Genomic DNA, 144,179 nt, shown 5'->3' on the forward strand with positions numbered 1-144,179 from the left:
AATTCTATGCAACTGTGACTCAGAAGTTTGAAATTTGACTCAAAGGTGCCTACAACCTTTCTCTGTAGTGGTGCAAAAGCCTGGTGCCTTGCAATGTCACCCTCAGGCTCCGCAATGTTTCAGACAGCAAGGTGTCAACATGTGAAAAAGAAAGGCCAGAGCTCAGATGTTTCTACAAGGTGTAAGTTGGGTTAATGATGCCACATTGGCACCAAATTTCAACACAATTCTGCCTGATACCACTGTGAGCGTATCACACAATGGGAGAGTAATCACATACTCCTTCTTTTTACGCCTCTGTGATGGAGGTTAGAATCGCAAGCCCAACATTGTTGAAATCAAACAGTTTTCTTATGGGTGGCCAAGGAAACATTTCAGACATGCCAACACTCAGTATCAAAATGAACAGGGCTCACGGGGTGGTAGAAAGGGCATCAATGAAACCACCTTAGGGTATTGATTCTCCACACTTTTCACAGACGAAAACAACAGTTTCCAGTGCAGAAAGCAGCAGGACAACATTCTTAATGACCTTTGATACTGTTGGCTCCCCTCTCCTGGACAATTCAACCCTTCTCTAAGGACATTGTCATTGGCCTGCAATGTCACTGAGCAAGACTGCACCCTTTTGGAGTGTAGCAAAACCGCAAATTTTGCTCTAGTGTACAGGGTGCAACCACTAGGGTCTGTTCAAAACCATTGTAATATGATCTGTAGCTGCAATGGGTGTTAATGCATTTTCAGCCCTCCTGTTTCTCAACTGCCTGTGGCGTGATCACAGGCAATGCAATATTAACATACGCATGAATAAAACAGCAAAGGGTCTCTCTAAGATTGCCCTCCCATCTCACTAGTTTGGCAACAATCTCAGCACCACCTGTGCACTTTTGTTGAGCACTTTAAAAATGTACCTGTACAGAGACAGCCAATCGTTGATTTGTAGGCCCTGGCGTGACAGGCAACCATTTTTATTTTATTTATTTATTTATTTGGTATGCGTATTCCATAGATCCGTTCATGCGAGTGATTCGCCTGGATGTGGAACGTGTCAATACAATTGTACAAATACAATTAATGCTACAGTATAGTAATATAATACAATGATATAAATATTATAAGTATCACTTTTTCTCATTTACGAGTTGTAATTTAACTAGTATAGCAGTTCTCAATATAACATTATAACTATAACATTAACATAATTTTGTATCGTCCACCTAATAACTAAGAGACTAAATACATCTATTATTAAGGGAGGGCATTACTTCTGGAAAGGAATTGCCGGCCGAAGTGGCCGTGCGGCTAAAGCCGCTGCAGTCTGGAACCGCAAGACCGCTACGGTCGCAGGTTCGAATCCTGCCTCGGGCATGGATGTTTGTGATGTCCTTAGGTTAGTTAGGTTTAACTAGTTCTAAGTTCTAGGGGACTGATGACCTCAGCAGTTGAGTCCCACAGTGCTCAGAGCCATTTGAACCATTATTTTGGAAAGGAATTCATCTAACGAGTACAGTGGATGGTCGAGCAGGTATTTTTTTAACATACCTTTGAACAGCATTTCATTTTCTCTTGTACATTTAATATAATTAGGCAATGCATTAAAAGTCTTTATAGCAGCATACAAGTGTTAAATTTTTTAGTTCAACATGTAGATCATCTTTACCTCTAGTATTGTAGTTATGGTATGAACAATTTGTTTCATACTGAGCATAGTCTTTATTAACTACATTCATCAGAGAGTATATGTACTGACATGTTGTGGTCAGAATACCTAACTGTGTAAAAAGTTTTCTACATGAGGTTCGTGGAGGAACCCTACACATTATTCTGACTGCTCTCTTCTGAGCAGTTAATATTTTTTTTGAGGCTGGTGAATTACCCCAGAATATTATTCCGTAACTCATTAATGAGTGAAAGTACCCAAAGTAAGATGATTTTAAAATGTTGATGTCCCCAAAATGAGTAATTATTCTTAGAGCAAAAGTTGCTGATGAAAGCCTTTTTAGAGTAAGGGACACATGCTGTTCCCAGTTGAGTCTACTGTCAATGTGAACCCCCAGGAATTTAGTGGATTGCACCTGTTCTAGTTCCTGGTTGTCATGAGCAATTAGGCCTACTATATTTTCTAGAGTTTTATTTTTTGTGTGGAACTGTATAAAATTAGTTTTTTTAATATTAACTGAAAGAGAATTAATTGAAAACCAAGCTGTAACTTCTCTGAGTATATCATTAACATCAGTCTCCAGATCAGCAGTAGACTTACCATCTATGACAATGCTTGTATCATCAGCAAACATTGTGAATTCACAATTTTTTACTAATGGACAGGGGTAAATCATTAACATATATTAAAAACAGCAAGGGTCCAAGGACAGATCCCTGGGGAACTCCAAGCTGAATTTTGCCCCATTCAGAAGCCACTAGATTAGAAGATCCTTTGTTGCAGCCATTTAGAACCACCTTTTGTTTCCTGTCTTCAAGATATGATTTTAGCCAGTTACCTATAGGCCCTTTGATTCCATAATGATAGGCCTTCTCCAAGAGTATCTTGTGGTTTACACAATCAAAGGCCTTGGAAGTATCACAGAAGACACCAACTGGTGACTTCTTACTATTAATAGACTCCAAGACATCATTTGTGAGTGAATATATGGCAAGCTCTGTGGAAACCCCTTTTTGAAAACCAAACTGTCTGTGGTTAATAATATTAAGTTTATCAAGATGTGCCACAATCCTGTTATACACTGCCTTTTCAAGAACCTTTGAAAATGTTGTTAAGAGAGAGACAGGACGATAATTTTTTACATCTGTAGCATCGCCAGACTTGAAAAGAGGTCTCACAATGGCATATTTCATTCTCTCTGGAACAACTCCCTCATAAAGAGACGTGTTGCAAATGTGAGCAAGTACTACACTTACATCATTACTGCAGGCTTTCAACAGTTTATTAGAGATGTTATCTATACCTGAAGATCCTTTACTTTTCAATGAGTGAATTATTTTTTTTTTATTTCATTAACAGTTATGGGTGTTACATTTATATCACTAAAACATTGTGGGAGGTTAAGTTTCAGAATATCTAAAGCTTCCCTTAGGTCACCACTGCAACCTATTTGAGAGGTGACACTTAGAAAGTGGTTGTTAAATGTGTCTGCTATCTGTTTACTATCAGTTATTTCCAAATCGTTAATTTTTAGGACAGCAGTTTTTTCATTGTCAGATGGTGCAGTACCTGTTTCTGTCTTTATTACATTCCAAATCGTTCTGATTTTATTGTTTGAACGGTTAATTTCAGATTGCAGGCACATATTTTTAGATTTTTTTAATGACTTTAGTTAAGATTTTACAGTATGTCCTATAATATTTCATCTGGAGGGGATTATTGGATTGTCTAGATATTATACACAGTTCTCTTTTTCTCTGGCATGATATTTTTATGACCTTGGTAAGCCATGGTTTTTTGCTTGATTGCCTGTTCTGTAGTCTACAGACCTTTTTTGGAAAGACATTTTCAAATATACCTGATAATTCATCAGTAAATAAATTATATTTTGTATTAACATCATTTGCAAGATAAACATACCTCCAGTCAGTCTCCTGAATGCATAATTTGAATTTTTGGATATTTTCCTCATTCATGTTTCTAATGATTTTCCACTGTGCACTAGCTTTGTTCTGATTTGTATTAAAGTTGTCAATTGTGAGTATTTGCCCATCATGATCAGAGAGACCATTTATGACTTTTTCAATTTTGATGTGATTAGTTTTACTCATATCTACAAAGATATTGTCTATTAGAGTGCTGGAAGTGGCAGTAGTTCTTGTGGGAAAACTGACAGTGGAGACAAGGTTGTAGGTATGCATTAAATTTGCAAACTCTGTCTTAGAAGATGAGCTTTCTGGGAAACCTGTATTAAAATCTCCAGTCACTGTAATGTCCCTATTTTTTCTTGTGAGATACAATAGCACAGAATCTAATTGTCTCATGAATACTTTAAAATTACCAGATGGAGCCCTGTATACTGCTACGATTACCAGTTTCTTGTTAGCTTCTACTATTTCTGTGACACATGCCTCAAAGTCTTTACACAATATTTCTCTACATCTATTGTATTAAAGGACAGGCTGTTTTTCACATAAATAACTGCCCCACCTTTGCACATATGCTTTCTACAAAATGAGGTAGCTAAAACATAGTTTGGTATATTGAGCATTTCGATGCCAAAAGTGACACGGTGTTCTGTCAGACAGAGAATATGAGCACAATTTGCGCCTGTTGGTTCATCCATATTTACAATAAACTGGTCTAACTTACAGAGCAGGCTTTGAATATTTTGGTGAAAAATTTTGAGCTTATTTTTAATTACATGATTGGTTGTGGTGCTGCCACTGTTGGGACTGAGTTTTATTTCTTTTGACATACCAGTATTACAGGAACAGTTTTCTGCAGGGAAGAGGGAGCTGTTGCGCTGGTAACACCCACATTTGTTGTTATTAACTACATTACTTACATTCTGATTGGAACCTTCCCCCTTCTGCCCCAGTACCATAAAAAATCCCCATTTGCAGCTGAGGACTTTCTTGATCTCAGGCACATCCTATGTGGAGCAGCTGCAGTCACTACTGTGCTCCTTTTTGCCATAGAGGGTGGATCTCCTGTTGGTGAGGTTTCTACACTGTCAGCTTGTACACTTGATCCTGTGGGGGTTGGTGTTGCTGTTTCTGCTATTGATGACTGTTCTTCCTCCTTAAATGCTGCTGCTTCACAAGTTGGCAGTGGACTAACGTTTCCCACTTGAGTTGTAACTGCTGGTGCTGTCTTGCTTTTGTATAAAAGACCTGTTTGTGTTGATTCACATACAGGTGCTGCTGCATATGAAGTCTTCCCTTCAGCTGTTCCATTAGGTTTGAAGGAGTATTTGACGACACTGTCTGTATTTCTTCCAATGGTACAGTTTCAATGGATACAGGTGCTTTTAGAATGATTGGAGGAGTGGTATTTACAAATAGTTTGAATGTTTCTGCTAATAGTGCTTTAGCGAGTACACGTTTTCCTAGCCGGTTCCTGTGCATTCCATGTCGAGTAAAATGGTTTCTCTCTTCGGAATTACTGTCCAAAAACTTCACGTCCTTGAATGCTTTGCATACTTTTTGAAACATTATGTTTGTGAATTTGATTTCATTATTTACACATGAACTGTTTATTAGGTCATGTCTATGTGGGATGCCAACGACGATTGTTTTTCTTGGCGAGATTCTTTCCAGTGGATTTCGCAATGCTGTGATTGCATTTTTCGACTCATTTTTACAAACACTCCACAGAGCTGAGTGGAGCTACAGTTGAGCTGCCACCTGCATGAAAAATCCATGGGAACAGGACACTCTCTGAAATTTTGAAGGGAACAGTGATAAAACACAGGGAGCAAAAGGTTATTTACTAATTAACTATACGTTGTACAGAAACCAGACTGCAATTATAAGGAAGGATATGAAAGGAAAGCTGTAGTTGAGACAGAGTACAACAATGGAGAAATTTGAAAAAGAAATTAAAATTCAGGGAGAAGAAATAAAAAGTTTGTGGTTTGTGTATGACATTGCAATTCTGTCAGAGACCGCCAAGGACTGGAAAAGCAATTCAGTGGAATAGGTAGAGCCTTGAAAAGAGCTTATACAGTGACCACCAGTAAAAATAAAACAAGGGTAGATGGTACGCACATCACAACATGCACTACCAATATGTTCCAGAACACAGCATGTAAAATGGGATTTTTCAGGGGTTTTTGCCTCGTGTTCTGTTGGAGCCAGAAAGGTTGGGTCAAGTTTTTTTGGATACCTCTTGGGCTAAGGACCATTTGTATACCTGTCAGAAGGATTGTCTTTTTGCAACTATCCTACAGTAAAGGGTCAAAGTCTGAATATTACACACTTCCTCCAGCTTGGGCAAATGGAGCAAATTGGTTGGTTCTTTTTGCATTAGATGTGGTTTATGGTGTGCTTTAAGAGGCTTATGGAGGCCCAGTTTAATTCATGGCCATTTCCTGAGGAAACCTGAGGAAAGTATTTTTCACCATCAGCAACGGATATCTAAATAACTAACTGCAGCAAATCGATTGAATTTGAACAGTATACTCTCTAGGCATTTATCTAGAAGTGCCATCTACTTATTTTCAAACATCTTTATCCATTACCAAGAAACACCCCAAAAGCTGGTTTTTTGGGTACTGAAACTGAGCTGTGGATTCCAAGAAAGTTACGTACAGAAAATGGCTGAAGTTTTTACCATATGTTCCTAAGATCCTTATATTGAACAACTTTGGAAATTTTGCTGATAGTTTTACTCATTTCTGAGAAACAAAGGTTCAAATTACCCTACTTGCACATGTAAAATCTGGTGAAATGTGAAAATGCAGTTTGTAAAGCAATGTAGCACAGAGAAATGTGCTGTTAGGTGTGTGTGTTATTCTCAGAAGGGTTCTGCAAACTCCATGTTGTAGTACTGAAGCACATGCAAAATTTTTTGTGTCCATAAAATTCGATCTGAGGTATAAAATTAGTTTTGTGTTGTTTTGATTTCACATAAGTAAACTATCAACATTTAATTAATCCACAAATTTCTTTTTCATATGAGTGACATGCCCTGTTGCAACAAGGAAAAGAAGGGAACAATGAGAAAAATGCTCCTATCAGAGCACAAAAGATACAAATACGATCCTGTTTAAAAGACACTGGCTGAAAAGTAGCAGCACTTAAAAAAAAAAATCTCAGAAATTTTAGCATGGAAGCATATTTGCGCTGTTTTATGCTGAAAGAGGAGACAATTGCAGTGGAAAAGAGATGGAAAAGTAATGAACAATAGTAGATAGTGGTTATAGTATAGAAAGAGTGAAGGACACAATGGCAGTGTGAGAGAAAGAGAGGGGCACATTGGCAGTGGAACATAGTTGTTAGTGACAGAACAATGACAAGAAAAGAGTGAAGGATACAGTGCCAGTGGGAGAGGAATAATGAGAAGAAGAAAGTGGAAGTGGGTGAGAGCCAGTGATGAAAGAATGTGTCTGTGACAATGACCCTGAAGAAGAGAGAGATAGTGACAATGAGAAGAGATAGAAGCAGTGGGCAGGAATGAATGAGATACCAGTAATAAGAGAGAGGGGAAGGGGGAAATAGTGACAGTGACAGGAGACAGTAGTAGTAGGACAAAACATAGGAGACTGACTGTGAGACACTGACAGAGAGACACAAAGAGATAACACTGAGTTGGGCAGAATAAATGAGTGAGAATGGGCTAATGGGAGTTGATGGTATGAATGACTCTCAGCGATGGGCTAGCAGGTCTGAGTGGGTTACAGTTAGGAGAGCTTGTCGGAGTGACAGCTGAGTTGCATATTAGAGTGTGAATATGTTCATATGCCAAAATTCTTGGGAAGATATTTAAAGGTGCTAAGGAAGGCAGAATGAGGCAGCTGGTACCCCACTTTTGAGTCCTCTTTTTTTTAAATAGGCATACATTCATCTTTTTTGTGCTCCCAACAGGTTAGGAAATGAGACACTAAAATTAATAGAGTTTTGCAATCTGAGCAACAAAGTAACCAATGATGGCCAAAGTAGAAAGGGTATAAAATGCAGACTGGCCACACTAAGAAAAGCATTTATGAAAAAAAGGGAATTTGTTAACATCCAGCATAAATTTAAATGTTATGAAGTATTTCTTGAAGGTATTTGTCTGTAGCGTACCTTTATACGAAAGCAAAATGTGGTGATAAGTAGTTCAGACAACCAGCATTTGAAATGTTTGGCTATAGAAGAATGTTAGAGATATCTGGGGAAATTGAAAAACAAATGAGGTGGTACTGAATGGAATCGAGGAAATAGAAATTTATGAGACAATGTGATCAGTTGATATGAGACATCATAAGACAACAAAGAATTGTCAGTTTGGTAATGGAAGGCAATGTGGGTAGGGGAAGGAGGGGATGAAAGTTCTGAAGGGAGGCAAAGACTTGATTACAGCAAGTAGGTTCGAACAGATATAGGTTACAGCAGCTATGTAGAGATGAAGAGGTTTTCAGATGATAGACTAGCACAGAGTGCTGCATCAAACCAGTCTTCGGCCTGAAGACCACAACAATGGAATTTTCACACACTTCTGAAAGTGATTCTGCTGTGCCTCTTGTTTAGGTGATTGTAGCATTAAATCATCGATTGTACTGTGACAACCTCTGCTCTTAGCAATTGGTGTATCACTTGCATTTGTTTGCTTTTCACAATGTTTATCGAAAATTATGCCATGTCTTTTGTCACAGATCCATTTTTATAATGACACTAAACTCGAAGCAGATGCAGACCTTTTGTATCACCTATAAAATTTAGTTCTTGTGGCATGACATATTTTGAAAGTGACCAACTCAGGTATATAGAAAATGGGTACTCTAGAGTCTAGTCCCCCCCCCCCCTTTTCTGTCTCCCTTTCCCCATGCCCATATGCTTTTCCCAGCTCTTCAGTTTCAGTTTTGTGTCTGGAAAACTGTGGTGTTTGGAGAGATATTATATCCATAAGCTCCACATTTTAAAATTTATCTGTTACTTTAATATTTTAATGCTGAGGACAACCATCTCCTCCTCTCAGTTTGGCATGTTAGGTACCTTAACAACAACAACAACAACAGAATGGTTGGCAATATTCTCTAGACCAATTCTTGATGGTGCAGACATGTAAAGTGCAAACCATTTCTCTTGACTGACTTCGTACGGCTAACGTTTCACTGAGTAAAGGTTTACTAAGTAGCTTCTGACATTATTCAGTATCACGCAACAAATAATAGTAATATTAGATAAAATATTAAACCAGCAATTATGAAAACAAATAAAATCTCAGCATGGAGCAAACAGTTCCACTGGACAGCAAGCAGCCTGAAGCATAGTCCAAGCTGCAATATTGTACTGATGAGAGTGAAGGTCTGGCAACCATGGGTGGTAGCTGCAATTACAAGTATCACGGTATTGTCAGAAAGCATGTTGTGCTTTCTTTGTGAACCTCACTACGCTACTTCCTTTGTAGCTGTCAATCTTAAAATAATACTGAATGGACTATTGTTATCACTCAGTCATTTTAAGGCAAATTATTCTAGGAGAAATAGGTGCAGAATAAACATAATTATACTTGAGGCAGCTGAAAACATAGCGAAAAAGAGCGTAAAGAGAGCAATGAGAGAAGCATTCAACGAATTCGAACATAAAACATTGGCAAACAATCCAAACAAGAACCCTAAAAAGTTTTGGTCATATGTAAAATCGGTAAGCGGATCTAAATCCCCTATTCAGTCACTCGTTGACCACGATGGCACTGAAACAGAGGACGACCGAAGAAAGGCAGAAATACTGAATTCAGTGTTCCGAAACTGTTTCACTGCGGAAAATCGTAACACGGTCCCTGACTTCAGCCGTCGCACGGACGCCAAAATGGAAAATATTGAAATAAACGATATCGGAATTGAAAAACAACTGCTATCACTTAGTAGCGGAAAAGCATCCGTACCAGACGAGATACCCTTAAGATTCTACAGTGATTATGCTAAAGAACTTGCCCCCTTTCTATCAGCAATTTATCGTAGATCGCTGGAAGAACGTAAAGTACCTAGCGACTGGAAGAAAGCGCAGGTCGTTCCCATTTTCAAGAAGGGTCATAAATCAGATGCGAATAATTATAGGCCTATTTCGCTTACGTCAATCTGTTGTAGAATAATGGAACATGTTTTGTGTTCTCGTATTATGACGTTCTTAGATAATACAAATCTCCTTCATCATAACCAGCATGGATTCCGCAAACAGAGATCATGTGAAACTCAGCTCGCCCTATTTGCCCAAGAAATTCACAGTGCCGTAGACACTGGCGAGCAGATTGATGCCGTATTCCTGGACTTCAGGAAGGCATTTGATACGGTTCCGCACTTACGTTTAGTGAAAAAAATACGAGCTTACGGAATATCGGACCAGGTTTGTGATTGGATTCAGGATTTCCTAGAAGAAAGAACACAACATATCATTCTTAACGGTTCAAAATCTGCAGATGTAGAGGTAATTTCGGGAGTACCGCAGGGAAGCGTGATAGGACCTTTATTGTTTACAATATACATAAATGACTTAGTTGACAACATCGGTAGCTCCGTGAGGCTATTTGCAGATGACACGGTTGTCTACAAGAAAGTAGCAACATCAGAAGACTCGTACGTACTCCAGGAGGACCTGCAGAGGATTAATGCATGGTGCGACAGCTGGCAGCTTTCCCTAAACGTAGATAAATGTAATATAATGCGCATACATAGGGGCAGAAATCCATTCCAGTACGATTATGCCATAGGTGGTAAATCATTGGAAGCGGTAACGACCGTAAAATACTTAGGAGTTACTATCCGGAGCGATCTGAAGTGGAATGATCACATAAAACAAATAGTGGGAAAAGCAGGCGCCAGGTTGAGATTCATAGGAAGAATTCTAAGAAAATGTGACTCATCGACGAAAGAAGTAGCTTACAAAACGCTTGTTCGTCCGATTCTTGAGTATTGCTCATCAGTATGGGACCCTTACCAGGTTGGATTAATAGAAGAGATAGACATGATCCAGCGAAAAGCAGCGCGATTCGTCATGGGGACATTTAGTCAGCGCGAGAGCGTTGCGGAGATGCTGAACAAGCTCCAGTGGCGGACACTTCAAGAAAGGCGTTACGCAATACGGAGAGGTTTATTATCGAAATTACGAGAGAGCACATTCCGGGAAGAGATGGGCAACATATTACTACCGCCCACATATATCTCGCGTAATGATCACAACGAAAAGATCCGAGAAATTAGAGCAAATACGGAGACTTACAAGCAGTCGTTCTTCCCACGCACAATTCGTGAATGGAACAGGGAAGGGGGGATCAGATAGTGGTACAATAAGTACCCTCTGCCACACACCGTAAGGTGGCTCGCGGAGTATAGATGTAGATGTAGATGTAGATGTAGAAAATATTAAAGTGTGGACAAGTCAGTACATCTGAAAGAATGCTCATTTCACATCTTACACCAAAATACACTCCTGGAAATTGAAATAAGAACACCGTGAATTCATTGTCCCAGGAAGGGGAAACTTTATTGACACATTCCTGGGGTCAGATACAACACATGATCACACTGACAGAACCACAGGCACATAGACACAGGCAACAGAGCATGCACAATGTCGGCACTAGTACAGTGTATATCCACCTTTCGCAGCAATGCAGGCTGCTATTCTCCCATGGAGACGATCGTAGAGATGCTGGATGTAGTCCTGTGGAACGGCTTGCCATGCCATTTCCACCTGGCGCCTCAGTTGGACCAGCGTTCGTGCTGGACGTGCAGACCGCGTGAGACGACGCTTCATCCAGTCCCAAACATGCTCAATGGGGGACAGATCCGGAGATCTTGCTGGCCAGGGTAGTTGACTTACACCTTCTAGAGCACGTTGGGTGGCACGGGATACATGCGGACGTGCATTGTCCTGTTGGAACAGCAAGTTCCCTTGCCGGTCTAGGAATGGTAGAACGATGGGTTCGATGACGGTTTGGATGTACCGTGCACTATTCAGTGTCCCCTCGACGATCACCAGTGGTGTACGGCCAGTGTAGGAGATCGCTCCCCACACCATGATGCCGGGTGTTGGCCCTGTGTGCCTCGGTCGTATGCAGTCCTGATTGTGGCGCTCACCTGCACGGCGCCAAACACGCATACGACCATCATTGGCACCAAGGCAGAAGCGACTCTCATCGCTGAAAACGACACGTCTCCATTCGTCCCTCCATTCACGCCTGTCGCGACACCACTGGAGGCGGGCTGCACGATGTTGGGGCGTGAGCGGAAGACGGCCTAACGGTGTGCGGGACCGTAGCCCAGCTTCATGGAGACGGTTGCGAATGGTCCTCGCCGATACCCCAGGAGCAACAGCGTCCCTAATTTGCTGGGAAGTGGCGGTGCGGTCCCCTACGGCACTGCGTAGGATCCTACGGTCTTGGCGTGCATCCGTGCGTCGCTGCGGTCCGGTCCCAGGTCGATGGGCACGTGCACCTTCCGCCGACCACTGGCGACAACATCGATGTACTGTGGAGACCTCACGCCCCACGTGTTGAGCAATTCGGCGGTACGTCCACCCGGCCTCCCACATGCCCACTATACGCCCTCGCTCAAAGTCCGTCAACTGCACATACGGTTCACGTCCACGCTGTCGCGGCATGCTACCAGTGTTGAAGACTGCGATGGAGCTCCGTATGCCACGGCAAACTGGCTGACACTGACGGCGGCGGTGCACAAATGCTGCGCAGCTAGCGCCATTCGACGGCCAACACCGCAGTTCCTGGTGTGTCCGCTGTGCCGTGCGTGTGATCATTGCTTGTACAGCCCTCTCGCAGTGTCCGGAGCAAGTATGGTGGGTCTGACACACCAGTGTCAATGTGTTCTTTTTTCCATTTCCAGGAGTGTATAAGAAGGCTTAAAAATAAAAAGTGTGAGCTTCTGAAATTACAAAAGAGGTATGAAATGACAAATGGAATATCAGCAGATGTGTTATGCTAGTTGAAACATACTTGGGGATTACTAAAATTTAACTGATCTACGTAGTGTAATGTAGAACTACTGGACAACTAGTAAAACAAGAATGTAATCAGTGGCATTGTATGTGAAAAGCAGTGTTAAGTACTGGACCATAGACGCTAGGAAATAGTGTGTTAAAATAGCTCTTTAAAGGCTGTGGCAAATCAAACAATCTGCAAATACAGATGCTAGTAGTGCTTGCAGTTCACAAGCCACCAGCAGGAACTATCTTACATCTCATCAAGCAATTAAAGAGAATGTCAATAGGCTACACTGACTTAACTAGACTCTCACTAGCTTTGGTAACTCTAAACACTTTCTGTCTGATAGAGTATAGCAAGAGTTAATTATGTGCAAATTTTGTTTGTTTCTCACAATAAAGTTGCCATTGATGAATAAACGTTTCAATGTAATAGCTATCTCTTTTTAGACAAAACTATTTTGGTTGAATTAGATCTAAAAGACATAGTATGCAATGATCTTGTGGCAGCAACAGCCAGGAGTCTTCCTCTGGAGAAGTTCGGCCACTGAACTGCAAGTCTCTTCAGCTGACGCCACACTGGGCGACTTGCGTGTCAATGGTGATGAGGACTACACAACACTCTTTTCCCGAGCAGCTAAAATCTCTAACCCAGCTGGGAATTGAATCTGGACCCATCAGACATGGTGACCACTCAATTGAGGGGCGGACAAAGAAATAGTTAATCATTGGTCACGATACTCAAAAGGGAACACCTAAAACATGTTGCACAATTAGTATCAGATAATAAAAGAAAATCTCGCTACACATACAGATGTGAGATAGTAATCCCTACCCACCACCTTTTACACATTACAATAACAGAAATTCCTCTATGGAATAAAAAGAGTTGTCAAGGAGAAACTTTTCAGTTTATTTTCAAATTTTACATTTTCTGTCAGTGGGTAAATGATCAAAATTTTTGGTAGCAGCAATTTGCATCTCCTGTTTGTTCTAAATACAACCTTAATGTGGCATAATGAATGTCATTTTTTTCTTCTGGTCTTGTAACTAAGCACATCATTGTTTCTTTTGATCTGAAATAGTCAAAATTCCTTAATCAGATGTCTCCAAGATGACTGTAGGGTAGCACAACATATTATTCTTACAGAACGTTTTTAAGCTATTGAGACTTTGTTTCATAAGGATGAGTACCCAAGAACGTTATTCCATATGACATTACTGAATGAAAATGACTCTGAGCACTATGGGACTTAACTTATGAGGTCATCAGTCACTGAATGAAAATATGCAAACACTGTCAGCTTACTGACTTCTCTCTCCTCAGAATAGACAATGATTCTAAGTGAAAATGCGGCTGAACTAAGTTGTTTCAGGAGTTCCAAACTGTGCTTTTTCCAGTTTAAATTCTCATCAATATGGACATCTAAGATTTTTGAAGTTTCCACTGTATTTATTATTTCCTCATCACGTGTTATGCTTATAATTGGTGTAGCAACTCCAGGTGTGCAGAACTCAATATTTTGCTTCTTTTTTAAATTGAGCATGAGACTATCTGCAGAAAACCAGTCAATGATACTTTTAAGAACATTGTTTACCATTTCTTCCATTGCCGTATGTATGGTAGGATTGAAAAAAGGACCAATTAGATGAACTTAATTGGATGGCAGATTGTTTACATAAATGAAGAAAATTAGCAGACCTAAGATTGAGCCCCATATGTAATCCCTCCCCTGTCAAAATAATGTCTCTGAACTACACTGGCTGAGTTACTAACAAGGAGGGGTCCCCAGTGGTGGGACTGACTTTTTGAAACCGTTTATATGGCCATGTAGGTTAAGATCCAAGGTATCACAAACAAGCCACTCACCCTGATGGCCCAATATTTACGAGTAACCAACAAAAAAATTTCAGGAATTTGTGTGATCCGCCACAGCTTTAAAATTAATACATTTAATCAGTTTGTTGCCGTAGTATAATGGTTATTGTGCTGTCCTCACATGCGAAAGGTTAAGGGTTCGAATGTCGCCAGGTGCTTAGAATGTCTTTTTTTTTTTTTAATTATTTTTTCAGAATGATTTTGGTCACTATTTTTATTCAATTAATTGGTTAAAACATATTTTTTTAATTTCTGTTCCTGTGTCACATCATTTTCATTAGCATATAAATAATGCGTTAGTTCCTCTCATTCCTTCTTCCTATCACTTTTTCCAGTTGGAAATTTCATTATTTTCATTTATCTATTATAATATTTAAACATAAAAACAAAGATGAGGTGACTTACCGAACGAAAGCGCTGGCAGGTCGATAGACACACAAACAAACACAAACATACACACAAAATTCAAGCTTTCGCAACAAACTGTTGCCTCATCAGGAAAGAGGGAAGGAGAGGGAAAGACGGAAGGAAGTGGGTTTTAAGGGTGAGGGTAAGGAGTCATTCCAATCCCGGGAGCGGAAAGACTTACCTTAGGGGGAAAAAAGGACAGGTATACACTCGCACACACACACATATCCATCCACACATACAGACACAAGCAGACATATTTAAAGACATTTGAAAATGCTGATTCATCAGTTAAAAACAAAAGATGAAATAATATATACATATTGACTGTATGATGGTGTCAAAAACGTATTTTTCATTACAAGATGTGCAGTGTTTTGGATGCCAATCGTCATATAAACAAGTAAAATGTAAATTCTTATTGCACTGTGCACATGACAACGCAAATAAAAAATTAAACAAAAGAAGGGACTATAAGTAAAACAAAATTCTAGCAAACTGAGGAATAAACTTAATGAATGAAATAACATGGACGAAAATATGAGATGATAAAAGGGAAGAAATAAAAAAGAAATCAATAAATAAAAATAATTAACTTCATATGCATAACTATTCCAAATGGAAAAAGAGTGGGAGGAAGGAAAAAAGAGAGAAATTATATTTATTAAAGTGACATAACAAAGGAACATAATTTAAAAAAAAATACATTTAAACTGTCAATTGAATAAAAATAATGATCAAAGCCATTTTGAAAGAGATTAAAAAATTAAAAAAATACCGAAGCTCCTGATGACAATCAAACCCACAACCTTTGACATATGAGGACTGCACGATCACTGTCCTGCTGTGTCAACTTTCTGAAACATGTTAATTAGAAAGCTATAGAGCATCACCACAAAATTCCGAACTTTTTTTTCATCCATTACTTGCAGACGAGGGTCCCAGACTGAATGGCTGTAGGGTATGTTACCTTGTACCTTAACCTACATTACCATTTAAATGGTTTCAAAAAGTCAGTCCCACTGCTGAGGAGCTCTTCTTATAAGTATAACTTTCTGCATTCTTTTGCTAGATACAACATTATCTGTAACTTGTCTGTACCATCAATCCCATAAAACCTCAATTTATCTAGAAGAATACTGTGGTTCACATAATCAAATGCCTTAGATAGGTTGTGGAAAATACCAAGCAGTGTGCTGTTTTGACCTTTTGAAAAAATGGGATTCTGCCAGATGTTCACGTCGTTCTCACACAATATTTCTACAGCATAGCTTGCTGTCTTCTTCAGGTGCTACCCGAGGATGGTCCTTGGGCGGATCGAGTCCAGTATTTATGCCTGTAAGGTGATGGGCACTCACTAGTTGGTCTGTGCGAATAGGTGTTCCCTCTGCGGTCCGCGCCCACCACACACGGCTCCCATGGCCCTCTCTGGTCACTGGTGTTCCCACTGCCATCCACGCACACCTCGGCCGCTCTTTGAGGTCACCATTGTCATCTGTAGGGTCTGATGCTATGTATCCTGGCTGTTTCCTTGGTCTCCACTTGTATTTCTTGCTGGGAGCTTCGCAAATGGTCCGCACAACGTCGAGTGTCTCCTTTGCGGTCTGCACGTACTAGGCCCGTCTCCAATAGTCTCCTCTGTCACTGGTGTTCCGAACGCCATCTGCGCCCGACTTGGATGTCCTCTGAGGTTGTGGTCATCATCTAGGGAGTGTCAGGACAAATCTATAGTGTCTAGTGCTCCGTCTCATGGCTGTTTTCTCGGTTCCCACTCGTGTTTCTGGTGAAATCTTGATATGTTTTGCATTGAGCTTTCAGAAGTTCAAGAGCCAGATCCCAGACAGTGCTGAGCTGGTATCCAGTGTCACAGTTCATGAGATTCTGCATGATCTTGATGGACTCTTTTATGACACTGTCCCAATATCTAGGGGTTTGTGTGACAATCTTGGCGTCATTGTAGTTCATCGAGTGACCGAGCTCTAGACAGTGTTCTGCTATGGCTGATTTGGTTGCCTGTCTGAGTCTGGTGTGCCTCTGGTGTTCTTTACATGTGATGTCCACAGTCCTGGTGGCCTGGCTGATGTGTGACATCCCACACTCGCATGGTATGTTCTAAGTGCCTGGCTTCCGTAACCCCAGGTCATCCTTTACATCCCCCAACATTGTCCCAATCTTAGTGGGTGGGCAAAATACGCTCTTGATGTCATGTTTCATGAGAATTCTGCTGATCTTAGCAGAGATCTGTCCTGGATATGGCAAGTATACCACCCTCTTCGCCTCTTCTGGTTCTTGTACTGGATCCTGTGACTGACTGGCAGGTTGAAGTGCCTTCTGGATGTCTCTAGATGAGAATCTATCCTTGCTGAACACTGACTAAGTGTTCTATTTCCATTGCCAGACTGTCAGGGTCTGACAGAGTATGTGCTCTGTGGGCTAGAGTTTTGAGCACTCCGTTCTTCTGTGCCAGATGTTGGCAGCTGTTGGCTTGCAGGTATAAGTCAGTGTGTGTCAGTCTGCAATACACACTGTGTCCAAATGTGCCATGCAGTGCAAAATCAGGTGTATGGGTACTGCATGCTCTAAGCCAAAATCACAAAAATCAGCATCCCTGCCTGCTCGTCATCAATTAACTTGCAAACAACACTGACCATTACTATCCTGTATTGATACTGGTGATGAGGAATGCTGTCTTTACACTGACATAAGGAAAAGAAAAGAATGTTTGACCCCAAACAATGCAGCAACTCCCTGTAAAAAGACCTACACATATCAATAAAAGATAATGTTATGCACCTGGTGGAACAGCACTGGAGAGATGTGCTATGCATTGCTTCTCTGAGGTGTAACCATCACTGCTGATATTTATTGTCAACAAATGAGATGTCTTGCAGGTGCAATCCAAGAACAACAACCAGAAGAATCCAAGAACAACAACCAGAAGGACTGTGTTAAGTGAAGCTACTCCACAATAATGCCCACCTTGATTCCGCTAGACTCATTAAAACCACTATACAGGAGGTGGGTTGGGAAGTCGTTATGCGCCCACCTGATCTTGTGCCCTCAGATTTTCACCTTTCCCGCTCTCTATTGAACAAACTTCAAGAAACTTCCTTTATGGATGAAAGTGTGCTCCTAGCATGGTTCAATGAGTTCTTCGCCTCAAAACTACGTGATTTCTACAATAACCAAATTGAAACATTATCCCAGCATCGCAGACTGTTAGGAGAATATCTTGTTGACGACTAAAATCTCTGATGTGTGCATTTGTTGGGTTTATTAAACTCATGGAGAAATGCGATGAACTTATACACCAACTCTAAAAGTCGTAAAGAAACAGCTTACAAGAAAAATAATGGGAGCAGATCTACAAAGCAGATCTTTCTGGTAAAAAAATTAACTATTTCTAAACATGTTCCTTCGGCATTAGTGCTGTTTTCTTTTAAACCAAACAAGGGTAATAATTAAAGAGAAGCATGGATAACAGAGGGATAATCTACAAGATTAAAGTATCTTGCATTAGGAAGGAAGAACCCAGTAGAATCTCCCAGTCTATAGTCAAATGTCATAAACATGTGAGTTAAAAATATAGTACGACAAATAGACTGGAATTCTAAGAGAACTACTGTAACAGAAATGACACATTGAAATCAATGGGCACCAAATTCAATGATTACTTCCTCGTAATTACAGATGTTAATAAACATCCACGTACAGATACATCAGATTTATTATCAGAACACATTTTGTATCATGTGAAACCATTAGACTTAAAATATATTTTCTAAGGAGATTATAAAAATCTTTATGTCACTAAAAATGATAATTATACTGTCTATGACAGTGATTTTTGGAAAGTATTAACATCCTTTGCTTATTTGATAGGGTCACTCTTGAAATATCTCTGTCATTAGTCAATGATTCAAAGGACATTTCCCTAGACAGACTGAAATATACAGAATTCACACCCATATACAAAAATGAAAACAACAAATCACCTCAAATTACAAATACATTTTACTCTTTCCAGTTATTTCTCTACAGACAAATCCATTTATAAGGTTACAAATAAATTACTATTGTAGCTAAACAACAAAAATATCTGATTTTGACAAAGTCTCTGATGTGTTTGTTAGTTTCATGTTCCATGGATCATTTGCGCGATTAATTGTAATGATGTGGAACGGCTCATTTTAAATTCACATTACACATTCATATGTAACTATGGCTATACTGTGTAAAAATAAAATTTACTTGGTAAAATAAAATGATGTAGCATTAATGGCATCTCCCTTACATGAATGGTGTCTTACCTCCACTACAAAAAGAGGACTACAATGACAAACTGCACCATGTGACTGAAATAGCCACACAAAAGATAAATGCTTGAAGGTAAATCAAAACAAAAATTATTTGTTTTGTGTTCTCTGAGTAAATTGGTGTATAACACTCATTTCTGCCATTATTTTACATATAGCTCTATCTGTCACTTGTGTTCCATAAGGCCATCATGTATCAGTTTGTTGCACAACAGATGATCATGAAACACTGTAACACTAAAAGTGATGACCTTACAAAGTTTAGTGCATTTTGCATTACACGTAAAGTGGGTTGGGATTACTTTGAAAGAGAAAATAATTCTTGAGAGATCATACAAAACGTGAGCCACTGATGGCGTTTCTGCAATCAGTTCATTCAAAGCAACATCCATTGACAAGTTTTGGAACTAAATGGTGGTTAGGAACTAGTGTAGTGTCCAATAATAATTAAAACTAAGCTACAAAAAGGAGAAAAATTTATTCTTGTTGGTCAAGGCTGCTGACTGAAGGAGAGTAGAGATCAATGATTAATACATTAAATAAAAAACCACCAATTTATGCAGAAATATTTTTTTTTTTTCAGTTAAGTTTATCAATTTCTTAATCAGTCTAATACCATGAAAATAACAGTAAATCTTATTATAGTGAATAAATACAGATATGTCAGCACCATGTATAATTGTTACAAGTCTTTCTCATAGTATTTAGCTGAAAGAAATTGCTTCAAGTTATGCTATGAAATTTGTAAATATGCAAATAGCTGTCTCTGACTCCCCACAAACAAATGTGCATGTGTGTTCGACACACACACACACACACACACACACACACACACACACACACACACACACTTTTACCCAGAATTTTTTAGATGTATCCCTAAAGCCAGTTATAATATTGCTGCTACACAGTCCGTCACGTCGATACTAATATCTGTATTTCTTTACACAGTTGAAGCTCATAATAGCTGTTCAAAATAGAAATGAGGCAGACATGTCTCTTAATTCATATAATGTTCTAGAGGAGGAGGAGGAGGAGGAGGAGATTAGCGTTTAACGTCCCGTCGACAACAAGGTCATTAGAGACGGAGCGCAAGCTCGGGTGAGGGAAGGATGGAGAAGAAAAGCGGCCGTGCCCTTTCAAAGGAACCATCCCAGCATTTGCCTGAAGCGATTTAGGGAAATCACGGAAAACCTAAATCAGGATGGCCGGAGACGGGATTGAACCGTCGTCCTCCCGAATGCGAGTCCAGTGTGCTAACCACTGCGTCACCTCGCTCGGTAATGTTCTAGAGATAACTGTCATAATACTGTCTGACATGGTACTTTGAACAAGCTAAACAAAGGTGCAAATAATGAAACTTATAAGCGAGTGCAAAGTATACTCGCAACTGGAGGCCATTACAGTTTTCAGACCAAACAGTCCACCAAGCTATAACTAAGAGAGATCTAGTAACAATATTTGCAAAATTATTGCATTAGGACAGTCTCTAAAATAAAAAAAAATGTTTATCCATTTCAGATTAACAGTTGAACATATAAGGCTAAAGGTATAAGAGATGATCAGTTAACACTATATTCATATTACAAACTGGAATGTTATAGATTTTCAGAAGACGTAACTTGCACATTCAAATAAGCTACACAGCCAGTTAAGGTGTTCATTACACATGAACAGTTTTCTGTTACTATCACAAGAAATATTGCTATTAAAGTACACAAAAATATTAAGGTTTATATAAAATTTCATTATTATTTAAAAGTTTGGAGCTAATATTAGTTCCTCATCAACAAAAATGTTATAATTATTAAGTCCCATAACAAAAATTTCTCTAAAACATGTAATTAAATAAATATTGATTTGATAGCCACGATATCACAATATGACAATGGTAACTAAGAGTATTATACAGTATTATAAAACTGTGCATAATATATGTATGAAAAACACAATATTTGTAACATAAGAACAATAAATTCTTAATAAAATAACATTCAGTAACATTGCTAGCTGCCAGCAGGAAGCAGATTAACGATTAAATACAAAAATGTAAGTGTATTTGTAGCACAAGAACAACAAATTCAGATTAAAAATAAACTACTATTTACTTCTGTGACACTTCCAGCTGCCAACAGGAAGCAGTCTGACAATAATGTGAAAATAAATGACAGAACAATGATTATGAGAAAAATATGAATGACAGTACCCAATTTTAAAGGACAGTTTGTCCCCACCCTCCTTCCAAGGGAATTTTTGAAACTAGCATCGACAATAAAAATATAAAATAGGTTTACCATAAAACTGCACACTGATACGACACTTACAGGGGGATGTTACTCATCTTTGGATGCAAGAACAGTTAATAGAAGTGCAATGGAAGAAACATGTTAAAATTTTTTGTTTTGTTTGGAGATGACAAGGGAAATAATTGGAACTATCAGGGTGAATGCTCCATTTAAATAATTATTTGAGCTCATTTAAAAAAATAGGAAAATTTGAGCTCATTTAAAAATTGGGAAAAAGAGGAAATAATATTTCATCAGGAAGATATGTTGTGTTACCACAAACAATTCTGTTTTGACAGCAATATTTCATATGTACTGTCTTGGAAAACTTGACATACACCTTTCCTATACAATAATAATCTCATTCAAAGTATTTAATACTTAATGAAAAGAAACAACTTTAAGTTTATAATTATAAATATTTTAAATATGAGCATTTGGTATCATTTCTATGTAAATAGAGTATTAAAGCTTTGACATTAATAAGCATCAAAATAGAATTAGTAAAACCATCAGGGAAACCATATAGACTTTATCAACATAATAAAACAATTATCAGATAAAGGCATATAATCTGCTTGTCACAGGAGAATCTTGCATTTCAGACCAGCACGTCTTTCTACTAAATTGTCCAAAAAGACATATTCAACTCACTGCCCATCACAGGAAAATCTGTGTTACTGTGCATTAATTCAACATGTACCTTCAACAATGTTTCCAAAAAACTTAACATTCCTCTAACACATTTATACAGATCTTTCTTATCTTCTTAATATTTTTTATTTACGTTTCTTGCTAATTCATTTTGCCTTTTACTGAAATGTTTGTATGAGTTTGCATTGTCTATTAGTCTACGTGTTGGTACAGCTATCGTTTAGTCTTACTAACAAGTTAGCTTTACAGTTTTCAGTCTATGTTATTTTCATATTTTACTGAGTTACATAAAAATTTTCTGTGACTTCACTTTTTGGGGCCACCAGTCACAAATAAAATAATAAACACTTCTGAATATTGACCGTTGCTACTATTTTGACAGTAACAGGAATGCATAGCTTATAACAAAATATTACACACAAAAGCTACAGAGGAACTAAAAGCCACAAAAATACTGTTTGTTATAGTTAAAAATTAAAGAAACACTATGTGAGCTAGAGAGATAGATGTTACCAACTGTCACTGTTGGAACAGTAGGAGCAGAGCTCTGTTCTAGTTATTTATATTTTGACAGTTGACACAATACTTCTGTTTCAGATAGTGTTTAAATACTGAAATGACAGATACATAGAAAATAGCCTTATGAAACACAATATAAATATTTTCTCCGTAACTTAGGAGTTGATTGACACGTTCTGCTGATAGCCTCCCATGACAACTTCAGCATGATCATTACTTCGGCCATCCACTGGAGTTGGGGCCTGTTCTACCATTTCAGCTTCATGCATCCAATCTTCAATTTCTGCACGGTACATTCGGCGTTGCAAAACTTCCCGGTTACGGGGACGACATCCTATGTAAGTTGCTGTCCCCTGAAGCAGAGATTAGTGATATGAATGATCATCCATTTCGAAATCTGTAACACATGAGTGATATAAACTGCTTCTAGTTTAAGTTTATATCAAAAGGAAAACTCGCTGAGAAAACTGTAAACTTTCAAAAAGACACAGCTGGCCAGTTCTTATTTTCTGGAGGCAAATTACAGTACTGCCAACACAGATATTTAAAAGTGAAGCTTTAGGAATTATTATTTCCTATCCCAAGAAGAAAAGAGGGATAGATTTGGGAAGGTTGGAAAAGCGGATAAGGTGACTCACATCCCAGGTTGAGAGAGATGACCTGTTGGGAGGAGGACAAGAGTAGAAAGAGTTTAAGAATGCTTAATTTACATCTATGAACAGAAGATAATAAATAGAACACAGTTGTTATCAGACAGTAAAAACAACAGTAAGCTGGGAACATAGATATGTAACTTTAATATTCATTTACGAGTCTTGCCACACATTATAATAAAGACTTTATTCCTAGACTGAAATATTTTGTATAACATACCAATATATCACTGACAAAATCACCTACGTTTCCCATTAATAATAATAACAACAACAATAATTTTCTTTTCTTTTAATTGTACAAACATAATTCTTTTGTATTTGCAATGAATATTTGTATTCTTGCTATTAGTATCTTTCTTTCTAGTACATTTCAGTCATTTTAACAGCAGTAATCTTACTTCTTTTATAATTCTGTATTACGATTGGTTTGGTTGTGTCATATAATTCTCTGAATTGGAGTTGATCTTTTTAATACATGTCTACTACAGCAAATTTCCCCAGTAATGTATGTTAAATTATATATTATAATCTTTGTTTGTCCCTAGATGCCCCTCCTTTTTTTACTGCTCCAAAATTTATATCTATGTAGCTCAAGAACTGGAGCACACTGAACCTAGCAAGACATCATATTCATCGTTTCCCCACTTCAAATTTAGTTGTATTTCTGTGGTATCATTTCTTAATGAGGTACTTTGTACTTTACTTTGAATATATGACTACACCCATGCAAGGGAAATGCTTTGAACAGCATAACATTTCAGTTTCACTAGTATAGACCTAAGCAGTCTGTGGCAAGACCAGACAAAGTGCCAACATGGAAACATTTCTTGTTCAGTAGAAGGAGAGGGGTCTACAAATAGATATCACTTGATTGTATCCCCTTTTATAAATGAGTATTACTGATGTAAATTTGTCTTACAAAAAGCAACACATTATGAGCTCCAATAAATATTATTACAGCATAAAATTCAAAAATAAATGATCAGGCTGGAGCTGATAAAATCACTGGCTGAATAATAAAACTAACAATAAACTACTACTACTACTACTACTACTACTACTACTAGTAGTAGTAGTAGTAGTAGTAGTAGTAGTACAGGGTGTATATACAGCCAAGGAAAAAAAAATTCCCGGACTTCCTGGTTAAAAATACAGTTTCTCCTGGCTGAAAACACACTTTTTCCATGTGAAATGACAGTAGACTTTCCCTCGGAATCCAAAACTTATCAATCCCTTGAATGGTTATGTTTTCATACATGGTCATAGAATTTCCCGGTACTTTAAAAAACGAAACTCGGGGGGGTGGGGGTGGGAGGGGGGGGGGGCGGTTGGGGGGGGGGGGGGTAGATCTTTGGTGGGCAGCAACTGTATGCTACAATTTTTCATATTATGAAAGTATAAATTCAAATTCCACCGAACACCGCATGTTACCTTCCGAACCATTGAAATCAAGATTGTGATACACTTTTGTATGCCAGTCGTAGCTCATGTCACGTGAGCTCGCCAGCTGATGGCAACGGATTGCAGACCATAGGACACGAGATGTACTCAGCCAATAGCAACATCGCTGTTAAGTAGCCCGAATACACAAACAGGAAAATTTAATGTTTTAAATTAATATATGTAGAGTTGTTACTAGAAAAGCAAAGCTTTCATATACTGCAAGAGAAGCTAAGCTTTCATATATAATGTGGATCTTTTTTGCGCATGTTACACTTTAGGATATATCACACAAATGATTTTTTTTTTTTTTTTTTTTTTTTTTTTTTTTTTTTTTTTTTTTTAGGGCGCACAACTACAGTGGGCATTAGCACCCACACTAAATTATGAATGCACTGTGAGGCAGAATGTTAAAACAGCAACTAAAAAGGACAACACGATAAAAGGCACATTAACAGGCAAGGAATTAAAAAAAAAAACAGCATAATCAGATGTCCTTAGACAGGTTTGTCAAGTGGATACATGGCAGGCCAAGATCAATGCGTAGTGTATTAAATTCGGACAGGACGTTAAAATGTGGCGGACCGTCAGCAATTGTCCACATGGGCAGAACGGCGCTGGCGCAGCCGTCAGCAGATGGCAGTGGCTGAACCGGCAGTGTCCAATCCGTAACCAGGCCAAAATGACCTCCTCCCGCCGAGAAAGGGCATGAAGAGGTCGTCCAAGCCATGGGGAGAGGTTTCAAGGCCCGAAGCTAGTTTTCCGTAAGTGTAGACCAATCGGTATGCCACAGCGATAAAATGTGCTGACAAATGACCCTGCTAAAATCAGATGAAGGTACACAACAAGAAGCTGTCCGAGGCTGGAGGACAGCAGCCTTGGCCGCAGCATCTGCAGCTTCGTTCCCAGGGATACCAACAAGGCCAGGAACCCACATAACGGTAACTGGAGAACCATCGCCCACCAGCTGCTGAAGAGAGCGTTGGATCTGGTGCACGAAAGGATGAACCGGATACGGATCACTGAGGCTCTGGATGGCACTCAGGGAATCAGAGCAGATGACATACTCAGAATGTCGGTGGTGGCGGCTGTAAAGAAGAGCCTGATAGAGGGCAAATAGCTCAGCTGTGAAGACCGAACAATGGCCATGGAGCCGGTATTTGAAACTGTGTGCCCCGACAATAAAAGAACACCCGACACCGTCATTGGTCTTAGAGCCATCTGTATAAATGAAGATCATAGTAATGAACTTCGAACAAAGTTCGACAAACCGCAAGCGGTATACCGAAGCTGAGGTAACCTCCTTGAGCGAGCTGAGGTCAAGGTGAATGCGAACCTGAGCCTGGAGCCAAGGTGGAGTTTGGCTCTCGCCCACTCTAAAGGTTGCAGGGAGTGAAAAATCAAGGTGCCTAAGGAGGCAATGAAAGCGAACTCCAGGGGGTAGCAGGGCAGATACATACAACCCATATTGACGGTGGAGAGAGTCATCAAAAAAGGAATGATAAAACGGGTAGTCGGGCATTGATAATAGCTGACAGGCATACCAACAAAGCAGTATATCGCGCTGGTAGGGTAGTGGCAATTCACTGGCTTCAGCATGAAGACTCTCGACAGGACTAGTATAGAACGCTCCGATTGCAGACGTAACCCCAATGTTGTATAGAGTTGAGGCGGCGTAAGATGGACGGCCGTGCAGAGGAGTATACAAAGCACCCATAATCCAGCTTTGAGCGGACGATCGACCGATATAGGCGAAGAATGATGGTTCGATCCGCTCCCCATGACGTACCGCTGAGAACACGGAGGACATTTAGGGAACGGGTACAATGGGCAGCCAAATATGACATGTGGAGACCAGCTAAGTTTCCTTTCAAATGAAGGGCCTAAAAATTTTGTTGTCTCCACGAATGGGAGAGCAACGGGACTGAGATGTAAGGACATTAGGAGAAACTCTTTGTAGTGCCAGAAGTTAATACAGATCGTCTTCTCGGCAGAAAAACTGAAGCCATTGGCGACACTCCAGGAAACATGTACGCTGCGCACTGCAGTAGATGGTAAAATCGTCCATGAAAAGGGAGCCTGATACATCAGCTGGGAGGCAATCCATTATTGGATTGATCACTATGGCGAAGAGAGCGACGCTCAAAACTGAGCCCTGTGGCACCCCATTCTCCTGGCAAAAGGCGTCGGACAGGACAGAACCCACACGTACCCTGAACCGTCGATCCATTAAAAATGCACGAATAAAAAGAGTGAGGCGACCGCGAAGGCCCCATGTATGCATGGTGCGGAGAATGCCTGCCCTCCAACAGGTGTCGTAAGCCTTCTCCAAATCAAAGAACACAGCCACTGTCCGGTGCTTCCGCAAAAAGTTATTCATAATGAAGGTCGACAAGGTAACCAGATGGTCAAGAACAGACCGGTGCCTACGAAATCCACATTGTACATTGGTAAGTAGGCATTGAGATTGGAGCAGCCAAACCAAACGAGAGTTAACCATTCATTCCATCACCTTACAGACACAGCTGGTAAGGGAAGTGGGTCGATAACTGAAAGGCAAGTGCTTGTCCTTCCCCGGCTTAGGAATCGGGGCAACAATAGATTCATGCCAGCATGTGGGAACATGACCCTCAATCCAGATGTGATTATAAGTACGAAGAAGAAAACCTTTACCCACAGGAGAAAGGTTCTTCAGCATCTCAATATGAATAGAATCTGGCACCGGAGTGGAGGACCGTGACCAGGTAAGTGGACTTTCGAGTTCCCGCATGGTGAATGGGGCATTATAACTTTCATGATTTGAGGAGCGGAAGTTAGGTGGCCTTGCCTCCTCTGCCTGTTTTTGGGGGAGGAAGGCAGGGTGGTAAGGAGCGGAGCTCGAAACCTCTGCGAAAAATCGGCCGAAGGCATTGGAGACATACTTAGGGGCCACAAGGACGTAATTCGCAACCGTCAAGCCAGAAACTGGTGAGTGGACCTTAGTGCCAGATAGCTGGCGCAGGTTACCCCAGACAACAGGATAAGGAGTAAAGCTGTTGACAGAGCTTGTGAAACCAGCCCAGCTGGCTTTCTTGCTTTCTTTAATAACACGACGACACTGCGCACGTAATCGTTTATAATTAATATAATTCGCCAACGTAGGGTGGCATTTAAAGGTGCGTAAAGCACGTCGACGAGCATGTAAAGCGTCTCTACATGCTGCGGTCCACCAGCGGACCAGTACGCGACGTGGAGAAGAAGTAGTATGAGGGATGGAATAGTCAGCAGCAGTGAGAATGACTTCCGTGAGGTGTGCAACCTGACTATCGCAGCTTGCAAAGTTTTGATCCTGAAATGTCGCCCTGGAAGAGAAGAGCCCCCAGTCTGCTTTGGAGATGTTCCAACTAGCTGAGCATGGAGATGGGGTATGATGCAGGAGATGGATAACACAAGGAAGTGGTTGCTCGAATACGTATCAGAAAGAGCGTACCACTCAAACCGACCTGCAAGTTGCTGTGTAGAACTGGTGATTTATAATTTATTCATGTGACACCACTTACAAGCATTCTGTTCTGAGACATCAAACTTCCTTCATGCTGCATAGCTGTTTGTGAGCTCTGCATCCACAGCCCGTTTGAGAAGATTTTGCCACACAACCAACCTATCATTCGTCCCCCCTCCCCCTGAAACATTAGATTCCTTTCCATGGTCTTTTACTTATATTGCTCTTGTCAAATCTAATAATATACCTCTGCAGCTGACTGGTAGAGTTTGTGCTTTTCATGCCATAGCTCTGAGTTCAATTACTGGTGATAGCACCAACTTAAACTAACACCCCCCCCCCCCCCCAATCACTGAAAAGATGTCAGATACAAATATTTGTGCGAAGCTGTGAGCACCATGAGATTTATAATTTATTTATCTACACATATTATATTAAATTTTTTATTATTAAATGTTCAGAGTGGGTCACAATTAATAGTAAAAAAGACATGTGAAAGTATACGATAGCAGAAGCAAAAATGTTACAGTAAATATGGGTGTGCGAACAAGCTATTTGTGAGGTGCTTGTGAATGTGTGGTTACGAGCCACAACAGACATCAGTATTAAATATCTATCCTATTTTATACAAATGTAAACTTTACAAAGTCCCTACCTAATTGGGTTCAAAATTCACCTATGGGCTACTGTCTACATCTACATCTACACCTTCACGACTGTCTGCAATTCACACTTAAATGCCTAGCAGAGATTTCATTGAACCACCTTCAGACTATTTCTCTACTGTTCCACCCTCTACCAACCCATGCAAAAAATGAATGCCTAATATTTTGATAAGCATAGTGCGGTCAATTTCGACTATTCTGCCAATAAAACACAGGCTTTGGTTTGCCTTCCCCACAACATTATCTATGTGATCATTCCAGTTTAAGTTGTTCATAATTGTAATTCCTAGGAATTTAGTTGAACTGCCAGCCTTTAGATTTGTGTGCTTTATCGTATAACCAAAATGTAATAGCTTTCCTTTAGTACTTGTATGGATAACCTTACACTTTTCCTTATTTAGAGTCAACTGTCACTTTTCATCCCACATAGATATCATGGCTACATCATTTTGCAGTTAGTTTTGATCTTCTGATGGTAAATGACAGAACAATCTCAAAACAATCTAAGGGGACTGCTCAGACTGTCTTCAAAGTCGTTCATATAAGTTAGGCACAGCAGAGAACCTACAACACTTCCTTGGAGAACGCTAGATATCAATACCGTTTTACTCAGTGACTTTCTGTTGATTTCCATGAATTATGATCTTTCTGACAGAAAATCACAAATCTAGTTGCACAACTGAGATAATACTCCATAGGTACAAAATTTTATTAGAAATCTCTTGTGAATAACAGTTTTAGACGCCTTCTAGAAATCTCTAAATATTGAATCAATTTGAGATTCTCTGTCAATAGCACTCGTTACTTTTTGTGAATAAAAGAGCTAGTTGTTTTTCACAAGTACTATGTTTTCTGAATCTGTGCTGACTATGCGTCAATAGACCATTTTCTTTGGGGTAGTTCATAATGTCTGAACACAGTACCATTCTACTGAAAGCTGATATCAGTGATACCAATCTGTAATTCATTAGATTACTCCTATTTCCTTTCTTGAGTAGTGGTGTGACCTGTAAAACCTTCCAGTCTTTAGGTATGGATTTTTCCTCAACCAAACAGTTGTATATGTTGCTGTGTATGGAGCTATAGCATCAGCATACTCTGGAAAGAACCTATTTGGCATACAATTGGACTGAAAGACTTGACTTTATTAAGTTATACACTGAGGATATCTTCTTTTAAGTTACTAATGTTGACAGTTGTTCTTGATTCAAATTCTGTAATATTTACTTCACCTTCTTTATGAAGGAATTTTGGAAAACTGCGCTTAGTAACCCTGCTTTTTTGGCACTGTCACCGGAAATATTACCATTAGTACTGCACAGTGAAGGTATTGTTGTGCCTTGTACTGGTGTAATTTTCATATGACCAGAATTTTCTTGGATTTTCTGCCAGATTTCAAGACAGAGTTTTGTTGTGGAACCTTTTAAAAGCAGCTCCCATTGAAGTCCATGCTAAGTTTTGAGCTTCAGTAAAATATTGCCGATCATGGAGGCCTTGCATTCTTTTAAATTTGGCATGCTTTTTTCAATGCGTTTGCAACAGTGTTCTAACCTGTTTTGTGTACCATGGGGAATCAGTACCATCTTTTATTAATTTATTTGGTACCAGTCTCTCAATTGCTGCCAATAATATTTCTTTGAATATAAGCCGCATCTGGTCCACACTTATGTAGTTAGTTTGGAAGGAGTGGGGACTGTCTCTTGGGGAGGCATCACACAAATTTTTATCTGATTTTTCTAAACGGATATATTTTCTATTTATTTTTGGTTGATTTGGAGTTACCTTATGAAATGTCTGAAAGACACTGCATAAATACTGAGTAAATATGAGATCTAGCAAAGATTTCAAAGAGGTGCATAGATTGACGACTTGCTTAAATGTTCACAAATGTAAAATTGAGCACTTCACCAAATTAAAAAATGTAGTAGCCTATGACTATAATATCTATGAATCATAGTTGAAATCAGTCAACTTCAAATACTTGGATGTAACACTTTGTAGGCATATGAAATGGAATATCGCATAGGCTCTGTTGTGGATACAGCACGTGGTAGACTTTGGTTTATTGGTAGAATACTGGGTAAATGCAATCAGTATACAAAAGAGAAAGCTTACAAATCACTTGTATGACCCATTACAGAATATTGCTCAAGTGTGTTAGACCCATACCAAATAGGACTGGCAAGGGATATTAAACATATACAGAGAAGGGCAGCATGAATGATCACAGGTTTGTCTGACCACAGGGAGTCACAGAAATGTTGAAGAAACTGAATTGGCAGACTCTTGAAGATAGACATTATCCTGAGAAAGCTTACTTGCAAAGTTTCAAGAACCTGCTTGCCATGCTGCAGCAAACATCTATTGCATGCAGCAAGGGGGGAACTGCAGTGGAAATGACCACTGAATAGCCCTTTCATGTTGATGGCAGGTACATACAAGGCCTATTCAGAAAGTAAGGTCCGATCGGTCACAAAATGGAAGCCACTGTGATAATCAAAAATGTTTCATTTGCAAAAGTTAGCTACACCTTCCAGCTACTTCTGTACATAGTCGCCGCTCCGATTTAGACATTTGTCGTAGCGTTGCACCAAGTTTCCGATACCCTCGTCATAGGAGTAAGCCGCCTGTGCTTCCTGCCAATTCTACCGAGCGAGGTGGCGCAGTGGTTAGCACACTGGACTCGCATTCGGAAGGACGACGGTTCAATCCCGCGTCCGGCCATCCTGATTTAGGTTTTCCGTGATTTCCCTAAATCGCTCCAGGCAAATGCCGGTATGGTTCCTTTGAAAGGGCACGGCCGACTTCCTTCCCCATCCTTCCCTAACCCTATGAGACCGATAACCTCGCCGTTTGGTCTCTTCCCCAAACAACCAACCAACCTGCCAATTCTCTACGCTGGTCTACAGCTCGTTGTCTGTGCCAGAAAGTTGTCTTCATAGCTATTGGTTCATGTGAGCAGAGATGAAACTCAGGCAGAGTCAATTACGGGCTCTGTTGTGGGTAATCAAACACTTCCCATCGAAAACGCTGGAAAAGGATCTTCATTGGCCCTTCAGAGTTCGGCCGAGAATTTTCAAGCAGGAGGAAACGTATGTGGGCTGCATGACATTAGGCGAAATCTCACACCAGTTCCTCATACTTGGCGGGAGACACTACTGTTCTAAGCATATTTACGTGCTCACTGTGCGCTCAGAAATGAAAAGAGCGACGTGATGCGATCCACGGACACACTGCAGACGCTGCCCAACACATCTATGCAAAGCTTCATCGGATTTTCACTGTGGTTTCCATTTCGCACCCCATCGGACCTTACTTTCCGAATAGCCCTCGTATAATCTGTGGCCAGAAGCCTGACTCCAGTCCATCACCAGCAATGGAAGGGGTGAACCTTTGACAATGTCAGCCATTTGTGCTGGTATAACATCAGAAAAATCATGAAACAAACGTTGGCAGAAGAACCCAAGACAAAAGCCACAGGCAGTTTGTCAACAAGTGGCCACAATGGCCATAACAATTTTAATGATAAAGTCAGTGGTAACTTGTAACCAATCACATAGTCGCAGTTATCTCATAAATGGTTTGCTGGCAGATGCAAGTTTGTTGGAACTTTTTTGCTTCTATTATTGTGTATTTTTGTGTGTATCAGTTTTTGTTAGTTATGATTCATACTGTATAGTAATTTTGCAACTGGGTGCCTTTGACATATCAATTTGGTGCCCACTTGTGTCGCTTGAGCCTTAAACTGGCCCTGCTGTGTCATAAATAACCACTAGCTTAAAATTAGTTTCAATCTGTGTGACCCAATTCCAAACTGCAAACACTTATATTCACATTTTTCAACATAGTCACGGCTGTTATTTGCATTCATTATCATTTGCTACAATTTACTGTTCCTATAGCACTAGGCAAACTGAGTTACAATAATATGTTATCCTCTCACCTCCTTAGAGATGAACGGGCAGAAATTTGACCACTTCAGGATAAGGGTGCATTCATAATTTGTTGTCAACCTCAAAAATAACCAATGCTGTTGAGAAGTAGCTGCTTTAGTGGCATTGTTGAACCTTGTGTTCCATTTATTACATCACATTTGTTCTGTGTGAACATACCTATGTTAGAATTAATTTGTTTCCTGTAGAAATGTATACTATTGCAAAGTATTTACCCATTTTTAAAGTCATTTCAGTTCCGACTACATTTAAACTCGAGCATGGTACATGCTCATAATAACAAAGGTATGCAGGATGCAATCCCATGCTTGGCAGCAAGACCAAATTTGCTACTCATTCACCACCTGTATTTGGCTGCCCTGATGACCAGAAGCATGAAATTTGAATCGGGACTTCTGGTAACATGAACCTGGTTCACTGCCAGGCCACTTGGAGCACTTCCAGTTTTATTACATTACTTTATTATTGACTGACATAAAAAAATCTTCCATTTTTATTTTTATTTTGCACAAAATGGAATCTGATGTTCTACAGACTCAGCTAAATGTGTTCCTACTTACTACTTTGTGTTGTGCACAGCATTATTTAAATTGCACTGTAAGTATGTTGCTCATATTCTGATTTATTTTTCTCGAATCCATAATATTTAGTGATGTAAATGATTACAATATTCATGTTTGTTATGTATAAAACAGAATCTAGTTTCGTCGCTTGATGTTCTGTGCACCCTTGTACACTTATTCTAGCTTATGAATCCATGTGTGTACCACATCAGGTCAACCACCACCTGCAACCAGTTGGCTGAATCCTAGCCTCTCACACCGAAGATACTAACTACTCCCTTTCTTCATCGACTCTTTGCCTCCCCACTCCTTTACTCCCTGGATTTCTACTAGTTACTGTTGATGCCACCTCCCTATACTCCAACATCCCTCATGCCTGCTACTATCAAACACTACATCTCCCTATGTACTTCAGACTCCAAACCCAGTACCTCACTCCTCACACACAGTACCAATTATATCCTCACACAACTACTTCTCTTCTGAGTAGAAGGTAGATAAACAAATTTGTGGCACAGTGATTGGCACACACAGGGCATCATCCCATGCCAACTTTTCATGGGCCATCTTGAGGAGAGCTTCCTAGCCTCCAAAAAGCCCAAACCTCTTGTCTGGTACAGGTTCATTTTGATACTGTTATTACCTGGTCAAGGTGCTGAGACATCCTATCTTAATTCCTCTACAACTTCAACACCTCTCCCAACTCTTTCACCTGGTCCTCCTCAACCCAACATGCCACCTTCCTGAACATTAACCTTCACTTCTCTGATGGCACCATCCCCACCTCTGTCCATAATAAATCCATTAACCATCAACAGTACCTGTAGCGTGTTTGTGTGGTGGGAGGCACATGCATCTAGTTATATTCTAGCTCAACAAAGGATTTATGCCGAAAGTTAGTAAGTACACTTTCTCTTTTGTTTGTGCCTGTTGACGACTCAGTGTTCTGCTATTTCGTGCATTGTCTCCTTTACTCCTAAACTTGTTACATTCTGCCAAGACTTTCCTTACTACATAATAATCAACATCTACCAGTAATGGTGAGCTGCACATCCTTTCAGTGCTGAGATGTCGTAACATTAAATGAACACAGAACCAGTTTTCTGTTATCTGTCCTTTACTCTGCTCCATTGCTACTAACATTTGACACTTTAGAACATGTTACAGTCTTCATTTCCATAACTCCCCCCCTCCCCCCCCCCCCCCAAAAAAAGAGTGTTCCAGTCCTTAATTTCACACAAGTACTAACTGATCAGCCAGAACATTATCCTACCCACGCTTGCCACAGATAGCAGCGACAAAATGTCGTGGCATGGATGCAATGAGGCCTTGTTAGGTTGATGGAGGTAGCTGGCACCACATCTGCACACAAAAGTCACCCAATTCCATAAATTTTGGGGAGGAGCAGGATGGAGGGTGGGGGCAGAGGCAATGAGCTCTGACACCACAATCAATCCCTTCCCACACGTGTCCCATCGGGTTCAGATCTGGTGACTTGGAGGCCCAGCACACCAATTTAAACTTGCCACTGTGTTCCTCGAACCACTTCTGGCTTTATGACATGATGCATTATCTCGCTGAAAAATTCCACTGCCGTTGGGAACCATGATCGTCTTTAAGGGGTGTACATGGTCTGCAACCGTACTCCTTGCCCATCATGGTACCTTGCACGAGCTCCACTGGATCCATGGATATCATTGTGAATGTTTCCCAGAGCGTAAGGGAGCTGCTGCCAGGTCGTTTCCATCCCACAGTACTGGTGTCAAGGAACGGTTGCCCTGGAAGACGACAGATTTGCGCCATCCCATCAACATAATGAAGAAGGTATTATGATTCATCAGAGCATGCAACACTCTGCCACTGTGCCAACGTCCAGTGCCAATTGTCATGTGCTCATTTCAGTCTTAGTTGCCAATGTCATGGTGTTAACAATTGCACATGTATGGGTCATCAGCTGCAGACACTCATCATCAGGAGTGTTTGGTGCACTGTGTGTTTACTCTCACTTTTACTCTGCCCAGCATTAGTTTGATGATAGTTTCACAACAGTTCACTGCCTGTCCTGTTTTACCAGTCTGACCAACCTATGACATATGACATCTCTAATGAGGGCTGGCCACATAACCCCAATACATCTGGACATGGTTTCACTTTGGTTTCAGCACATGTTGAAGACACTCACAATTGCACTCCTCAAACACGCAACAAGTCGTACAGTTTCCAAATTACTCGTGCTGAGCCTCTGGGCCGTCACAATCTGTCCTTGGTCAAACTCAGATAGTTCGTGTGCCTCCCTCATTCTACACACGGACGCGCACTCACTGACACTACATGCACCGAGCTTGTGTCTGACTAGCAGCAGGCTATTATCACCCGGATGGGTTTATATTGATAGTAGGTCAGTGGTCGTATGTTCTGGCTGATAAGCGTCTATCTTTCCACTGAAATATTTTTTCTGTTTACAGGATGATATATCCTTTTGCAAAATATGAACTTTTGCGGTATGGACAGAATACCATGCTGCCAAGGGCATTTGGTCACAGTGTTCTGGAGGCATGCAGCTGATGACAAAGCCAACCTGCAAACCATGCCACATGTTATGTCTACATGTGGCAAGGTTCTCATAATGATTTGTTGATACAGCATTGTGCCAACTGGCAGTGCATGCTTTTGCCACCAGACAGCCTAACAAACTGACACTGGGACATATAAATAATGTCCCATTCATGCCGTTAGGTAGTTTGCAGTCAGATTCCATAACTTGATGGTTCCCATGCTGCTGGAGACTCAAGCATCTGCTGGACAGCTGTCATCATCATCATCATCATCCCATCACTCATGCACCAAAATCTGGAGTTTCAGATTCCTTGCCATCCCATGTCTGCTCTATTGCCCAGTGCTGCAGACAACACCAAATAGCAGTACCCAAGCGATGTGGGGTGTCACCACAAGCCACTGCCTCAGCACTACCACTGTCACTGCCTCAGCACTACCGCCGTTTCAGCACAGTGTATCACGACCACTCACAAATATGCTGCTGCCCCACCTCACTCTTCGCTTACACACTGCATGCTCTATCAAGCACAGATGCTATGATCTGAAGGACTGGTACCCTAGCCTCAGCTGACTGCTGGTGCTACTCAGCACCTTATGAATAGGCTTATGTAACCTACAGAGGTGGCTGCTGCCAGTATGAAGACATAGGTTGGTGCCAAGCTGCACCCAACAGAGAAAGGCACACATCTGTAATGTCATTAGCTCTTTGTGTACAGCTGACATAATATATGGTGCTTATGGGAAATAAGAATGTGATTGATGAAATATTACATCATGCCAGTTACAATGATTTTCCATGGCATCCATTTTTATGGCTCTTCGAAACATTTGTGAAATCTGCAGGCTTTGTACTTACTACTGTGACTGCCAGATGGCAGTAACTGTATCATTTGTCATTTTTTGAAACCTTTGTTATTTTCTCTTGCTTTGGTGGTGGTGTTATGTGATGTTTGAGTTCTCTCTGTTTGGTGTGCTTTTGCATTCAAAATGTGCAGTGAAGAGGAGCAATTTTTGGAAAAAATTGTTAAAAAGTACTTGATAAGCTACAGGTGATGAAAACAAAGTATCTGATGATGATTCAGATTACACCATCTGAAAACAGTAATAATTGTAGACTTTTTTTGAAGACAAGTTGTTGCATACATTTATCGTATTGTTTTCACTGATTGTTTTGTTATGAAGGATTCTCCTGAATGTACATCATAAAATGAAACTGAGTTTATAAGTCCAGTGAATGTAATGTTGAACTGTGTATATCTTCTCATTTCAATTTGGATCACACAGTACTCCACTATGAATGTTAAATTTTGCTTTGGTCATGTGTTTTGTGTGCTTTTTACATATAAATTGGTTGTAAAAGAAATTAACACAGAATTATCACATGTTTACATACATATTTGGATATTAAGATTCGTTTTCAACTATTTTTTTTGTGATGATTACTACTAAATTGAAGTTTCATCTATGTATTCAGATTTAACACTAGCAATACTAAAAGGAGTGGCTATAAATTAGAATGTCCAGTAAAATTTAAAATGTTTTCAAATTCCATCTACATACTTGTACACAGAGTTATAACTTCCAAAAAAAAAAAAAAAAGGCAGTCACAGGTATTGGCAGCCACCTACGAGACCAGCACTCCAAGTGTTAACAAAAATTATGGGCTATTTTCATGTAATGTGTATTTCCTTTGCTCTCAATTTATTCTTCAGTCAGAATGAAGAAATTACATTTTGAAAGTTGAGTAAATTTAATTTTCTTGAGTATGACTGCGCGGATTTCATGTGAGTGAATATACATACATACCAATTATTAGAAATTCACAGCTCCTAATTATAGTTGACATTAGAGCACGTAACTATTTCACAATATAAAATGTTTTTCTTAGTTTTAAAATGAGATTTTTTGAATATATTTCTTTGCAAGGTCTCAAAAAACTTTCAATTTCCTGGCATGCACTTTACCCCTATATTACAAGGCCTGCCCATGAACTGTAAATGAAATATATTTTCACCTAATACACATAGTTCAAAAAGCAATAATATGCATTTTCCTATATTTGAAGTTCACTGCAAAATTACAGAAACATTTTGATTTCCAGTGATGTGTTTTACCACTAGACTATGAAGCCCACCCATAAAATATAAATGAAAAATACTGTAATCTAATATGTTATTTTGAAAGGCAAGAATATGGCTTTACATGCCCTATTTTCCCCAGAGTTGAAATTCTGTGCCAGGTCATTTGGAGTGCTCTGTCATTCTCTGCTTCCATATCATAACACAGGCCTCGCACTTCTCATAATTTTGGTGTTCTGTGTTAATGCCACTTATCCTAACCCACCATTCTGAAATTTTCAAATTAAATCTGTGTGTGACCTCAACTACCAGAACTTCATCTATGAATGTAAGGTAACCTCTACATTAGGCAACATAAAAATGCTGACCCGAGCAAGCAAAACTTTATTTATGAGTGTAGGATGACCCCATATTTTTCAAATCATAAATTTGGGAAAAAACCTTGTCTTATAGTCGGGTAAATACATTATTTGCATCATATTGTGCTGGTATATTAAATAATAAAGCTGCCTGCAGCCAGGACACCAAGGTGTTTTGTAAGGTATAACATTATTGGAGGTGGCATATCCTTGCTTTCTTTTGAAATTTGAACTGACTTATCCAGCCAGTTACAGGGAAACATTTAATTTAATAGGCACTCTGAATCATGGCGCAATTCAACACTTTTCACGTATGACAATCACCACCAGAGGTGGAAGAAGCAATAAGTGCCAAAACAATCCTAAGATCCATAGAGATCATGCTTCTGTACTGATAATCTGGCATGTATCAATCACTGGAGCTGATTTATTAAGAACAAAACCTTTTCTTAAGAATTATCAAAATTGAGGAACAAAAAATTTAGAAATTGCAGAAGAAAATAAAAATGGATTTCAGTACGTAGTTATTTCATATTTTGTTGGTTAAGATCATCAATGTGTAACCTTAACAATACTTAACAAATTCATTTTACTTACATCTACGACTAGATCTGCACGCAACTTTTCTAGTAGCTGGAAATCTTGAACCCACATCTGAAGTTCTTCCCATTTCACATCAACCTCTTCATGTAGCATTTTCTCCTCTGAAAGATTTAACAATTCCAATTAAGAAACAATTTCCTACTATAGAATAACATACATTCATCTCTAACTTTTTCACAATCAATGAAGTATTAAACATAAACCCTAATCATTAACTAGCAAGTTAACAAACGAAATAATTTTTAAATATGTTATTATACTCCATAGTTACATGATTATTTTATGTTTAGTTATCATCCTCCATCTTTGAAACCATAAATGGTGATCATATACTGAGATGTCAAAAGTCATGGGACAGTGATTTGCACAAGTACAACAGATGAGGGCATTATCACATACACAAGGTATTAAAGGGCAGTGCACTGAAAGAGCTGTCATTTGTACTCAGATGATTCATGTGACAAGGTTTCCGGCATGAATTCCATGGGAATAGATGGGCTCTTGGCATGGAATAGTAAGTGTAGCTGGACGCATGGAATATTTCATTTTGAAAATCGTTAGGGTATTCTGTATTCCAAGATCCACAGTGTCGACAGTGTGCCGAGAATACCAACTTTCAGCCACTACAATGCAGTAGCTGTGGGCCTTCACTTAACATCGGGGAAGAGTGGGGTTTGCATATGGATGTCAGTGCTAACAGACAAACAACACTGTGTGAAATAATCGCAGAAAGCAATGTAGGATGTATGACAAATGTATCCATTACAACAGTGCAGCAATATCTGGCATTAATGGGCTAGGACAGTAGATAACTGATGTGAATATCTTTCCTAACAGCATGATGTCACCTCCTCTGGGCTCATGACCATAGCAGTTGAACCCTAGATGACTGCAAAACTGTGGCCTGGTCGGATGAGTCCCAGTTTCAGATGGTAAGAGCTGATGGTAAGGTTTGAGTGTGGTGCAGACCCCATGAAGCCATGGACCCCGGTTATCAAGAAGGCATGTACAAGCTGGTGGTGGCTCCATAATGGTGTAGGCTGTGTTTCCATGGAATAGACAGGGTCCTCTGGTCAAACTGAACAAATCACTGACTGAAAATGGTCATGTTCAGCTCCTTGGAGACCATTTGCAGCCATTTATGGACTTCATGTTCCCAAAAAACAATGGATTTTTACGGATGACAAGTCACCATGTCACTGGGCCACAATTGTTCACAATTGGTTTGAGGCACATTCTGGACAGTTTAAGAGAATGATTTAGTCACCCAGATCACCTGACATCCCATAGAACATTTTTGGGACATAATTGAGAAGTCTGATCATGCACAAAATCCTGCACCAGCAACACTTTTGCAATTATGGATTGCTATTGACGCAGCATGGGTCAATACTTCTTCAGGAGACTTCTAATGACTTGTTAAGTCCAGGCCACGTCGAGTTGCTGCACTACATCGTGCAAAAGGAGGTCCAACAAGAAATTAGGAGGTAGCCCATGACTTTTGTCACTTATCTGTAAAAACATAGCCCAATTCCAGTAATATGATGCTCGCAAAAAAATTGGGATTATGATGAAGCATTTTTTTTGTCAACCAAGATCCCCCCCCACACACACACACACACACGAGAGGAAGAGGGGGGGAGGGGGAGGGAGGGAGGTTGGGGGGTAGGGGGAGGGAGTTGGGGGGGGGAGGGAGGGAGGGAGGTAGAGAGGGGGAGAGAGGGGGGAGAGAGAGGGGGGGAGAGAGAGGGGGGGAGAGAGAGAGAGAGAGAGAGAGAGAGAGAGAGAGAGAGAGAGAGAGAGAGAGAGAGCACATATGCAAACATATTCTAATAAATAAAAGTCTGGAGGTGCAACATTAACAATCAGCACGTATCTGAGTGACAACAGATTTTGGATTGTTTTGGGGGGAAGAGACCAAACAGCGAGGTCATCGGTCTCATCGGCTGAGGGAAGAAAGTCGGCCATGCCCTCTCAAAGGAGCTTGGAGCAATTTAGGGAAATCACGGAAAACCTAAATCAGACTGGCCGGATGTGGGATTGAACCGTCGTCCTCCAGAATGCGAATCCAGTGTGCTAACCACAGCGCTACCTCGTTCGGTTGCTAGAATTTGCACACGCTCAATGAGTGACAACGGTGAACAATGAATGGTGGTCTATTATTTATCTTCTAACCAGGATTTTCAGTCACCATACAATACAAGGCACAATAATTAATCTTCAAAGCAAAAAAACAATAAAATAAAAATCAAGTACACATCAGCAACTGAGCACCTCGCAATGAACATATAGCACTACCAGTGTGTTGACTCACAATAAACTTATACTAACAAAGAGATAGAGGGGCTGGCCAGTACTTACCTCAGCTCAGTACAGCCGATAGATACACACAAAACAGAACTGAAAATTTACATTCCTAGCTTTTGGAACTTTGTTCCTTCATCAGGGAGGAGAGAGGGGAAAAAAGGGAAGAAGGGAAAGTGGATTCAGTTATTCACAACCCAGGTTATGAAGCAACAGGGAAAGGTAAACAGGGAGGGTAGCAAGGATGGAGGCATGGTTGTCAGAGGGAAGCCAAAGATATTCTACTGTAAGTACTGTGCCAGCTTCAAACCAAAGAGGATGCATACAGAAGTAAAGAGGTATATAGTATAAAGATAAACACAACTATGTAGGATAAAAAGATGCGTGAATGGCTAAAGAGGAAAGGGAAAGAGGAGAAGACTGAAGAGTGAATGGGAGTGAGGTTGTTTAACGTAGGTTCAGTCCAGGGGGATGGCGGGATGAAAGGATGTGTTGGAGTGCAAGTTCCCATCTCCGCAGTTCAGAGGGACTGGTGTTGGGTGGGAGAAGCCAAATGGCACATACGGTGTAGCAGGTTCCTAGGTCCCTAGAGTTATGCTGGAGGGCATGCTCCGCTACTGGGTATTGGGCATCTCCTAGGCGGACAGTTCGTCTGTGTCCGTTCATGCGCTCAGCCAGTTTGGTTGTTGTCATGCCGATGTAAAAGGCTGTGCAGTGCAGGCATGTCAGTTGATAAATGACATGTGTAGTTTCACACGTAGCCCTGCCTTGAATTGTGTATGTTTTACCAGTAGCGGGGCTGGAGTAGGTGGTTGTGGGGGGATGCATGGGGCAGGTTTTGCAGCGGGGTCGGTTACAGGGGTAGGAACCGCTGGGTAGAGAAGGTAGTCTGGGAATATTGTAGGGTTTAACAAGGATGTTACGTAGGTTAGGGGGGCGACGAAAGGCAACTCTGGGTGGTGTGGGGAGAATTTTGTCAAGGGATGATCTCATTTCAGGGGTTGACTTGAGAAAGTCATATCCCTGGCGGAGTAATTTGTTGATGTTTTCGAGGCCAGGATAATATTGGGTGACAAGAGGGATGCTTCTGTGTGGTCTGTGGGTAGGAACATTGTTGTTGGACGGGGAGGAATGTATTGCTCGGGAAATCTGTTTGTGGACAAGGTCTGCAGGATAGTTGCGGGAGAGGAAAGCACTGGTCAGGTTATTGGTGTAGTTGTTGAGGGATTCGTCACTGGAGCAGATACGTTTGCCACGAATACCTAGGCTGTAGGGAAGGGAGCGTTTGATGTGGAAAGGATGGCAGCTATCAAAGTGAAGGTACTGTTGTTTGTTTGTGGGTTTGATATGGACAGAGGTGTGGATGTGAGCTTCAACAAGATGAAGGTCAACATCCAGGAAGGTGGCTTGGGTTTTGGAGAAGGACCAGGTGAAATTCAGATTCGAAAAGGAGTTTAGATTATGGAGGAAATTAAGGAGTGTTTCTTCACCATGAGTCCAGACCACAAAGATGTCATCTATAAACCTATACCAGGCCAGGGGAAGCAGCTGTTGGGTCTTCAGGAAAGCCTCCTCCATGCGGCCCATGAAGAGGTTGGCATAGGAGGGAGCCATCCTGGTTCCCATGGCCGTTCCCCTGATTTGTTTGTACGTCTGGCCTTCAAAAGTGAAGTAATTATGGGTGAGGATGAAGTTGGTAAGTGTGATAAGGGACGAGGTTTTTGGAAGATCTTCGGGTGGGCGTTGGGAGAGGTAGTGCTCAAGGGCAGAGAGACCATGGGTATGTGGGATGTTTGTGTAAAGGGATGTAGAATCTATGGTGACAAGAAAGGTTTCAGGTGGGAGAGGAGTGGGAATGGATTTGAGGCGTTCTAGGAAGTGGTTTGTGTCTTTGATGTAGGATGGGAGTCTGCGGGTGATAAGTTGTAGGTGCTGGTCTACCAGAGCTGAGATACGTTCGGTTGGGGATTTGAAGCCTGCTACAATGGGACGGCCAGGATGGTTCTCTTTGTGGATTTTGGGTAATAGGTAGAAGGTAGGGGTACGTGGCTCAGGTGGAGTGAGTAAGTCTATGGAAGCCATTGTGAGGCCTTGTGAGGGACCTTGGATTTTTAGGATTTTTTGCAGCTCAGTCTGGATGGAGGGAATGGGATCCTGGGTAACAGCTTTGTAGGTTGAGGTGTCAGAGAGTTGACGCAGTCCTTCTGCCACATACTCCACACGGTCAAGTACGACAGTTGTGGAGCCTTTATCCGCCGGGAGGATGACAATAGAGTGGTCTATTTTCAGCTCCTTAATGGCACGGGATTCAGCTGGGGTGATGTTGGGGGTTGTCGGGATGTTCTTCAAGAAGGACTGGGAGGCAACACTGGATGTGAGGAATTCCTGAAATGTCTGCAAGGGATGGTTTTGGGGGAGGGGAGGAGGATCCCTTTGAGAAGGCAGTCGGAACTGTTCTAGACAGGGTTCAACACTGGGTCTAGTACTTGGGGGCTGTGTTTGGGTAGTGAAGTGATATTTCCAGTTGAGGTTCCGGGTGAATGAGAGGAGATCTTTAACCAGGGCAGTGTGGTTGAATTTAGGTGTGGGGCTAAAAGTTAAGCCTTTTGATAGAACAGATGTCTCTGGAGGAGAGAGGGATCTGGATGAGAGGTTTAGGACTGAATTGGGACTGGTGATATGTGGCATTTGACTGTGGTTATAGTTGAGATTTGGTCTGTGTGGGGTATGTGCTGGGATGGGGAGATTGAGTAGGGTGGCTAGGCTAGGTTTGTTGGCTATGAGGGGGGTTTTTTGAAGGTTCTGTTGTGGTTGGTGTTTGTGAGGGATAGGGAGAGGGACCCCACTTCTTAGGTGTTGCACTAGCACTGTGGATAGTTTTTTCAGGTGGTGTGTGGCATGCAACTCAAGTTTGCAGCTGGCTTCTAGGATGATGTTCCTCAGTGTGTTCTCCAAGCAAGGGTTTGAGAGGTGGAGGACTTTGAAGAGAGATAGGAGCTGTTGGGAGTGGTGGTTACATGAAGTAGTGTAGAGATTCAGGACAAGTTGGGTAAGGGCTAAGGATTGAAGGTTCTGGAAGTCCAGGAGAGACTGGTGGAAGGAGGAATTGCACCCGGAGATGGGAACTTTTAAGGTAAGCCCTTTAGGGGTAATTCCAAAGGTTAAGCAGGACTGGAGGAAAAGTATGTGGGATTGCAGTTTGGCTACTGTGAATGCATGTTTCCGGAATGAATGTAAATAATGTGGTAACACTCCTTAAGTTCCTCCATAATCTCAACTCCTTTTCGAATCTGAATTTCACCTGGTCCTTCTCCAAAACCCAAGCCACCTTCCTGGATGTTGACCTTCATCTTGTTGAAGCTCACATCCACACCTCTGTCCATATCAAACCCACAAACAAACAACAGTACCTTCACTTTGATAGCTGCCATCCTTTCCACATCAAACGCTCCCTTCCCTACAGCCTAGGTATTCGTGGCAAACGTATCTGCTCCAGTGACGAATCCCTCAACAACTACACCAATAACCTGACCAGTGCTTTCCTCTCCCGCAACTATCCTGCAGACCTTGTCCACAAACAGATTTCCCGAGCAATACATTCCTCCCCGTCCAACAACAATGTTCCTACCCACAGACCACACAGAAGCATCCCTCTTGTCACCCAATATTATCCTGGCCTCGAAAACATCAACAAATTACTCCGCCAGGGATATGACTTTCTCAAGTCAACCCCTGAAATGAGATCATCCCTTGACAAAATTCTCCCCACACCACCCAGAGTTGCCTTTCGTCGCCCCCCTAACCTCCGTAACATCCTTGTTAAACCCTACAATATTCCCAGACTACCTTCTCTACCCAGCGGTTCCTACCCCTGTAACCGACCCCGCTGCAAAACCTGCCCCATGCATCCCCCCACAACCACCTACTCCAGCCCCGCTACTGGTAAAACATACACAATTCAAGGCAGGGCTACGTGTGAAACTACACATGTCATTTATCAACTGACATGCCTGCACTGCACAGCCTTTTACATCGGCATGACAACAACCAAACTGGCTGAGCGCATGAACGGACACAGACGAACTGTCCGCCTAGGAGATGCCCAATACCCAGTAGCGGAGCATGCCCTCCAGCATAACTCTAGGGACCTAGGAACCTGCTACACCGTATGTGCCATTTGGCTTCTCCCACCCAACACCAGTCCCTCTGAACTGCGGAGATGGGAACTTGCACTCCAACACATCCTTTCATCCCGCCATCCCCCTGGACTGAACCTACGTTAAACAACCTCACTCCCATTCACTCTTCAGTCTTCTCCTCTTTCCCTTTCCTCTTTAGCCATTCACGCATTTTTTATCCTACATAGTTGTGTTTATCTTTATACTATATACCTCTTTACTTCTGTATGCATCCTCTTTGGTTTGAAGCTGGCACAGTACTTACAGTAGAATATCTTTGGCTTCCCTCTGACAACCATGCCTCCATCCTTGCTACCCTCCCTGTTTACCTTTCCCTGTTGCTTCATAACCTGGGTTGTGAGTAACTGAATCCACTTTCCCTTCTTCCCTTTTTTCCCCTCTCTCCTCCCTGATGAAGGAACAAAGTTCCGAAAGCTAGGAATGTAAATTTTCAGTTCTGTTTTGTGTGTATCTATCGGCTGTACTGAGCTGAGGTAAGTACTGGCCAGCCCCTCTATCTCTTTGTTAGTATTTGTTTCACATCTTATATGAGATTTTCCATTAATCATTTAGATCACCTATATGGTCCACATCCTTCATTGTTTTGTCCCTTTTGTTAGCTATCACTTACGTCTGTCATCTTAACACCTTCTCTTCTTCAGTATTTTATAACTACATAAATAAATATTTTCGTCACCAACTGTGCTAGTTTCATCTTCCTCCTATTATCTTGTTCCGTTTATAGTCCTCTTCTCTTTTTTATTTATTGATTTATTTATTCAACATTCCATAGTTTTAACATTCGTTATTCGCTGTTTCCCAGCCAACAATCACTGCCAACAATCTCTTCCACACCTACCAGTATCATCCATTTCCATCGATTTCTTGTTGCTGGCGATATTTTTGTGCCATTGGCTGTCTTTCTCTGCCACAAGAAAAATTTTTTGGGACATTTCTGCCCCACCCGCGATCTTTTTTGCGGCACGCGCGATCTGTTTTGCGGCACGCGCGATCGCTTTTGCGGCAGGCGCGATCTTTTTTCGCCACTCGCTATCTCTGTTTTTGAGCTACGTGTGTTCTTTTTCCCCTGATCTGGACATACTTGCTTGGTCTGGTCAACTTTTTCCGCATTTTTCTTATTTAGTGGTCTTCCTTTGGTATTGAACATTACCAACACAATTTCTTTCCTTTTCGTCCTTCCCTCCGTGTTTTACTCCTTCTTATGATTACTATCTCAACTTTAGTTATTTAATTTACCTACCCACCAGTTACCCACTATGTACCCTAATCCTATACCACATTATTTACATTCATTCCGGAAACATGCATTCACAGTAGCCAAACTGCAATCCCACATACTTTTCCTCCAGTCCTGCTTAACCTTTGGAATTACCCCTAAAGGGCTTACCTTAAAAGTTCCCATCTCCGGGTGCAATTCCTCCTTCCACCAGTCTCTCCTGGACTTCCAGAACCTTCAATCCTTAGCCCTTACCCAACTTGTCCTGAATCTCTACACTACTTCATGTAACCACCACTCCCAACAGCTCCTATCTCTCTTCAAAGTCCTCCACCTCTCAAACCCTTGCTTGGAGAACACACTGAGGAACATCATCCTAGAAGCCAGCTGCAAACTTGAGTTGCATGCCACACACCACCTGAAAAAACTATCCACAGTGCTAGTGCAACACCTAAGAAGTGGGGTCCCTCTCCCTATCCCTCACAAACACCAACCACAACAGAACCTTCAAAAAACCCCCCTCATAGCCAACAAACCTAGCCTAGCCACCCTACTCAATCTCCCCATCCCAGCACATACCCCACACAGACCAAATCTCAACTATAACCACAGTCAAATGCCACATATCACCAGTCCCAATTCAGTCCTAAACCTCTCATCCAGATCCCTCTCTCCTCCAGAGACATCTGTTCTATCAAAAGGCTTAACCTTTAGCCCCACACCTAAATTCAACCACACTGCCCTGGTTAAAGATCTCCTCTCATTCACCCGGAACCTCAACTGGAAATATCACTTCACTACCCAAACACAGCCCCCAAGTACTAGACCCAGTGTTGAACCCTGTCTAGAACAGTTCCGACTGCCTTCTCAAAGGGATCCTCCTCCCCTCCCCCAAAACCATCCCTTGCAGACATTTCAGGAATTCCTCACATCCAGTGTTGCCTCCCAGTCCTTCTTGAAGAACATCCCGACAACCCCCAACATCACCCCAGCTGAATCCCGTGCCATTAAGGAGCTGAAAATAGACCACTCTATTGTCATCCTCCCGGCGGATAAAGGCTCCACAACTGTCGTACTTGACCGTGTGGAGTATGTGGCAGAAGGACTGCGTCAACTCTCTGACACCTCAACCTACAAAGCTGTTACCCAGGACCCCATTCCCTCCATCCAGACTGAGCTGCAAAAAATCCTAAAAATCCAAGGTCCCTCACGAGGCCTCACAATGGCTTCCATAGACTTACTCACTCCACCTGAGCCACGTACCCCTACCTTCTACCTATTACCCAAAATCCACAAAGAGAACCATCCTGGCCGTGCCATTGTAGCAGGCTTCAAATCCCCAACCGAACGTATCTCAGCTCTGGTAGACCAGCACCTACAACCTATCACCCGCAGACTCCCATCCTACATCGAAGACACAAACCACGTCCTAGAACGCCTCAAATCCATTCCCACTCCTCTCCCACCTGAAACCTTTCTTGTCACCATAGATGCTACATCCCTTTACACAAACATCCCACATACCCATGGTCTCTCTGCCCTTGAGCACTACCTCTCCCAACGCCCACCCGAAGATCTTCCAAAAACCTCGTTCCTTATCACACTTACCAACTTCATCCTCACCCATAATTACTTCACTTTTGAAGGCCAGACCTACAAACAAATCAGGGGAACGGCCATGGGAACCAGGATGGCTCCCTCCTATGCCAACCTCTTCATGGGCCGCATGGAGGAGGCTTTCCTGAAGACCCAACAGCTGCTTCCCCTGGCCTGGTATAGGTTTATAGATGACATCTTTGTGGTCTGGACTCATGGTGAAGAAACACTCCTTAATTTCCTCCATAATCTAAACTCCTTTTCGAATCTGAATTTCACCTGGTCCTTCTCCAAAACCCAAGCCACCTTCCTGGATGTTGACCTTCATCTTGTTGAAGCTCACATCCACACCTCTGTCCATATCAAACCCACAAACAAACAACAGTACCTTCACTTTGATAGCTGCCATCCTTTCCACATCAAACGCTCCCTTCCCTACAGCCTAGGTATTCGTGGCAAACGTATCTGCTCCAGTGACGAATCCCTCAACAACTACACCAATAACCTGACCAGTGCTTTCCTCTCCCGCAACTATCCTGCAGACCTTGTCCACAAACAGATTTCCCGAGCAATACATTCCTCCCCGTCCAACAACAATGTTCCTACCCACAGACCACACAGAAGCATCCCTCTTGTCACCCAATATTATCCTGGCCTCGAAAACATCAACAAATTACTCCGCCAGGGATATGACTTTCTCAAGTCAACCCCTGAAATGAGATCATCCCTTGACAAAATTCTCCCCACACCACCCAGAGTTGCCTTTCGTCGCCCCCCTAACCTCCGTAACATCCTTGTTAAACCCTACAATATTCCCAGACTACCTTCTCTACCCAGCGGTTCCTACCCCTGTAACCGACCCCGCTGCAAAACCTGCCCCATGCATCCCCCCACAACCACCTACTCCAGCCCCGCTACTGGTAAAACATACACAATTCAAGGCAGGGCTACGTGTGAAACTACACATGTCATTTATCAACTGACATGCCTGCACTGCACAGCCTTTTACATCGGCATGACAACAACCAAACTGGCTGAGCGCATGAACGGACACAGACGAACTGTCCGCCTAGGAGATGCCCAATACCCAGTAGCGGAGCATGCCCTCCAGCATAACTCTAGGGACCTAGGAACCTGCTACACCGTATGTGCCATTTGGCTTCTCCCACCCAACACCAGTCCCTCTGAACTGCGGAGATGGGAACTTGCACTCCAACACATCCTTTCATCCCGCCATCCCCCTGGACTGAACCTACGTTAAACAACCTCACTCCCATTCACTCTTCAGTCTTCTCCTCTTTCCCTTTCCTCTTTAGCCATTCACGCATTTTTTATCCTACATAGTTGTGTTTATCTTTATACTATATACCTCTTTACTTCTGTATGCATCCTCTTTGGTTTGAAGCTGGCACAGTACTTACAGTAGAATATCTTTGGCTTCCCTCTGACAACCATGCCTCCATCCTTGCTACCCTCCCTGTTTACCTTTCCCTGTTGCTTCATAACCTGGGTTGTGAGTAACTGAATCCACTTTCCCTTCTTCCCTTTTTTCCCCTCTCTCCTCCCTGATGAAGGAACAAAGTTCCGAAAGCTAGGAATGTAAATTTTCAGTTCTGTTTTGTGTGTATCTATCGGCTGTACTGAGCTGAGGTAAGTACTGGCCAGCCCCTCTATCTCTTTGTTAGTATTTGTTTCACATCTTATATGAGGTTTTCCATTAATCATTTAGATCACAATAAACTTATGTTACTGAATAACGAGATAATGCTAATTTTATGCTGAGTATGACTGCACATGTGGGCCCAGCTCTTTTTGATTTAAGCAAGAAAATACGAGTTAGACAAACAGTATTCCTGTCTTATGTGAAAGTGAAACTCTTCAAGATTTTTCAATAAAACTAACATTATTAACATCTTGCATCTTTATTCTTCATTTCTACTTATTTATTTCTTAACATAGTCACCCTGGCAATGAATACATTTCTCCCAACAGCAGATCAGTTTGTTGATACCATCAGCATAGAATGTTTGACTTTTTTGATGGAACCACAACCTCACCTCTGCTTGTACCACTTTATCACTATCAAAGTGAAGTCCACAAATATGTTCTTTAAATTCTGGAAACAGATGGAAACTGGATAGGGTTAAGTCAGCACTGTACAGGTGATGACTGATGACTGCAAACCGAAGGCGTCAGATTGTTGCAGATGTCGCAGTGCTCATTTGCTGTCTGGCACTACCCATGCTGAAAGAGAGGATGCTCCATGTGTGGACAAACTCATCAAATTCAAAATTTGATTACAGCATGCTGTTTCTCGCACACTAACACATTTATGTTAGTGCAAATATGTAGACATGAAAAATGAAGATGTAGAATATTAAGAACATTTTTTATTTAAAAAGAGTTCTCAGGTAAAAAATTTGGAAGGATACACTGCTGCATGCCCTCACATATATGGGCATGCCGAAAAGTTATGGCTCCGAATTTTTATTCGGTTCTTGACATCAGTTGAGATATTAAAGGTCATGCATATCACTTGGGCAATTTCCCCACTTCACTGATGCAAGTCGCAAGCCTCTGCTGATGTAGGGCTCTGAATTGTAGCATGAAACAAGGCAGTGCATAACTTAAGTATGTAGGTGTGTGAGAAACAGTGTGATGTAAGAGAGTTTAAGATAGAAAAGTTTTTTCATGAACCACCCTCTCCTTCAGCATGACAGTGTCAGACTACACAAGCACTACAAGAAAGTCAATAATCCCCCATGGTTTCACTGTCATCAATCATATGCCACACAGTTCCAACTTGTCCCCATCAATTTCCAAAACTTAAAGAATACCTTCAAGGACTTCACGTCAATAGTGATGAAACACACACACACACACACACACACACACACACACACACAGTGTTATCAAATCTGTAATGAAACTGCCTGGTGGGCATTTCTTTGCCCCCCTGGCAGGCAGCCAGCCAGTGGCGGTGCTGGTGCAGAGTATATTTCCCCATGTATGGGTAGAATTTTAGCACAAGTAGCACATGTTTGCTAGGCGACAGAATACAGTGTATTGAGTGAAAGTGTTTCAAGTGAAATGACAAACACAAGTATTCTATTAATCAAAGACTATTCATGTATGATTCGTACATGTGTACAGAATCAGCATATGCTGTAAGGAGATCCTTTCAAGAGGAATTTCCTGATGTTCAAGTTCTTAATTGGAGCACAATTCATCAGTTTATAAATAAATAATAATGAACAGGAAGTGTTCTTGATGTGAAACACAGACAACCATGTACAATATCAACATAAAAAACTCTCAGTAACATTGAGCATGCTCTAGAAATGTCTAGAAAATCAGTTTGACATTTTTCTCAGCAAATGGGAATTTCTTATGGTTGTATTCAAATAGCTACAAAGTTATTGAAGTTACAGACCTGTAAAATAACTGCCATGCATGCACTTAAACAAAGTGACCCTGCAAAAAAGTTGTGATTTTGTGAATGGATTTTGGACAGGGTTCATGACGAAGAAATAGACCCTCACTTAACTTTTTGGACAAATCATAGTTCCACTTCAGTGGCTATGTTAATTTGCTAAGTAAACATTACTGGAGTTTTGAAAAGTCTAACACAATGCACAAGGCACCCCTGCATGATCAAATATAGGAATGTGGTGCACTATTAGGAAACAATTAGTGGTGAGAGATATTTGGAAAACATTTTGCGGCTCTTTTAGCCAGTTAACTGAGACATAACATGCTTCTGTGACCTTCCAGTAGGACTCCACGTCAGCACACGCAATTCAGCTTCTCATTACAGAAAATTCATGACGTGTTTCAAGATACGGTTAACACTAACAACTTATGGCCTCCTGATCCCCCAATTTAACACCCAGCAATTTTCAATTTTTATCTCGAGAGGGGGAGGAGGATGGGGGGGGGGGGGGGGAGGCATTAAAAGAGGAAATGTACAAATCAAATCCACACTCTTTAAATAAACTTAAAACTAAAATTTGTCAAGAAATTGCAGCCGTTTTTCTGAGGGAACTGCAATGTGTAATGAGCAACTTCCCAAGCAGGTATTATAAATGCTGCTCTTGCCGGCCAGCCGCTTGCCACAGAGAGGGTTGCGTTAACAACTGATCACCCTGTATAAAGCAGAGTGTATGTGTGTATGTTTGAATCATCTCCCAAACTGTTTGATCATTTTCAATCAAATTTGGCACAGAAACAGCAGGCCACATAAGTAACTGCACTGTGGCGTTTTATAGCATCCTATTTCCAATAGGAGTGGAGATATGAGCAAAACTTTGTTTTTACTGGCCCCTGGCATATATGTTGCCCTGCATGATAGGCATGTTGTGTGGGAACAGTGTCAGCCTGCTACATCAACCTTCCATGCAGGGCAGCCTATGTGTCAGGGGAAAGAATCTGTTTCTAGGCTCCAACATGTAGCTTGCTCTGCATGACAGGCATGTTGTGGGAATACAACAGGCTGCTTTATTAAACTGTATGCACAGGCTACATGCACTGATCAGAATGACTAGTGACAGGTCAAGGTAGATAAAGGAAGGGATGCACAGAGCAAGGGGAGGGGGAAATTGACAGAGGGGAGGAGGGGAAGATGCATGTAGCAGGTGGAAGGTGTAGAGCAGTGATGGGTAGGTGGAAAAGGAAGACGGGGAGGTGGAGGTGGAGGTGGAATGTGAGAGAGACAGGAGGATATGGTCAGAGGAAGGGGGTGGAGAAAATGGACAAAGAAAAGAGGAGGAGGAGATGAAGACACAGAAAGTGGGGAGGAGGAGAGAGACAGATAAAGGTGAAAGGATGAGGAAGACAGACAGAGGGAGGAAGAGATGGACACAGAAGAGGAGGAGGAGGAGGAGGTATGTCCGATATACGTGTCGAACACATGCGCGGGCAAAGTCGCAGGGGAATGGCTAGAGTGCACATAAATATCAGTAATTTTTTCTGGAAAACACTATATTTAAGTCAAATGTTTGATGTCATTTAGTAAATTGCACTGCATATTATTAAATACACTGTTTTCACCTTTTTTACATGTCTGTCTACTGGTTCATGGCTCTTACTTCAAAAAGTAATGGTGTGCATAGTATTTTTATTCTTGTATTGACTTTCGTGAAATTAAAAGCTAATTGCAAATATGAGAATCATGTGCAGTTTTATACCTTCACGTTTTGTTGTTTGTCGCTTGTACTGTATACGGAAACGGAATGCTTCGAGAACAGATGCCACAACTATTGTGAGGACAATCATTGTTGACAGGTAAAACAGCATGAAGTAGATGCGGCTCCATGGCGATGCAACTGATGCATATCCATTCATCAAAATAAACCAATTATTAACCACAGTCAACTCAAAAAGTGTGACTGAACTTTTCATCAGGTTTTCAAAGGTGTTGAGGTAATAGTACCCCAGTGCAGTGCTTCCATTGGCACTGTACTTGTAGAAGTCCTCCACTGTAGTATTCCTGTAAGAATATCATGCTGTATTTCAGTGACTAACCTTCTGCGAAATTAAATACAGATGCTTAAGCTATAATTTTGCTGATGAGTTGCACGACAGTGCCTCACTTATTGCAAACTTCTCAACTTACACACAGCAATTCCGCATATCGTATCCAGCGAAGAGCTCCATTCCAATTATGGCAAAGAAGTAATACAGGACAAGCATGACTATGGCAGTAGAACACATCAGCGGTGTTAGAAGTACGAGCGTGCCAAAAACGTCACGATAACGTTTCTTCAGTTTAAAAAGTCGCAGCAGTCGTAATGGGCGGATAAAAATCAAAACTACCATCCAGGGGAACATGGTCAGAAGTGTAACTGCGCATAGTGTTGCCAGAGTAACAGAAAAATCAAATGAATTCCATCCAGAGCTGAAATATTGGGATACACCTAGCCCCAGGATCTTTAACAGCGCCTCTATTAATCCCACTGGAAAAAATAAATAAATATCAATATTCACGTGCGCAAAACAATGTTAGAAATTGTTTAGTTAACAAACTTGAAATACTTTTGGTCACTAAGTGAATGGCAACAATGAATGACATTTAAACTTCCAGATGTTAAAAAAATTATGAGACAAGAACTGTCAGTTAGAACATAGTGGGGTGAATATTTTACACTGTCAATAGACACTCAAGAAAGTACATGTACTACTCTTGCTTTCAGAACAGTTAGTTCCTCCACAGAGGAGTCCTCTCTCCTCCCTTAGGATGTAACTAATAGTTCAGAAACCTAGGACATTATGTGTACTTTTATGTGTGCATATTGACGGTATTTGATATTTCCTTCCTGAAGGTAATAGGCAGGAACTCTGACTTATAATTTATTTAGTTTCCTTGAGTGTATTTTCCTTTTGATACAAAACTTTCAGTTTTTTCTTTGGCATGTAATATTTTTAAATATGCATCTGTCTCACATTTATTTATGAACACTTTACACTTCTAAAGTCTGACCGAAAAAGAATCAAACGGAAACAAGAATTAACATACTAACACACGAAATTCTTTCAGAAAAAATGAATTAGTAGTTGATGTTTTAATACAAACTTACGGCTTACAAACAGTATCGTATCCCAGGAAGCAGCAAAGGCACATGCCGATTCTTCCAAATCAGTAGTTAGCTCGGTAATACGTATTGCCATGGAAATACCGTTACAAATAATCAAGCCATCTGGAAAGGAACTTCGGCTGTTTAGACAGTTAGTAAAAGATAAGAATCAGATGAACTTTGAAATCATTATAAAATAGTAACAGAAATTAATACCAGCAATGTGATCACAAAGTTTGAACTTCAAATCAAATAATGATGGTTGGATAACATACAGTGAATACAGTGTCCTCATTCATAAATTTGTAACATTTATGTATTCGTATTTTAATAATTTTTGTGGCAGAAGAGTTTATCATCAGCTACCAAAAACAGTACATTTCAAACAGGGATATGCTGTTGTTGTTGTTGTTGTTGTTGTTGTTGTGGTGGTGCTGGTGGTGGTGGTGGTGGTGGTGGTAATCAGTTCAAAGACTAATTATAGGGATATAACCACACACTTAATAACATGGAACAATTTCTAGATTTTAGAATTACCTAAAATTTGAATAAGAATGGGGAACAGAAAGATTCTGTATACTAGAAAATAACAAGGTTCAGACTGGGAGATATTTTCAATAATGAGCTGTTGTCAGGCAGCAAATGAAGCATGATAGATTGATTCTGTGCAAATACATGGTTGTTCTAAATGATGGACTCATTTTCAAAAATTCATATGTATTCAAGTACAAATTCAAAATGAACAAGCTTCATACCAATGAAAAGAAGAACTTTCAAAGTTGTTTGTGGGCAGTGGCGGGTGGGAGGGTGGTGATGGTTTCAGAAGTGGCCGGTAGAGTTCACATGGCAAAAGGGCTGTCACTCCGTTTCACTGTCAGTTGTGAGTGAGATGGCAGCTGTGGAACTGTGTTCTTGAGTTCATAAAAAGTGAGTCACAAACTGCAGTGCAGCAGGCATTTTGTACCAAATTAGGTGTTCAACCACAAACTTCATTTTCCAACAGGATGGAGCTCCACCCCATTGACACTGTGATGTATGAGGCTTTTTGAATGACTCCCTTCCTGAGCGCTGGATCAATCGCACTATTTCTTATGGTGTTATGTGAGGAAGCTATTTATGTCCCACCTCTACCAGTCACTCTGAATGATCTGCAGAACCAGATAATTGGTGTCGTATACTCAGTAACAGCAGATACGTTTTCGCGTGTGTGAGACGACTTCGGCTACTGTATCAATGTTTGCCATGCAGCCAACGGTGGCCACACTGAACACTTATAACATTTATCATATTTCTAATTATTAAATAATTATTAAAAATAATTAATTACAAATTATTAAATTTATTAAATTGATATCAAACATTATGAAAAAAAAAAGACTTTCAAACTTCCTATTTTCATTGGTATAAAGCTTGTTCATTTTTAATTGGTACTTGAATAAATACGAAGTTTTGAAAATTGGTCCACCATTTAGAATAACCCTGTATAAAGAAATAATATGGTGTGTACTGCAAACATAAGCAGAGAGGATTGTAGCTCAATGTTATGTAAATATAAAGAAACAATATGGTACCTCTTGTAGATGAAAGCAGAGACATAGGACAGGGGCCACTGTTGCGAAAATGCCTGAATCCTGCTTTTCAATCTGATTTTATGACCAATATTTTATTTCAAAAGTGTTTCTAAGAAAGTGACAGCACGGAAGAAAGAAATTATTTAACATGTTGAGAGGCATAACAGCGGAAAATATTATGCACAAAAACTGCTGAAGTTGAGAAAGGTACAGAGAAAAATCAAATGCAAATATTCTTCATTTAAGGAACAAAATGATTAAATGCAAGGCCCTATTGAACACAAAGATTATTAAAAAGGTGTATTTTTGATGTAGGTATAGATTTAAGAATCTAAAAATGCATATTTGCTACAATGAGACAAGAAATAAATTGCATGAGACATAACCACCTAAGAATTCACAATAGTCATAGCAGTTCATTAATCAATTAATTAATTCGTTCATTCACACATTGTATTTGTTGTGATCCATGCCTCCCACAACAATGGAGGTGTGTGTATCTTACAATTCCTTACTGCCAAATAATAGTCAATGTGGATCTAACAAATAAATCATAAAATCAACTCTCAGTTATTGAAGGGAATGAATTATCTGTTAACTCTGGTAAGTATGTATTCTGAGAGCACCTAAAGACAATGACGTCTTCTATACTTAGTGGATATTGCATGTCTTCTACACTTAGTGGATATTGCATCTACCAGGAGGGCGTGGCAGTCATACTGCTTGTTGTGTTGCTATAGAAGCTCCTTGGGCTGCAGTGTTCTGACATGGAAGAGCACTAAACTACTTGGCATCTACCATCATCGAAAATGTTAAAGAAGAAAAATTGAATGGCAAGGAAATGCAGAGGTGGTTCAATGTTTGGATCAAGAGGAAAGACAATTGGTTGCTGTTTGGTGATATTTAGAAAAGACCAATGAAAAATATATTTTGAATGGTTAGCTGCGATAAAGGAATTATGTATCAAACAAATGAATTAGGTAAAAATGGCAGTATTGATTATGTGTTTACTGTACACTGATCAGCCAAAACATTATGACCACTGCCCACCCTGTCATGGATGCTGCCTGTCAGCATTGTGGGAATGTGATGCTGTAACAGAAGTACATAAGTGGAGCAGGCATGAAGAAGGGATCACCCTAGCAAAGATATGGACTGCAAATGAGGAAATCCATTAGATAAGCAACTTTGACAAAGGGCAGATTATTATTGCGCAGAGCCTGTGAACGATTATAACAAACAGCAAAGCTGGTCGAATGTTCATGTGCTACTGTCATGAGCATCTAGGCAAAGAGGTGGAAGGACAGTGAATATACCATTACGCCCTAAATGGTTGGACATCCACATCTCTTCACAGAATGTAGGGTTCGGAGGCTTGCCTGCTCTATGAAGTTCGATAGGCATCCCCTTCATTGTACTTTCTCGAACATGGAGCTCCACAGCAGACCACCCCTAAGTGTTTACATGATGACCCAGCAATGCCATCTATTACAATTGCATTGGGTGTGGGATCTTCGGGATTCAACCATCCGTCAACGGAAATGTGTCAGCTCTTCAGATGAAACACATTTTTGCCACACTAGGTTGATGATCATCTCCACAAACACCATCTGGGTTGTTTTGGGGAAGGAGACCAGACAGCGAGGTCATCAGTCTCATCGGATTAGGGAAGGACGGGGAAGGAAGTTGGCCGTGCCCTTTGAAAGGAACCATCCCGGCATTTGCCTGGAGCGATTTAGGGAAATCGCGGAAAACCTAAATCAGGATTGCCAGACGCGGGGTTGAACCGTCGTCCTCCCGAATGCGAGTCCAGTGTTTAACCACTGCACCACCTCGCTCGGTACACAAACACCATCATCAAGATGAATGGCGGCTTGAAACGCGCAGCTCACCACAGACGCAGGCTGATGAGAGCAGTATTATGCTACGAGAGACATTCTCCTGTGCTTGCATGGGACCTGTGGTAGTTATCAAAGACAGGCTGACAGCTGCAGACCATCTGCATCCCTTCACACTTGATGTCTTGTCCGACGATGATGTCTTGGAGCCAGAACTATGCTACAGTGAACTCACGTTGATGTCTCAGTGACCAAATTTGCCTAATGTAAGCCCTATGGAACCTATCTCTGTCGCTATCAGGCACCATCCTCACATGCAGAAATCAGCAGCCCATTGTTGATGTGAATTACATGAGCTCTGCATAGATGTCTAAAGCCACATACCTCCACAAACCTACCTACAAACTGTCGGATCCCTGATACGCAGAATTAGTGATGGATTTCATTGCAACTGAGAGTTACAGGAAATGAAGTTCATGTTTGTGCTCTTTCAAATTGTGGCAAACTGCAATTTATGTACATAAATACCTACTATTACATATAAAAATCAGACAAGTTTGAATAAGACTTGTGCTCTGAGAGTTCCATACAAACTTAATTATGTACATAGATGATAATTTTCATGTGGCTGAATGGCATGGTGCAAGTCTTTCCACTGGATGCCACTTCAGTGACTTGTGTGTCCCTAACCAACCACAGTTATACAACTGGCGAACCTGAACCACACACTGAGAAGTGAAGGCTAGGTTAAAACAAGACTGAAGTATCCATGGTCCAACTGAGATTTGATCCAATGACCTCTTTCCAGGGAGGCACTTAGCCATTAGACCACCAAGCCCAACATCTACTTATTCATGGATCATTTGTGTATAGCAGTAGTGGTCAAACTTTCTTGCTCAAAAGGTAATACTGACATTGTGGGGCGGCACCTCGGGCCGCATATGTATCAATCTCATTATTAAATCATATATTTAAAAACAAAGATGATGTGACTTACCATACGAAAGCGCTGGCAGGTTGATAGAAACACAAACAGACACATACATACACACACAATTCAAGCTTTCGCAACAAACTGTTGCCTCATCAGGAAAGAGGGAAGGAGAGGGAAAGACGAAAGGAAGTGGGTTTTAAGGGAGAGGGTAAGGAGTCATTCCAATCCCGGGAGCGGAAAGACTTACCTTAGGGGGAAAAAAGGAAGGGTATACACTCGCACATATCCATGTGTGGATGGATATGTGTGTGTGTGTGTGGCGCGCGAGTGTATACCCTTCCTTTTTTCCCCCCTAAGGTAAGTCTTTCCGCTCCCGGGATTGGAATGACTCCTTACCCTCTCCCTTAAAACCCACTTCCTTTCGTCTTTCCCTCTCCTTCTTTCTTTCCTGATGAGGCAACAGTTTGTTGCGAAAGCTTGAATTTTGTGTGTATGTATGTGTCTGTTTGTGTTCCTATCGACCTGCCAGCGCTTTCGTATGGTAAGTCACATCATCTTTGTTTTTAAATATATTTTTCCCGCATGGAATGTTTCCCTCTATTATATTGATATCATTATTAAATCAGTATATTATGAGTCCCCAATACACTAGTTATAGTACATGTGCTATAAGCTGGCTGCTGACACCCAGGTACTGATTTTTAAAACTGCCACTTTTCGAAACACTTCTTGTAGACTGTTTTCTGTTTCAGACTGCTGCCACATTCAGTGAGCCCACAGTTGTGACATTAATTTCATGGTGAAGTTTTCTTGTGTTGTCTATATGCATGAATAAATAAGTGATTAATTAGTAGCAGTAACTGCATTTACATATAAATGCATTATGCGATATGACACATGATCACAAATGTTTTGAATGTTATTTTTCTACTAATGATTGCTTTCTATTTGGCTGGTGCATGTATTTGTGCTGTTTTTCAGTAAGTTTAATAAACAGAACAGATACACATAACAGATACTTTAGTCATCAATAGTACATTCTTCTTCACTATTTACAACAGTTTGCCGATGCTGGGGTAACTTTTTGATTCCACGATTTTAGGAATCATGTGGCTTTGAGGCAAAGAAACCACAGCTTTGTTTGGAGTGCTTTTTTATCTGGAAAATAGCTTCCTTAGAGGCTGTTCAACAGAGAGCAGAAAAGTTGAAAATCTGAGGGCATAAGATCAAGTGGAAAAGGTGGGTGCAGAATGACTTCCCAACCAAAGAACGGTATAGCTTTTGCTGTCAGTCTAGCAGAATGTGGGTGGGCATTATATGGAATAGCATCACTTCACGCAGTCTTCCTGGTCACTGTTCTTAAACTGTGCTTGCAAGACATCTCAAAAGTTTACAATAAATGTCAGCATTGATCATAACGCTTCAGGGAAGCAATTCGTAGTTCACCAAACCATTGCTGTTGCATCAGATGCATAAAATTATCTTTTGTGGATGTGCACATTTCTTTTTATGGGGAGTTGCTGCTTTTCTTGGGGCCAGTCATTCCTTTCTTTTCCTTATGTTAACATAAAGACATCATTTATTGTCACCAGTAATGATACAGGATAGAAATAGTCAGTGCTGTTCATGAGCCACCTAAAGATGACCAGGCAGGGATGCACGTATTGCCACCCACAAATTTTTGTGTTTTTGGTTTAGAGTGTATGGTATACATACATCTTATTTTTGGACCTTCCACATCACATGCAAATGTCACACGGTGGTGGAACAATCACAGCTCATCACATTTGTCAGTTCTCTAGTACAATGATTTGGGTCATTGTGGATTAATGTGTATGAACGGTCTTCATCAAACCCTGAAGGTCTTCCTGAATGTGAAGAGTCACTAATGTCAAAATGGTCCCCCTTAAAATGAGAAAACCATTTTCTTGCTGTGCTGTGTCTAATGGAATTATCCCCATACATGGAACAAATATTTCTAGCTGCCTCTTCTGGTGACAACACTCAGCTGAACTCAAATACAAGAGTATGTGAGAGATGTTCAGATTTCTCTATTTGGTACTCCTTTTTCTAGCACCTATGGCTCAACTCACTATCTTCAAATGACATTATGGAAACTTGAATAGTAACAGTGAACTACAAGTAAAAAATTGTGATCAATAAACATACTCATAACAACTTGAATATAAACACGCAAAACAAAAATGCTAAAAACTTATGCACCAACCTAATATTATAACAGTGTTAATTTAATTTCATATTCCTTATTAATATATGATTATCACCTCTGTTATTTAACTTAGTTCTGGATAGAGTCATGGCAGAATGGGAAAAAGAACTCAAAAAAGAAAAGTACTGGAAACCAATATCACTGGGAACCAAAAAAGATGACCTACAAATCCCCTACTTAGCCTACGCAGACGATCTTGCAATAATGGCAGATTCTAGTGAAATGGCAGTCAAACAGATAGAAACCTTAAAAGAGTGTGCAGGAAAAGTTGGCCTACAAATATCTTTTGAGAAAACGGTGTTTACAACAACAAATCTAGAAATTTCTAAGTTACAAACCAAATATGGAGAAATTAAGAGGGTACCATACTTTAAATATTTAGGAGAGATAATTTCTGAAAAATACTCACAACAAGAAAGAATATTAAAAGCTCGTAAGGGTGTAGGGCTGGTCCAAAACATTTACAATAAAAAATGTCTATCTATAAATACAAAAATTAAACATTATAAGTCGGTAATTAAACCAATAATGCTATATGCCAGCGAAACCTTGACACTTAAAAGGAAAACAGATATGGAAAACCTGAAGAAAGAGGAAAGGAAAATCATTAGGAAAATTCTGGGACCAAGATGGACCAAAGAGGGGTATAGATTACAGAAAAATTCTAAAATTGAAGAATATTCTAACATAGAGATAGACATGAGGAAGAGGCGTCTAAAATTCTATGGCCACATAATGAGACTTCCCGATCACAGACTTACAAAAAAAATAGTAAGATATGTAGCATCCCTTGTCAATGGAGGAGAATGGATCAAAAATGTAAAGAAAGATCTGGAATTAGCCAACATTACTACTGAAGACATGAACAAAAGAAACAATTTCAAACTTAAAGTTGACAAATGGGAGGTCAAACCAGAGACAAAAGCGCCGAGAACTGGAACAAAATGGAGCGAAGAAAGAAAAGCTGAATTCTCGCAAAGAATGAAGACCTGGTGGGCAAACAAGAAGAATAAGAAGCCCCAGAAGTGAACCATCTTTACTTAGCGTCTTCCATGTTGGGAGCTTTACGACTAATAATAATAATAATAATAATAATAATAATAATATATGTAACACATTTGAAGATGACCATCTGTACAATGCACATCCATGATTCATGTTACTTCACTTTGAAATTAATATCATAGCAGCTGATCGGTAGAAGACACACAAGCTCACAAGGATTCCTTTTTTTATATTTTCTGGCTTTCAGAATGTGCCTATACAGCCATCTCAACACAGTTTGTTTTGACAGTTCATGGTAGACATTATTTTAAGTTGTGCCCTGGTATGATGTAATACAGGATTAACAAATGACTGATTCGACATAAAACAAGAGTTACAGTCCGAGTCTACGAAAATAAGTAAACAAGATGAAAATAGGACAGTGGTAGCATACTATAAAAACCCTACTGGTAACAAAATAAGAAATGATAAATCATGATTGGTACACATACATCCATGAGTTGTGAACGTTGGAAGACAAATGAGTAAACTTCCCCCTCTCACATCCTCTAACCCCGCAGTGGCCGTGCTGCTTTACCCCTCTGCCCCCGAGGTAAGCAGTCTATGTTGCTCATGGCCAAATTCATTAACAACAGTTTAAACTAAGCACATCTTAAAATATTACTATCTCTGTACTTATTTTTGTTCATTACTGAGCAGGAAATCTACACTCTTAAGAAGCTCTTAACATTAAATGATGTTTACGGATAGGGCTTTTAGTTGCTAGATGCATAACATTGTAAAATATGGCTGAGAACTACTGGCCGCATGAGTGCTCGAGTCAGGCCACATGCAGCCCATGGGCTGCAGTTTGACGACCATTGTTCCATAGGTTTTGATGAGTGGCTTTATCATATCAAAATATGGCTGTATCTTTTGATTGCATTGACTTAGAAGCTTAAACTTTTTTACACCACAAAGAAACTGTAGACCTTAGTAGCCAACATAAGTTTGAGCTTGATACATCCACCCATTCCTGAGCAAAAGGGATATTCACAGTCAGTAGACAGGTGAACAACTAAGTTATTCTACAAGGGTTTCATTTTTAACCAACTGAGGTACGGAATCCCAAAAAAGGCAGCAATGCATCTTCCATAACTCCTGTCATGAAGGAGAGCCCTCAGGAATGTGGAACGAGTCAAGTTACACAATAAAAGTCAGAAGCAACCACTGTTGCCTAGTTCTATAAAGTATACTAGTAACAAATATAGCTAGTACTAATCTACTCAAACTGTAACATGTACACTATAATACTGTCTAATCAAAGCAAGGAGCAAACTATAAATGTAATTTGCAACAAAAGGTGAACAAACAATATCATTTTACACAAAAGATGGCAAAGCTATTTTCAATACATTACCAAGAGCAAAGAAATATGAGTATAGATCTGTTAAATAAAACTCACAGATAATATGTTCAAAATATTTCCACAGAACTAAGTCGTGTATGAGTTGACATAAGTTCTGTAATGGTGCCCAGCTTGTGTGAAACCAAGGAGCCTGCGAAAATTGTGGCTCCCAACACAATAGAACAGCATCATACACTGAGTAGAACTCTTCTAGAGACAGTGTGCCACTCCCTGAGGAGTTCAGGTACTTAAACATGAGAACTACATCTCGAACCGCTGAAACAATTAAAAGATTTTCATAGATACATAAAATACAAACCATTCAACATCCTAATTATTGATCATATGGAAAGAAATGTGTATTCACATACAAGCCTTATACCTTTGAATCTGAGCAGAAATAAGTACCCTTCTCTATGCAAAGCGAATTTAGTTATTTAGAACAGATATAAGAATAGTTCAATACAGCAACAAGTTTCTTTTGTAAGCAAAATAATTTGAAAGAAAATGAAGAACTGGGAAACAAACAATGCAATTCAAGAGAAAATGTATAAAATTGTGAAAAATGTTACAATGCAACAAAAATTCAGTGCACTCTGGAGAAGAAAAAATTAAGTTTCCTCTAATACAGTATTTTACATTGAAACTAAAAAATATTCACTGAAACAGAATGGGCATGACATCCTCAGCTTGAACTGAAAAGACTGCAAAATATGGATAAGAAATGAACTATTAAATTCTCGTGTGGGACCACCTTCATCTCACTCTTTAAGTTATGAAACAAATGCCAGCATGCATTTATGTAATAAGTACACTTCAATATATATATTTTATTACTTACACATATTATAGCCTCACCTCTCTGCATTTCAAATCACCATTTCATTCAACAGTAAAACAAGAGCTTCACATCAATCAGATCATACAGATATGTACAACTGGGCATTCTGCTTACAGTGACCTACTACTACATTCTTATTCTTTCTCCACTTTATTTACAACAAATATGCCAAAAGTCATCCTACTTTAATTTTTGGTGCATAATTTGATATAAAGCACAAGTAATACCAGGCATGCAGTGAAAAAAAATACACGAACAAAGAATAGAACGGTGAGAGTGTGTGGCTGACAGGAAAACACAAAGTTGGTTAGCTGTGAACATCCCATTCCACAGCAAATTTGACAGGTGTGTGTGTGTGTGTGTGTGTGTGTGTGTGTGTGTGTGTGTGTGTGTGTTACAAAAAGCTGGGATATGAGGTTCTAATTCTTGTTGTTTACATGTCTCTACACTGCTCAATGCTTACCTTATACCACCACAGGCTATTTTTATTCATATGAATCTTTGCACTCCATATGATTTGTGATACCATTTACTTATTAACTAAATATTTAATATGTTTGAGTTATAAACCAAGTTTAATAAATTAATTACATAATAATTACAAACAGTATTAATCTTATAAAAGCATAACGTTAGCCATTCATTGCTGCCATGAAGGCCCGAAGGGGTAAGTTCAACCATGTAATAGTTAAGTTTTTCTGCACATGCACATGCACACACGCACACACACACACACACACACACACACACACACACACACACACACAGAGAGAGAGAGAGAGAGAGAGAGAGAGAGCGGAGTGGTGCTAACACACTGACTACTTTTATCATACAGATCAAAGTGGACCACACTGAGGTAAATGTCACTATCCAATGGGCAGATTACCATCAACAGTGCGACTTATGTTCTCACTTTGATTCCAATGTTAGCCACTAGAAAATATTTAAAAATATCTACAGTAAAATTAAGAATAGCACAAAAATTGTCAAATAAAAGTAACAAGGTGTCAAGTCACCTCAACTGAACAGAAGATGCCAGCCTCACAACAAAGATATCAGACATTTTAAAAACAAGACCTAAAACAATGATGTACTGGCTTAGAGGCACCAAAGATGGGCTGTAATGACTACAAATTACAACTAAAAATAACCTCAAAAAGTCACCTCTGTAGGTACATGGCAACCAACATGATTAACTATGACAAGCAATTACAATATATTAAAATTACTTTTGATTTACAGTTTACAATGGCAAGAGAGCAGTATAACTACTGCCATACAGCAAGCTACAAGCTACATGCTCATATATTTGACTCGCATTTAGGTAGCCCAAACAAATGTGTACATATTGCATCTCTCCACTATGTCAATGGTGGAGATAACAGCAGCGGAGGCAACAGCAGTTGTGACAGTGATCCTTATGTCAGTATTGTAATAAAATGCTTGAAAGTGAATAACAGAAATGGGATGGATTTTCTGGTATTAACAGGAATGTCATAAGGCAAAAATTAACTCTACTCACAAATGGAGAAAAACGTTATTAGAGGCAGTATATATTATACCATCAACAGTTAGACATGACACTATAGATTGTGACTATGTTTACATATTGTAACATATGGTTATGAATGAATATTTTGTAGAGGAAACTTTTCCAGTGTAAATATCTATGCCACTGAATGAGATTTTCACTCTGCAGCGGAGTGTGTGCTGATATGAAACTTCCTGGCAGATTAAAACTGTGTGGCGGACCGACACTCGAACACGGGACCTTTGCCTTTTGCGGGCAAGTGCTCTACCATTTGAGCTACCCAAGCACAACTTACGAGCCACCCTCACAGCTTCAATTCTGCCAGTATCTCGTCTCCTACCTTCCAAACCTCACAGAAAGGCAAAGGTCCCGAGTTCGAGTCTCGGTCTGGCACATATTTTTAATCTGCCAGGAAGTTTCATCTATGCCCTGTTGTACCTGCAGATGCCACATAAAAATATAATCAACACAATTAAGTACCCTAATTGGTATATGCTAATATTCATATGCATTATAATCTTATTGACATTAGAACTGTGTGCTTTTCTCAGCCAATGGTCTACTACGAGCTACATGGTTACGTCTTCGTAAACCAACCGAACAATTTAATATGTCACTGCTCCTACCACTTTTCAAAATGCCTAAGGATTTCTTCTTCATACTGTACAGACAAAGAACCCCCAAAATGCAAGGTTTTTTTTTTTTCGTACTGTGTAGACATAGAACCCCCAAGTCGTAGTCAAAACAAATGGCATGCTTGGAACAAGAGTACCATAAGGCTGTTTAGCCAACAGTCCTGTAGTCTCAGCAATACTCCATGTCTTCCAAGCCAAAATGTTAGCATCTGGAAGTGCTTCAAGGCCATCATAATCTGTTTGATTGCCCCATACAACAGCAAGTGTGAGCCATGTACTACCTCCAAACACTGCTTGTACATCACAGGTAAAGTTCAGTTGCAGTCCACGAAAAACACTTGGACCTCCAATCAATTGCTGTTTATTAAACTGCCCAGCCAAGTCAATATCAATCGCCTTCAAACTGTGATACACAGGTACACTGCGCCGCCAGCGACGACGGTAACCACGTCGCAGAGGCATTGCTGTGGCACGTTGCAATTATTTTTTGTTTCTATGATGGACATGTATTTTATATCTCCTCTACTCTGGCCAAATAGTCTTCTTATAAATATTAAAAGTGTTAGCTGAGTAGGGACTGGAGCTCGTGGAAGATGGCAAGGTGAAAATTTCTCAATCTGGTGGTGGAAGACACAGTGTTTCAGGTATAAAACACATTTTTAAATACAGACCCATTTTTAGATCAGAGCATTTTTACAATAAGTGTATTCCATGCCTGAAATGCGATTCTCTAGTATAGTGAAATATCTGTCTACAGCAGCCATGACCCTTTTAATTGGAATCAAAACATTTTCCAAATACAAATTTCTTTAGATGTAAAAACTAAGGAAGTCAGTCGAAGGCACATCTGGCAAACAGAGTGGATATAACAAAACTTCATTTTCCAAATCTCTTAGTACTCTCATTAACAAAGCACTTTAGTGACCAAAAGCATTTTCCTGAAAGCCATGTTTTCCCTGTTGCACAGTAATCCTAGATGCTTCTTGCATATTTCTTTTCATCCAGTTCATCCACAAGACGTATATAGTACTTTCCAGTTATTATTTTATCCTAGACAAAGTAATCAATAAAAATAATTTCTGTTGCATCTCACAAATAAATGGCATAAGCTTTCCAGCCAATGATACTAACTCAACCTTCTGAAGTGGTGGACCATTTGTTTCTACCCATTGCTTTGATTGCCGTTACATTTTCGACATGAAGTGGTGGATTCATATTTCATCTACAGTACACAAAATAAAATGAATTATTTTGACAATGGCCCAAATGTTGCTGTGAACTTAAGTTTTTGCATTTGCACTTGATATACATTCTGTACAGAACTACTTCACACTAATTAACCACATAAAATGTACCATATTCCTTTTTTGTGAAACACTTATGATGTCAGTTAGCTCATAGAGTTTTAACTGTGAATCACCCACCACCTTCTTGAGCAGTTTATCCATGTTTTCATAAGAGTTTTGTGATGTGTTTCATATGTATCATTTCATGAGAAGTATGGTCAACTTTTGAAGCCACCAATCCATTCTTTTAACTATTGAAAATGAAAGGGGTAGCTACATCATAAACCTTCAACAACTTCTGATGAATTTCTATAAGCAATAAACCAGCCAAAACAAACAAATTTATGAATGTACACACAGTACACCAGTTTATCCATCTGAACAAATTATAATCTAACTACTTTAAAATGGCCTTTCAAACAAAAGTATACTGCAGATCACATTCATGTTTGACTTAAACATTATTGTGTAATGTGTACTAACACATGAAAAAGAACGTCATCATTCACAAACAACAGTAATAATAATAATAATAATAATAATAATAATAATAATAATTCTGTATGGCTCAACAGCTTGGTGCAAGGCTTTCAATTATGGCTGTCTTTTGACTTGCCTTCATATTAGCTATTTTGGTGAACACTACTTTCAAAGCCATACAAGCAAGGCTTGCAGAACAACTTAAAACGTCCACTTGTTAGTGCCCATATTTCATTTTGCCAAATTACGATCAAACTATTCTCCATCATACACCACCTCCTCTTTCTCTCAAAGATGCCAGTTATGTTACTTGTATGGCAAACCCTCTGTGGGGTTTGGAAAAGCAGGAAGTAAGTGCACACAGTGAGGAATAACATATAACAAAGAAAACTATGAAAGCCCAGAGCAAAGGAACATGAAGAACTATATGTACGATTACAAATGTATTTTTGTTAGCATGCTGTTAAGTTAACGTATAAGTGCATTAGATTTCTTAACACGTTGCCTTTAGCACCCCAAAGCAGTGCTTTAAATGTTTTCCCAAACTACAGCAATACACAGAAATGTTACAACAAATGGTGGCAAAAGCATTAGGGATAACATATTCATGCATCTTGCACGTGCAGCAGAATTACAGAAAGACCTAAAATGGAGTAATTTCTCACTCTTTTTGGGAGCGTAGTAGCGCATGAGTCCCTCAAATTGTCTGAATCTCATGCGATGAGGGTTCTGCTTAGCGACCAGCAGGCGGAATGCATGCTGGCAAGCCTTGCGCTTGTGTAACAGCAACTTGCGAAACTTCTCCCGTTCAACACGAGTAAATGTTTCGTAAACCACAGCAAGCATCTGTGTATGGCATTGAACATGTGTCTTTATTTAGAAGTAAGGAGCTTATTACATAACATTAACTCCAATTGCCATACTAATTTCAATGACTTATCAAGAAAGATAAAAGACAAAACAGGCTACATAACAAAAAGGATCAAGTCATTGGACATTATAATTCATCAATAAAGAGTGAAATATACAAATTCTTTAAACTTGTTAAATTTAGCTTTAACTTATTCTCATTTGCATGCCAAAAAAAATTCAACAAAAGAATAAAGAATGTATCTCCTCTTTGTAATGGTTTATAGTGTATTTAAGCTCAGTGGAAACATTTATAGTAACCAGAGTTGCACAGTAAATTGTCCACAATGTATGAAAAGAAAGGGTCTGCAAAATGTGTGCTAAACACTCATGCTTTAACAAAAACATATTAAATATTTTTCTGTTTTCTACTGCACAATGATTTTATTAGCACTTTATTTACATACAAGTGTCATTCCAGCAGTTTGTTGTTTTCAAGTAATTGTTTTTGCGTGGTGCAACTTAGTTCTTAGAGTGTCTTTTGACATTGTTTCTCAGCTTCCATGCTGCTAAGGCTTGTCAGAACTTAATATATTGTGTGCTCATGTTCATTTTCACTTATTCTCGTTTGACAGTACGGTCCATTCCACTGATACATGTACACTGGATTGGAGTGGACTGAGCTGTCAAACAAACGTAAGTGCAAATAAAAAAGTGCACACAATACAGAAGGCTCTGACAAACCTCAACAGCACAGAAACTGAGAAACAACCTCACCAGGCACTCCATGACACTATATTATGCAAAATACATACGATTAACTGAAAACTGCAAAGTGACAAAAGGAGACTCACCATAAGTAAATAACAAGCTAATAAAATCATTGTGCTGCATAAAACAGGAAAATACTGAATATTTTACTCATTGACCTAATGCATGCTGTGGGCCTATCTGAAAAGAAGCCTTAAAACAAACACACACACACACACACACACACACACACACACACACACACAATCTTTTGAATTAAAGATAAGTGAGAATAAATGGTGTTCATTCCAAAAGAGAATCGTGCAAGATAATTATGGATGTATGTATCACAACTAATGGCATACTAACCAAATTCATCAACACATAGAGCACTATGCATAGGTATGAGATGAAGAAAATGCAGAACATCATGGATCTGGAGTATGCTGGCATCATCACATCTGGAAAACTAATACAAAGATTTAACTGTACAAACTTTGATATATTAGTGAAATTATGACTACTTTTGTCTATGCTGAAGATTTCAAAATCTCCACTGTTCTTATGTTAGTATATGGTTGCTGCCTACACATATTTCTACAAGACAAATATCTTAAGGTACTTCATTAGATCACATATTAACTTCTAATGCACAAGCACTATCACTTTCCAACAGGTGGTGGTCTAGAATATGAGTATTAATTTCTGCACCAAATATAGATAGTTAACACAGAAAATGAGGATAAAATTGCAACAAAGCTCAGTTGCATAACAAAAAGCCTTACTAGCTGGAACATACTACTGTCTACAGTAATCAGTTTCCAACTATGGAAAATCCAAAATGGAATGAAATGATATTATGAAAAGGAAAGTTGCTACTCACCATACAGTGGAGATGCCGAGTCACAGATAGGCACAACAAAAAGCTTTTTGCCATTAAGGCCTTCAACAACAATTCACACACACACACACACACACACACACACACACACACACACACACACACACACACACACAAGCGTGCACGACTGCAGTCTCAGGCAACTGAAACCACTCTGCGAGCAGCAGCACCTGCGAGCAGCAGCACCAGTGCATGGTGGAAGTGGCGATTGGGTGGGGGTAAGGAGAAGGCGGGGTGGGGTGGGGGAGGAATAGTATGGTGGGGGTGGCATACAGTGAAGTGCTGCAGGTTACACAGAGGGCTGGTGAGAGGTGGGGAGGGGGGGGGGGGGGCAGGGGGAAAGTAGCAGAAAAGGAGATAAATAAAAAGACTAGGCGTTGTGGTGGAATGCCGGCTGTGTAGTGCTGGCATGGAAACAGGGATGGGGCTGGATGGGTGAGGACAGTGACTAACAAAGATTGAGGCCACGAGGATTACGAGAACATAGGATGTATTGCAGGGCAAGTTCTCGCCTGCAAAATTCAGAAAAGCTGGTCTTGGTGGGAAGGATCCATATGGCACAGACTGTGAAGCAACATTGAAATGAAGGATGTCGTGTTTGGCAGCAAGTTCAGCAACAGACAGGGCCATTTGTTTCTTGGTTGTGGTTTGTCAGTGGCCATTCATGCAGACAGACAGCATGTTGGTTGTCATGCCCACATAGAATGCAGCACAGTGGTTGTAGCTTAGCTTGTAGATCACATGACTGGTTTCACAGATAGCCCTGCCTTTGATGGGATAGATGATGTTCATGGCCAGACTGGAGTAGGTGGTGATAGCAGGGTGCATGGGATACGTATTGCATCTAAGTCTATTGTGTATGTTTGGTGCACAGCAGAATACCACTGTGGGAGGGGTGGGAAGGATAGTGGGCAGGGCATTTCTCATTTCAGGGCACGACGAGAGGTAGTCAAAACCTGACAGAGAATTTAATTCAGTTGCTCCAGTCCTGGGTGGTACTGTGTTAGGAGGGAAATGCTCCTCTGTGGTCAGATGATGGGACTTTGGGAGGTGACAGGAGACTGGAAAGATAAGGCACAGGAGATTCGTTTTTGTACAAGATTGGGAGGATAATTACTGTCTGTGAAGACTTCAGTCAGACACTTGGTATATTTCAGAAAGGACCACTTGTCACTGCAGTTGCGACGACCAAGGGTGGCTAGGATGTACGAAAGGGACTTCTTGGTATGGAATGGGTGGCAGCTGTCGAATTGGAGGTATTGGTTGAGGTTAGTAGGTCTGATATGGATGGAGGTACTGATGTAGTCATCTTTGAGGTGGAGGTCAACATCTAGGAAGGTGACTTCTTGGGTTGAGTAGGACCAGGTAAAGCAAATGGGGAGAAGTTGTTGAGGTTCTGGAGGATTGTGAATAGGGTGTCCTCACCCTTGATCCAGATCAAAAAGATGTCATCAATGAATCTGTACGAGGTGAGGGTTTAGGATTTTGGGTTTTTAGGAAGGATTCCTCTAGATGGTCCATGATAGGTTCGCATAGGATGGTGCCATGCAGGTGCTCATAGCAATACCTCGGATTTGTTTGCGGGTAATGCCTTTGAAGGAGAAGTAATTGTGGGTGAGGATATAGTCGGTCGTGGTGACTAGGATGAAGGTTGTTGGTTTGTAATCAGTCAGGCATTGGGAAAGGTAGTGTTCAATAGCAGTAAGGCCATGGGCATTACAGATGTTAGTGTACAGGGTGGTGCCATCAGTAGTGATGGGCAGGGCACCGTGTGGTAAAAGGATGGGCACTGTGGAGAGTTGGTGGAGGAAATGGTTGGTATCTTTTATATAGGATGGTAGGTTCCGAGTAGTAGGTTTAAGGTGCTTGTCTATGAGAGTGGGGATTCTCTCAGTGGGGGGCACAGTAACTGGCCATGGAGCATCTGGGATGGTTAGGTTTATGAACTTATGGAAACATGTAGAAATTTGGAGTGCAGGGAGTGGTAGGATTAAGTAGAGAGATGGACTCCAGGGATGCTCTGGGATGGACTTTAAGGATTTAAGTAGCGACTGGAGATCCTGTTGGATTTCTGGAATGGGGTCACTGTGGCAAGGTTTGTAGGTGGAAGTATCTGACAGCTGGCAGAGTCCTTCTGCCAGGTAATCCTTGTGGTTCAAAACAACAGTAGTGGAGCATTTGTTCGCAGGTCGGGATCAGTTTTTAGATGATGGACTTAGAATGATGCCGAGGCGAGGTTAAGAAATTCTGGAAAGTTAACAGGGGGTGATTTGGGGCAGTGTGGGTGGATCACAGTTGGATTGATGATTGAACTGATTTAGGCAGGGTTATATATTGGTCTTTGGTTGAGTCAGATTGATAGGGTTGGAGGCGAAAAAGTGTTTCCACTGTAGGGACCAGGAGAAGGATGGAAGGTCTTTAACAGGTCTTGCACGACTGAATTTGGGAGTGGAGAAAAAGGTGAGGCCTTTGGAAAGGACTGATATTTCCAACTGATCACTCTCCCTGCATCAATCTCCCGTATTTTTGCGTGCTATTTCCTGCACCTTTCCAGTGCCACATCATCTTATATCTCATCCCACGAACCCCTCCCCATCCCTCACTTTTTCTCTGGTCTATCCCAGTTCGCACCCAATAATTCCACCTCATCCAGTCACATCTGCCGTCCCCCTCCTTCACACTTATCCACCCTCAGACCTACCCACAGTAGTATATATTTTTTTATATTTATTCTTTACTTTGATCCTTGGGACTACTTGCCCATTTTAGCGAGTTTTTGCCTTTTGCTATTGTCGACTCCAGATTTCTTCTTGTTTCCCCTTTTCGCTTCCTTTTCGTGAATTTACACATGTATTTGTGTGTATTTTTGCGAAATTTTTCGGTTGTAATTCAATGTTATTAATGTGATTTTTCATATTTTTCCCACCACCATGGATCCTTGCTCCTTCCATATGCATCAATACAGAAAAGTTTCCATATCCCTAGCCAGATCTCAGTCCCACCTACTGTTCCTGCATTGTTTCTTGGTTCATGGCATACCCCCAAACGGTCTTAGCATCAAATTACCCACCTCTAGTTGCCACCCCTCCTTCCACAGTGACCTCCACCTGTTGAGATTCCGCCAATGCTTAGCCCTCACCAACATACTACTGCAAAACCATATCAACCAAGCCCAAACCTCCTTACTGTACCTTCTCCCCATCCGCAAAATTCTCCTTCTATGCAATCCCAAATTTCTGGAAACCATAACACACATTGAAATTCTTGCCCTGCAGGAACTTGAGTGACATGTATAATGCCACCTCCAAAAGCTCTCCATCCAACTCACTTCCCACTCCCGCCTTGGGAGTACCACCATCCACCACATCTACAACAACCTCCAAACCTTCTCCATGGCCCCTCATAGCTGACAAACCCTGTCTCGCAGACCTACTACACTTACCCCACCCTCCAAAACTCCCTCCCACCACCACACAAAATCCAGAACCTAAGCAGACCTGTAACACAGTGATTGAACTTTCCTCCAGAATCCTTAGCTCACAGAAATATCACTCCTTTCCAAAGGGCTCACCTTTTACCCCACTCCAAAATTCAATCATGCAGGAGCTGTTAAAGATCTTCTCTCCTTCTCCCAGTCCCTACAATGGAAAATTTTTTCCACCGCCAACCCTACCAACCTGACTCAACCAAAGACAAATACTGAACCCTGCCTAATTCAGTTCAATCCTCCATCCAACTGTGGTCCACACACACTGTCCACAAATCATCCCCTGTTAACTTTCCAGAATTTCTTAACCTCAAACTTCACCTACTTCACCTCACCATCATTCCCCAAACCCCTCAACATGCAAACTAACCTTACATCTGCAGAAAGAACCACAGTCCACCATCTAGAAACTGATCCTGACCTTATAATCCTATGTGTGGACAAAGGCTCCACCACTGTTGTTTTGAACCGAAAGGTTTGCCTAGCAGAAGGACTCCACTAGCTGTCAGATAATTCCCCCTATAAACCTTGCCACAGTGACCCCATTCCAGAAATCCAACAGGATCTCCAGTCACTGCTCAAATCCTTAGTCCCATCCCAGAACCTCTCCCCAGAGTCCATCCCTGTGCTCACCCCCACCACTCCCCACATTCCTACCTTCTACATGCTTCCTGAAGCCCATAAACCTAGCCACCCCAGATGCCCCATTGTGGCCGGTTACTGTGCCCCCACTGAGAGAATCTCTGCTCTTGTAGACCAAAACCTTCAACATATTACCTGGAACCTACCCTCCCATATAATAGGTACCGTCCCTTTACAACATGGTGCCCTGCTCGTCATTATTGATGCCACCTCCCTTTACACTAACATTCCTAATGCCCATGGCTTTACCACTATTGAACACCACCTTTCCGAATGCCCGACGGTTTTCAAACTAACAACTTCCTTCCTAGTCGCCATGACCAACTATATCCTCACCCATAATTACTTATCCTAAGAAAGAATTACCTACAAACAAATCTGGGATTGGCTATGGGTACCTGCACGACACCATCCTATGCCAACCTATTCAGGGGCCATCTAGAGGAATCCTTCCTAAAAACCCAAAATCCTAAACCCCTCACCTGGTTCAGATTCACTGATGACATCTTTGTGATCTGGATCAAGTGTGAGGACACCCTACCCACATTCCTCCGGAACCTCAACAACTTTGCCCCCATTTGCTTCACCTGATCCTACTCAATCTAACAAGTCACCTTCCTCGATATTGACCTCCACTTCAAAGATGGCTACATCAGTACCTTCGTCCACATCAAACCTACTAACCATGAGCAATTCCTCCAATTTGACAGCTGCCAACTGTTCCATACCAAGAAGTTCCTTCCATGCAGCCTAGCCACCCATGGTCGTCGCATCTGCGGTGACGGGTGGTCCCTCTCGAAATATACCGAGGGTCTCAATGAAACCTTCACAGACCGTAATTATCCTCCCAACCTTGTACAAAACTGAATCTCCCATGCCTTATCTTTCTAGTCCCACCACCACCCAAAGTTCCACTGTCCGGCCACAGAGGAACGTCCCCCTCATAACTCAGTACCACCCAGGACTGGAGCAACTGAATTACATTCTCTGCCATTGTTTTGACTACTTCTCGTTGTGCCATGAAATGAGAAATGTCCTGCCCACTGTCCTTCCCGCCCCCCTCCCCCCCCACAGAGGTATTCTGCCATCCACCGAATCTACACAATATACTCATCCATCCTTACACAACCTCTGCTCCCAACCCTTTACCTAATGGCTCATATCCCTGTAGTACACCTAGACACAAGACCTGTCCCATACACCCTCCCACCACCACCTACTTTAGTCCGGTCATGAACATCACCTGTCCCATCAAAGGCAGGGCTATCTTTGAAACAAGTCATGTGATCTACAAGCTAAGCTAAAACCACTGTGCTGGATTCTATGTGGACATGTCAACAAACAAGCTGTCTGTCCACATGATTGGCCACCGACAAACCATTGCCAAGAAATAAATGGACCAGCTTGCTGCTGAACACGCTGCCAGACATGACAGCCTTCATTTCCACGATTGCTTCATAGCCTGTGCCATGTGGATCCCACCTACCAACACCAACTTTCCCGAATTGCGCAGGTGGGAAGTTTCTCTGCAATACATCCTATGTTCCCGTAACCCTCCTGGCTTCAACCTTTGTTAGTCACTGTCTTCACCCATCCAGCCCCATCCCTGTTCTCATTCCAGCACTACACAGCACTCATTCCACCATTGTACTAAATCTTTTCTCCTTTTCCACTACTTCTTTAAATATGTCTGTATATGTGTGGATGGATATGTGTGTGTGTGCGAGTGTATACCCGTCCTTTTTTCCCCCTAAGGTAAGTCTTTCCGCTCCCGGGATTGGAATGACTCCTTACCCTTTCCCTTAAAACTCACATCCTTTCGTCTTTCCCTCTCCTTCCCTCTTTCCTGATGAGGCAACAGTTTGTTGCGAAAGCTTGAATTTTGTGTGTATGTTTGTGTGTCTATCGACCTGCCACCGCTTTCGTTTGGTAAGTCACATCATCTTTGTTTATTTTGTGTGTGTGTGTGTGTGTGTGTGTGTGTGTGTGTGTGTGTGTGTGTGTTGTTGTTGTTGTTGTTGATGAAGGCCTTAATAGCCAAAAGCTTTTTGTTGTGCCTATCTGCGACTCAGCATCTCTGCTATATGGTGAGTAGCAACTTTCCTTTTCATAATATTGTAATCAGTTTCCACTTGCACAGTAATAGGCAATGGCCCATATGCAGAGCAGGGAAAAAGTTCTCTATGCATTTGACAGTGATTTAAACTATATGTATTAACAGGGACAGTAAAACATGAACAATAACCAGCATTCCAAAAATGACTGAGCACCACCGCTGCATGATGATAGTGATCAGTTATCAACTGTTAGCATTTCATTGTTGATTTTCCTTTTCTACACCTTAGGTCCTCCTGATGCGGGATTCTGCATCACTTTCTCACTACTTACCCCCAAAGCAGAGCAAAATTTCACTCACAAAGGGATCTTACATAAAATAAATAAATCATCATTTGTAACATAGCAACATATTTGTCAGAGTTCGAGTGCCTAACATAAAGTCTTATAATCATTAAGTTGCTGGTTCGAACCTCACTCTTTATAACATTTATTTAAATTCCATATTTATTAATGCACATCAATGTTAATTAAAATATACTGAAACATAATTGTTAATAAAGGTAAATTTAACAATATGGCATATCACAAGCCTATGTCATATTTTTATCTCTTTTCACATGACCAGTAGTAAATAATAAAAAGAGATTAATTTTTTAAACAGTTATGACTCAATATTTGTTAATTATCAACTAAAATGTGGAATAAAAGATCTGGAACTTAAAGTAGCACTATCTAATATTAAAGGAATGAAACGGTTCCCGCAGAAAAGGGATAATCATGTGCTATTGCAGTCAGGAAGTATTGTAACATCTATTGGTTTCTGAAAATTTATGCCCTGACTCAATCAATACTGTTAAAGATTCTCTTCAATCACGATATCCATGAAACATGGATGAATGAGACAAGATATAAGCAAGGAGCATTCCAGATGACTGAAGTAGTTCTGCACTAGTTTTAGTAAATCCGAGTACACTGACATTCAATAAACAATGAGGTATCAACCACGTCTAGAAGTCGCTTCCAAAAGAAAACTATCTATTATAGGGATGCTTTTGGATTATAAGCCACTAAGTACCAACCTTGATGTGTTCTTTTTTTACCTGTACTGTAACACCCTACCTCACCTCACTGAGTTGTCTACACAGTATAGCTTCTTTTCTCAAAAGCAAAGCACCTGTGGGATATGACAAGACCAAAGCTTGTAGATTTGCAACATCTACACTTTTTGACTAACTGTACACATTTGACTAAAATACAGGCATCTCACACATTTTTAAATTTACTGTTAAAATCTGCATTTCTTAACTGCTCAGACATTCTTTTCCTGCCAAGTAAACATGAAGTTTGAAGATAAGCTGCTCCTTTTCAATAATTATGCACACGAAGTGGAATATACTATCATGGAAACAAATATCTGTTTTTTTAAGAAAATTATATCACAGCAATCTATGAAACACAAAGAAAGCTGACCCCCACCTACTTTCCATCAGCTTCCACACTAAATCTGACCTAGTAGCTCTATTGATATTGTCTACAAAACAAAAATAATCTTGACTGACTTCATAGGGATTATGTGCCACCAGTTATGCCTAATTTATGAAGGGTACTTTTTTAAATCAAATAAGGCAATTAACAAAAAAAAAAAAAATCATTGAAAAGCAGGCTTTGCACAATATGATTGTTGTAGCACACATTAATGCTAGGTTACTTAATATTCATTAACCTTGTAACAGATACCAGAATTGTATACTACAGACCAGTTTTACATGATCATTTTGTAGTCACTGGTTTCATAGGAATTTAGTACAAAATCTCAAAAAATTTATTTCAGAGACTTTAATGCAGCAGTTGATGAATTGGAAAATCTTAGTTTTATAACTTTCATTAAAGTTAAAAAAATGTTTTAATCTATTTTAGATGAGGTCTTACAAATCATTTACTTACTTGGCTGTTGTCAAAAGGACAAACATGCTAACAAAACTGTCCTGCAATGTTGAAAAGTGCTGATCACGAGGATCATCAGAAAACAAGAAATATCCAAGCAGTGCATATGTTGTTACAAAGAACAATAGTAGGCCAAGCATATCAAGGATTGGTGGCAGTGACTGCAGAATTTGACGTATGAATCGGCGTACACCACCACAGTGACGAGTATCAACAAGAAAGATTGGTCGTAGGGCACGCGTGACTCGAAAATGTGATGACTGGCGTACAAGTACTGTCACTGCTTCAACAAACATGATACCCAAAGTCACACACTGGAAAACAAAAGAAAATACATGTCAGTGCTTGTGTACCAAGTGCGAAATGGCTGTTACAAACTTGTTAACAATATACTAAAGTAAGTGTATCCAATTACTCACCTGCAGAAGAATGAAGGACTAAGGGAAGGAAGGAAGGAAGATTGGGGTTTAATGTTCCATAGACACTGATGTCATCAGATAAAGATCACAAGCTCAGATTGTTTCAAGGGGAAACATCCCAACATTTGCCTGGAGCAACTCCAGGAAGTCAGAGAAAACAAGAATCTGGATGATTGGATAAGATTCTGAACTGGTGTCCTCCAAATAGCTAACCAAGGCACCATTTTGCTTGGTCAGAGGAATGGTGGATTGTGCTCAGGAACTTATGTTTAATATAATCTCACTAAGTTTTGAAACCTGCCTGCCCCCCCCCCCCACCCCCGCCTCTCTCTCTCTCTCTCTCTCTCTCTCTTCTCCCCCTCTCCCTCTCTCTCTAACACAAACACAAACACACACACTTTAAAGCCACACAAAAATGTGGTGTACGTATACAACCTTGTGATGTGCTATAGAGAGCCTTAACTTTGAACACATTTGAAAAATCATGAAACTTTGTATAAATCATTCAAAAATTTATTTATAATAATGAAGATGTAATCAAGGAGAATTATTTTTAATTATTATTAAAATCATTTTACTGTTTACCAGAGCTGTTACATGGCAGATTAAGGTTAAAAAAAATTCATATTGCATACTTCCCTCTTTTTGTACACAAAGCTGCTAATTGACAGATTTCCTATAAAGTTATATTTGTTTGCACTGTCAATTTATATTTTGAAAATATTATTTATTTTTGTCAATGATTTATGAAAAAGATGCAGACCAATTAAAAACGGATGCAAATACATTTAAGCTGCAAACAATACATAAAAAAGCAAGAACACCACCAATCAAATTGTTAATATAATACCGGAAAGTCTTGGATGCAATACAATTAACTGTCTACATAAATGACACTGAAATTGTTGCCACACGGTAAATTTCCTTCCAACTGGCTACATCGTCCCAGCGCTACAGTGCGCTCTCTCTCTCTCTCTCTCTCTCTCTCTCTCTCTCTCTCTCTCTCTCTCTCTCTCTCTCGTGTACCAGTTCCAAGGAAGGACATTTTAAAAAATACTAGCAACTATTTCAATCTTCTTTTAAGAGTTTTTGACGACTCAAACAATGGAAAATCCATGTAGGAATATTAACAATGAAGGAAAAGATAGATTGGTACTTATCGTAAAGAAGACGTGTCAAGTTTCAGACAGGCATGATTAAAAGACACTCACATGAAGCCTTCGGCCACGACCTACATCAGTAAAGACACTCCTTATGCCCTTGAGGAACATGCATGAGAACATTCAGAACAGTTTGTTAGTTGCTGTACAGTCTCTTCTTCACCATACATGCAAGACATATCTGTGTCTTTCGAAAAACACTACTTGCAGATCTGCACTTTTGTACTGGCCACACTAGTGTGCTAGCAATCCAGAGCTTTAAAAGTGGTCCAGCTTTGATCAAAATGAGTAAGTAGATTGTCAGCAGCATTAACATTCTTGTTAAAGTATCACAATTTGACGTAAATTATGTCATTTTAGTTCCTTCAGAGCTAGTTTTGTTTCTTACAGTAGTTGCTAGAAGACTATGTAAGTTACTGATGATGTCCACAAAGTGGATGTTGAGCATTGTTATGGATTTATGGATCTCATGGCCTATCTCTGTTGCAAGTTCCTCTTTCATTGAGAACAAGACTACACTATGTGATCAAAGTATCCGGACACCTATTAGCGAACATTAATATGGGGTGTGTCCACCCTTCACCTTCAAGATAGCTTCAACTCTGCTGGGGACACTTTCAATAAGATCTCTGAAAAGCAGCCCATTCTTCCTCAAGCACCGAAGCAAGGGAAGGTAGTGATTTTTATTGCTGGGATCTGGAGTGACGTCAATGTTCTAACTCATCCCAAAGGTGTTCCATTCAGTTTACATCAGGACTCTGAGTAGGGCCATCCATTTCAGGAATGTTGCTGACCCCAAAGCATTGTCTCACAGATGCTTCTTTTGGACAGCATGTACTGTCATGGTGATACAAACTATCATTGTCTCCCAACTGTTCCTCTAATGTATGCACCACACAAACCTATAAAATGTGTTCACATCCTTCCAAGTTGAGCATTTTCTTCAGTGCAATAAGGAGATGACACCCTAACCATGCATAACACCCCTATTCCACAACACAACCTCCTCCGTACTTTATTGTTTGCACTGCATATGATGGCATGTAATATTCTACAGGTATTCATCAAACCCAAAACCTTTTGTCAGATTGTCACGGGGTATAGTGTGATTCATCACTCCAAACCACTTGTTTACAATCATCCACTGTCCGGTGCCATTGCTCTTTACAATGCCCCAAGCATCACTTAACAGCGACTACACAAATGAGTGGCTTACCGGGAGATATTTGACCACAGCACCCCATTCATTTTAATTCTTTGCACACAGTCATGGTGTTAGATCGACTGATGGTAGCGCTTTGAAACTCTCGAGTGCTTCCTTCGACTAATTTCATGCAATTTTTTACAACCACCCTCTGCAATACTTGATGATCCCTGGTTTCCATTTCACAATCACACTGCCAACAGCCAACTTGGGCATCTTTAGGAGGGTTAATCAGGTGGTATCCACACAATATTCCCTGCTTCCTTTTATATTAATGGGTTCACCTCTCATGACACGTATCAGTAAATTCCACAGAACACAGAAGTGTCTGGATACTTTTTTTCTTAAGATCTACAAATGTTATTGCCAGAGGTTTGTTCCATTTCTCGTAGTATGCGATAATCAATTTTAAACTAATTATCTGCTCTGCACAGCTTCTCAATGGTCTGAAACCTCCCTGATATTTCCCTAACTCCTGTTCTAATTGCCCTTGATTCATTCATATAGGATCTTGGATAGAATTTTGTATGTGCAATCAAGGAGAGAGATTCCTCTGTAGTTGTCTGGGTTGCTCTTATCTCCCTTTTTGTGTAGTGGGTGGATGATAGCTGTGGTCCAATGCTCGGGGAACCGTTCTGTTACCCAAATTTTTGTTAGAGCCATGTGCAAGGAGGTCTTGGCTGTGTCACTTGCATATTTCCACATTTCAACAAAAACCTGATCTTCTCCACATGCCTTATAATTGTTTGTTCTTTAAGAATTTTTTCTACTTCTTGGAAAGTTGGAGGGTCTAGTTTGCTAGGTTTGGTTTTTATTGGGGTATTTATGCTGATTTGTAAGGGTTCTTTGGGTTCCTCGCAATTCAGAAGTTTGTTAAATGCTTTTGCCATAATTTCTGCATTTTCCTTGTTACTGTGTGTCATTCTTCCATCTTCATCTTTCAGTATTAGTGCAGGGGCCTCATATTGTTGTTGCTGTTTCCTAAAGGTTTTATAGTAGTTCCTGGAGTTGGTTTTATGATAATTACCTTCTATAGAGTTTATAATATCTTTATTGAATCCTCTCTTCATTCTTCTAATATTTTGTGTGAATTTTTTCTTTCATTTTTTAGGTTGATGGCATTTTCTTCAGTTTTGTGTGTTTGAAACTTTAACCATGCTTGGTGTATCTTCGTGGAATTTGCCACATTCTGATGTCCACCATCTTCAGTAAATAAATACTTTCTTTGGTATAGTTCCATTACCACCAAATACAATTGCTTAAACAATCCTGTTGGAAGAACATCCACAGCTGAGCATCATACCAGAGGTTGAAAATACCAGTTCAGTTGTTAATTTCTTTTATTATCACGACCGGTTTCAGGCTCTCATAATCCCATCCTCAGGTGTCGCAACTGTGCTGTGGGCCCCCCCGAGCGCTGCGGTGTGCTACTTATGAGTGCAGAACAGGAAGAACTTCCGAAACAGTTTGTGATGATAAAATAAATTAAGAACTCAAGCGATATTTTCAACCTCTGGTACAATTGCTCAAGATAACGGTACATCAGCATTCATCCTGTTCGTACTTCTCTGCAAATTTAAGACACAAACCCTTTGCTGTGTGCAAGTTACTGGCACATTCAGCTAATGCTTAAGCCTTGAACAGTCAAGTTTGGGTCACTGATTTGTACAATTATACCATTTCTGAAGAAGAGAAATTTGTTAACATCGAGTATAGATTTAAGTGTCAGGAAGTCATTTCTGAAAGTATTTGTATGGAGTGTAGCCATGTATGGAAGTGAAACATGGACGATAAATAGTTTGGACAAGAAGAGAATAGAAGCTTTCGAAATGTGGTGCTACAGAAGAATGCTGAAGATTAGATGGGTAGATCACATAACTAATGAGGAAGTATTGAATAGGATTGGGGAGAAGAGAAGTTTGTGGCACAACTTGACCACAAGAAGGGAACGGTTGGTAGGACATGTTCTGAGGCATCAAGGGATCACCAATTTAGTATTGGAGGGCAGTGTGGAGGGTAAAAATCGTAGAGGGAGACCAAGAGATGAATACACTAAGCAGATTCAGAAGGATGTAGGTTGCAGTAGGTACTGGGAGATGAAAAAGCTTGCACAGGGTAGAGTAGCATGGAGAGCTGCATCAAACCAGTCTCAGGACTGAAGACCACAACAACAACAAACCATTCACAAACCAAGTAGGATGCAGAAATGATTTCTTTTCTGTTGTTTAATGGATTTAAAGCCTCAAGTAACAGTTAAATGATCTTTATTTCTACAGGTCAAATTAGTAGTTCTATGGGGAAAACGGTGACTTAATATGATCCAGTTTGCATTTAAAAACAATTTTCTGTATCAGTGGTAAGGAAATTAACCAAGGAGGTGGCAACAAAGGATACGATTTGAAATCTTGGAAAATAAATTATAAATGCCAGGGACTGATGTAACATAAAAAGTAGAAAATACGCCAAGACTTAAAATTTAGAAGTTGTTGAAATCTCAAATATAACATCCATCACTTGACCAGTGCTAACAGGCATGTTTCCTTCTTAATACCAGTATATTACTGCCGTGGCTTAGTAATCAAGTGCCCAGTTTACCTTAAATGTTGTTGCAAGGAACCAAATAATTAATATGATGAGTAGCGAAACAAAGAATGCAGTTACAAGTCAATGACACTTCTCACAAGGCCACAATATTTACCTTTATCATGGTTCTTTTGTGTTTAAGTATTGTTCTCCATCCAATCCACCGGAGTTTCAGCAGGAGCTCCACTCCAATGATTATTAAAGCAAGTAACTCAATAGATCCATGAACTCCAACTGGAAGCTAATAAGAATATTACAGTTTTGGGGAAGATTGCATTCATGATTATTCCTAAGGAGCTCAAACTGAGCGACAGTAGATGCTCACCCTAAATACTGATGCCGCTGGCTCTTCAACAAATGCAAGAGCTAATAGTACTAGAGACATTATCATATCAAGTCCGTAATACCATCGGTTGTGAACTAAAAGATATGCCGGTAAAGCTTCAGGATTACATGGATGAGAATCGAATTTTTCATTATTTTCACCTTCCTGTAACAGGAATTGGCATCACACACTACACTGTAAAAAAATGATGTAAAGTAAGTCTATTGACCTTTTGATACCTCCAAAAATATTGCAGCTTCGTGGAAATTCATTTCCCAGTGCTGTTCTACACCTAATGCTGATTCAACTGATCGGTTGCTTATCTCAACAGAGCTTTCTGAAACGTCCCTGTTTAGGCTTGATGTGCTTCCTATCTCGTTGGGAAAATCTTCAATTGCTTGGGAAAATCCATTTTCTGCAAATATAGAGCGAAAATTAATGAAGACATATCAATATAACATTTCCTGGGCCCTAATCTCATTTCGTATTGGTCTCTTATAATTTCCTTTCAAAAAAATTTTGCCGTGAAGAGTATGAGTAAATCAATGATACGGAGCAAAAAATTAAAAAAAAAATTATAATTGTATGTCTATTGACAAGTAGTTCTGTCATCCTTTACGGCAGTTTCAGTTATACACTCTATAAAGTTGAATACTTCAAAAAGAACAATTATTATTTTCTTACTGATGTTTTCGGTCGAGTACGTATCCCGAACATTTTCGTTGTCATTGTCAAATTTTGTATATCCATCAGCTGTTGGACTCACACCCTTACCGGAAGCCATTTATAGTGATAAGAGTGGTGTTGCATGTCACCAACCTATCCGAGCGAAAACGCTTTTCGTACTATAATTTTAATTGATTAAATCTTTATGCTGTTGTAAAGCCGTTTCGTTAATAGTGTAATCCATAACTGATAAAATTCAAAACATATATTTGTGGTTTATCAATGTGTTTAAGTAATTGCCGAAAATATTCGAGATGTATAATATCTTTCATACAAGATCTTTGTAGCCAGGAGGTAGATGATAGAGGGCGCAAGTGTTCTTGTTGTTCGTGGCTACGGCGTGAGTTTCTTACATTTAGTAATAGGTTATTGAAATCCAAGCAATCTTTGTTTATTGGAGTGCAGGTAGTTATTGTAAGTGTTAAACAGTAATCCTCAAGGAGTGGTTTATGGTTTCTAGGCAGTAGTTTCGCGCTACTTTTATTAGCGTCTCCATATTTCTTCCAAGCATGGTTATGGTGTGAGCAGAGGTTGAAGTAGTCTAAGAGATTTTTGTTTGGGAAAGTGATTGTTCCACATGTGTAAAACTATACGCATTCCACAGTTTTACGTGTGATTGGTTGCTATCAGTAGATATTATAAAGCCGATCTTAGGCAGCATGGTGTCCGTGTATTAGCCGTAGTTGCCCATTGTGAATACCCCCCTCGTGAATAATTGAACTAGCTGTTCCTGTTAAATATATGTAAGCAGCCTGAGATTTCTGTAACTGCCTTGAATATAGTGAGTAGTTTGCGTGAGTCACCTAGGAAACTGCTGTCTCGCTGCTGGTGTTTGCTATGGTTTTAAGACTTTGCCAGTATTATGTTAAAGACTAGGTATGGTAGAATACATACATTGGAAATTAAGTTTGAACATTCATAGGAATATGAATTTTCATGTTTTAGTGAAGCGCCGTTCAAATGGCAGATACCAAACCCAAATCACCATCGTCGGCTGCGAAGCCTTCGCGACCAGCGAAATCTGCTGCAACTGCTAGTAAAGACGAGAAGAAGAGGGGGAAACCCAGGAATTATGACCTAGGAAACGGCGTTTACCGCTTCAGCAGGGCGAGAATGTACCATAAGAAAGCTCTTTACAAGTTTGTTGGAAAGAAGAACGAGAAAAAGGTAACTAAATAGAATGTGGTTGATGTAATCTGGGATAAAGTCATTCTGTTGTTGATCTGTCACTGTTGATTTGTACTGTTTGTTGCCGACGTGTTGCCCACAATTTTAGTTTAACCAGTATGGATGTATGTAGCTTTTTTGTGGGGTGTACATATATAAATGTGTTCTAGTGCAGTGCCAAACATGTTTTATTCCTGTTGACACTTCTCCCCCCCCCCCCCCCCCCATGCACATATTACACAACGTTAACAGATCACAGGAATATCAAAGAGTCCAGATGTGTAGGGAAAAAATTGTGTATTTCATAGAGTTTGAATTACTAGTTTTGAATGATGTTTGGAAGCCAGTGATATACATCAATGTTTGTAGCATCCACCCAAATGGTTTATGGACTTTATCTGTGTGTTTTCACTAACTTCTGTAACATTTCAGTTTTAGTTGTAATGCAATCTGTGTTCACTATTGTGTGTGCCTTGAGAGGTTTGCTGTCGAAGAAAGTTTTCACACAGTAATGATTTACATTATTAAGTTGTTTCAGAACAAAATTAGAATGATACGAAACTTAATAAAGGTTGAGAAAATAGGATTATGTGTACCCTTCTAGTTTTTGTTGTGGTGACACTGATCTGTAGCATAGTCAGAGGTTACATTGAAAGCTTATAATTTGGTTGCGAGGTGACAGTCAGTGAACATGAATGGCAATTAAAAGTTGTAGTATCAGATTGATTTGCAGTGCAGCATAATTTTATGTTCACGCCATTTCTTCATAGAAACTGAAACTGCAATCTAAGTTCAGAAAAATGTATATCAGATAGTGGACACGTATCTAGTGAGTATTTTAATACATGTAATGTTCACAAATTGTACATTAACTACTAAGAATGAATCCACCACATAGCTTTTAGTGGGTTATGTATTGATGAAGGAAAGACTATATCTATGTCGACAGAAGTGTCTGATCCCACCCGTCGGCTTTGACACATGACAAGGCTATTGTGGTGTGTGGGGTCGTGATGGCGCAGAGTTTAGTTTGTGAGAGTGGTGTGTTTGTAGATGTCATTTTGATGTGGTCGATGGTGCTCTCTGGTGGTGTGTTATGTGTTAGTGGTGATGTTTTTGGTTTAGTTTGCATGTGTGGTGTGTTTATAGGTGGCATATTGTTGCGGTTGGTGGTTCTCTCTGGTGGTGTGTTTGTGGGTAGCGTGTTAAGTGGCATATGGGGTTCACTTGGATGGTAGCATTGCACATGTGTGGTATCAGTGGTGACTGCTTTCAGCAGAATATTTTTCAGTGGGTTAACAATTTTGGTTTTGTAATGTCAGTGTTGTTGTAGTTTTTTTCTGTTCATCGTGTGTGAATTTTGGTAAATTGCTTTATTTCCTTGGTAGGCATGGGTATGACTGACAAGGTCAACAGGTTTTGCTTATCGGCGATGATGGGAGACAGTGCATTGTCTCTAATAAAGTTTCTTCAGCTATTCGGCCTGTTGGATGCAGTCGTGAAGTGTTCAGTGTGTCATGAGGAAATGAGGTTTGCTTAAGGTCAGGCGTTTCTGACATGGGACGGCTATATGTGGAGATGTCATAAGGATAACAGGTCAAGGGAAATGTTCAATTGCAGTTTTGATTTCTAGGGTCTTTTTGGTGGTAGGGTGAAGCGTGGTATGGTGAAAGTTTTGAGCTTCATAGTGTGGTATTGGTTGTTTGTTGACCTATAGGAAAATACGGAAGCGTCAGATTCCACACGTCTGCTTTGGCCCATGACGTCACAAATATGGCAGAAACGACCATCCACTATGACGCCTATGACGTCATTATGTAAACATGACAACCACAAAATACATTGAAAACCCAACACACACACCTTCCACAAAAAACCGTCATAAGTGAAAAAAAATCCGTAATGATACCTTTGATTTTAAAGGGGCATCGCTTTTAAGGCAGTTGACTACTTAAAGTACTTAAGCCGTGTGCACATTGAGCTTAAACATGTTCCTGTCTCCTTAATGTTGAAATTGTGTGGTAGTGTTGGTGCAGATTGAAGGAAAGTGTTCCGGGTCAGCTACTAATGTCACCACTCCTTGACACGTTTATGTTTATATAGTGCATTATGTTGTCTGTTGTATAGAGTTGTTAGGTTTTTGTTTTTCCTTGCTGTGTGTAGTTTTTCCAGGCAAAAAAAGCTGCTTCAGAGGAATACATGAAGCAAGAAGTGCAAGAATACCTATAAAACATGTCTATCTGCAGAGAACTGCTGCTACATTTGGTAGAATACTGACTGTGTAGAAAAGAAAATAAGGTCCTTTGTTGTAGTTTGATTTGAAATGTGATAAATACTCATGGCACTGGAATGACTCCCTCTGCCAAAACACTAAGACTAACAACATTTGTCATTTTTAAAGAAGTTGTGATACCATATTTGTCAGAAATTCAGTGTCATTAGTTGATATTGTGGCGAAATAACAGAAACGAAAGCTTTTCGTACTAGATTCCCATATGTAACAAGTTTTTCCCATCAGTTCTTGTGTAATGTTTTCACTCTCATACATTGACTATATTCGGATTGACAAGTCATTCCATGTCAAATCAACACAGGTGCTAACTTGACCCTGTTTGATTTTCATAAAGTTTAGTGTGTTCATTGCTCATGACAAGAGAATGAAAATTACCAAATTGCAGAATTTTAGCTCAAGTAAGAAAAGAGTAATGGCCACTTGAAGTTCTAAAAATGTGTGGAAAATTTGAGAAACAATGCTGACAGAAACGTCTGTGACTTTTGTTCTCATAGAGATATAATGGTGAACCAGGCTACTTTGGAAAGATCTCAACAGGGTTTTTAATGAATGCAGTTTTGTCAACTTCACCCTTGCTCTTGGATCTCTTAAAATATGTTACCTTCGGCACTGATTGAAAAACAATTTGCTTCTTCATGTTACACTATACAACACAGTAAAAAATGATGTTGGGATTACAATGGGATTAGGACACACAAATTAATATGTACAGCAATGTATTGCATTAATGGAAAATTGTATTCAAATTCAAACAGTGGCATAAAGCACTGGAAAACTTATTAAAAAAAAAAGTTTTCATGTCAACATTTGTAAGAATGTCCTTGTCCAAAGTTAGATGTCAGGTTTCTCAGCACATACATATTTAGGAAGCTAATTGAAACATTATTGGTATCTTCGTTATCATTCAAAACATTCCCAAACCACCAGTGACCTTCGTACGTACATGCAGCAAACACTGATACCACCAAGGTATGAGGGTATTGTGATGTCCAGTGGAAACAACACAATGTGACTTCGGGGTATTTGCGATGTGTGAATTTGTGCAAATTGTTCTTATGTGAAGAGCTGTAGATGCATTGCAGACTGACATGGGCAGCAAGTATTTTGATTAAAACAGCAGTACCATCACATGATCCTTCACCATGTAATGGTGCAAAGAAATGCCGCTCTGCAGAGACATTGAAATCAGCCTGATGAAAAGTTATGTTGGCAAAATTCTTGCGATTATTATGCTGGGCTGCAGCACCATCTATGGAAATGGGATCTCATGAAGCTAACCAAGTGACACTGAAAAAGATGAACACTCACACTATATCATGTTTATGGCATTCTGATATAACAAAGGAAATGTGATAAATTGTGTAGTATTTTTAATGACTATAATAAACAACAAATGGATGAATGGTGACCTGAGCATAGTTCCAAAGCAACACCTGTGGCTCATCTTGCAGGACAAATGCGTAATTCTGCAGCATCGGATATTACAGTGTCTTGTCATGAAGCCTCTCTTCCAGATATAGAAATTCACGTGGTTGAGTGACTATGAAGGAATGCAACAGGAGCTTTTTTGATTTGTCTTTTCCAAGAAGTCATCCACAGATGATACACATGTTTGGATAGTTGCTATATCTGTACGCATTTACAGTTTGTCTTATTTCATCAAATCCATTTTCATAAAGCAACTCTTGCAGTTGTCATGATAGAATGTGTACCTGGGCAGTTTTCACACATGGACATCCAGCATTTTCACTATGCAGGATTGCAAATTTGCCTGAGCTAGACAGTAATTTAAGTCTGCATTACTTGTAAACTCTTTCAATCTGGAAACTTCCAACTTGAGCTCCATATGTTGGTGAATGCTGCACATGCATGTGTGCTCCCCCACCCTTTCACACTCACTCACTCACTCACTGCCCCCTTCCCTCCAACCCCTCTTTTTCATTGGGGTCTCACCAAGAGATACGGAACAATCATTTAATGCATCTAAAGCAATTATTGGGGCTACAGACCCAGATGTATCTGCAAATCTATGCAGGTTTGTGGTTTTCACTAGTTTCAGTGTTGTTGGGTCAGCCACAGACCCTTGTCCCTAAGTTAGTTTTTTTTTTACATTTATCACATATTTTGTAGTCTGTCTTTGACACCGTTCATTATCAACCATCCACATATACACTTTGCATAGATTTTTCGTGTATCTTTTGTGTTCATCTTCGCTGAATTTATTACAGCAATACATGATCTTTTCAAGCAAGGTGACACAGTGGTTAACACACTGGACTCTCATTCGGGAGGTCGTCTGTTCAAACCAGCATCTGGCCATCCTGATATAGGTTTTCCGGGATTTCTCTAAAGTGTTTCAGGTAAATGCTAGGATGGTTCCTTTGAAAGGGCTTGGCCAACTTCCGTCCCCGTCCTTTCCTAACCCGATGGGACCAATGACCGTGCTGTTTGGTCACCCTCCTCCGCATTAACCAACCAACTAATACATGGTCTTCTTAAACTCCATCTTCAAGGCAGATTTGTATAATTTCAACATTCATGTCTTGCAGCAACTATCTGTTTACGTGTAGCAACCACACTGCCAGCCGATAATTGATATCTTGATATTGGTCTCCTTTAATGGTTACTAAATAGTGCATTGTTATAACCACTTGTTTAACAATAAACAGATTTTTCAGTGATTTCTGTCTTATTGTTGGAGTCTGAATGTAACTTATTTTGCATTAATGTGACACATTCTGTACATATCAATTTATGTCTCCTAATCCCATTGTCATCCCAACTTCATTTTGCACTATGTTGTATTGTATAACATGAAGAAGCAAATCTGTTTTTTTCATCCATTTTGAAGGTGACGTGTTTTGAGATATCGTCAGTCAGAGGTCAAGGTCACTGACTTTAATTGTATACGTTTTTTGAATATGAAAAAATTGCATATCATTGAAAAGCTTTTTTCCAGGCCTTCCCAAAATTACCTGGTTCACTGTTCTATCTTCATTAGAACAGAAGCTACAGCAATTTTTGTCAGCAGTGTTTGTCGTACTTTCCACCTACCTTTAGAAGTTTGTGGCCGTTACTCTTGTCTTACTTGGGCTAAAATTCTGTAATTGGGTAGATTTCATTCTCTTGTCATGTGCAATGAAAACACCAAATGTTACAAAAAATCAAGAGGATCAGTTCGCCACCTGTGTTGATTTGGCACGGAGTGACTAAAGTCAATTTCATACAACTAATTTGATGTTATCAAGCATTGGAAACTATTATACAAACTCTCCTCTATCAAAATAATATTGTAGTTTCAAAATGAATTATGAAATTCTTTTATAAACACAACCTTCTTTGTAAAACTCCAAAATGCTGAATGATGGCCATTAAGCCAAAAGTCGTGATAAATAAACAAAAAAACAAATGATGCCACCTTTCGTTTTGTGTGTGTGTGTGTGTGTGTGTGTGTGTGTGTGTGTGTGAGACAAAGTATCCTTGTCCCTAGACGTGGTGTGGCAGACAATACAAAAATGGTACAAGACACAGTGTTGCAGACAGTATGAATACACTGAGATATGTTTGCTGGCAGTGTGGATAGAAACAGTCAGTCAGAAGCAGATGCAAAACACTGCAGGAAACAGTGTTTCCAGTGACAATGTGGATGTGACTTAATTCTTAAGTAAAAAGATAACAGAATGGATATAGAAATAAATGTCCAGCTAGCAGCAGAGGAAAACAATAGAAATACGGAAGTTGTACAAACAGCGACAATAATGTTAAAGTACTAAAGAAGATAGGCCTTGAGCGGTGCTGGTCACGTAGCACTAAGGTCTGAGAATGAACTACCTTCAATACTGTTCACTGGAAAAGTAGATGGGGTGAAAGGGAGACACAGAAGTAGTAAGTTGTGAGAAAATCCAAGATGATTTAGCTAGGATGAAGTCCACATGGCCAATTAACACATTTAACATAAACATGTAGAGCACAGATGTATGGTTGACAAAGGCCTTGTGGCATATAAACTAGTTAAGTGTTTCAGTTTGTAATGAAAACAGTAATTTAGCAGGAATTTTGGTGTAGTTTGTGGAGATTTGAAAGTGTTATGTTTTTGAGAACAGTTGGTTGAAGAGTCAGTGCCTAACGGGTGGTGGTGAAATTACAGCATAACCCCACTTTTACATTCCCAGAATTAATGTTTTCCTGCTATTTAGAACATTTTTTATCGCCCCTGTCAAATTTTTTCGTCCACAATGTTAATTCATACCTGATTTTGTGTCTACATATCTATAATTTTCCCATGATTTATGCTTTATGAAAAAAGGTTTGTGGAAAGAAACTGATGTAAAATGATGCTGGTATGATATTTGCCATCAAGTAGTGTTTACAAACTTTGTGGTTAAGTTTCTTGCCACCAGGGTGCTCTAGTTAGTGGATTTAAACCAGTAAACGTGTAAAATTTGGAACAGTTTGTGCTGTATCTCCTGCTGCTGCCGCCAAACTCTGCTCTGCATGGTGGCTGATAGAAGTAACTAGATTTGTATGAATAAAGGTATCATGACCAATCACAATCATTTCCGAACTGTCTCTACAGCACATGTGCAGTTTTGTGATTGTTGTAATTATCATCACACTTCTAACGTACCGTGTTTCGTCTTTGGGCCACTTTTTGTGGTAGTTGACACCTTCATTCAATTTGTGTTGCTCAGATGTTTTCTGCTTAAACACAGCATGACTTATGTATAGTCTCATGCTGAGCAAAACTTGTTTCAAGGATTTTTTCTTGTCATTAAGTGCAATATTTACGTATGTATTTTTTGTGATGATACAAAAAAGTGTGATATTTTGTGCTCGCATGTGTGTATGCAGTTTTCTGCATAAATGAGGAAGCACAGTACTTGATAACTTCAAAAATCAGACTACAGTTTGAGACGCGGGACAACATGAGTGCAACACACACAATACTTATGTAAATATTTTCATTTGATATTGAGAAAAAATCTCGAAGTGCAGTGTGCGGAGCACGAAAAATATGTAACTGCTGCAGTGTTATTATTTAAATAATGAATGACAGCTGCAGGAATTCCAAAAACATCGATAATGACGTATGAAATTGAATCATACGTTTCTGCTTCCCACTCATCAATTCCCATTACATCAGTGGTTTTTATTAGATGATAAACCTTTACTAGATAGTAAACAAGTCCCTGACATGAGTATTTTGATGCCTATTATGGGCACATACATAAAGTGCAAAAATACAAGGGAGCAAATAATAAATGTATAATTTTCACAGTTTTAAACGTCATTTCTCACATTTTCCGTATTTTACACCATTTTTTTAAAGTCCCGTGAAAAGTGTAAAAGTGGGGTTTCAGTGTAGGTTTTATATTTATGTTGCCCCCTGGCTGCTTCGTGTAAAAGATTGTTTTGGCTGTTGATGGTTGTCTGGCTTCCATTACCATTTTACATTCCACAGTCGTTCAGATACATATCAGGATTTGCTACATAGCTGTGCATCATGTGCTCTTTTTAATGTGTCAATTGAAATTACTCTGCTGTATTTACAACATGGTTGCACTCAAAGCAAGCAGTGCCTATAGTGTAAAGAACCAGCATGATGAAACATTTTCATTGTCTTGATATCAGTGGTTACATAAATTGTAGTTTGAAATCAGTTCCTGTTTGTCAACCTTACGGCTGCCATGTACTGACCTAGCATGTTAGAGTGCTTACTAAATCACAATATGATTTCTGTTGGTAAGAAACAAAATACTTTAAGAATAGGTGCTATGTTCTTTTACCTTGGAACACTGAAGGGGTGAAATGTTAAATTGTTACTAAACCATTGTAAATTTACTACTCCATATTTTCTTGAAAAGAAGTAATAATTTATAGTTTGTGTACTGGTTAATTACAATTATAAGCTCCAGAGTATGACACACAAAATAAGTACTAAGTGTCCTGATTTAAACCCTATACTGACAAGACAGGTTTGTCGGAATCCGTGAATTGGTACCAACTGCTATTGTAAATATTACAAGGGTTTAATAATCAAGGGTTGGACAAAGACGATTGGGGAAATGAAATTTATGGCACAGCTTGACTAAAGGAGGGATTGGTTGGTAGGACGCACCTTAGGCATCAGGGAATTATTAGTTTGTTAATGGAGGGCAGTGTGGCAACAAAAATTGGAGAGAAAGGCGAAGGTTTGAATATAGTGAGCAGGTTCAAATGGAGGTGCATTTAAGAAGCTATGCAGAGATAAAACAGGTAGCACAGGATATAGTAGCATGAAGAGTTGTCAAATGAGTTATTTGACAAAGTAATGGATTATTCTGTATGTAAACATTACAGAAGCCGATATGTTCAGGATTTTCCATCAACCACAGAAGAAATGCATTGTGATAAATCTTTGTATTGCAATATACAAAGGTGGTTTGAAAAGTTCTCGGACTGGAATAGAAAAAAGTTCTTACATTACTGAAACTTTTTCAATGTAGTCTACTTGTAGATTAATGCACTTGATCCAACGATGTTGCAGTGTCTTGATTCCATTGCTCCAGGCCTGCAAAACAGTTTTGGGAAGGTGTGAAAGTCTAACGGAGCCATATTAGGTGAACAAGGCTGGTGTGGGAACAATTCATATCTTAGTTCGTGTAATTTTGCGATGGTGATGGCACATGTGTGCGTGCGTGTGTTGTCTTGATGGAAGATGACTTTCTTCCTTGATAAACCTGGCCGTTTCTCGCATATCTTTTGAAATGTCATATACCCTGAGCAATGTCATACACTTCCAATTGGCGATTCTCCATGACCATTTTGCATGCTTAAAAAATGATTTCTGGAATAGTGACACACCTTTGCCGACTACTGTGCAGATCATCTAAGCTTTCATGACCAAATTTAAATTCATTTGTCCACTTGGCAACAGTTGAATATGAAGGAGGAGAGTTCCCCGATGTGTTATGGAAATCGCCATGAATGTCCTTTGCTTTCATACCTTTCTTTACTGAGTACTTAATCACTGCACGAACTCCCCCCCCCCCCCCCCCCCCATCTTCACATATCACTATGCGGGAACAACAACAGAGCCATGTCATCGCTACAGCTTTTCCAAGAGCACTGACGTGGCACGTATTCACAGGCAACAGTCAATGAATATCACATGAGCAACTCGTCTAGCACTGACCTTTCGTGATGATTTAGAACTTTTCAAACCCTCCTCGCATTTGGAAGAATTTAAGATACATACCAGTTAAATGAAGTAAAGATAAGAAAATATTTTGGGACACTTCCTTTAGATTTTGTCCTAGAAATGGAACATGTTGCACTCAGCTGAGGACATTCTTTATGCTCATTGTGTGTGTTAGATGACACCAAAATCCCTCAGAATCAAAGAGAAACAGGATTCTATCTTCTCTCCTGAGAATGAAATTACAGAAGTTTGGTCATTTTTCTGAAGTTGGTGTATCATCTCTGAAGATTCAGGGCACAACAGAAAATTTCCTATGAGAAAGTTGCAACAGACAGTTCCTGTTGCAAAAGAGCAGCTTGAAACAATTATTTGTGTCAGCTTAGTTACCAGCAGCAAGCATGAAAGATTCATAAAAAATATAAGCTGTTGCAAAGTGTGTGATTGAAATCACAATCAGCTAAAACCGTCAGAAAACACTCATTTCACTTGTTCATGTTAGATGTCCAATAAAAGAAGGTACAAAACCAGTTGGTGTCCGTAGGTAACCTATGGTAAAAGTAATGGAACTTCAATTGCCGTCACAAATGATGCTGCTCAAGGTTGCTGCTTTAGTCTCATCCTGCAGTGTTGCTGTCAGGTACTGGTTAGTCTGTGTGTTTGTTTTTGCTTTGTTCCGTCTACTCATTCTGCTTTACATACAGGTATGAATGTACTGCCCAACGACAGTAGAAAATTTAATAGTGAGAACTCTTACGTAATGTACTTTCTTATTTTTCATTTTCTGTGGAGTGAAGCTATATTGCCATGTAAAGAGTTACAGGGGACAGTAGTCGTGTGATTTATCTGGAGAAAACTATGGTTTCAGAAAACCATACAATTATATTTGGCACAACTCCAGGGGGTGGGCCGAAATTATCTACAGACACTTTTGTATAGCATACATCAATGTTTTGTGTATGATTGTAGTGAGTCAGTAAGAGCTGCAAATAGAATCCCTTCAGGCTGTAGGGAATGTGTTCGGTCGTGTTAAGACAAGCGGTCGGAACTAAACTTGCGGTGATGGTGTGGAAGTCCTCACACGTGGGACATCTTACAAATAAATCTCATTCATAAGTGATATGTTTGGTTGCCCAGGTGAAACTATTTCACACTTATTTAATTTTGTTAGTGTGAAATACATTTGTTTTTCTCTTCAGTCCAAATATGTTAGTGATGCTGTGTGTCTGCAGTAGAAGTAAAACATACTTTTCTCGGCACTTCCTTGTAATTTTAGTTTTTCTTTTTTCATAATGAATGGCAACAGTTTTCTTTTGGAAAGGCCTGCTTCACATACATACTAATAATTAACCCATTGAGTGCTGGGACCTGTTAACACAGCATGCCGCGCCATTCCTCTGATGCACCTGACATGTATAAGCATGGCCCCTTGGGTCTTCCATACAGCCTAAGGACGTATTGACGCTAGCTGTGCCACCGCCCTTTCCACTGCTAGGGAAGAGTTTAGGCGCGCTGAGTCATAGCTGCCTGAGCGCTTCAGATGTGTAAACATGCGGAGCGGTTTTTCTGCCCTGCTGTTCCAGTAGATGTTCAGTGGTCTGACTTTATAGTTAGAGAGTACATATGTGTTTGTTGCTGTTTTCCCTCTTTGCAGAATTCGACTTAGATTCCTGTGTTTTCATCAGTTTTCTATGTGAGAAATGTCACATCACCGTGGTTGCACAGATAGAGATGCTGGATATGCTCCCTAAGAGCGACAGTGAGTGTGAAATATCTGACGTTGCTAACAGTGATGAGTCTTCAACAGAATCTCGAAGCTGTAGTCCTCGGCCCTTTACATCAGAGGGCAGAGCCTGAATTACAATCAGCAATTCCTCTGACTCCGGGGAATCAGAAAGTGACAGTGTAACGGTTTGGAAAAGAGTGCGCTTAAGTGACACATTTGACTGGAAAGAACAAATTTCCAGCCATTAAACCATTACTTCGATGACTCGAGTTCAGGACCGAATGTTAGATACTGACCAAAGCATTCTTTCATTTTTTGTGATATTTCTCAAGAACTGATGCAATTTATTGCAGACGAAACATTGTCTTTACATTTACACCAGAGAAAATACTGCAGACTCTGTGAATTCTCTTTCTTTCCTAGAGGAATCAAACTATGGAAAATCCAGGAAGGAATAATGTGAAGTCTGGCCTTGGCAGCCGGACAGTGGTCGTATGGGAGGTGTGTGTGTGTGTGTGTGTGTGTGTGTGTGTGTGTGTGTGTGTGTGTGTGTGTGTGTGTGTGTGTGTAGCTGAAAGCTTACTTGTTTAGCAGTGTTTTGTAAAGAAATGATATAAAAGCACAGGTCACAGCTGTTGTAATGGAGTATTCAGAAGTGGGGGAGGGTAGTGTGAAGAGTGATGGATGTTCCAGCAGAAATTCAACTCAAATCACCAAGCCAGGCCTATACATGATTGTTTTGTTTAAAACTGTTTTATGCATAATGTGTGGATGCAGACTTCAGATTCGAAAGTGGTTCTTTTGTGCTCTAAAAGGAATTCAGTTTTTTAATAGTGCGCCAATAATATTATATATATATGGATAAATGAAGATGAGGGTTGTTAACCAAACATCCAAATATTATTTGAATATTTAGCACAAATTGTTTCTGAACAAATTTGGTAACAACAAATCCCACAGAATAATTTACTGCCTAAAACAAAAAACTAATTTGCAGATCTTTATTCAAAACACTTAACAAAATATGTATTTTATTACTAGAAAATAAACAAACATAATTGAGATGGGTAGTAAGGATGATCTGTAGGTCATAAGTCACATTTTTCATATTGGCTTAAACTTCCATTCTTTTTATCATGATTACTTCGCATTTCAGGTTAAACCCAAGAAGCCAACGCATGTTGAGAAGCCGATAGGTGGTGAGAAGAATGGTGGTAAGCGTATTGTGTTAATCAAGAAGAGGAGGAATTTCTACCCAACAGCAGACAGGTAACATTAAAGTATTGTGATGATTTGCTGTAACTGTTTATTTTTTACAGATGTCTTAAAATGCTTTTGAATTATGTTGATAGTGTAAATCAATGATGTATACATTGCGTTTGAATTTCCATGATATTATATGTTCGTCACTACCACTGAGACCACAAAAAAGTAGGAAAAACCTTTTAGTTTTAAAGGACCTTTCTAATTGATTTTTATCCTCTCGATTTGCAGGATTAAGAAGCGACCAAGCAAAAAACTGTTCAAGCAGCATAAGCGCTATACACGCAAATCCCTAACACCAGGGACCATTTGCATTCTTTTGGCTGGGCCTCACAAGGGAAAACGTGTTGTGTTGTTGAAGGTCTTGAAGAGCGGTCTGCTGCTTGTCAATGGTAAATTATGCTACTAAACATCCTTTATATGTTAAAAGTAATTGAGCATTGAAATATTGGTTTGTGATAAAATTGAGGTTTTGTGGAACCCTATAATTACAAAAAGTTTGCAGTTCTTCACATCTTGCCCACTTAAAAGTGTGGTACAGATGGGCAGCCATGTTAACGATGCTGTGAACTGCAATGTCGAGTGAAACAAATTATTGGTGTATTTTGAAATACTTAAGTGACTATTGAACTTGTTTAATAATAGGCATTCTAACTTAAAGTTGTTGTTTTTATTAGATTTTTATGCCAAATAACATTTAAGATACATGTGTGAAAATTTCAGGGCCTTTTAAAATTAATGGCTGTCCGTTGAGACGAGTAAGCCAGAACTATGTTATTGCTACCAGCACAAAGCTTGACTTTTCTGGTGTGCAGTTGCCTGAACATATTAACGATGAATACTTCAAGCGTAACCGACAGAAAAGAGCAAAGAAAGAAGAAGGTGACCTTTTTGCTACTAAGAAGCCTGTGAGTATCATAGTTCCTATGTAGTTAGCATTTGTTATTCCCTCAACAAGTTTTTTTGCATTTTTATGTGTCAGGTAATAATTTTCCATATGTTGTTCTCTATTATTCTAAACTGATCAGACACAAAAGTATTACATTTACCAAATTAATTACTTAATTACTTGATCAAACACCAAATTCTTTCGTCCAAATGCACTGTTTTAATCCGTGTGGTGTGCTTTGTAAACTGCTCAAAAAGCTGTATATCCCTGTCTCTCTCTGGACATGTTTGAACTCAGGTACAAGGAGAGTGATGAATTAAAGAATAATCATTATGAAACATAATACTAACTAGTTTCAAATAAAAAATAAAACAGACAAAATAATTAGTATGTTTGGGAATGCAAATCAGTGGGATTAAAATTGGTTGCTGAAAACTCAGTTCTTTACGTTATAAGAATTTGCTTCCTCCCTGTCATGTGTCCACAAGGTGTTAGACATGTTTGCCCCTCAAGTCTGCCCTACTCTTAGATCGTCTTCATGAGATTGTGTGAGGATTGTTTCTGTGATGATACGTTTGCTAATTTTAACAGGTCTAGAGCAGTTTTTGTTGCGTTAATGTCAGCATATACCTTTGGTCAGTTCCTGCCATTTGGAGGAATGTGTTTATGAAATGGATGCTATGTACAGTTGTGTTATCTTGAAAGGTGAACCCATTACCAAAATGTTGCATTATGTCTTGAAATTAGGTTGGCAGCTCAAAGCCAATACTGCACACCTCTCAGTACCATTGATAGTTACGTGAGGTGTCAGACATGCATACACAATACTGGCCTGAAACAACTTGACATACCTCACTACTGATAAGTGTCTTGGTACATGGCTACAACAACACTGTTGTGTTAAAATTTTCTAGCACACCAGTGATAAAAGTTCCACATAAGTGTTCTGTTACCCACTTTCTTCAGACACCACATAGTTGTTTGAGGGGGGGGGGGGGGGTGTTGCACTATTGTTTTAATGGACACCTAGAGGCCAAATTGTTGGTGTGAGAGTGGTTCTGTACTAAGTTGATGTATCCCTGCTATACCTTCAGTTTGGAAACAAAGCATTTAATACTGTTTTAATACTCCTCTAGGAATGCACAGGCCATAATATCTAGGTGGTGATATTGAGCTTGTTGTTTACTGGTGAGTATTACAAGGGATAATTTTAAGTATTTTGTGTCTCAATATTGGTTGAATGTTAGAACAATGTTTCTGTTGTATACATAATCTCCTGAGGATAAACGACAGTCAGTAAAAGGATAAAAACAATTCCACGGTAGATAACAGCTAAACAGTTGCAGAATAAAGATTTATTTAAATCATTGACCACGGTTTCGGTACATTCGAATATAACTTAATCAGAATGTGAAGACTGTTTGGCCATATTTTAAATGATGTAAGTAAAGTATCTTACAAAATATCAGTTTGCAATACAGGAGTTTGTCTAAAGATGTTGCATGTTAAAATAGCAAAGTGTTCAGTGTACACTACCATTGAAAGGACAATAAATGTTTAAAAGATGCCAGTAGCTAATCATCATCCTTTTTATGTTTCAGCAATACAAACCATCAGAACAGCGGAAGACTGACCAGAAGTTGGTTGATAAACTGGTCAATGGTGCTATTCGGAAACATCCGGATAAGAGACATCTGTTCGCATACCTGTCTGCTATGTTTGGCCTACGAAGCAGCCAGTACCCACACAGGCTTCAGTTCTAAATTTGTATTATGAAAATATATGATTGAAATAAACACATTAATCATAAATAAGTTACGTTTAACGAGATTGCATTTGACCCAATGTGGCCTGGTTTTTATGATTTAACGTTAAAAATTCTCTTAATTACATTTATAGTGGAGACTTTACTGATACTACATAATGCTGACATTAAATGTCTTTCAACATTTTATGTGAGAAACATAAATATTTCATTTCTATTATTGGACCCTTTCTGTTACTGGGGTCATTACTAATTTACTCAGTTCTGTGCTAGTGGTAGGTTTTGGTAGTAGTGTTAACTTCATTCTAGTGTTATATGTAGGATGCCTTCAGTACCCAAAAATCTATCTATAGCCTGTGCAGAATTACTACAGCGGCAACAGGGTGTGTGGATTTGGGTGCCTGTGTGATTGTGGATGTGTGAACATGGGGAGTTTTATAAAAAGTAAGAGTTTGGAAGCTATTGTGAATACTGTTTTCTTTTACTTGTGACTGTGCCTTACACACCAGTCCGCTACAGGTGAATGGTTGGCATTTATAAGAATATTTGACAAACATCTTTTACATTGTAATGTGGACCACAGACAGTATTTTTTGAAGTAATGTGAACTTCCTCCGAAAGCTAATGCGATCATTTGAAGAGTGGGAATGGAAAATATCCTGAGTGCCATTTTTTTTACAAAACACGTTTCAAGTGCCATTGTGCTCACAGTACTGTGTTCCATGACTCTATATTTGATACAGGTGCCAAACCATGAGTCTTTCAAATGAATTAGTAGATGGGACATGGTGTTTGTGCAAAGCTGTCCTTCCCTTGTTAGAGTTCAAAAATTTAAAATATACTACTAGTTTTTGTTGAATTCAGTTCTACAAATTAAAAACTCAGTGCCGTATTTCTGTTATTTCTGTGCTCGTATTATTCTATATAAAATGTAGTACCTCAGTATTTTTCTGATTTTTTTAAACTGTGTCCATGTACAAAATATTCATGCTCGTGCAAAGAAGAAATCAGCTACCAGTGTAAATTATTAAATTTATTTACACAAATAGTGCCGTTACCTCTTTCAAAGCAAAAGGTTTGTCCAGATGGTTGTCCATTTGTATTAGATTTTACTATTATTATTTTTGTTATCATCATTGCTGCTGTTTACATTAGTTGTTTGGGGGGCGGGGGAGGCAAGAACCAGTAAATTAGTTTTTTTGGAGGGGGGCAACACCTAATATAAACAACAAAAGTGTAATATAAACATGAACAATTGCTGTTTGTCAATTTGAGTTCTATCATGCTTTTCATGCAGTGCACTGATAAAAGTTGCTAGAGTCAAAGACTACATAAAGGCCAATTCACACAAGACGTCAACAGAACGGTACGTGAAATCACTGTCAGATGGTGTGTTATCTAAATGGGATTTCAGTACCGAACAGTGGAAGTGAGGTTACAGAATCCATCTGTGATGTAAAACCCAGGAAATTGCCCAAATGTAATCCTCATACCACTGAAAAGATGAATGAAATTAGTATTAGTGTCAGTAGTGTTGAGAAACAGCTGAAATCATAAAAACTGAACAAAGCTCCATGCCCCTATGGAATCCTTGACAGATTCTATACTGAATTTGTGGCAGAGTTAGCACCTCTTGTCATTACAATCTATCGTAGATCTCTCTAACAAAAAAATTCATGCTCAGTTCCTGGAAAAAGGCACATCACACCCGTCTACAAGAAGGGTAGTAGAAGTGATCCACAAAACTACCATCCAATATCCTTGAAATAGATTTGTTGTAGAATCTTAGAACATATTCTGAGTTTAAACATAATGAGGTATCTTGAACAAAATGCACTCATTGCCAACCAGCATGGTTTTCGAAATCTCACCCTTTTCTCACATGATGTCCTGAAAGCTTTGGATCAAGGCAACCAGGTAGATTCTGTGTTTCTTGAATTCTGAAAAACATTCAACGCAGTACTGCACCTGTGCTCATTGTTAAAAGCACGATCATATGGGAATCAAGTGAAATTTGTGACGAGATTGAGGACTTGTATGGAGGACACCGCATGTTACCTTGGATGGATAATCATAGTCAATGTTGAAGTACACTACTGGCCATTAAAATTGCTACACCACGAAGTTGATGTGCTACAGACATGAAATTTAACCAACAGGAAGATGCTGTGTGATATGCAAATGATAAGCTTTTCAGAGCATTCACACAAGGTTGGCACCAGTGGCGACACCTACAATGTGCCGACATGAGGAAAGTTTCCAACCGATTTCTCATACACAAACAGCAGTTGGCAGGCGTTGCCTGGTGAAACGTTGTTGTGATGCCTCGTAGAAGGAGGAGAAATGTGTACCATCACGTTTCCGACTTTGATAAAGGTCGGATTGTAGCCTATCAAGATTGCGGTTTATCGTATCGTGACATTCCTGCTCGCGTTGGTCGAGATCCAATGACTGTTAGCAGAATATGGCATCGGTGGGTTCAGGAGGGTAATACGGAACACTGTGCTGGATCCCAACAGCTTCGTATCACTAGCAGTCAAGATGACAGGCGTCTTATCCGCATGGCTGTAATGGATCGTGCAGCCACGTCTCGACCCCTGAGTCAAGAGATGGGGACATTCGCAAGACAACCACCATCTGCATGAACGGTTCGACTACGTTTGCAGCAGTATGGACTAATAGCTCGGAGACCATGGCTGCGGTTACTCTTGATGCTGCATCACAGACAGGAGCACTTGCGAGGGTGTACTCGACGACGAACCTGGGTGCACGAATGGCTAAACGTCATTTTTTCGAATGAATCCAGGTTCTGTTTACAGCAGCATGATGGTCGCATCAGTGTTTGGCGACATCGCAGTGAATGCAAATTGGAAGCGTGTATTCGTCATCGCCATACTGGCATATCACCCAGTGTGATGGTATGTGGTGCCATTGGTTACATGTCTCGGTCACCTCTTGTTGGCATTGACAGCACTTTGAACAGTGGACATTACATTTGAGATGTTACGACCCATGGCTCCACCCTTCATTCGATCCCTGCGAAACCCTACATTTCAGCAGGATAATGCACAACTGCATGTTGCAGGTCCTGTGTGGGCCTTTCCGGATGCAGAAAATGTTAGACTGCTGTCATGGCCAGCACATTCTCCAGATCTCTCACCAATTGAAAATGTCTGGTCAATGGTGGCAGAGCAACTGGCTCGTAACAATACGCGTCACTACTCTTGATGAACTGTGGTATGGTGTTGAAGCTGCATGAGCAGCTGTATCTGTACGCGCCATCCAAGCTATCTTTGAGTGAATGCCCAGGTGTATCAAGGCCATTATACAGCCAGAGGTGGTTGTTCTGGGTACTGATTTCTCAGGATCTATGCACCCAAATTGCGTGAAAATGTAATCACATGTCAGTTCTAGTATAATATATTTGTCTAATGAATACCCGTTTTCATCTGCATTTCTTCTTGGTGTATCAATTTTAATGGACAGTAGTGTAACTTCAGGTGTACCCCAAAGGAAGTGTGTTGGGACCCTTGCTGTTCATGTTGTCTATTAATGACCTTGCAGAAACTATTAATAGTAAAATCAGGCTGTTTTGCTGCGGATGCAGTTATCTGCAATGTACTACCTTAGATATACATAAAAATTCAGTCAGATCTTGATAAGTTTTCAACATGGTATAGCTATTGGCAATTTGCTCAAAATGTAAAATTGTGCACTTCACAAAATGAAAAAATGTAGTATCCTATAACAATATCAATGAGACACTGTTGGAATCGGCCAACTCGTACAAATACCTGGGTGTAACATTTTGTGGGGGTATGAATTGGAGCGATAACGTAGGCTCAGTCATGGGGGACTTTGCACTCCCCCAGTATTCTACCAATCAGTCTACAAAAGAGAGCTTATAAGTCCAGTGTGACCCATCATGGAATATTGCTCAAGTGTATGTATCAGATTAGGACTAAAGGGATATTGAACTTATTCTGAGAACCGTGGCATGAATGGTCACAGGTTAGCTTAATCCATGAGAGTGTCAGAGATACTGAATGAACTTAACTGGAAGACTCTTGAAGATGATGTAAACTATCCTGAGAAAGTCTGTTAAAGTTTCAAGAGCTGGCTTTAAATGAGTTACTCTAGGGATATACTACAGCCCCCTATGTACTGCTCACTCGGATGTTATAAGATTTGAATAATTATTGCATGAACAGAGGCATTCGATCAATTATTCTTGCTGGGCTCCGTACTCGAATGGAACAGGAAGAAACGCTAATAACTGGTACAATGGGATGCGCCCTCTGCAGCGTGTAGATATAGATTCAGACTGTGTAGTCGGACTTAATAGAGTAGGAATGATAAAGTTCACTAATGGCCAAAGCATAATTTAGAATGGATGTTCTTGATAAAGTTTTGTGTTAAATGCTGGGAAGTGAAAAAATGGGTTTCCAAAATTTTGTTGTAAAATTATTAAAGTCAGACTACAAGATCATTTACAAATGGTTTATACAGCAATCAGCGTGTTAAACTGACCTCATTGAAGTGGCTTCAGCAGATAATTTTGAAAGTTGCATATGTCCTATAACGTACACAATAAAAAAAACATGTAAGTCGTAGGTTGTGTGATTATTTTAATGGCTCATTTTGACAATATATGACGGTAGTATCTGTTCCAGAAGGAACAGTTACCGTGGATCACCATGCAGCTTTGCTAGAAATGAAATGATAATTAAATGGGCACCCTAGCTGCAAACAGGCGTTGATGTAGTTCATTGGGGACATGTTGAAAATGTGTGCCCCGACCGGGACTCGAACCCGGGATCTCCTGCTTACATGAATGAAGTACATCAATGCCTGTTTGCAGCTAGGGTGTCCATTTAATTATCATTTCGGCTCATTTTGATTTATACATCATTAAATTAATCTGAAAAATTCTGTAAAGTTCTACAAATAATACATAGTGCGTAATAGTAGTTAACTACTATGGAGTCATGTATCTTATCCATAAGACAAAGTGAAACAATCATAATGGCAGTTGCACTGTTCAAGGAGACAACTTGGCCACCTGGCAGAAGTACTGATGAGTATTAATACTTGTGTGCGATTATTCTAGTCCCATAAAAAACAGATAAAAGTTGATTACAAAACAAATGTTCACCAAATTAACCCTTTAACCCCGAAGATAGCCGCACGGCACGGCCTTGCGTGGTACGGAGTTGTCCACATGGGCGAGCTGCACTGTACACGGAATGGACGTGCGAAATGAGACAGGAAAAAACAAATAATATTTCCCACCCTCCTTTTAGCCCAGGCTTTGGACTGGCACTGCTAAGTTAGAAACACACATTGTTCATACCCAGTTCCATTGTTTAATTGTAAATTATTACATATCACGGTTTAGGTGAAATATAGAATTAATAATTTCTGAAAACAAACATCCAGCTATGCTCATCTATAAAAATGCTTTTTGATTTGATTAATCTCTGTTTTTTCCATAGTACGTGATGGGTGGTTCAGATACTATTTTTTTTGGCGGTGGTTATTGTGTTTTGTCATCTATATGGTATTACCCTGTTGGTCTATCTAAACTAGCTATGGTTTCATCATCCGTCGACTGTGTAGAAGCAGAAGCGAAAGTTAATGGAAGATGAGCTAAACTGTGCATTTCAATAGATGAAATACGAGACTGAAGAAAATAAGGTAGATTGGCGGGGTTGATTGTACTTCAGAGTCTAATAAATGTTTCGTGTGGTATATTTCGAAGCAGGACTCAATACACAATCGCACATCACAATGAAACTAGTATCTTTCCTAATATTTTTTTGCTTTGTGCACACAATGCAGCTGCATTGTTGTTTTCGCCCTCTTTTTAGGATTAAAGTTTGAACGTGGGAAACGGTGTTGCAGTTACCGAAGAGATGACACACTTAACTGATGGTTTGTTGATGGCAGGTTTAGTCTTTTCTTTACAATACATTTCCAAAATTTCTCTTAAGAGGCAAAGGTGGAATTGACCCATTGAACAATTTGTTGCAGTTTTAACTTTGTATATTATGTACGCATTTAAGACAGACGTCCAAAATATGAGAAAAAAACTTGTACCATTTAATGGTTTTTCACATAGATTCTATCGAACTTAGTATCATATCCGCTCTGTCCATGGCTCCCATTCACTCAGTGTAGTCGAGAATACATTTCGGTTTCTGGACTTGCTTCCTGGTTTTGTTGTCCATTTGTTTGCTATCAACTCACTCTGCTGTGTTGCAGGTGGTTAGCATCCACACTTCGCTCTTATCACACCACTTCACTGCCAATAAAATGTCAGATGACCTGCACTGCATCTCTCCTTTCTTCAGGTGTGCGTCCATTTTCAGCATATCATGCCTGTTCTTGCGGACAGTGCCACAAGCATTTGTACCTCTGTCATGCAACCACGTAAAGAATGCAGGACTCGAGTACCAATTATCCACAACATGGTATGTCCTTTCTGAAGATACAGTTGTACAAGCATGGCCACTATATCCCCTGATTTCCCCAGACTGTATTCTTTAATGTCACTGGTGGCTCCCGTATAAGCAGTGAAATCCAGAACGTAGCTTGTGTTGGAATCACATAATACAAACAACTTTATTACAAATCTACTTTTCTTGGAAGGAATGTATTACTTGAATAATCTTCCTTTGAACACACGCAAACTTTTGTGTACATAATTTTTCATGTGGGGAAAACACACTTCCGATAGCCTGATGTATTTTATCAACAAAGGCAGAGGTTCCCAAACTTTTTGTCACGCCCCCCTTCCCTAAAAAAATAGAGATTTTTATTAATTATCAAGAAACTATTGACAAATTTGTTATGGTGATGTCATGTAACATGGTGGGCTGTTAATGTATCGAGTCGCAGTTTATTACGTCATCAGTCTAGTCTTGTGATTATAAGCCACTCCGAAAGTAAAGAAAGTCCTTGGTAAACAAGGAAAAATATTTGCGACCTTTGCAGATTGGTGGATGCGGGCTATTATTTTAAGTTGAGTGTAGCTTATTACGTTCACTCGTTATCAGAAATAGTCACTCAGTCACGGTGTTAACGAACATCACTGATTTGTACGCCTATAGCGCTCCCCATTGTCATTGCGCATAGGTTGGCATTTATGTCAAAGATGGATGGCGACAAAGGCCCAGTTCCCAGAACCAGACAAAAAATAAGTTTTACGCAATAATCGTGCAGACTACACGGAACTTTAAGTAATATGAATAAAACAACTTCCTTACCTTCATTACATTCCCTTGCTGCACACCATTTCTTCACCCGTATACAATTTTAGGACTACTCTTCGCTTGCCATATCTACGATAAACTTTCGCTGTCTCTTCATCCAGAAGAAATACTATTATTAGTTGAAATAACATACCGCACGTAACATCAGAATCCATAAGGATCACATGCAGTATTTATATTTAAATCAGATTAACTATGTTTATTTTATATTGTTTCTTCAAGATAGTTTTTTATAATTTTACAGTATTACCTACATGTAAGGTTAGTTAGGAGGAAAATAACAAGTTATCTTGTAATGTGACATATTTATTATAAAAATATTATTTCCACACACATGTGGCAAGAAACAAACAAATAAATCAATGTGAAGGATGAGCTTGCATATTTTTTATAAGATTTTGAATTCTTAGCTGAATAGTAGAAACTGCGCAACGTAAATCATTGGCAATACTGAGTTTGCTTCTAAGCTTATTTTTTATCGCCACTACCGCTGAAAATGCTCTTTCGCACAGATAAGTGCTTGAAAATGGTAAATACAGTTTCAGTGCTTGTTCTGCTCTGCTGGGATACGCCGTGAGATATTTCACCCAAAATAAAGGCTTATCCAACTTCTCAAAGTCATCCTTCACTGCAGAATCGTTTTTAATTTCTAAGACTTCCTCTTGTAGTCTGTCTTTCAACACGTCAACGTGAAATGTATCCGTCGCTAACCTGTAATAAATTTTATCATCACAACTGTTGGGGAAGTATCGTTCGAATTCATCAGTGAGGTGCTACAAATGGTTTGATATTTTACTTGTAGTATCAGTATCCTTAAAATCGTTATGAAATCGGGCTTCTTCCAGGATTCCAAACAATCTGGGAGAGCAGGAATAATTGCAGGCTAAAATTTTACGTTTCCATAGTTGCAACTTATCAGTAAACACTTTGATGGCATCTCGATGAAAAATTATGTTTGACTCTCCACCTTGTATTTTCAAATTCAATGTGTTTAAAGATTCGAAAATATCTGACAGATATGCCAATGCAACATGAACACCGAGCTTTCTAAATTCCACATACAATTCAGTTTGTTTGTCATTTTCCAAAAACTGCATCACTTCGTCTCGAAGTTCAAATAACCTTCCTAGCATATTTCCTTTTGAGAGCCAGCGTACTTCTGTATGAAGTACTTTGCTCAGAACGAACACTTGTACTAGTTTCGCATTCACGTTGTGCACATTTTTCTGGTGACAAAGGGCATAACCCTGGCGTCCAAATTACGAATCCACCAGTTCATTTGAAGCGTATACAGTCTATTAAAGTCACTAATCGCATCACATGGGGATTCGTGGGTTGACAGGGTAATAAAACAGCATTTTTGCAGTTACGCAGTATAAGTGATTATTACTCTGATGAACATAGCCTACTACGGCTAAAAGTTATTACATGATTACGTTCAGTTCATGTGTACAAATGTACGGAATACTTAATACCTGACTTTTCTGTTTTCCAATTGTCAGAAGTAAGTTGTTTACAAATCTGATATTTTAGAATTAACACACATCGCCTTCGTAATTTTGAGAGTTTCTGTGTGTGACATTCTAAACGTGATCTACAAAAGCTGTATGTTCTAGGATAGGTTATTGAGATAGGATTGCGGGAAGTGGGACGCCATACTATTGTATTTAGCACCATAATCTATCATTAATACCTGCACATTCATTTTTATTAAAATATCGATATTAAAAAGAAATATTAGGTTTATACCACTAACTCCACCCGCGCCCCCCCCCCCCCCACCAGGGGGGCGCGCCCCCCTGGTGGGGAACCTCTGAACAAAGGGGTCTTTCTTTGAAAAGTTGATCACCAGTATCCGTTGTGTTTTTGGCAAAATGAAGTACACTAAGAATCAAATGAAATCTGTCTCTCGACATCACTTCTCCGAAAATAGGCATTGGTAACAAAGAATCTCTTGACCAATAGTCATGTGACAGCTTCTTTACGAGGAAACAATAAAATTCATCTCATCTATATCTTCCCACGTAGTTATACGAGAAAGAACGGGATGTTTTTCCATAAAGTAATAGAAAAACTTATTGCTTTCTCGTACAATAAATTCCACAAATGACGGTGAAGTAACTGAAAACAATTCAGGGTTGAACTCCTGCGTCTGAATCACAACTCTGTCCTGTATTCACGCCATTGAAAGGATGCACTTCTGGGTGGAATTTGTTTTGTGACCAATTTTCAGTGCATGGATGCTTCACCATATTCGTTGTAAGTTCACATTCACTATTACTTTCATCGTCGTCGAAGGACGTGTAATACCTGTTGAGGTTGACAGTTGAGGTGATGTGGGTCTTCAGAGCAAGCATCTTCATCTGACAATGATGTGACAAATTCTCAGTATCACTTTTGGTAAGTATTTTCAGCAACTCCCGCTCGCGCATGCGAGGTCTTTTCGACATCCTAAACAGTTGAATGTTGTTAATTTTGCGTAACACACAGAGTATTCGCACAGATCGATAAATGCTCAGTTACTGTCTATAAGTCATCCACAGGATGGGCAGTCAGCATGAACAGCAGGAAGTGATGAGACAACGCCACACCGTCTGTTTACAGACAACTGCTGTTGGTGGGAGTCACGTGACTGGCCTCGTAGTGGGGCACACTGGCATTCATCCGTCTTATGACGGACCTTGTAGACAACACACATTGCCGTTGGCCAGTCATATGACGGGCCTCGTAGCAAGGGCATGTTCTCTTTGGTCCATCATATGATGGGCCCCGTGCTTAATTGGTTAAAAACCATAAAATAACAAACCTATTAAATGCAAAATCAATTTCATGTTGCAGGGGAGGTAAGCCAATAAGATCGCCATGTAAAGGTTTGAGTGGCCAATATATGGGTTGGCCAAGTGAATAAGCTATTAATTACCAAACTAGTCATTGGTGCAAAAATAATGTTAAATGGAAGGAATTACAGCATACAATAGCGATGACATCAATCAACACACAACTGTAAAAAAACCCAGACCACTCGGATGAGGCTGGATAGGGAGGAGGGGGGGGGGCGGGTTTGTTGGGAAGGAAGTTGACAAAGAACAGATATAAAATAAATCCTAAAGCTAGTAATATATGTAGTAAAATTACAGAAATTACGATGTCCTGTACGGAAGGTAGCCCTGCAGGAAAAAAAACTGTTAGGTTAAATAAGTGTATAGATATAGTTTGTAACACTGGTGATTAACGTAAACTAACAGCATTAAGTGGAAGGAATTAAACCACACAATGGCAATGATGTAATCATGAATCTGCCAGCGACCATCCAGACAAGGAAAACAATCTGGACAGTGGGCAGAGGGGAGGCAGTGAGATCTGTTGGAAAGGAAGTTGAAAAATGACACACACACACACACATATATATATATATATATATATATATATATATGGTTATAATAGAGGGAAACATTCCACGTAGGAAATATATATCTAAAAACAAAGATGATGTGACTTACCAAATTAAAGTGCTAGCAGGTCGACAGACACACAAACATACACACAAAATTCAAGCTTTCGCAACAAACTGTTGCCTCATCAGGAAAGAGGGAAAGACGAAAGGATGTGGGTTTTAAGGGAGAGGGTAAGGAGTCATTCCAATCCCGGGAGCGGAAAGACTTACCTTAGGGGGGAAAAAGGACGGGTATACACTCGCACACACACACATATACAGACACAAGCAGACATATTTAAAAATATGTCTGCTTGTGTCTGTAATATGTGTGGATGGATATTTAAAAATATGTCTGCTTGTGTCTGTATATGTGTGGATGGATATGTGTGTGTGTGCGAGTGTATACCCGTCCTTTTTTCCCCCTAAGGTAAGTCTTTCCGCTCCCGGGATTGGAATGACTCCTTACCCTCTCCCTTAAAACCCACATCCTTTCGTCTTTCCCTCTCCTTCCCTCTTTCCTGATGAGGCAACAGTTTGTTGCGAAAGCTTGAATTTTGTGTGTATGTTTGTGTTTGTTTGTGTGTCTGTCGACCTGCCAGCACTTTCATTTGGTAAGTCACATCATCTTTGTTTTATATATATATATATATATATATATATATATATATATATATATATATATATATATATATATATATATGGGAGGCTTGCGTGCCTCAGCGATACAGATAGCCGTACCGTAGGTGCAACCACAACGGAGGGGTATCTGTTGAGAGGCCAGACAAACGTGTGGTTCCTGAAGAGGGGCAGCAGCCTTTTCAGTAGTTGCAAGGGCAACAGTCTGGATGATTGACTGATCTGGCCTTGTAACAATAACCAAAACGGCCTTGCTGTGCTGGTACTGCGAACGGCTGAAAGCAAGGGGAAACTACAGCCGTAATTTTTCCCGAGGGCATGCAGCTTTACTGTATGATTACATGATGATGGCATCCTCTTGGGTAAAATATTCCGGAGGTAAAATAGTCCCCCATTCGGATCTCCGGGCGGGGACTACTCAAGAGGATGTCGTTATCAGGAGAAAGAAAACGGGCGTTCTACGGATCGGAGCGTGGAATGTCAGATCCCTTAATCGGGCAGGTAGGTTAGAAAATTTAAAAAGGGAAATGGATAGGTTGAAGTTAGATATAGTGGGAATTAGTGAAGTTCGGTGGCAGGAGGAACAAGACTTCTGGTCGGGTGACTACAGGGTTATAAACACAAAATCAAATAGGGGTAATGCAGGAGTAGGTTTAATAATGAATAGGAAAATAGGAATGCGGGTAAGCTACTACAAACAGCATAGTGAACGCATTATTGTGGCCAAGATAGATACGAAGCCCGCACCTACTACAGTAGTACAAGTTTATATGCCAACTAGCTCTGCAGATGACGAAGAAATTGAAGAAATGTATGATGAAATAAAAGAAATTATTCAGATTGTGAAGGGAGACGAAAATTTAATAGTCATGGGTGACTGGAATTCGAGTGTAGGAAAAGGGAGAGAAGAAAACATAGTAGGTGAATATGGATTGGGGGACAGAAATGAAAGAGGAAGCCGCCTGGTAGAATTTTGCACAGAGCACAACATAATCATAACTAACACTTGGTTTAAGAATCATGAAAGAAGGTTGTATACATGGAAGAACCCTGGAGATACTAAAAGGTATCAGATAGATTATATAATGGTAAGACAGAGATTTAGGAACCAGGTTTTAAATTGTAAGACTTTTCCAGGGGCAGATGTGGACTCTGACCACAATCTATTGGTTATGACCTGTAGATTAAAACTGAAGAAACTGCAAAAAGGTGGGAATTTAAGGAGATGGGACCTGGATAAACTAAAAGAACCAGAGGTTGTACAGAGATTCAGGGAGAGCATAAGGGAGCAATTGACAGGAATGGGGGAAATAAATACAGTAGAAGAAGAATGGGTAGCTTTGAGGGATGAAGTAGTGAAGGCAGCAGAGGATCAAGTAGGTAAAAAGACGAGGGCTAGTAGAAATCCTTGGGTAACAGAAGAAATATTGAATTTAATTGATGAAAGGAGAAAATATAAAAATGCAGTAAGTGAAACAGGCAAAAAGGAATACAAACGTCTCAAAAATGAGATCGACAGGAAGTGCAAAATGGCTAAGCAGGGATGGCTAGATGACAAATGTAAGGATGTAGAGGCCTATCTCACTAGGGGTAAGATAGATACCGCCTACAGGAAAATTAAAGAGACCTTTGGAGATAAGAGAACGACTTGTATGAATATCAAGAGCTCAGATGGAAACCCAGTTCTAAGCAAAGAAGGGAAAGCAGAAAGGTGGAAGGAGTATATAGAGGGTCTATACAAGGGCGATGTACTTGAGGACAATATTATGGAAATGGAAGAGGATGCAGATGAAGATGAAATGGGAGATACGATACTGCGTGAAGAATTTGACAGAGCACTGAAAGACCTGAGTCGAAACAAGGCCCCTGGAGTAGACAATATTCCATTGGAACTACTGACGCCCGTGGGAGAGCCAGTCCTGACAAAACTCTACCATCTGGTGAGCAAGATGTATGAAACAGGCGAAATACCCTCAGACTTCAAGAAGAATATAATAATTCCAATCCCAAAGAAAGCAGGTGTTGACAGATGTGAAAATTACCGAACTATCAGTTTAATAAGTCACAGCTGCAAAATACTAACACGAATTCTTTACAGACGAATGGAAAAACTGGTAGAAGCCGACCTCAGCGAAGATCAGTTTGGATTCCGTAGAAATGTTGGAACACGTGAGGCAATACTGACCCTACGACTTATCTTAGAAAATAGATTAAGAAAAGGCAAACCTAATTCTAGCATTTGTAGACTTAGAGAAAGCTTTTGACAATGTTGACTGGAATACTCTCTTTCAAATTCTAAAGGTGGCAGGGGTAAAATACAGGGAGCGAAAGGCTATTTACAATTTGTACAGAAACCAGATGGCAGTTATAAGAGTCGAGGGACATGAAAGGGAAGCAGTGGTTGGGAAGGGAGTAAGACAGGGTTGTAGCCTCTCCCCGATGTTGCTCAATCTGTATATTGAGCAAGCAGTAAAGGAAACAAAAGAAAAATTCGGAGTAGGTATTAAAATTCATGGAGAAGAAATAAAAACTTTGAGGTTCGCCGATGACATTGTAATTCTGTCAGAGACAGCAAAGGACTTGGAAGAGCAGTTGAATGGAATGGACAGTGTCTTGAAAGGAGGATATAAGATGAACATCAACAAAAGCAAAACAAGGATAATGGAATGTAGTCGAATTAAGTCGGGTGATGCTGAGGGAATTAGATTAGGAAATGAGGCACTTAAAGTAGTAAAGGAGTTTTGCTATTTGGGGAGCAAAATAACTGATGATGGTCGAAGTACAGAGGATATAAAATGTAGGCTGGCAATGGCAAGGAAAGCGTTTCTGAAGAAGAGAAATTTGTTAACATCCAGTATTGATTTAGGTGTCAGGAAGTCATTTCTGAAAGTATTCGTATGGAGTGTAGCCATGTATGGAAGTGAAACATGGACGATAAATAGTTTGGACAAGAAGAGAATAGAAGCTTTCGAAATGTGGTGCTACAGAAGAATGCTGAAGATTAGATGGGTAGATCACATAACTAATGAGGAAGTATTGAATAGGATTGGGGAGAAGAGAAGTTTGTGGCACAACTTGACCAGAAGAAGGGATCGGTTGGTAGGACATGTTCTGAGGCATCAAGGGATCACCAATGTAGTATTGGAGGGCAGCGTGGAGGGTAAAAATCGTAGAGGGAGACCAAGAGATGAATACACTAAGCAGATTCAGAAGGATGTAGGTTGCAGTAGGTACTGGGAGATGAAAAAGCTTGCACAGGATAGAGTAGCATGGAGAGCTGCATCAAACCAGTCTCAGGACTGAAGACCACAACAACAACAACATTATATATATATATATATATATATATATATATATATATATATATATATATATATAAAAAGATAGTAACATGTGTATGTATAATTCCATAGTCTGACCATACTTTCATGTCCACAAAGTAACTCCATAGTATAAAAACTATTAGGTTAAGTAGTTAAATAACTATAGAACAATGTTGGCATCATAGTTGACATTGGTCGTTAGTGTAAAAGAACATTAGGATGGAAGGCATTACAGCAACGTGCAAGATGGCGGCTCGTATAGAAGTTTTAGTAAGTGGCTCCGTGAAAAACATGTATACTGCCGATATAAAGTGCATCTTATGCAGTGAAAGACTTTTTAATGGTTTCAGACTATGTTCAGCGAGTCAAAAATGGATTCATTCAAAATGCATCTCGAGTTCTGCCGCGGTAAGCGCAAAATGTGACTGTGGTGTAATTGGCTGTTGTTTGCGATCGATGTGCTTATCAAAACAAGATACTGTGCGAGAAGAAAACGTTGTTTCCACATTAGAACAGGATTTATTGTACGCTAAAGAGTATATACATAATTTGGAAACAGTGATTAGTGATCTCAAACAAAAACAAAAAGTGGAAAACGAGCCTTTTCTTAGGCCTAAAATAAACAGGCGTGTGAAACAAAGTGGAAATCGTTTCGAACTAAAAACAAGGAATAAATATGAGCTGCTAGACACGTATGAAGAGACGAACAACCAGGGACATAAGAGAAATGAATACACGTCTCTAGGGCATACTCTGAAGAGTGAAGAAAACACTAAATTTTCGCAAAATGGTTCACGAAGTGAGAGTAAGGGCGATGTTTACATTTTTTCAGCTAGCCACGGAAGAGGCTTAGCAGGTAAAATGGCCACTATGCAAAATAAACGAAAAGCAAGTGGAACCACCAAGCCTGGGGCTCCTCTACGAGAAGTGCTAAAAAACTGTGAAACATCAGTAACAAAAGGTTCGAAATGTGTCATTATTGGAGGAGGTAACGACGTTTATAGAAACGAAAGTGTCAATGCAACAAGGGCTCTACGTGAAACCTTAGGGAAAACTACACATTCAGATGTATATGTTGTAAGCATTCCACAAAGACACGACTTGATGGAAGCTTCATGCGTAAATAAAGAAATTATTCGAACAAATAGAAAATTTAGAAAGATCTGTAGCAGTTTCGCCAATGTAACATTTATTGATGCAACAAGCTCTCAGAGAGATCATTTTACAAAGCATGGGTTGCACAGAAACAATTTTGGTAAAACAATTCTGTGCAAAGAAATATTAGAAAAAATTGACAAACCACAAGAACAGATACATCCACCCATAACACTGCCAGTGAAGGAAGAAAAGGAAGAGTCACCACTTTGCCCTATAAAGGAAAAATCAGTGTTATTACCAGCAGAAGAACCAGTGTTGTCACCTCCAGAAGAAGAAGTTGTGACACCACCAGCTGAAGAAGAAGCACCACCTTCAGAGATCCTGCAGCCAAGATATGGGAGAGGAGAGAGAAGAAAGAAACAGCTAAAGGACCAGGATTTTGTATACAATGAAGCCAGCAGCAGCCGACCAATTCACAAGAGGCAACCACCTGCGAGAAGTCAGGATTTTTGTTGGCCCCAGATCAGCAACAGCACACCATACCAGACATGGGGATCAACAATCTGACAAGCACACCACTCGTAGGTAATGTAAAAAATATAAACTGTGATTCAAAGTCAAACTGTATCCAGATAAACAAAAAGGGAGATAATATGCTGACATTACTTCAAGTTAATATTTGTTGTATTAGAAATAAGATGTTAGAATTGGAACATTTCTGTAAGATTAAGAATGTTGATGTAATATGTGTATGTGAGCATTGGTTAGTTGCAAATGAGGTAGATATGTTTGTACCTCAAGGATATGTCACTGCAGACATAATGTGCAGAAAGCAGAGGCGAAATGGTGGGGCTGGGATCTTTATCAGAGATAATTTCAACTTTACAAAAATAGATGTATCATCTTACTGTACAGAATTAGATGCAGAATTTAGTTGTATAAAAATGACTGATGAAAATCTAATAATTGTAAGCCTATACAGATCTCCCAATGGCAACATTGATACATTTTTTGAAAGATTTGAACTACTGGTTAGAAAAATACTAATGCATAAAACAAAGATTGCCATATGTGGTGATCTTAATATAGAAATGGTAAACACAAGTAATGAGCCCTCAAGAACTTTTCTTAATTTATTAAGGTCCCTTAATCTGTACTGTACCATCCAGTGTCCAACACGTAAAAATTCATGCATAGACAATATTATTGTGAATTTTCCCCGTGGCAGCTACACTGTTAGCCTTGCAAATGGGTGCTTTGCAGACCACGACCCATTGCTTCTCAATCTCTTTAGTAAGCAACCAAATTCCACTAGTGTGCACAATATGACATGGGTAAGAAGACAAAAAGAAGAATACATTATGTCATTTATTCGTATACTAGAGGATGCAAGTTGGGACTTTGTCTATAAGTGTTCATCTGAGAAGTCTGATGTTGAAACTACCTTTGAAAACTTCCTTAAAAATTATACAGAATTATGGTATTCATGCTCACCACTAATTAAAACCAACTCTTCTGGAACATATAAAAATAAAAAGCTGGAATGGTACACAGACGAACTGGTCCAGATAAGAAAAAACATGCTCGTACTATACACAGCATATAAAAATGCATGTAAACAAAGATCAGAGCAGGAGGGCACCTTTTATGCAGCATACCAAAAATGTAAAAAATTCTACAAACTTAAGCTGATACAGACAAAAAAGGCTGCTTATGAAGGGTACATAGAAGGTGCAACAAACAAGTGCAAGGCAGCATGGCAGATTGTAGCACAAGAAAATCCCACACGTCACACACATGAAACTCAGCTCACTCCAAGGGAACTAAATGACTACTTCATTAGCTCAATTAAAGAAATTGAAAGTAAGATAGAAAAAACAGATACATCTGCAAGCGATTTACTTAATGCCCTTCCACCAGTAGATCATGTCTTTAACTGGTATAGTATCACACCTGCTCAGATTAAAAGAACAGTCACAAAATTTTCAAATTCTAAAAGTATGGACTGCTACTGGCTCTCCAATTACATAGTAAAAAAAACTGTAGACTCGATCGCTAAACCATTGGCATTCATATTTAATAAATGTTTACAGTCAGGAGTGTTTCCCGACTCCCTCAAAATTTCCAAAGTTATTCCAGTGTTTAAAAAGGGTGACAAACATCTTCCTAAAAGTTATCGCCCAATCTCAATTGTGCCAATATTTTCTAAAGTATTTGAGTCACTTATGTACACTCAATTAAGTAGCTATTTTGAGGCACACAACCTTTTGAGCAATAGTCAGTTCGGATTCCGACAGGGCAGAAATACCACTGCGGCCATCCTGGAAATTGTTGACCAGACATTAACAGCCTTTGAAGACCGGAATATGGTGTCACTTGTCTTGTGTGATCTGAGCAAAGCTTTTGACTGCATTCCCTTTGGCACCCTGGTTGCAAAACTAGAATTTTATGGTGTATGTAACCCAGCATTAGCAGTAATAGAGTCATATCTTCATAATAGAAGACAGTTTGTCTCAGTTAAAAATAATTACTCCCCTGTAGCAGCAGTTAGTACTGGTGTACCACAGGGCTCGGTTCTGGGACCCTTCTTCTTCATCATAGCCATCAATGACCTACCTCATCACATAAATAGTACTACCATATGCTATGCAGATGACACAACCCTCCTCACCTCACATCAGAACATCTCAGCTTTGGACAATAACACACAGGAATCACTCAAATCAGCCATCCACTGGTTCACATCCAATAAATTACTGTGTAACTCAGAGAAAACACAACAGCTTCTCTTAGGGTTACCCAAAACCATAGAAAACAAAACTGTAAAACTATTAGGAATGCATATTGATTCCAAACTTAATTGGGAAGAACACGTAAATCAGGTTTGCAAAAAGCTTTCAAGAGTCTCCTATCTCCTTTGGAAACTTAGGGACATGATTAGCATGAACTTTCTGAGAACAATGTACTGTGGACTCTTCCAGTCACATATTACATATGGCCTTCTCATATGGGGGCACAGCTCTCACAGTAACAAAATTTTGTTGATGCAGAAAAGAATGCTGCGCATAATGTGTAAAGTCGGTCCCTCGGAGCACTGTCGTCCTCTCTTTATAAGGCTAAGACTGTTGACCATTGTAAACTTGTATATTTATATCTGTGTGTTACACATTAAAAACAATGGTATGGAAGGTGCTGTCAGGGAAGAAATTCATAACTACAACACTAGAAGGAAGGCAGATTATGATATACCAAGACACAGACTAACAAAAAGTAGTAACTCACACAAAGTGAATACCTTAAAAATATTCAACAAACTACCGCAATCTGCTCGGGACATGCCCACAAAAATTCTTAAACAAAATTTGTACAATTGGTTATCTGACAATCCATTTTATTCTATGCAAGAATATTATGATCTGAGTAGCACAGAGATAAACCTGTAATTGCATAATTAACTTAATTAACTACTATATATACTGTTACAAAATATTTCATATCTAATACCTTTGTATTTCAACTGTGTTAGGTAACTACTTTATTTGCCAGTGTTATGATGTGTTACGTAACTACTGTGTTTGCTACTACAATGTAACTCATTTTTGGTACCTTTGTATGTATCTGAAACAAGAATATGTATTAAGCATTGTAGTCACCTGCTTAAGGTTTATGTTATTTGTAAGTTACTCATATGCTAATTATATCTATGCCTTATATATAGTGTCTGGAATATTAATATTATTTTATGTACTGACGAAGCCTATTTCATCTTGCATGATCAATGGCTAATAAAGAATCTTGAATCTTGAATCTTGAAGCATTCTCAAGCAATGACATATAATGAACATAGAATTTTTAATCAGTCAAGGATCATTCAGGTGAGTAAGCTAAGGGTGGAGAGGGGAACAGTGGGGTCTGTTGGAAAGAAAGCTGACAAATGATAAATTTAATGTAAATTCTAGAGATAGCAACATATGGGGAGAATTCCAGAAATGTGACCATAATTCCCTTTGTTGAAAGTAACCTAATAGAATAAAGACCAGTGTGTTGTTACAATTGTGTACTGTCACTCCTTCCATCACAATAACCAGCTACGTATACGAAGCCAATGTTATACTATTCTTGTGTAATTATTTAACCCATTGGTCTTTATCCTACTAGGCTACTTTCTGTACAAGGAATCATGATCTTGTTTGTGGAATTCTACCTATGTATGTTACTATCTAAAACATCTGCCCATTTGTCATTTTACTGGCAGATCCCACAGTCTGCCCCCCTCTGCCCACACTCTAGCTTCAGCTTCTCTCATGTGGATGATCCCTGGCAGAATTTATGATTTTATGTTTACTTTATATCATTGCTGTTGTATGCTGTAATTCCTCCCTCTTTAATGTTGTTACTTTACATTAATGACCAGTATTGCAAACTACATTCCCCATTTCTATGTAATTATATAACCCAATGGTTCCCTTCTGTACATGAAATTATGGTCATGTTTCTGGAATTTCCCCTACATTCAGGGTGATTCAAAGAGAAAGAACAGATTTCAGTTCTTTATTACTGACCAATTGTGAAAGATCCACACACACATTACCCTTCCAGTAGCATGTTAAGGTTCAAAGTTTTATGTTTGCACAGCCATATACCATACACTCAACATGTGTTGATCGAGAAACATCGAAATGCTGTTCCATTTCGTTCCAGACATGAATCAACAGGTCCCTGTTTATTGAATTGACAGCTTCAAGAGTTAGATTTCTCAGATTTTGAGAAATGTAGCTGTCATGTGGGGAAAATGATTCTGTCTTTTGTGCACCCCTACAGAAAAAAATTACAAGGTGTGAGATCTGATGACCTGGGAGGCAAAAAAAAACAGTGAACAAGATCTTGCTGTTCACCTCTTCCAATCGAATGTTGTTGGGTGGTGGTGTTAGTATAATGCCTCACTTCAAGGTGAAAGTGAAGTGGGGGTGCTGTCATGCATAAAAATGAAATCTTTGGAATCTTCACGAAGTTGAGGAAACAATCAGTGAGAAGTGTCGGAGGGGTGCAAACTCTCATCAGATAGAGCGGACAGTTAGTTGCCTCCTCAGGATGTGGGACCGCCAGTGTGAACTGGGCAGTATGCAGTTTGCCAAGGGAAAGGACACTTGCTATGAATGTGTTTTTGTAACAGCTTTGCATGTCTTCCTTCTGACAATTTGTGAGTGGTAGGGAATCCAACACATTGTCAAGGGGGAGCATGTGCAAGAATGGAGGTGATGGTTGAGTTGACTGGACACAAGACATCCATTTGTAGTTGACAATGTGCTGTCTGACAGATGATTGAACATTGTCTACAATGATGCCTGTATGTGGTTGTCCATTTTAGTGTGAAAAATGTGGGCAGTGAAAAATATCTTAAAGGCTGTCGAACAATAATTTGATTTGCCAGAAGAAGAAGATAAGTTAGCCAACCAGGTGTATGGCCATGTCCAGGGAAAGAACTCTGGAAAGCATAAAAATATCATATTGGAAGGTGCTTGTGAAGAAGGAACTTGTCATAAAGGGACAAAGGGCACAATTCCTGAAGAGTCAAGAGAGGGGACAGCTTCTGAGCCTTCCCTGCCATGCTGCCAACACGGGATATTCAGCTCCACCTGCCGATATAAGTCTGAGCATCAGCGAGTAAAATGCACTACAGCTGTCATCCAAATCTGTCTGCCAATCCTGTTTTGTCTTATAGCAACCATGATTTAAAACCCTGGTAATGACCCTGATAATTTTGTCATTGACAATGAAGAAATTATTACTTCCATTTCAGACATAATAGTTTAAGAACAGTGGTCCAAAAGCACTTTTGTTTACAAAAATAAATGTTTGTGACTAATCTTAATGTTCTGGTGGTTGGTGGACCCAATCGTTTTATATAGTTTGCAAATGTCACATCCATATACAATTTTAAGTACTGTAAAAATTCAGCCACTACAAGTTCCTTGCCTCTGTCATGCCTTAATTGTTGTAACACCATGCCCAGTGTTTTGAATTTCATTTGAAAATTGTGTTAAGTGCGTCATATGCTTCAGATTTGTGTTTCACAAAAGAAAATTTGACAGAATTTACTGAAATCGTCTCTGAGAAGTTGACTGCCATCAGTGATTTTTATACATTAAAAAAAATCACAGAACAACCACCTATCGGAGGGGCATAATTATCATTGGTGTAATACTACACAATAAGATACCAGAGGAAATAAAAAATGCTACTCATCCAATATTTAAAGCTAAATTAAAGGCATTTCTAAGAAAGCACAGTTTCTGTCAGAGAATTTCTGAATACATAACAAAATTAATTGTAATAGGTACCTATTTTTAAGTGGCCCACTATTTTGCTAATACTATGTATTATTGTAACTTATCTTTGACCTGTCCAATATCAATTGTACAATTTGTGCTGTATGATAAAATTGGACCAATAAAAAATCAAATCAAGTCAGATCAGATACTGCAGAGACTCATGCGTGACATTGTGTGCCACACACTTCACTCTGTTTAGTACAGTGTATCATGTAGTTTGTTGATGAAATATACACTGGGGATGAACGTGGCCTCTAAATGTGATCCTGGACTGGTGAGGTGTTATTAATTTAGCCTTGGTTGCAGTTTATGTTTATCACAGTTCTACTTGTAGTAGGATTCTTGCAGTCCATGCCAGTTACCATTACAAAGGCAATCAAAATTATCACTGCTTGCTATCAACTGTGTCCACAAACTCATCTTCATCAGAAAAAAACTGATATTACTGGATCACTGGCGTAGAAATCTGATTCTTCCAACATCCTCAATTATTCTTCATCAGTGAAACCAGTCGTTTTTCGATGTTAACAATGTCGTGACACCCCATTAGTGATGGTACTAGGTCCATTAGAGTGAAACCTATTTATGCCTTACCAACAATTAATTTTATATGATCATTCCACTTCAAATCATTCCGTACGCATACTCCCAAATATTATACAGAAATAACTGCTACCAATGTTTGTTCCGCTATCATATAATCATACAATAAAGGATCCTTCTTTCTATGTATTCGCAATACATTACATTTGTCTATGTTAAGGGTCAGTTGCCACTCGCTGCACCAAGTGCCTATCCGCTGCAGATCTTCCTGCATTTCGCTGCAATTTTCTAATGCTGCAACTTCTCTGTATCCTACAGCATCATCCGCGAAAAGCCGCATGGAACTTCCGACACTATCTGCTCGGTAATTTGTATATATTGTGGAAAGCAATGGTCCCATAACACTCCCCTGTGGCACGCCAGAGGTTGGTTACTTTAACGTCTGTAGACGTCTCTCCATTGAGAACAACATGCTGTGTTCTGTTTGCTAAAAACTCATCAATCCAGCCACACAACTGGTCTGACATTCCGTAGGCTCTCACTTTATCAGGCGACAGTGCGGAACTGTATCGAACGCCTTCCGGAAGTCGAGGAAAATGGCATCTACCTGGGAGCCTGTATCTAATATTTTCTGGGTCTCATGAACAAATAAAGCGTGTTGGGTCTCACACGATCGCTGTTTCCGGAATCCATGTTGATTCCTACAGAGTAGATTCCGGGTTTCCAGAAATGACATAATACGCGAGCAAAAATCATGTTCTAAAATTCTACAACAGATCGATGTGAGAGATATAGGCCTATAGTTTTGCGCATCTGCTCGACTTTCGCCATAGGGGGTGGGGTTTCGGGTTCCGCTGGATAGGTCAGGAGTCCATTACACCCAACAGGCGGCTACACAAGTAGCAGGGGTTATGTGGCGTGGACTGGGCGGTTTTTTAGGTTAGAAAGGGCAACAGTCTCAAAGGGTGTGGGGCAAAGTCACAACATGCGGGGACCAAGGAGCAGTCGGTACTGTAATTATAAACTGTCGAAGTTGCGTTGGTAAAGTGCCGGAACTTCAAGCGCTGATAGAAAGCACCGAAGCTGAAATCGTTATAGGTACGGAAAGCTGGCTGAAGCCAGAGATAAATTCTGCCGAAATTTTTAGAAAGGCACAGACGGTGTTTAGAAAGAATAGATTGCATGCAACCGGTGGTGGCGTGTTTGTCGCTGTTAGTAGTAGTTTGTCCTGTAGTGAAATGGAAGTTGATAGTTCCTGTGAATTATTATTGGTGGAGGTTATATTCAACAACCGAGCTAGGTTAATAATTGGCTCCTTTTACCGACCTCCCGACTCAGCAGAATTAGTGGCAGAACAACTGAGAGAAAGTCGGGAATACATTTCACATAAATTTCCTCAGCATGTTATAGTCTTAGGCAGAGATTTCAATTTACCAGATATAGACTGGGACACTCAGATGTTTAGGACGGGTGGTAGGGACAGAGCATCGAGTGACATTATACTGAGTGCACTATCCGAAAATTACCTCGAGCAATTAAACAGAGAACCAACTCGTGGAGATAACATCTTGGACCTACTGATAACAAACAGACCCGAACTTTTTGACTCTGTAAGCGCAGAACAGGGAATCAGTGATCATAAGGCCGTTGCAGCATCCCTGAATATGGAAGTAAATAGGATTATCAAAAAGGGAGGAAAGTTTATCTGTTTAGCAAGAGTAATAGGAGGCAGATTTCAGACTACCTAACAGATCAAAACGAAAATTTCTGTTCCGACACGACAATGTTGAGTGTTTATGGAAAAAGTTCAAGGCAATCGTAAAATGCGTTTTAGACAGGTATGTGCCGAGTAAAACTGTGAGGGACGGGAAAAACCCACCGTGGTTCAACAACAAAGTTAGGAAACTACTGCGAAAGCAAAGAGAGCTTCACTGAAAATTTAAACACAGCCAAAACCTCTCAGACAAACAGAAGCTAAACGATGTCAAAGTTAACATAAGGAGGGCTATGTGTGAAGCGTTCAGTGAATTGGAAAGTAAAATTCTATGCACCGACTTGACACAAAATCATAGCAAGCTCTGGTCTTTCGTTAAATCAGTAAGTGGATCGAAACAGATATCCAGACACTCTGAGATTATAATGGCATTGAAACAGAGGATGACACGTGTAAAGCTGAAATACTAAACACCTATTTCCAAAGCTGTTTCATAGAGGAAGCCCGCACTGCAGTTCCTTCTCTAAATCCTCATACAAACGAAAAAATGGCTGCCATCGAAATAAGTGTCCAAGGAATAGAAAAGCAACTGAAATCACTGAACAGAGGAAAGTCCACTGGACATGACGTGATACCAATTCGATTCTACACAGAGTACGCGAAAGAACTTGCCCCCTGCTAACAGCCATGTACTGCAAGTCTCTAGAGGAACGGAAGGTTCCAACTGATTGGAAAAGAGCACAGGTAGTCCCAGTTTTCAAGAAGGGTCGTCGAGCAGATGCGCAAAACTATAGGCCTATATCTCTGACATCGATCTGTTGTAGAATTTTAGAACATGTTCTTTGCTTGCGTATCATATCGTTTCTGGAAACCCAGAATCTACTCTACAGGAATCAACATGGATTCCGGAAACAGCTATTGTGTGAGACCCAACTCGCTTTATTTGTTCATGAGACCAAGAAAATATTAGATACAAGCTCCCAGGAAGATGTTTGTGTTATGCATAGTATTTGATCATTTGACTTTTTGTAATCATTCTGTCGTTGTTGGAAGAGTGTGCTGTGTAGCCAGTGATTTAAGTTGATTTATTGTTTTGAGGGACTTCGTTCGCACTTGTGTTAGATATGATTATTGTTGTTTGTTTTTTGTGGACCAAAATGTATCTGTTTCCTTGTCTTTTGTTAGAGATGGATACAACATAAAAATTTTCACTCTGAATTGCGGTGGTCGATGATGTGATACAATGTGTTAAAGTATGAAACTGGAATTCCCCAATAGATGGTGCTAGCTGTCGGTGTAGGGCCTGTGAGATCGCGTCTGCAGCGCCATCTGCTTCCTGTAACGACTGATGACGAATGTCAATACACAGTAACACAAGTTCCATACATCGGTATCTGTTTCAAACCTGTAAATATGTCGAGCTTTGTGCCTACGAACTACATTTATGGGAGCATTGGTTTTCTGTTACCATTTGAAGAAAACTGCTGCACAATTGTGTCAAATGCTTATCGAGGCAATTAGCGAACATGCTCTTCGGAAAACACAGTGTTTCGAGTGGTGCCAAAAATACAAAAGTGATGGTTTTTAAGTGAGAAACGATGAGCACGGGAAACCACCGAAAAAGTTCGAAGACAGCGAATTACAGGCCTTATTGTATGAAGATGATACTAAAAGTCAACAGGAACTCGTGGAACAATTGAATGTGATGCAGAAAGCCATTTCTCTTTGGTTGAAAGTTATGGGGAAGGTGCAGAAAGTGGGAAAACGGGTTCCACATGAACTGAACTAAAGACAGAAAGCGAATCGAAAGATCACTTGTGATATTCTGCTCGCCAGATACAAAAGAAAGTCATTTCTCCAACGAATACTGACAGGTGATGAGAAATCGATAATTTTTGAGAATCCTAAGTATCGTAAATCATGGGTGAATCCAGGCAAACCATCGACATCCACTGCAAGGCCAAATTGCTTTGGAAAGTAGACAATGAATGCTCTGTGTTTGATGGGATCAGAAGGGTCTCATCTATTATGAGCTGCTGAAACTAGTGAAACTGCTAACGCTGATCGCTACCAACAACAAATGATCGACTTAAATCGAGCATTACATGAAAAATGAGCAGATATGGAAAAAGGCTACACAAAGTCATATTGCTCCATGATAATGTGCCATCACACACAGCAAAACGGGTCAGGGAAAGTTGTTGGGTTCAGATGGAAAATACTAGGGCATGCAGTTTATTCTCCAGTCTTGGCTCCATCCAATTATCATCTATTTGCATCACTGGGATGCATTCATACTTAACAACCCATCAATTCGTATGAAAATGTGCAAAAATGGCTCACTGACTGGTTCACTTCTAAAAAGAACTGTTTTTTGGCCTGGCATTCACAGCCTACCGGAGAGGTGGGACAAATGTATAAAAAGCAATGGAGATAATTTTGAGTAAAATATTGTTTATCAGTTTCAAACAACAGATGTGCAATTATTGCAACCAAATTCCGGTGTCATACTACTACACCTGGTATGATGACGATGATAAGCTTTTTGCTGTGGGTCATCTTAATTCCAGACTATGTGAGATGACATATGTCTAATGAGAATATGAAGTTGACTGGAGTCTGAATTTCTCCAGTCAGGGACCTGTATATTTGGTGGTGTCTCAGTGACAATATTTGATGATCTATTCGATGATGTATGTGGTTTGAGAGATCTAAGTTGGCCATCAGCGAGATTGTTTTGCTTACATATTTTTTTTTTTTTTTGTTCATCTGTACATCTTTCAGGAATTACTTTGTTTTGTTTTCTGAGGACTTTTTTTAAGTGCCTGAATGGTTTCTGCTTTTGTTCATTTCTTGTGGGTGTTGTGTTTAGGGGTGGTATTGTGTGGGCTGGGGTTGGTTCAACAGGGGGGGGGGGACGGCTGGAATGTTGGTATTGCCCTTTGGAGGATTTTGTTTGGTTTTTGCTGGTTGTATATATGAGTATGCATGGTGGGGACGAGGTTGGCCAACCTAGTTCTATTTGTCGATGGCTATGGTTGGTATGCAATTTTTTTGTTTTATTTGGCTTTAATGGATCATATATGGCTTGTTTGTTTTGGCATATAGTATTTAGTTTGTATTTTAATTACTCAAGTGACTATGGGGATTTTGGTTTTTCAATTTGTATGTGAGGTTGTTGCATCATTGGTTTCATTTGGCTATTTAGGTGAAGGGAATTTTACAATGCCAAATTTTGGAGTTGGATATGGTGGCTTTTTGGTGACAAGGGCATCGTTTGAGCTATATAGGTCAAGTGGAATCTAAGATTCATGTGGTTTTCGTGTTTGTAGCATTATGTTACATTTTGAGGTTTTTTTTATTTTGTTTATAATATTTGTCTGTGATGGTGAAATTTTTCATACGTCCTGTGGTTGTCCCATTAGTTTCATTTTATTGCTGGAGTGAAATATTCCTGTGCCTTTTTTGTTTTTGTTCACATGTTTATGTAGTGATTTTATGGTCGCCATGTATATGCTTCATGTAAGGGTGTTTGCTATCCCGATGACGTCACATGTCAAAGCAGACAGTTCGAAATGGACGCTTCTGTAATGCCCAGTACGGAACACTTTTTGTAAATGAAACGTTCAAAATGCTGTCGGTTAGCAAGGATTCATGCATCAACCTGCCCTTACACTGAAGCCATGATGCAATGTAACCCTGAAGAATTGTGTACTGTTTCACAGCCTTCAAGAATACAGGCACGAAGACTCTGTACAGCTAGTACCACAGCTCTGTAATTTGTGTTTATCAAATGCCCCAACAAATAAACATTTAATTGTTTTAGATCCAGAGGGTGTCGAGCCAAAGGAATTGGCCCATTTCTACCAAACCAATAATCATGTACGTATGAAGTACGTTTTGTTGCACTTGTAAAGATACACATTCTTGCAATACAGATAAGAGTTTTCTCTAAGACTGCATGGTGAGTTTTTACCATTTGGTGGAGGAACATGAGGCCTAATAATCATGAATGATGCCAGCCCAAACACTGACAGAAAATATTTGTTGATATCTGAATGTACAATTTTGAGAGGATTCTCGATAGCCCATCAAGCTAGTTGTGAAAATTTACACTCTGATCATGTTGAAATGAAGCCTCATCCATGAACAACATGTTTGCGCTAAAGTGATGGTTGACACATTGTTGAATGAACCATTCACAGAAGTATATCCATGCAGGAAAATCAGCTACTGATTGTACAGGTTGTATACGGTATGGTTACTGCTGGTCCTCGTGTAGCTCTCTCCTGATGGTCACATGTCAGTGTTACTTGTTGCAGTAGTTGTCTTACAATAACATTAGGGTACTTGTCAACTACCTGGAAGTGCTTCCTCCTCCAGTTGAGGTGCCCTCATCCTTCTATGGCTTCTCTCAGTCATGAGTAGAAGGCTTAAATTTCGGCGATAAATTGGTTCAAACGTACTGTTGTCACAGCATTGTTCTGAAAATCTCTCCCTGTATAAATGCAGAGTGCCATGGCCATTACCAACTACTCATACATAGGGCAAATGGGCAGCTGCCAGCATCGTATTTCGGTCAAGTTCCATTGTACTGTAATGGAAATCAAGCCCATGATGAATACTAAACAGTTTATATTAAATGCTTGTTCAGTCTGTGATGAACACTAATCAGTCGATATGTGCTTGATAATGTAGACCGATTAAAATTACTTGACAGTTAACGTCTGTCACTTGTTGCTACAGTGCTGCTACATCGGCTGCTCGGTTGTAGGTGACTCGAAAACACGGCTAATCACTTCACAAATGCTATTAAGGTGTAAAGCGGAGCAATATTGGAACTACAAGGGCAGTTCAATAAGTAATGCAACACATTTTTTTTCTCGGCCAATTTTGGTTGAAAAAACCGGAAATTTCTTGTGGAATATTTTCAAACATTCCCGCTTCATCTCGTATAGTTTCATTGACTTCCGACAGGTGGCAGCGCTGTACGGAGCTGTTAAAATGGCGTCTGTAACGGATGTGTGTTGCAAACAACGAGCAGTGATCGAGTTTCTTTTGGCGGAAAACCAGGGCATCTCAGATATTCCTAGGCGCTTGCAGAATGTCTATGGTGATCTGGCAGTGGACAAAAGCACGGTGAGTCGTTGGGCAAAGCGTGTGTCATCATCGCCGCAAGGTCAAGCAAGACTGTCTGATATCCCGCGTGCGGGCTGGCCGTGCACAGCTGTGACTCCTGCAATGGTGGAGCGTGCGAACACACTCGTTCGATATGATCGACGGATCACCATCAAACAACTCAGTGCTCAACTTGACATCTCTGTTGGTAGTGCTGTCACAATTGTTCACCAGTTGGGATATTCAAAGGTTTGTTCCCGCTGGGCCCCTCGTTGTCTAACCGAACACCATAAAGAGCAAAGGAGAACCATCTGTGCGGAATTGCTTGCTCGTCATGTGGCTGAGGGTGACAATTTCTTGTCAAAGATTGTTACAGGCGATGAAACATGGGTTCATCACTTCGAACCTGAAACAAAACGGCAATCAATGGAGTGGCGCCACACCCACTCCCCTACCAAGAAAAAGTTTAAAGCCATACCCTCAGCCGGTAAAGTCATGGTTACAGTCTTCTGGGACGCTGAAGGGGTTATTCTGTTCGATGTCCTTCCCCATGGTCAAACGATCAACTCTGAAGTGTATTGTGCTACTCTTCAGAAATTGAAGAAACGACTTCAGCGTGTTCGTAGGCACAAAAATCAGAACGAACTTCTCCTTCTTCATGACAACGCAAGACCTCACACAAGTCTTCGCACCCGAGAGGAGCTCACAAAACTTCAGTGGACTGTTCTTCCTCATGCACCCTACAGCCCCGATCTCGCACCGTCGGATTTCTATATGTTTGGCCCAATGAAGGACGCAATCCGTGGGAGGCACTACGCGGATGATGAACAAGTTATTGCTGCAGTACGACGTTGGCTCCAACATCGACCAGTGGAGTGGTACCGTGCAGGCATACAGGCCCTCATTTCAAGGTGGCGTAAGGCCGTAGCATTGAATGGAGATTATGTTGAAAAATAGTGTTGTGTAGCTAAAAGATTGGGGAATAACCTGGTGTATTTCAATGCTGAATAAAACAACCCCTGTTTCAGAAAAAAAATGTGTTGCATTACTTATTGAACTGCCCTCGTAGCCACCGTGAGGTGTGTCGAAAACGCGAGATGGTCTGCCGACAGATGATTTTATGTGACCAATGACTGAACTGCTACAGACGACGCGTTTTGTAGCCCTGAATTTAAACTCACGTCTTAAGTTAACTACATCCTTGTGACATGCAATGTGTCTGAGAAAACGGTGGTCAACAGTCTGTGGCAGAACTAAAATCACCATCGCTTTTTTCATGGCGATTAAAGCTAACCTCTATGAACAAACACAAGACAGCGCTAAAAACATTTAGTAATATCTCGCTATTACTGGTTACGTGAAACTATCCTCACACCGGCTAGCAGAGCTGCTGCATTACCAAAAAGTGAGAAGGCCTTGGCACTTGGTTGAATATTTTAGTCGACACAGGTAGATTCCAAACGAAAAAGAATGATAGGAAGAAAAATAAGAGCAAATAAAAATGTCAGTATGATGAGGAAAATGATGCAACAAAGAATTTGATATAAAAATTACATTTAAACCAATTAATCGAATAAAAATAATAATCAAACTCTATTGATTTAAAAATAATTTCGCTAATTTGACAAGATTCAAACCTACGACCTTCTACGAGTCAGATTTATATGCTAACTATTGCACTACACCACCATACTGTGGGTAATGGTTATATTCGTGCCTGCGATGACTGAGTCGCAACAAAAAATTGCAGCCTTCAATAATTCGACTTCCTGCAATGACATGTGAGGTGTATCTAATGTAAGTCAATCTCCATGATCTTGATAACTGTGTATGTTATGCTGAATCACGTCTTGTGTGGAGGTATCCAGTAGTATTTGTTATTACTGTATATGAAACGTATATTTCATTACCATCGTTGTGTGTGTGTGTGTCTTGTTTTTTTATGTGGGTATAATATCTGCAGAAATGCGAAATAAAACTGGCAGACCCATGATTCAGGACCCACACACAGCAAGAAAAGATGGTGGACAAGGAACTGGAACTTAACTGACCAATTGCTGTGGCAGTCTGGCAATGGCTAACGGTTCGGGCATGATGTTGAGCACTCTGACTGGAGGAAACCAGCAATGCTTGAAGTATCAACTTTCAAGTAATTTTATTTGGACTATGGAAGAGCATTGGTTTTCCATATAGCAACAAAAACAGTGAAGTGAGTCATATCACCTTCTTTCCATCATAACAAAAAAGCCCTGACAATGAACCTAAAAATTACAACTTACTGTACATTCCAACTAAATCTAACAAAGAGGATACTTAGAACATTTCATGTAAGTAAATAATTTATGCAATACTTGTAAGTTTTGTGTCTTTGTTTTCTTCATTATTAATGTAATTATGAAGAGAAGTAGAAAATAAACTTTAACATGTAAATAACATGTTTGCAGACCCATGTTCATGTAACAAATTTTATTCCTCTATGTTTCCTGAAAGTCTGGCCATACCTTTGCGTTCCCCGCTGTATAGATATCGAGCACATCTTTACGACTTTGTACGCATTGGTCCATGAACATCTGCATGGATTGATTCGCCAAGTGTTGGCTACTTTACCCGTTGTTTGAAGGGTACTTTACTCATCTTTTTTGATGCACAACCATAATAAAAATCGCCTTCTCAGCGTTCTATATTGAAGCCAAGTTTCTTGATGATGTTCTTCATGTTGTAATGGGACATCCTCTTCTAACACTATCTTCTTCTATAGAAATAAATAATACCATGTATACTATCGAGTCTTGTAGAGGTAAACATTATCTCAGTTGTTTAACTAATACAATTTCATATGATTCTGTATACGCTGTATTATATTTCAGGCTAAAATGTATAAAAAGAAATGAATTTGTTACACTCTGTATGTACAGTTAAAATTATTCTCCTTTTAGAAATGTTTGAAATGACGAAATTTCTGGTATACTTAAAATTCATATTATTTAACTTCATAATCTAACACTAATTATTAAATGTATTTCTGGATTCATTTATAAAATAATGTTATATATTGGTGATGATTCTTCTTTTGTCAAGAAAGTTTGTGAACTCTTATACTTTGTAAACTCTTTGGAATATTGTGAATACTGCAGAATGACTACATCTACATCTACATTTATACTCCACAAGCCACCCAACGGTTTGTGGCAGAGGGCACTTTATGTGCCACTGTCATTACCTCCCTTTTCTGTTCCAGTCGCGTATGGTTCGCGGGAAGAACGACTGTCTGAAAGCCTCCGTGCGCGCTCGAATCTCTCTAATTTTACATTCATGATCTCCTCGGGAGGTGTAAGTAGGGGAAAGCAATATATTCAATACCTCATCCAGAAACGCACCTTCTCGAAACCTGGCGAGCAAGCTACACCGTGATGCAGAGCGCCTCTCTTGCAGAGGCTGCCACTTGAGTTTGCTAAACATCTCCATAACGCTATCACGGTTACCAAATAACCCTGTAACGAAACGCGCCGCTCTTCTTTGGATCTTCTCTATCTCCTCTGTCAACCCAATCTGGTACAGATCCCACACTGATGAGCAATACTCAAGTATAGGTCGAATGAGTGTTTTGTAAACCACCTCCTTTGTTGATGGACTACATTTTCTAAGGACTCTCTCAATGAATCTCAACCTGGTACCCACCTTACCAACAATTAATTTTATATGATCATTCCACTTCAAATCGTTCTGCATGCATACTCCCAGATATTTTACAGAAGTAACTGCTACCAGGGTTTGTTCTGCTATCATATAATCATACAATAAAGGATCCTTCTTTCTATGAATTCGCAATACATTTCATTTGTCTATAAGTATTGGTGGGCATGCCTCTGATGCAAACAACAATGTAATTGATGGTTGTATGGAAAGGGAGATGTGAAGTAAATGTGACATAGAAAAATGGGATAAAATAAAAGAAAATCAAAGCAACAGATAGTTCTTCATCAGTTATTTGGTCATCAGGAATCCACAATGTTAAATCAAAATTTCAGCTGCAAGAACGTATCCCTAGACACAATAACTGGAGCTAACAACAAGAAGAGAGAATGAAGGTAAGTAAAAACGTTTTTCTTTTGTATATCTTAGAACCCTTGAAGCTTTTGAAAGTAATGAAGACACTGAGAAAAAATTAATGGTGATTTGTGGGAGGGTAAGATTAATGTGTTGCTTATTTTAATGATTGAAACTTTTTTGATGCACTTGCAATGTTTCACAGAGTGTTACTAAGTTTAGCTGATTTATCTTTTCTGGTCTCGCAGCATGCATATTCCTAGCCCGTTTTCCATGTAGCATATGGCAATGATGCTGCCGGCTTTTTCCCACATCCTAACACATGTATAGTCAAATGTTATATTGTAGCTGTGACACACAGCTTTTCTGGTTGAAAACCAACTAGAAATTGCATCAGGAACATATAAACATTTTCCATTCTTGCACCATACCATTCATTGCATGGTCTAATTTCCTAAGTTCGATATGAACTTTTCCCTGAGCAAATGCAAGCGTTCTAGTGCTGAGTTTTCCCAATTGAGTCATTTCAGGAATATCAAATTCATTGTACAACAAAGTATTATTTATTTAGGGTGATATGCCTTCTAATACCACTGTCACAGTACCATTTATTTGCATCAGTATAGTTTCTAGGAGATGCATCAATTATACATGAAATAATTGACCATTTCTGCTTACATTCTTTCTTGATACATATTAGTGGTATCGTGTGTTTTCTGTGGACACTCCACTGGTCAGTGACCTAGTTTTTTACGTTTCTTATTTGGAGATTTTTGCTTTGGCCGCTCTTTTGTCTGTTATTTTGTTTCCTTTTTCATTCTTTAGAGATGATAAATGCAGTTGATTCTATTGTATTTTGTTCATGCAATTCACTAGCACAAAGTTTTAAATGAGTAAAATCAAACGCTGGTTTTCCCACGGTATTGTGTCCCAGAAACCTTTAAATTACCAATAAGATTCGACCATTTAATATTTTTTCGAACAAAATATTCTCTTCATGCTTCGTTAATTCATTATTACCTACAAACAACTTTTGCAGCTTAGCTACATGTGTGCTAATATCTTATGTTTTGTCGTTTATGACCCAAAAAATGTTTCAATTAACATGCTGCGTCATCCTATTACCGCAGGCTAACATAACAGTCGCGACACTTCGTCTCGATTTTGTTGCCTTCAGCGCCAGCATCGCCCCAAGCGGCCGGTAGGTTGAACTGTGAGTTCGGCGCGATCGTGAAAGCGAATAGTGATTGTTTATTTTGATTTATACAATGGTTTTTACCATCGGGAGCGTTTGTAGCGCAATAAATTGCAGCAGCAACAGGAAGAAGACACCACAGCTGTCTTTTTTAGGTTTCCTAAGGATCCTCAGAGGTAAATAGCATCATGTTACTAAACAGTATCGTCAGGATTCACTTGCAAACTGTATGTGTATAAATGATGACTGTTTCGTTTTAGGAGCAGAAAATGGCTAGTTAATAGCAGACGAGAAGACCTTATGAAGAAAGACCCAGTTTACCTGTATAATAATATTAGGTTTTGTTCGCTACATTTCGAACAAAACCAGTTCATGAACGCAGACAATAACAAACTCGTGTGGAATGCAGTACTCACACAGTTTGACATTCCAAATAAGCCACCTCAGCTGACGATGAAGAGGAAACTGCCACAAAGATTCGACAGTCAATCTAAAGCTGTAAAACAGTCCTATGGCACAGAAGCAGCTAGTTCAACTCTAAATGTATCAGTGCCAGATTCGTGTGAATCATCAACACAGACCTGCTTTGACGATGAAGTGGTTAGATTAAGTACAGTTGTTCGTGTCTTACAAAAGCGTGTGAGTGTCAGAATGTGCAGATCGCTAGACTTCGAGCGAAACTATTATGGGACAAGGAAAATGACTACAGACAGGTTGTTTGAAAATTGTTCAGATATTTGGTTTTTCGTGAAATGTAATGTAATCAGCTCATTATAATGTTTTCAGTATATTTCTCCCACTATTTGGCAGTTGCTTGTCCCACTTAGAATAATATAAAGATGAAGGTCGTACTTGTGGCGACAGGCGACAATGACAAACACAGTAGGCCTACATAAAGATAAACGAGCTGTCGATTGCTTTTGCATGTAGAGGTACATGTCTGTGCTTCTTACATGTGAATCTGTGTGTTTATATTCTTTTGATATCAACATGGTAAGCTGCAATTCTGTCCAATGTCACAAGTGTTTCTTCACGAATGTGTTGTAGCTTGCCACTCTATTCGTGGTTTTTGTCCATACTTGCGCTTATTTTAGAATCATTTTTAGAAATATATATGCCTACTGATACTACACAAACTCTTGGAGGCAAGAAAATAACTCGAATAATTCGGAAATTACGTAGGAAATGGATGCAAACAAACATTATGCTCACGACGCGTCTGACGTTCACCTTACCTGCCGCTTCGAGCGCTAGTGTCGTTCCATCTGTCAAACGGCAACAACTTTCACAGCAGTGAGTGTCGCGACTGTTATGTTAGACTGTGCTCTTACTGTTCTGTATATGTTGCCTTTAGTTCACTTGTTTGTTCCTGTGGCACGACACATTCGCACGTACTGTTACTGTCAGAGTGTCCATATGAACGAACCCTAGATTAGGTACAATTTCCATTTTTCCCAGTCCTCCATCCCTTAAGGTTTATCAATATTCACTCTATAATCGCTATTCGTAGCTGTATTCTCATACAAGATTCCTGTTACCATATGACTTGTTTCAGCAAAAAAAATTTCTGCCAGCATGCATAGTGTTGAGCCACTCTTCTTCTAAAACTTTATTTTGTCGTGGCCTGGGCCCATAACCTGTAGCAAAATTATTAACGTCGACCAACACAGCTTACTTTATGATTGGTTTATTCACAGGATAACAAAACATATTACAAATAGTTTTTATGAAATTCAAGGGTATTTCGAAAAACCACGGAATGACCCTTACATATCCTTTCTTTCATTACAACACACTTTAAAATATCGACACTTATTTGCAAGCGAAAATAAATATATAAATACAAATATTTCAAAGAATGCTTATAAAATGCCTTTGTACCTCACCCATAGTGTTTTTTGTTTCTAGGTGCCAAATAATGTCAAAAACTGATTTTCTTATTGAACAGAGCTGACTCAATTTTAGAAAGGTTATTTAGTGACAATTGTTTCATCAGTGTATGTTACTTATGCACAGCATATGCGTTTTCACTGTTATGGTATTATAAGCGCTACATCGTTTTTCACTCTGAGATGTCTCGCCTCTCTTATGGAATAAAATTCAGGGAAAAAAAATACCCAAATCATCATGGATTCGTTCCAATCTCCAGGAAAACAAAGCGAAACAATAAAAATAAAGTCTAAGAAGACACAAAAGCACAAAATGCACTACTAAAACAAGAGTAGTGCGGTAAGAATGTTTAGCAGATGACGACACTATCTCCCCTCTCCACCTCCAACTTTCAATGTCAAAACTTTCTTCCTAAGAAACATTGACTTTGATGTCCAATTCTATAGAGCGTTGTGTGAATGCTACCATATGATATACACTGTCAAATGTTTTTATGTTAAGTTTCATCAAATGAAGTGTACCTGGCTGACCAAAACGTTCAGAAATCTTTCTAAATCTATATGTACATTCATATTTTGTACTACTACTAGTCTTTTCTTTCATGTTGCACTCGAAACCAGATCAAGGGAAAAACAACTATCTACAGGGTGTGGCAGTAAAAACTGTTGTGGGAAATATATGGGAAACTACACATCATATCACAAAAATGGTTGCAGTAACAGTTGTTCGTTTCGAAGGGTGACATCCAGAGACACTATAGCGGACCGCCTCCCGCCCCCCCCCCCCATCCTGCCCCACCACCAGGAGGTGGGAGGGGTGTCAACTTTGAAATCTTCAATTGGAACCCCATTTTTTTTATTGCGAATTAGGATTCTACAGGGAAAAATACGTAACTTTTTATGGAACAATTTTGTCGTTGAACGATAGATGGCGCTATCATCGACACAAGTCAAAATGGGTTACAATGCATTGAAACATGATAGTGTATCAAGAAATTACTGAACAGATTAAGATGCCAGGAGGGTCGAAAGGCGGTATTCTTCCATTCTGTAACGCAGCAATAGTGTTTTATAGAAAAACCGACGTGATTCTCTAGACATTAACACATCACAGTGTCCACATTATTGGTATAATTACATTCACAGATGGCGCCAAAGTAGAAAGTGGATGGAACAGATCATTGTTTAGTTTTTTCAATGTGATAGCAACTACATTTAGTATCACCTAGGTATAATGCAGTACTGCTTTGTACCCTTCAGGGTGCTCTCCTAATTTGAGTCCCGTTGCCTCTCGACATTGGGGTGCTTATTTTAGGTCAGTTCCCTGCCTCTCACCATCGGGGTGCTTCTCTTAGGTGCATCCGCTTAATTCTCACAAATCTTCAAGTTTTACTGAAGCAAATGTTCGAAATGGAGCCCATTTGCTGCAGTACACATTGCAACCCTATTCCTAAAACACTGTCCTATGTCTGTATGTCTTCCCTAACTTTTGTGTATTCAGTGACAAATCGCTTCAGCATACTTGCATGGGTTGTTGATTCACACATGTAACATTTCTCTTTTGGTGTTCCTCACAAAAAAAAATCGCACAGTGTCGAATCGGATGAACGTGCAGGCCACTCACGAGGACCTTCTCATACAGTCCTCTGACCAGGGTAGTCTCGATTCCGAACCTCATGAGGTATCTATGGTGTGGAAGCCATATATCCATTCTTCCAATAGTAATGGCAAAATATAGTCTAAAAGTCACTATACATTCCACCATTCACATTTCTGCCAATTGGCCAGGTACCTAACACAACACACCAAACATTAACACTGCAGGGGTGTTGAAGCTCGACGTGCCTTAACCATTGGGGATTTCTCCACTGCTCAACAATGCATATTATGCCAATTTCTATTACCACGATTCGTGAACGTTGCTTTATAAGAGAAAAGTACCTGTCAATGAAAATCATAGGCTGCTAGTTGCTATATCCAACTTTTCAAGCAGCTTTGAAAGTAGATATGGATAGTATTAGTGTACATGCAGTAGGCACAAAACACTTCATCATGAAACTCTTATACCTCATCAGATTTTGCTGAGAACTAATTTGTGGATATGCAGCAGTTACAGCTAAAACATCCACTGTGGCATTTTCGTTTGTAGCAGGCCGTGGTCAGATTCTTTGTGTGTGTTGACCATTTCCAGTTGCAGTAAACAGGTGGATAATACTGCAAAATATTGTTGCAGAAGGAACATTCCTCTCAAGGAACAGTTTGCATACGATCGACGAGCTTCTCCTACATGTCCATTTGACATAAAGTATGAAGAAATGATATCTATCCTCTCCGCATTCGTCAACGTAGTTGCACACGTAAGACAAGGTGTTTGCAGTTGGAATGTTTGAAGTAAAGTGAAGCACGACTGCTTTGCGCCACTGTTTACTTGTCAGTCCTTCATGGTATGGCCACAGTCATGCTCAACACAATGGAACTACATCCGTGCAGCCAGAGGTATTGCACCTACAGCGAGGGTCTGCCTGTGGACTGCGACACATGTTCGTCTTTCTTGCATCACAGATTGTTATTTGCATGGTATAAAATGTATCGCAGACAACAGTTCACATGTATTGAACTTTCCCCTACTACTTTTCAACGGTTTGTAACGAGTTTTGGTTTTGTCGATTACAGCACCGTTCATCACGCTAAGATGAAAGTGTTTCATACAAAAGTTACATATTTTTTTCTGGGGAATCCGAATCAATAATAAAAATTGAGGGTCTCTACTGAAGATTTCAAAGCTGACCCTCCTCCCACCCCATTGGGGTGGGGTGGGGGGTCGAGTTTAGTGTCATTAAGTGTCCTCTTTCTAAATAAACAACTTCCATTACAACCATCTTTTCATTCAGGTTGCAGTGTACCAGATACTTCCACAAACAATTTTAGCCATCCCACCCTGTATATTCCTCCATACGAGCCCTAATTTCTCTTATTTTTGTTGTCCTTATGCGAAATGTCCAATGGCGGCAATAGAATCGTTCCGCAGTCAGCTCCAAGTAGCATTTATCTAAGTTTTCTCAATAGTGTTTCATGAAAGCATCATCTTCCCTGTAGGGATTGCAATTTGAGTTCACAAAGCATCTCCTTAACACTTGCTTGTCGATCAAACCTAGCAGTAACAAATCTAGCAGCCTGTATCAGAACTGCATCGATGTCTTCCTTTAATGCAACCTTATGGACTCTGCACAGATATTCGAGCAGTACTCATGAATGGGTTGTACTAGTGTTCCATAAGCAATCTCCTTAAATGTATACTGACGTATCCAGCGTCTAAATGGTAATCGAGGGGTGAATAAATAAATAAATCAAACAAATGAATTACACTTTTCTAAAATTCTCCCAATAAACTGAGGTCGACCAATTGCCTTCCCTACTACTGCCCTTACAACTTATGCCTAGAACAAGGAGTTTCAATGGGCCACATTGGAAGAAGACAAGTATTTTTTGGTCATAAAAATATACTTAGCACTAACTGCAGGAAACAAACGGTATGGATCACAGAGAGATTAGCATCATATGGATGGATTTAAGATTGAAAATATATGGGTTACGCAAAAGGAATTTTATGGCTTCCTTTTTCACCAGTCGTTTTATAGATGCTCACTTCTTGGGCTGAATTGATATTTTTTTTGGGCTGTAGGTGGCCCTTGGATGTGGTTTGCACACGACTGGTGTACATCCTGGGGTGCAACTGCGGCTCCAGAGCCGATCTCTCATGGAAAGAGCCGAAGCTGCACGAGGCACAAGATGGGAAATATGTGGTGTTCAGTGGACGACTGCCTGACGCCTAGTGGACCATGTAGTCTACTGAGCATCTATCGAATGAGTAGTATCTGTTGTTGTAATGTGAAAGTTTCGAGATGTTGTGAAGGTGTGAAGATTTTCACAATTTGAACTAGGGCAGTACCATAGTTTAATTCTTTTATCTTGGCGGTTCACGCATGCTCGCCCAGACGCGGCAGATTGCTGTGTTGCTAGTTGCACGCGCCAAGAGAAGCAGCGCCATAGTATAGTATAGTTCGCAAACTTTCGTTTAGGGGGGAGCGCGCAATTTATGAAGTAAAGCCACCACGGCCGCATTAACCCTTTCGCTGCTACAGAGATGTGCTCCCCGCATTCCGTGCTGTGCGCAAGTCATCACTCCACTGCTCGCCTGTGCAGACGCATGGTGTTCCGACTGCTTTGACACACTTATCATTCGATTTCACAAAAACTATTTGGCCCAAAAATTTGATTTTTACACATCTTCTTGACTAGTACGTTCCCCCCACAAATGACTTAATTTTGTTTCGATTTTCAACGCAGTTATTGTGCAGCATTAAACGTAATATACCATTGCAAGAAATTTTGAAGAGTTCACAGAGGTAAAAGTCCATAGCGTATACTTTCCGTATGGTCGATTTTAGTTGCCACTAGAAATTTCAAGAAATTACATTCAAGCGAATAAAACTCATGAAGTAAGACACTTCGATATTGTTTTTAAATAAAGAAATTGTTAAGCACCGAATAAGGATTTTTTTTTAGTCCACAAAAACAGTAACAAAAATGGTTACAATGAAATGACATAAATAAGGTGACAGATAATTGTAGTCATAAATTACAGCATTCAAAGAATGAGTCTTTAGCAGTAGCACAAATTAGCACCTTCACTGTCACCTTCAACTGGTGGCAGTTCAGCATGCACATTTTCTTCTTCTGCAGCCTGAAGTTCCTCATAATCATTTCCCAGACACAAATTAATCATTCAGTAAATCCTTGATGTGTGTTCCTTCCGGGGTAAATTACATGGACAGGAGAGCAGTCCCAAACAGTGACATCGCAAAATCCTTCACTGCCTTGTTATTTTTGTCAGTTCAAGCCTTCTAAACACATCCATAGGGAGTTCAAGATCTTCCTTTATATCAGACACCAGATGTTTGTCGCCATATTCTTGTATCTTCTGTGCTACTGATTTATTTTTCATGCGTGACTTGCAGGTGAGGTTAGGGTCGGAGACGTGACCCAACCCATTCCCTCTCTACTAGGAATCCAGTCCCTAACCTATACCCATTCTTTTGAAGACAATTCAGAGCATGTTACCATATTTCTTATTGTGATTCTGATATTTAAGTATTTTCTCGAATTCATTTCCAATATATATCTTGTATTCAATATGTTCATCACTCCCAATATTGTTAAAACATAACTTGCATATTTGCCCATTAACCAAATCACTGCGTTTTTTTTTGCCGAGGGTAGTAACTTGAACTCTGGACCCTTTGCTTAGCAGCCTAACACTTTAATCATTACCCTAACGCATCTTGTCACTCAGTATACTTCCTAGAGGACTTTAAAATATCACGCAAAATACCGACGAACACTGTTCATATGACTATGAATTACTCACGTTTCGTCGAAGTACAATAGGAAATAAATAATTACTGCTGTTCTTTATTGCAAAAAAGCGGTTAGTGAGAATGATACAAACACCTTTCCTTGTTATCGCCTGAATTAGGAGGCCTATTTGCTTGTTTGGTTTAATTAATTAATAGAATATGAAGTAATTGGTATAAAGAATGCTTTTTCCAAACTTTCTATAAAAG

General features: G+C 39.8%; 3 protein-coding genes across 5 annotated transcripts; 1 reads left to right on the forward strand and 2 right to left on the reverse strand.

Annotated features, from left to right (window-relative positions):
- Window positions 1–18,866: 18,866 nt before the first annotated feature.
- Window positions 18,867–85,753, reverse strand: LOC126419818 (two pore channel protein 1-like). The gene is made up of 13 exons (XM_050087044.1): window positions 85,629–85,753; window positions 85,184–85,359; window positions 84,945–85,109; window positions 84,735–84,860; window positions 79,254–79,567; window positions 70,591–70,690; window positions 69,288–69,468; window positions 63,907–64,125; window positions 54,888–55,007; window positions 53,927–54,266; window positions 53,499–53,800; window positions 38,992–39,098; window positions 18,867–22,996 (listed from the first exon to the last, which is right to left on the reverse strand). The coding sequence occupies exons 1-13, from the start codon at window positions 85,726–85,728 to the stop codon at window positions 22,799–22,801; spliced, it is 2,448 nt and encodes an 815-aa protein (XP_049943001.1). The 5' UTR covers window positions 85,729–85,753; the 3' UTR covers window positions 18,867–22,798.
- A 148-nt stretch (window positions 85,754–85,901) lies between these two features.
- Window positions 85,902–101,999, forward strand: LOC126419819 (60S ribosomal protein L6). 3 transcript variants are annotated; one of them, XM_050087046.1, is made up of 6 exons: window positions 85,902–86,010; window positions 86,616–86,837; window positions 99,190–99,302; window positions 99,528–99,688; window positions 100,020–100,204; window positions 101,787–101,999. In XM_050087046.1, exons 2-6 carry the CDS (start codon window positions 86,631–86,633, stop codon window positions 101,946–101,948), a joined length of 828 nt encoding a protein of 275 aa, XP_049943003.1. In that variant the 5' UTR covers window positions 85,902–86,010; window positions 86,616–86,630; the 3' UTR covers window positions 101,949–101,999. The 3 variants fall into 3 exon arrangements, with proteins under 3 accessions (XP_049943003.1, XP_049943002.1, XP_049943004.1); XM_050087045.1 differs by having other exon boundaries at window positions 85,960–86,084; XM_050087047.1 differs by lacking the exon at window positions 85,902–86,010 and adding an exon at window positions 86,057–86,075.
- A 7,584-nt stretch (window positions 102,000–109,583) lies between these two features.
- Window positions 109,584–110,357, reverse strand: LOC126419563 (protein ZBED8-like). The gene is made up of 2 exons (XM_050086751.1): window positions 110,002–110,357; window positions 109,584–109,935 (listed from the first exon to the last, which is right to left on the reverse strand). Exons 1-2 carry the CDS (start codon window positions 110,355–110,357, stop codon window positions 109,584–109,586), a joined length of 708 nt encoding a protein of 235 aa, XP_049942708.1.
- Between the last annotated feature and the right edge of the window lie 33,822 nt (window positions 110,358–144,179).

This window comes from Schistocerca serialis, chromosome 9, assembly GCF_023864345.2.
Source record: "Schistocerca serialis cubense isolate TAMUIC-IGC-003099 chromosome 9, iqSchSeri2.2, whole genome shotgun sequence".
Lineage (NCBI taxonomy): Eukaryota > Metazoa > Arthropoda > Insecta > Orthoptera > Acrididae > Schistocerca > Schistocerca serialis.

Coding starts and splice junctions, on each gene's coding strand:
- LOC126419818 (XM_050087044.1), bottom strand. CDS start 85,728: ATGGCTTCCGGTAAGGGTGTGAGTCCAACAGCTGATGGATATACAAAA. Junction 84,861..84,944: donor CAGCGGCATCAGTATTTAGG/GTGAGCATCTAC, acceptor TATTCTTATTAG/CTTCCAGTTGGAGTTCATGG. Junction 64,126..69,287: donor CTACTACGCTCCCAAAAAGA/GTGAGAAATTAC, acceptor TAATTGTTTCAG/CGGTTCGAGATGTAGTTCTC.
- LOC126419819 (XM_050087046.1), top strand. CDS start 86,631: ATGGCAGATACCAAACCCAAATCACCATCGTCGGCTGCGAAGCCTTCG. Junction 99,303..99,527: donor TTCTACCCAACAGCAGACAG/GTAACATTAAAG, acceptor CTCGATTTGCAG/GATTAAGAAGCGACCAAGCA. Junction 100,205..101,786: donor TTTTTGCTACTAAGAAGCCT/GTGAGTATCATA, acceptor TTTATGTTTCAG/CAATACAAACCATCAGAACA.
- LOC126419563 (XM_050086751.1), bottom strand. CDS start 110,357: ATGCTAGGAAGGTTATTTGAACTTCGAGACGAAGTGATGCAGTTTTTG. Junction 109,936..110,001: donor AGTAAAATATCAAACCATTT/GTAGCACCTCAC, acceptor AATTTATTACAG/GTTAGCGACGGATACATTTC.